This window comes from Nymphaea colorata, chromosome 5, assembly GCF_008831285.2.
Source record: "Nymphaea colorata isolate Beijing-Zhang1983 chromosome 5, ASM883128v2, whole genome shotgun sequence".
Lineage (NCBI taxonomy): Eukaryota > Viridiplantae > Streptophyta > Magnoliopsida > Nymphaeales > Nymphaeaceae > Nymphaea > Nymphaea colorata.
Window position 1 is genome coordinate 22,758,777 of NC_045142.1, and position 142,003 is coordinate 22,900,779.

Sequence of the window (142,003 nt, forward strand, 5' to 3'; positions counted from 1 at the left end):
TCTGCCTTCCTTCAACGAATTACAAGGTAAACTTCTCCAACACGAAATGAATATGAAAAGAGTCATTGAAAGGACTAATCAAGGGATCTCTCAAAATGTGTTGGTCATGAATGTAAAATTTGGTTAGAACCATGGGAACTCTAATCAAGGTGGTCGCGGCATTCTACTGACACCAAATAATCAAGGTATGCCTCAATTGAATACTTCAAGAAGGATCCCAGATGTAACAAGAAATGGCACATGAAGGCACAATGCTGGTTTAATCCTCAAAATAAAAACAAAGGGGTAACACCTGATTACAAACAAGGAGGACAAAATCCTAAATCCATCGGCGAAAATATGCAACAGTTATTGATGGCCGCATTCTCAAAGATGACTATAAAGCAAAATGAGCAGGGAGAATGGTTCTTGGATTCATGTGCAACTACTCATGTGACAGGGAATGCAGGTAAATTGACTAACTCATCCCCTCATTATGGTAGAAATTGCATTATAACAGGTGATGGAAAATCTCATCCCATTACACATATTGGAAATGCACATATTCCATTGTCATCTTCCTCTCTATCATTGTCTAATGTTGTTCTTGCTCCCAATATAAAAAAGAACATCATATCCATTTCTAAACTCATTGATGATACAAACTCTTCTGTTGAATTCACACCTTCTTCTGTCTATGTCATGGACTTCCAAACGAAGAAAATGTTCATTAAAAGGGAGCGTCAAAGGAATATATATGTCCTCAATGAATGTCTACCTAAGGATTCATCCACTTTTGCTATAGGATTGAAAACATTTTCTCTTTCTCATAATGCGTCACCAGCTCCAAGTTCTTGCCATTTCCAATCAAAAGTAAGAGGCTCTAACCAATTTTTGGATCATGATTTATGGCATAATCGGCTGGGACACTGTGGCCGACATTTTATTGAAAAACTTGTCACAGATAGTCTCATTCCAAGATCAAGTCTACCTTATTCCAAAGTGTCAAAAAATGTTCAAGTTGTGAACTTTGTAAGAGTCATGTTTTACCTTTCCATAATATAAATCAAAGGGCTTCCAAACCTTTTGAAATTATTTTTTCTGATGTTTGGTGGCTAGCCCCTATTGATTCCATGTCTGGTTTATGATATTATGTCTTATTCATTGACTCTTATTCATGTTTCACGTGGATTTACTTCATGAAACACAAATTAGAAGTACTCAACATATTTCAGAACTTCTATACCATGATTCAAACCAAATTTTCATACAATGTGGTGTATTTTCAATGTGATGGTGGGGGAGAATAATCCTCACTTGATTTTATTGAATTTCTACGTGAAAGGGGGATAACTAGACAAATCTCCTGCCCTTATACACCATAACAAAATGGTGTAGTTGAGCGAAAACATCGACATATAGTTGAAAGCGCCATGAGCATGATGCATGATACTAATGTGCTCATTTCCTTATGGACTGAAGCCTTCCATACAGCTGTATACATAATAAATTGTTTGCCTATGACACTCTTGATGTCTAAATCGCCATATTTCACACTCTTAGGCAAACAACCTTATTGTAAGAAATTGAAGGTTTTTGGTTGTGTATCCTATGTTCACATTGATGTTGCCTTGAGGAACAAGTTTCAAGACAAAGCTATTCAATGTATATTCGTTGGATATGATGATGAATATAAAGGTTTTCGATGCTATGACCCAACAACTAAACACATCAAGACTTCAAGAAATGTTATTTTTGATGAACATAGTTTTGATAACACTAATGAAATGCCTATGACTCTTGAATGTTATGATCCATGGACCAGTACACAGTTATTCAATGCAGATCTTGTTTGAGAAAATGATGTGTCTCAGGGTGAAGATCAAGAGAGATTAATACAGTCGTCGGATGTGGCCCAAAGTGAAAATCAAGATAGTCCAACACAATCATCAAGCCATCACGAAAGCAATAAAGAAGAACAAAGCAACAATTCACATCGGTTTTTGGGTCTCACCTACAGTCGATGACTAAGGGACAAAGATGCTCACAATGAAGAAGACAACATGCCCCACCTTAGAAGATCCCAACGCATTCGCCATCCTATTCACAGGTGGGTTAGCTATGATTCTTTATCACTTGACTTTCAGTTATTCATGGCAAAAGTTGGCAAGGAAGAAAAACCTACTTCATTTGATCAAGCATCTAAATCACATTATTGGAGAAAGGCTATGAGAGAAGAAATGGATGCCTTGCATGAATGTAGAACATGAGAGATCGTTTCAAGACCACACAGAAAGAACATAGTGGGCTCCAAATGGGTATACAAAATCAAATACAAACCTGACGGCAGCATAGAAAGACACAAAGCAAGGTTAGTAGCAAAAGGGTTTACTTAACAGTTTGGGCAAGATTATGATAAGACGTTCAGTCCCGTAATCAAAATGGGAACCATTCACATAATTATATCCCTTGTTGTTAAATATGGGTGGAAGCTAAATCAATTAGACGTTAAGAATGTCTTCCTTCATGGTGAGTTGAAAGAAGAAGTTTTCATGGAGCAACCTCTTGGCTTTGTTGAAAAGGACTCTAGCAAATGGGTTCACAATCTACAAAAATCTCTGTATGGACTTAAGCAAGCATCACGGTCATGGTTTGATAGTTTTTCAAACAAAATTAGGGAATACGGATTTCGAAACAGTCCTCTCGACCATTCTCTTTTCATTTTCAAGAAAGAAAATGTTATTACCCTCCTCCTTATATATATGTTGACGACATCATCGTTACAGGGAGCTCAGAAAAACATTTTGATGAGATAAAGAGTTTGTTAATGAGAAACTTTAAGACGAAAGACCTTGAAAGCCTGCGATATTTTCTTGGGGTTGAAATTAATAGGCAAAAAGATCATCTTACCTTGACACAACAAAAATATACTCTTGACCTATTGGACAGAACATGCATGAAAGATTGTAAGCCTACTGAAACACCGAGTGTTCTGAACCAAAGGATGAGTATAAATGATGGGGAAACATATGAAGACCCCACCAAATATCGCAGCATTGTTGGTGCCTTGCAATATTTAACATTTACCAGACCTGATAATACCTATGCGGTAAATCAAGTGTCTCAATTTATGCATGCACCAAGGGACATACATATGAATGCAGTTAAAAGGATACTAAGGTATCTCAAGGGAACTGTTGGAGATGGATTAGTGGATTGTAAAAGTGGAAATGAAGCTGCTAATCATGAATTAATCACATATACTGACGCTGATTGGGCTGGAGATCCAGACGAAAGAAGATCTATCTCTGATTTTTGCATCTTTATAGGCAAAAATTTGGTATCTTGGAGTAGTAGAAAACAAAGAGCAGTTGCAAGATCAAGCACAAAAGCTGAATACAGATGTATGGCTGCAGGGACGGCAGAAGTGACTTGGATTCGACACTTGCTAGAAGATATAGGAGAAAAAATTAAAAGTTCAGTACTAATGTGTGACAACCAAAGCGCCATCAACGTTGCTTTCAATCCTATACAACATGGCCGAACAAAACACATTGAGATTGACCAGCATTTTATCAAGCAGAAGGTGGAGAATAAGGAAAAGGTGGAGAATAAGGAAATAGAACCAGCCTTTGTTGGAACTAATGAACAAACTGCTGACATATTTACTAAATGATTAACAAAGTATCGTTTCTGGTTTTTGAAGAGCAAGCTGTTCATGGTTCAAAACCATGCACAGCTTGAGGGAAGGTGTTAAAATCCAGCACTCACGATGTTCAAAGTTCTTGTAATATGTGAAGTCTCTTAGGATTCTACGTTCTTGTAGAATGTGTTGAGGTAGTTAATGTCATTGTAATATGTGAAGAGTCTCTTAGGATTCTACGTTCTTGTAGAATGTGTTGAGGTATTTAATGTCATTGTACTATGTGAAGAGTCTCCTAGGATTCTACGATTGGAGACTCTTCGAATTCTGAAATTGAAATTATAAATAGGACCTGGGCAGACCATCCTGGTCACGGCTTCTTCTCCTCGGCTTCTTCTTGTTTTCATTCTCTCTCTCTCTATCTTCCTGCGTGAGTGCTGTTTTTTGGTTTCAGATATTGGTGCTAGATTTCTATCAGGTTGGTGCAATAACAGGGTGGGGGTCAATAAGCAGGGTTTGATATCCTAGGGAGATTAAGATAAAGGTATTCAGCTTTCAACAGTAGCATAAAATACTCCTCACTCACCCAAAAGACAACAAGAACAAAATTGCGTTCAATTAAAAGCTCCCTACAACCACATATATACAAACAATGGTTTAAAGTAGATCGTTGATTCAGCTGAATCGCCTCTGACTCTGTTCATATTCATAAGTTGTATACTAACTATTTTGTAGAAAATTCTATGATAGCAATTCGTCTACTAGCTGGCTGATGGACGGATGCAAAGATGGCATGTTGTTTCTAGTGGGCCAACAATGAAGTTTCTTTCCTCTCTTGTAAAGAATCTGTGATCGCATTCAGATTGAAGGGAATAGAACAACATGGAACAGCCACATCTGGAATCACACCATCATGAAATGGGTAGATAACAGCTATAGGAGGTTGTCCTGGCTATGGCAATAGGCAATATTTGGAAGTTGCGAAATCGTGTTACACATGGTGAAGCCCTCCCTCCTCCGCACAGGTTTGAGTCGGCTCTTTGGAAGGATGTCCACCTCATTTGGGACAATCTACTTGTGAACAAGATTTGTCATAGACAGCTCATGCTTTGGCTCATAACCAGAATTGATGCAAATGACAATAATAGGCTTTCGTCTAAGACCTTTTGTGCACAAATTGCAGTTCTACATCAACCAGGCTGTTTCAGACTAGCTTACAGGATTCTCAACTCAGATATCCAAGTCATTGCTGCAGACTTAGTCACGATGAGACGATAAAATTCTTCTAGCTGTATGGACATCGTTGAGGAGCTATCTCAGATTTTGCTAGGTGTAGAAGGTGTCCAACTGACCTTAGGCCCTAAGCACTGGAGACACCGTTTTAAGAAGATGCTGAAATTTCCATCTAAAGCTGAGGAGGCTAACTACACTTTCATATGCTATAGAAAGCTTGTTACAGTCAATAATTATAACCCCTTTTGTAAAGTGATTGAAATTTTGTTGAAGCCTTGCCCTACGGGGTCAACTAAAATGGGACACTTGGCCCTGATGTCTGAGCATTCCCCCCTACGTTTTGGTACATTGTAAATAGTCATTTTTTGTTAATTAAAAGATGGACTGATATCATGGGCCAAAATTACATGATAATGACTAGCAAACATATATATATATATATATATGCATAATGGTCCAAGAAACTCTTTCACTTTGTCCAGGCCTATGCCAATGGTTAACAAGAACACACCTTTGCCACCGGCATCATATCTCTTGCTGTCTTTACCATTGAGATACAGCTATATTGAGGATGACTGGACAATGACAGGGCTAATTGGTGTGACTAGAAGGATGCCATGACTCTTGCTGCAGGTGTGCCCAATGAACTTATGCATTGTGGGTGTCTCCATGTCAAGAGTTCTTAGTAAATAAAGTCCTATCACACAACAAAGAAATAAATAAATATATTTGCTTATTAAACCAAGGGAGGAACATATCTCTAAAACGAGAAGTACCTACTGCTTGCTTTAAAAATATCTTAATTAGGAATTTAGGAAAATAACCTAACATAAAATAATCCTATTAAATGAGCTGAGGATAGACAAATTGTTGATCCGTGCCAAAAGAGAAAAGTAAGGTGACACAATAAAAAAAATATAAAATCCTGTTGGGAGTTTCTTCAAATCTTTGGCTAGTAAAAGTGGCTTGTTTTTGTATTTTTCTATTTCCAGTTATGTAGTCCTTGATGAATTAAAGTACCCTTGTATTTGCAAAAACTGGCTGGATTGAACAACTTCTTTTCTCTTTCTTTTGAGATTGGAAAAAACAGATCTTGGGGTGGGAGACTTGCATTATTAGGTTAATCAGTTATATTTATAGTTGTCTCCCCAACCACAATTAATTCTAAATGTAAGACCCATTAATCCACAGGATCCTTCACCTAGACAAAGATGTCGAAGCTACAACCCTGCAAGACAAAAAAAATGGAGCTTGAAGCCATCACAGTCTCCCCAATTGTACTACCACCTTGAATTCAGCTCAGCAAGCCATATGTTTAGCTTGCAGTGAGATGTCCTGGAAGTTGGAACACAAAACTGCCCCTGGTATAGACACTCAAATCAATTTGAGTATTGTATTACCGAGCAGCTGAAGCACAGTCTCATTCTCCTAATGCAGATTGGAGCTTATCAGCTATAACATCGAAAGCCATAGGACACTAAATGAGTTCAAATCTAAATATTCAGATTATCTCATATAGTATTGCAATATAACGTGATCTAAAGAAATCTAGGCTGCCTTAGACAGACTGCATCTACTCGGGCATGATGAAAAAAGCAGCAAAAAAAGGATAACAACAAAGAAAATTTGAAGAAATCTGGTAAAAAGTCAATGATATCACAATCCATCATGGACACCAAATCCCCTCTTTGAATCACTTTGTAGAGGATAGAGTAGTATGGTTCTTCATTTATAAAAGATTGTCATGATGTTGCACACAGAGAGAGAGAGAGAGAGAGAGAGAGAGAGAGAGAGAGAGATCACTGTACATGTGAAGAAACAATTTCCCCAAACTTTAACGTGAAATTTCTAGGGACGAGGTGTTGATGGAAACGACAAATAGAAAATGAAAAAGAATTTTCCTTCTTACCTTCTTCATCTGACAAGACGTCTATCCCCTCCATTTTTTGAACAATAGAAGAAGCAAACTTGTAGCATCAATCTAAAGAAATAAATTCAAACAAATGTGAAGCACCAAAAACCCTAATTTAGACTAATTTCAGATAGGAAGAAGGCAAGAAGGACTGCAAAATCAAGACACAGAAAGAGAAAGAGAGAGAGAGAGAGAGAGAGAGAGAGAGAGAGAGAGAGAGGAGTGAAATTATGTAATCCAATGGCCTAACGACTTAAGGCAAGTCATTTGGTTTTGGGAACAGGTCCAGACCATTCCTAAGAACCGCTTCCTATCCATTGTAGTAACAGATGGATGGAGTCAGTTGATTAATATAACTTCATAAAATCAGAAAAAAGAAAGAACATACAAATACAGTCCTCCTCTCTTGTTCACAGAAATTAGTAAATTATAGAAGATTGACTGAATGACTATATTGTTCCTACTAGACACCATGACTTTCTTTATCTGCTCCCATCCGCATTATGGGAGATGTGGTCCATTCTTTGCTAAAATTAGTAATGTCTTAAAGATTGTTATTAACTGAATAAACCATCAGAATATTCCTACCTGACGTCCTAATTGATGTGTCATATGCCCTGCTTCATTGAATCAAGCAGCATGTGTTGTCTTTTTTCTTTTCAGAACACATTAAAGGTGCTGCTGAGCCATCCAATCTACAGATAAAATCAAGAGAGTGTAATCTTACACCACATCCCTCTCTTCTTATGAGAATGGAGGTATTAATGGGTGGAAGGACAGCAAGTTATGAAAATAAGTTATTTCCTCCTTCTGTCCTGCAAAGAAATTGCATTTGTATGCTGACGTTCCATGTGAAAATAAAATCCAGACACTAAATCCACATTCTGTCAGCAAGAAATTTTACCTCTGATTCTGATGAGCGCTAAATCACCATAATGGACCACTTGTTATATCACACATTCACAGGTATCAATACTTTGTGCTAATACCTTGTTAATGCTATTGGTACGATGAAGCACTCATGAATAACTTCACATCCTTCTTGATTTCCCAGTTTCTGCCTGTAAGTACATATGAGATAGCAACAGAGAATAAACAAAGGGTATGGATCAAAAGAACCGTGCAATATCCTAGAGAACTTACACTGTTTTCAACAGGTCTTCAGCTACTCATTTGTTCATTGGGTTTTCTTTAGCTGAAAGTGCCTGTAACGGAAGCATGTCTCCCCTGGTTTGGCATCTTGCCTACATGCCGAAAAGTGTAATACCCAAAAAATGCGTCAGAAATAAGTCCAGTCTTGATTACATAACCATGAACTTGTTTCCCCATATTCAATTCACATAGACCATAGCATGCAACTAAAATACTGGAAAATGTGAATGCTATTGCCTTCAATTCTGCTGCTTGCATCTGTCGAAAAACATCTATTGCTTCCATTGCTTGATCATTCTGCACATAACCGGCTATCAGTGCATTCCTTGACACTACATTCGACTCTGGCATCTGAGCAAGAATATTATGTGCTTCTTCCATTGAAGCACATTTAGCATACATATCAATAAGGGCGCTGCCTACATATAAATTCAGTTCAAATCCTGACTTGATAGCAAATGCATGAATTTGCTTGCCTGCTTCAAGCCTTCAAGCGCATCTAAATTGGCAAGCATACTGAGGGCACAGACAAAGGACACTTCATCAGGACTAATGCCCTGCCACATCATATGGCAGAATAAATAAATGGCCTCATCCACATCATTGCCTTGGACATACCCAGCCACCATCGAGTTCCACGTAATAGTATCTTTGAGCATCATAAGGTCAAATTGCTGTCTTGCATTCCCTATATTTCCTAATTTGACATACATGTCAATAAGTGCATTTCCTACACAAAGGCTCTGATCCCGATTGTCCTTTATTATATTACAGTGCAACTGCCTAGCCAGTCAGTGCAGGATAAATATGCATAAGCATTGAGAATACTAGTGTAGGTAACCTCATGTAGCTGGAAACTAGAACTCAACAAAGAAGCAAAGAGTTCCACAACTTTTGAAGGATCGCTATTTTGTGCATAGCATCCAAGAACTGCATTCCGGAGGACAATATTTCTATTATCCACTGCAATAAAAACTTCATGAGCATCCTCTACAACGGAGCACCTGGAATAAACAGTAATGAGTGCGCTACCAACATAAACATTCTTATCTAGACCAAGTTTAATCACTTCCGAATGAATTTGTTGGCCAAGCCCCAGATCTGTGAGAGGAGCACAAACATTTAAAACGCTTCCATAGGTTGATTGAGTAGGCTTAACTCCAGATAGCCTCATTTCTTGAAATAATCTAAGAGCTTCATTTTCATGCCCATTCTGAGCATTGCCAGAAATCATGGCATTCCATACAGCCACATTTGGGTTGGATGGTTGGTGGAACAATCGCTGCGCATCATCAAGCATACCTTGACTAGCACATGCACTAATAATAGTAGCAAAGGTAACTTTATCCGGTTCAGCTCCCAATTTCCGCATGTCTAGAAACAAAGTAAGAGCTTCTTGAAGCCAACAACCTGAACATACCCAGAAATCATGACCGTCCATGAGACTGTATCTGGTCTACTTATTTTATCAAAAAGCATACGTGCATCATTGATATAATTGCATTTGCAATACATATCAATCAAAGAACCTTCACAAAATGGATTGAATTTGCAATAACAACACGTGAAAACAACTTATGCGATAAGGATGAGCTACAGACACAACCCCCCACAAGCTCGCACCTTTTGAAAAAGGTTCAGACTTGGTTGCAACAAAATTTGGCACACATATAAAGATGCTACACAAAAGAATAGTAGGTACACAGAACTTCAATGAAGAAAATGCCGCTCCAAAAACAGGGGAAAGTGGAAACTCCCTTCGGTTCCCAAAGTGGGTGTTCTCTCAGTCGTTGCGAAGGCGGCCGAGCTTACAAAATCACCACCTTCTCCCTCGCCCCTGCTCTTCTGACCGTGCTGCCATCATGCCGCCGCAGCCGCCGCTGATGTTGAGGAGGAGGATTGGTAACCTGCTGGCAATGATGGATAGCAAGTGATCTTTGCCCTAATTTTGAAACGAACAAGTCCCTCCACTTCCTCCTCCTGCACGTCGATGACAGTAACGATCGGGATCCGGCGGTCGGCATCTCCAACACCCGCCGACCATTTTTGAACCATGTACCGGACAAGGCTGCACACCGTAGCACACATCTCGTCTATTAGTTCCGGAGTTATGTCGATGCCCTGAAGGAGCGCGTCGGAAACCAGAGAAACCAGGGAAGCGAGTGATTGGACTCTGTAGTCGTACGAAAAGGCGCTGCTCCAGTCACTCTTCGTGACGCTTCCCCTTCTTGTCAAACTGTGATTCACGTAGAATTGAAGGAATGCCATGGCAGGAGCGCGTCTCTCTCTCCCTCTCCCTCCTTCTAACTAGTAGAGATCGCAAAAAAGAACGCCGTATGGCAGAGAATCAGACATGCGTTTTATATAGAGAAGAAAACTCAAGTTTCCAAATTCTCTCTCTCACTATTATCAAAAATGGAAACCGAAGGAAACGGCAACTTTCTACTTCGATCGTCGTCACGAAAAAGAAAAACCAAATCTGACCGTTGGCTACCGCCAACAACGGGATTTTTTTTTTAAATTCAACGAAGCCGTATAAGATTTTTCTTTTGCATGGGTTCGATTTAGAAAATCCTTAGCAAACAAACGTCCTATAACTTTTCATAATTCTCGGAAACTTCATCAAAACTTTTGTTGGAAACGGCACTGACATATTAAATCTCCTGAACCATGCTGCATTACATAATTGAATAGTTATCTCATATTTACACGTCTAAGTGGGTCTCTCTCCTTGGGTAGCTGCTGGTATCATCAAAATTATGACCCTATAAGACCAAGTCAGTTCCCTTGATTCTTTTTTAGAAATCATGTTCCTCATGTGCTTATGGACATGTTTTTCATACTACAAGTGTCTCGATTCGTATAAGAAGGTAAGGGAGTTGTTTATAATTTTGATTATTTCAGACGTGGAAGGACGACGAAGCCAATTTTTTTTTTATTTTGGGGTGGGGTTGAATAGTATTTTCAAAATTTATACAAGAGCAGAATTATATTTTTCAAAACTTCTACATATGCCAAATTAAAAATTTTCAAAAATATAAGCATAATTCTTTGTTTCCAAAAAGTGGGAGGGGCCATGACCCCTTCGCCCCTGCATATGTGTAAAATGTGTTATTTTCCTTAATTTATCTTGTTTTTCTTTCTCATTATTTGGAGGTTTGAAAGGATTTTGGGTGTTTATCTTATAGGTATTGGATGTCCATTATTTGAAACTCAGTAGGTTATGTCTTATTAGTAACTCAATTTTTAGGCACTTTAATTACAGTAAAATGAATGAAAAAGCACTAAAATGAAACCAATGATGCCAATGAATTGAGTTCAATCAAATGTTACTATTACCATGTCCAAGTAACAAGACAATTCTGATGCCAAATCTGTGTTTTTTCTTATCGAATCTAAATGACACCTCGAGTTGTCGCTGAAATTGAATAGCGATCTATATCGAGACCATCGGCATCCTTATTCCTAATCCCAAGTACTAGCTAACTCTTCTTATTTGATCATAAGAATTTTGTGTTCCGAATCTTAAATAACTTTATTTTCTGGATTTTTATTTGTTTTTTCAAAGAGCTATTTTGCTGATTTAAAACCAATTAAGCTGAATTATTTTAATAACATTCGTGCAGATATAGAACCAGATTTATAAGAATGAGGAAAACAATTAGGATGTCTATTGGCAGAGATTATTAGACCTTACTCTTTGTAGGTATTTCTTCTCTAAGCTTGGTCGGTACATGTTCCGATCGAGGTAAAGTCATTGACTTGATGTGCATCAATTTCAAGGAACGATGCATGAATTGTAACAAGAACTTATAGTTCACGCATCTCTAATTCAGGGATCTGAATGTGTGTACTAGGTGGTAAGGTAGTTCACCTTTTCTAAAGGCTCGTGTTCGAATCTTAGATGGGTTACTGTCACGTCTCAGAGGCTATGGAATGAACCACTCACCCTTTAAGAAAAAAAAAAACTTGTGGATCTCATGGACAACAGGAATCTAGAATTCACTAGTCTAAAATAAGAAGTTTGATAAAACTGTAAATTGAAATGGACCCACATCATTTCAAAGCCTCAAATGGCCCTTTTAGTTAGTGAAAAATCATTATCCACATCCTTCTTGACACCACCTTTAAGATTTCAGAGAAATTTTCAATTTACACAACCTTTAATATTTTAGAGAAAATTTTCAATTTACACCTTCTTTAGGTAGTGTTTGATAGTTTGGGATCTAAGGTTTGAGGCTGTATTAAAAAATGTCCTTTGAAAGATCCTGAGGATCTCAGTAACGTGAATCTTAAATCCATGTTACATGTAAAAAAAAACTGTGAATTTAAGGTCAGATTGGAGGAGGAGAGGGGGTCAGACCTTAAATCCATGGATCTGAGATCATGTGGTGAAACAACACACCCTTTGGATTTTAGAGAAATTTTTAATTTTTGGGTCTGCCTTTAGCATGTAATTTCAAAAGGACACCTTCTACAATTTTCTTGATATTTTAAGGGCTTGAAATAAACTTCCATTAACCTTAAAAAAATATAAAAATTAATTACATCTCCTCCAATACAACTCTCTATGACTAAATTACATTCCCACTGTTTTATGTATCACACTAGACATTGATAAGGCTGCAAAGGGGTTCCTGTCCAAGCAGTGTTCTTAAATTGGTGTTTCAAAGTCCAAAGTTGTGTGAAGTGCTTTGTTCATGATGTAGTTTCCGTTGGAGGCTCATAACAAGTGTGGGGTGAAACTTCAGGTACCCTGTACCCCTTCCATGCATGTTGGTGTCGTTCTTCTTTGACAAGAATTGCATTTGACGTTTTTGATCTTCTGCCATGTCTTGCTACTTAAGTGATGCATAAACAATCATTGGCAGCGCACGTAGACATTTTAACTTTCTCCTGGTTCATTTTTTAGGGTGTCTTAGCATATGCTAATTGCATTAGAATGCAGTAGAATGTTTGCAATCTGCAGTGCTCTAATTCTCTATATATTAGGTGCTGCAGATCGGAGGTATGCACCTGTCAAGACATTGTTTTGACATCTTCCTCAATTTTAAGGTGGAAGTTTGCAAGGCAGGTAAGATTCAGTCTCACCTTTTTCCTAGAAAAACAATCAAAGCGCAAGACTCTTCAAATTTTAGTATCATCAGCTGGACCTGAAATTGTGGGTCCAGGCTGGGCTATTTACCCAACCGACAGCAGTACAACAAATGAATTAGTACTAGTATTGGATTGGATAATAAGGTGCATATCTACTTAGTAAGCATATTCAAACTTAGTCCACTGCTAAAGTTTTAATCCTACTGGATTGGTTTGGCCACGCATCCAACAGACATCCGTTAGTCATCTAGTGATGCCATATAGCTATAGAACTTTTGTTCCTCTGTTTTTTGTTCTTTCTTGTCCTTCAAATGCACATGACGCATCCACACAAACATGGAAACTTGCAAATGGATGTCTAAACGCATCTTATAGTTTTCCAATTCATGGCCCTGTTACTTGCATAACTATTAGCTGCGGCAATTTTGAATGTATTTTTAGTGTCATAGTTCCTTGAAGCTTTGACTGCCACATGGTTTCTCGGTGCAAGAAGGTACTAGTGCCTTGGGGCATTGGCAACCAAGATCATCTGTTGAATGCCGAGGGCATACTTTTTGTGAGGTCTCTTTGACAATGACCAGCATGTGTTTGTGATGTAATCTAACTTGGAAACGATCGGAACTTCTAAACTAATGTACTTACACTAGAAGACAACAAGAAAGATAGCATAAAACAAAAGTAGCTTTTTTATTCATTCGACATCAAGTGTATCCAAAACAGAATCGTCGCCCCTTTATATGGGCGAGAGTAGGAGCGGGTCGGGTCCTGTACAAGTGCCCAAACCCAAATAGACCCACATAGATATCACATGAACATACGTATAAAATGAATCACAAAATAACACATGTAAATTAAAATTACAATTCAACCCCTGGTCCGCCTCGAGTATCTACGCAGAGGCACCACCTCTCGTGTATGCTTTGGGTCCACAGGGGATTCCACGGTTGAAGGTTCATGAACTACACTGATGCTCGAAGGTCGAACTTAAGGTGAGGAACTAGACCCAGGAGAGTGATGGTTCTGGTCCTGCCATGCATCATTCTCTCTTGGTTGGAGAGAAGTCGTCTCTGACGAATCATTATCACCAGAGTAGGGAAACAAATCAGAAATATTGAAGATCGGCGAAATTTGTCAATCTTGAAGAAGCTCAAGCAGATAAGCATTTGTTCCTAGACGATGACTGATACGGAAAGGACCATATTTCTTTGGACTTAACTTACTATAGATACCAAGAGGACATCGTTCAGGTCGTAGATAGACTCAAACTTGTTGAATCACTTCAAAGTTGACATCTCGACGACTCCGATCAACACAAGACTTGTAGGTTTCATAGCTCTCTTGGAGCTTCTGTTTCACTTGACTATGGACATCACGCATATACTTAATAGCATCAAGTGCCGCCGGAGCATGTTCTCCAGCACCTGGTACCAGGAATAAGTCAACAACATAGTTTGCGGACCGACCATATACCACTTGAAAATGAGTCTTCCCAGTGTAACGGTTGACTGAGTTATTATATGCAAACTCAGCTTGTGGTAGTACTAAGTCCTTGGTTTTGGTATTTTCTCCTACAAGACACCTAAGTGAGTTTCTTAAAATTCTACTAGCTGCCTCGGTTTGGCCATCGGCCTGAGGGTGGTAAGCACTACTGAACTGAAATTTAGTATTAAGCAGAGACCATAGTGAACGCCAGAAATGACTCAAGAATCTCGTATCTCGATCTGATGTGATTGAGCGAGGAAGTCCATGAAACTGTGCCACATCTTTGAAATAGTAAAAGGCAACCAAGGACGCATCTGTCGTCCTCTTGCATGGAATGAAAATGGCCATCTTCGAAAATTTGTCCACAACTACCAAGATTGAATCTACTCTACAAACCGTCTTTGGAAGTTCAACTATGAAATCCATAGAAACATGCTCTCAGGGTCTATCCGAAATAGGAAGGGGAGTATACAAGCCACTATTTTGACAATCCCCCTTTGCGATTTGGCAAGTACGGTAACATTGAACAAACTTGATGATATCCTTCCTCATCTTAGGCCAATAGTAGTGTTCATCCATCAAAGAGTATGTCTTGTCATGTCCAAAATGCTTCGACATTCCATTATCATGGAGTTCTGCAATAAGTTGTAATTGTAACGAGTATTGAGTGATACACAACTTATTCCCATGGAAAAGGTAGGGTAGAGATGCACTAGAGCACTTAGACCAAATTTGGCTGAAATCTGAGTCAACATGATACATGTCCTTGCAACTTTCAAATCTGACCACCTCTACGGACATGGACATCAAGAGGTTGTTCTTTCTACTGAGAGCGTCTGCAACTCTATTGAGCTTCCCTGATTGATGGTGGATGGAGTAGGTGTACTCTTGCATGAAATTTGACCCACTTGACATGACGAACACTCATCTTCTTTTGGCTATGGAGATACTTAACTGTCTCATGATCTGTATACAGAAAAAATTCTTTATAGATTAAATAGTGTCTCCAATATTGAAGTGCTCATACAACAGAATAGAATTTCAAGTCATAAGTAGAATATTGACATTTTGCTCCGTTTAGTTTCTCGCTAAAGAAAGCGACTGATCTCTTGTTTTGACTAAGCACAACTACAATTCCAACCTTGGAAGCATCACATTCTACCTCAAATAACTTAGTAAAGTCTGGTAAAGCTAATACGGGGGCATGAGTCATACAATCCTTGATATTGCAAAAGGTGTCCTCAGCCGCTTGGGTCCATTTAAAAGTTTCACCCTTAAGACACTCTGTGATAGGAGCTATAATTGTGTTGAAGTTTTTGATGAATCTCCGATAAAAAGTGGCTAGACCATAAAAGCTCCTGACATCACCTACTGTTCTCGGCGTTGGCCAATCTACGATAGCTTGCACCTTAGAGGGATCAACCTGCACTCCTTCTGATGAAACAATGAACCCCAAGAAGACAAGGTTCGAAGTGAGGAAACTATATTTCTTGGCATTGACAAACAACTTTTCCTTACGCAAGGTCTCTAGGACTTGATGCAGATGACTGAGGTGATCAGAAATTGTGAGGCTAAAGACCAAATTGTCATTGAAGTTCACTACAACAAACTTTCCAATGTATGGTCGAAGGACTTGCGTCATGACGCTCATGAAGGTGCTGGGTGCATTTGACAGTCCAAATGGCATGACTAGCCGCTCATAGAGTCCATCTCGCATTTTAAATGCAGTTTTTCATTCATCTCCTTCTCGAATTCTTATCAGATGGTATCCACTTTTGAAATCAATCTTCGAGAACACTTGAGCTCCCGCTAGCATATCCAGCATATCATCCAATCTTGGAATGAAGAAATGGTACTTAACGGTGATCTTATTGATAGCTCGACTATCCACGCGCATCTGTTTCATGCCATCTTTCTTTGGGGTCAGTAAAGCTGGAACTGCACACGGACTAACACTCTTTCAAATGTGACCCTTTTGCAACAATTCATTCACTTGCCTCTGCAACTCAGCGTGCTCAGTGGGGTTCATCCGATAGGTAAGTTGGGTAAACTAGCATCCGAGACAAAGTCTATAGCATGTTGAACATCCCAGTTTAGTGGCAATCCTGGAGGTAGATCGTCTGGCATAATGACTTGAAACTCAGAAATGAGTGGCGCTACCTCTTTTGGAATGTCTCATGAGATCATAGACACAAGTTTAACAACCAAAGCATAGCAAAACCCATTTTCATCACAATGATCCAAGAATTCTTTATGAGATAGTCCCACAAAACTGGATGGTTGCACTGGACGACCAATTCATTGTGTTGTGGTTTCCTTAGTGGTAGCAAGACAACCTTCCAGCCCTTAAATATGAATGAATAAGTATTCTTGTGCCCATCATAAACAATCTTTCGATTATACTGCCAAGGTCGACCATGAAGAATGTGACATGTATTTACTGGAACAACATCGCACCACACTTTATCTAAGTATTCTGGTCACATAGAAAACTTTACTAGGCATCGTTGGGTGACGTGAACTTCTTCTCTTTTTTTAAACCAAGTCATCTTGTAAGGTTGAGTGCACTTCTCGAGCTTCAGACCCAAGGTAGTAACTACTTCTTGTAAAACTAGGTTCTCACATGCACCATAGTCAATAATCACATTACAAATATATCACTCACACTTGCATCGAGTTTTGAAAATGTTACTACGCAACCATGAAGAATCTGACTTTCCCTTAGGTGCAGTCAAGACGTGACGTATTGATAAAATGTTGCTTATATCATCACCATCAAAGTGTATAACATCATCCTGATCAGAATTGCATCAGACGAGCCACTCGAGACTTCCTTACCATCAGAATCTGGCGATTCCTCTATAGTCTCTGCTAAGTGAGTTTTTTTTTTGGAATTTGAACATTTTGAAGCCAAGTGACCTAACTCATGACACCTAAAATAATGGATGGTCTGGTCTGAACTACGAGTTTTAGACCAGGTGTTATAGGCTGGACATGATTGCTCGCCTTTATCAGGGGAAGGCGGTACGGGCCTGGACTCAACAAGTTTTGAGGAGCTACCACCTCTAATTGGAAAACTCGACTTGGGGCAATGCGAGGCATCACCCCTAGACATTCGAGTTTCATGCTTAAGTTTCAAGGTTTCTTTTATGTTCATTGCATAGCTGCTTGCCTGATCTAAAGTATCTATATGGTACAATTAAATTCATGAGAAATAGAGGGGTGAAGACAAAAAACGTATCTTGTAACCTGTTGACACTCAGTCTCCACAATCTGGATACACAGTGACAGTCGATGAAACTACGTCGTGTAATCCGCTACAGATCTCGAGCCCTGACGAAGATTGTTGTACTCCTTGTATGCCCTCTCAACGTGGTTTGAGGATACAAACTTGACATGCACCAACCTCTGCATCTCGCTCCAAGCCTACACCTGTCGCTGACCGCGCCACTCATACGATCTCTGAAGCTCGAACCACCATGTATGGGGAAGCCCACGTAGTCTAGTCACAACAAGTGGTACTCTGGGATGCTCCTCCACCTGGTGGGAGTTGAAAAAGAACTGGACTGCATATGCCCAGTTAAAGTACTCTTGTGCGTCGAATCGCCCAACAAACTCTGGAATGTTCAACCTCACCCCGTATCTGGTGGGGTGATCTGGACGATCTGCGGTACGCCTGTGTCGATGGTCGACTAGTCTTGCTGGATGTGGGCACCAAAACTCGTCATCATCTAAATAGGTTGAGTCACTGTCATTCTCGGCTGGCGCATGGGGTCGGTATGGCTCAACAAGAGGTGGCATCGGGTGGGTCCGATCTGCAGGGGGACCTATCCGCCGACACCTTTGCTGTAGAGCATGAGGAAGTGGCTGCTCCATGACTGTACCTGCACAAAATGGAACTAGATTTGGGGCTTGGGTCACATGGGCAGTCGGATAGGGATATGGGTATGGGGCATGAAAATGATTCACATGTAGATTTGGGTATAGGTTTAAGGATGGATTTGAATAGGGGTTTCGATAAAGGTTTGGGTTGGATTGGGTTTGGATCGGGTTTGCTCCTAAACTATTCATCGGACCGAGAGTGGTTTGGGTTGGATTCTGGATCGGGTTTTGATGATAGGAGGCTGGGTTTGAACTCGATCCAGAATCCGTAGGAGGATGGGTCTGGTTTTGACCCGGTCCAGGAAACAAAATGGGTGGGTTTCGGGTTTGAGTATGGTCTAGGTTGGTTCTTGGGGTAGGTTGGAAGCTAGAAGTATAGGTTTGGATCATATTAGGGAACACTAACTGATCCAAGCCGGGTTGAAAATGGGCATTTAAAGAGTTTGGACCCGGATTTGAACCCAAAGCACTGTGGATCGAGCGATATAGAATTGAATCGGGACCCCAGCCCGAGTCGGTTCGAACCGGTCTCAAAAGAGACCGGCCCGAACCGTCGGGTCTCTCGAGAGGCACGTGATTCCCCCTTTCCACATGAGGCAGAAAGGGGAAACCCATGGTAGAGGAAGGGGCGCCCACCGCCTCCCACCCATAATAATGGTGGGTGAACGGCGGTGGCAGGTGACTCCCCCTCGAACCACGATCAACGGCGGGCGGTGGCCGGTCGAACGGAGGCACCAACAGATTTTGCCCCTCCGACGATGCAGAGCAGCTAGCAACGTCCCTTGCTCCACCACCGGTCGGCAATGTCAGCCGCATACTCTCCCTGTGTGAGCCAATGTCGACGGCGCTCCCATCGCCGGACACGGTGCCTTCATTTTCTCACTAGTGGGCAGACCCATGAAGGCCAAGATTCCTGCCTGGCGATGGGAGGAGGGTGCGGCTGGTTCTTCCCCTCCTCCGAGCGAAAGCAGAGGAGGTCTCGTAGTGGTTCTTGGTGTTGGTTCTACTGCACCTGCAAGCAACAGGACTCCAGCAGGAACTCCTTCCCTTGGAACGTGACAGACTTCGTTTGCAGTAGGTAAAGCCGGATACCTTTGTGAGTTATTTTGTTTGTGCTGCAGAAACGAGTAGGGCATTCCTCTGATCTCATCTTTGAACTCATTCTTGAATTCAAGGAGCCTTTCGTCCATCATCCTGGTTAAGACAGCAAGATCCTGTCTAATGTGAGTGATTTCATAATCATGCTTTGCCATTGTCTGCTGTAGAAGTTCTTCATTTTCTTTTTCAGATTGCATGATGTCTGTTGGGTTTTCGTCATTTGCATTCGATGTGAACTCTGCAACTCTTTTTTTTTTGTAGCAGCAGGAGTCATTTGCCTTTTCTTTGTCTTTTGCTTCTCTTGCAGCCATGCGCATGGTAGGGACGAAGCCTCACTTTGATACCAATCTGATGTATTCTAACTTGCAAGCGATCGATACTTCTAAACTAAAGTACTTACAACATAAAACAAAAGTAGCTTTTTTACTTCATTCGAGATCAAGTGTATACAAAATAGAATCGTCGCCCCTTTATATGGGCGAGAGTACTAATGGGTCGGGTACTGTACAAGTGCCTGAACCCAAACAGACCCACATAGATATCACATGAACATACATACAAAATGAATCACAAAATAACATATGTAAATCAAAATTACAATTCAACCCCTGGTCCGCCTCGAGTATCTACACAGAGGCACCTCCTTTCGTGTATGCTTTGGGTCCACAGGGGATTCCACGGTTGAAGGTTCATGAACTGCACTGATGCTCGAAGGTGGAACTTGAGGCGAGTTACTAGACCCAGGAGAGTGATGGGTCTGGTCCTGCCCTGCATCATTTTGTTGAGCTGAGATTTCTTGTAATTTAAGAAAATTGGTAATATGATTATCCTGAGCATGAACCAAGTGCACACCATGGATGGTGCATCAGGTGGATATGGTGTAAGTCAGTTACAGGAAGGCTGATCAAGAAGCTGAAAATGAAGCCTCAGGAGTCTACCATATCCGTTAGCATGGCTGCATGAAGGTGTTGAATGAAGTGATCATCTTACATCTACCCTCCTTTGATTCTACAAACAGAGTGTCTCATTGGATTTTCAGCAATACTCACCAACCTTATCTAACGAGTATGTGTGCCCCATTTTCCAGGAGGCATGAGATTACGTTTTAGTTATTCCAAGGTACATGTTCATCAAAAATCATGTTTTGATTGTTCTAGAATATAGACTTACCAAGAATCAACTGAACCTGAATTTTGCTTGCACACTTTGTCTGTAAACTTAATATCCTTTACTTTGTAAGATATTCCTGGTATCTTTCATCTGTGTTCTGTTTTCGTGACTATTTCAACTTTGTCTATGCATCTCTGTAAAAATGCACTTACTGTTTGATAGTTTTTTCACATACAGACCTTCTTCATCTTCTCTTTTCAATTTCGGCATGGTTTTACAGGGTCCATCCTGTAGTCCTTAGTCTCTGTAGAAATGCAACTTTTGGGTCCTTGATATTATTTTTTTCTTGTGTATGATTTGTGTTTGGACATTCTTTTATTTCGTTAGTCTTTTTATTGTCTAGGCTTATTTGTTCCCCATTTTCAGCAATGGACCCATAAAAGCTCGTTCAGGTATGTGAAAAATAGTATGTTCCATTAAAATGGTTTTGTTGCCAAAGCTACGCATATTTGACTCTGACCACCATTCTGAATCTGAGCAGGTACTCGATAATTGGCGTGCAAATAAGCTTGCAATATGCCTTTAACATTAAATCAGCCTAACCAGATATTCTACATACCTTAGAGGGCCGTTTGACATACCAAGAATCATGGAATTTTAGAATGTAAATACTTATTTTTTTAAGAAATTGAAATTATTAAACAAATGAGGTATTTTGTTTTTAGAATTCAATTTATGGGCCTCTAATCCAACCAGCATAATCACGTAGGAATAGATTTCACGTAGGAGTAGAGTTGGAGATTTTTTTAAGGACACAAAATTATAGTTTCAAAATTTTAATAGAAGCCAAATATATATTTCTCCAAAACTTTTATATAAAATAAATGATGTTTTTAAAGTTTACATATAAATTTTTAATTTTTCTTTCTCATTTTACATATATATTTAAATGGTTTACCATCTCCTTTATTATGGTTCCCTGAAATTGAAACTCCAATCCCTAAAGTGCCTGACATCATTCTTACAGTTTAGGCCAGATTTTTTTTATAATCAGAATTTCGAATTTGGTATAATCAGAACTTCAAATTTGGCAGTCGATTCAAAGAGTTTTATGTGCCAAATCTTAAATAACTTTATATAAAATAAATGATGTTTTTAAAGTTTACATATAAATTTTTAATTTTTCTTTCTCATTTTACATATATATTTAAATGGTTTACCATCTCCTTTATTATGGTTCCCTGAAATTGAAACTCCAATCCCTAAAGTGCCTGACATCATTCTTACAGTTTAGGCCAGATTTTTTTTATAATCAGAATTTCGAATTTGGTATAATCAGAACTTCAAATTTGGCAGTCGATTTAAAGAGTTTTACATGGATTTTGACCACATTGGTACAACAGGCTGAAGTTGTGACAAATAAATTGGAAGACACGAACTTAAAAGCTGAAGTTGTGACATATTAAAAATATCAACAGCCAGATGATTCCTTTTGAATCTACCATACTTGGTACCTAACAAAGTTTCTTATATATATATACATATATAAAGAAACTTGTTAGGTGCCAAGTGATCTTGGATAACGGACAAAAATCAGAACCATTAAACTCAATTATTAAAGTAGTTTTTCTGCAAAGTAACCTTGTACATATTATTTTAAGTGTGATTTGATGAGAAGCATGTATTAAGTTAATAATTTATTGTTTAAATAACAATCTTTAATAATTAAAAAGTGAATGATTCTTATAATATCAAAAATTTGAAAGATCAATTTTTTTTCAAAAGTAACTTGAAATAAAATATGATGTATAATTAGAATTTATAAACATAATAAGAGATTTACATTTTATTTAAAACCTTTTTTTATTACAAACTTAAGAAGCTTGGTTTGGTAGAATAAGGCTGCGCATCGGGCCGGGCCCGGCCCGGCCCGATAAAAATGTAAAAATGAAGCCCAATAACCTAAACGGGCCGGCCCGAGGCCCGGCCCGTTTTTAAACGGGCTGGGCCGGGCCCAAGTCATATCGGGCTTCGGTCAAGGCCCGAGGCCCGGCCCGGCCCGGCCCGATTAATAATGGGCCGGGCGGGCTGAGATGGGCTTCAGCCCGGCCCGTTATTGAAAAAACTCAGACACAACGAATGCAGGAGGCAACACAATTTACAGCTTCAGATGATGAAACACAATGGAGTATCAAGTTCTTTTATAGGCACATTGATAGTTTACAGACTGAAGACCTTCACGGCAGCCGGCACACGGTCACCGGAGAAGGCAGTCGATGGCGACGGCGACGACCGGAGGAGCAGCCGATGGGCGAAGAGGAGGCAATGCCGCAAATGCAATCTCTCGAGTCTCGACGGGCGACGGTGACGACGGAAGGTCGAAAAGTAAACCCTAACTCTCTAAGCTCAAGTTCATTTTTATTTAACCCTAGGTCCCTAACGAGTAACGAAGTTCATTTAAAAAAAAAAAAACAACAGGCTTCGCGGGCCGCCGCCGATCAAAGCGGCTGGCCCGCGCCCGGCCCGTTAGTTACCGGGCCGGGCCGAGCCTTCTTAAGACATGTCAGAATTACGAAGCCATTTGCCACAAGCTAGACTCGAAATAAATTGTAGAAATAATTTCTCGTTTGTATTTGTGCATTTATTAAAATGCAGCAAGCGGTTTCACATGCGTTAATACTGCCAGCATCGATACCGTGCCGCAGTTTCATGTTCTTATTTTTTTTAAGTTAAGTTGGTTTAAAAGTATTTTAAATTTAATCTAGGAAACAAAAAGTAAAAAAAAAAAAAGATTTCTTTAATGACAGCAACGTGGACAAGAAAAACCCATAATACCAATCTATATCTTATTTCAAATATGACTTTCTTCGTTTTTCTAATCAATTTTTAAGTCAGAAAACAGAAAAAAGAAAAAATTGCGGATACAAGTTCCAACGAAGAAATGGATGTGACTGATCTGACTGCATGGCAGCTGTTCTGTCTTATTAAATGCCGTCTTCTCCCCTCTGAACGCATTCTTTTAATGAAAAGAACTACTGAACGGTTTTGACCAGCAGCAGAAAGTGGTTAAAATACATTGAAGAACATTCATTTTCCGGTCAGCATAAGATCCACGACAGCAAAAGAAAACCGTAAAAAGCGCCATCAAAGTTTCAACACGTCTCCATCTCAGTTAAGATTGGGTCAGAATAATCAGCTTGTTTCTTAATAGATAATCTAGAAACCTCATTTTCCTTGCTTTCTGGATGTTGTACTGTATTTCTATCAACATCAGCAATAGCAATGGTAGCAGAAAAGAAAGCATAGCCATCGGAATCAAAATAAAGACTTGTTTTCATCAATGGTAGAGTTAGATTTTTTTTTAAATAAAACACTTTTCTTAGATTTTTATGTCCAAATATATAACATAACAAATATTTTTTTAAAAAAAATCTTGAGGGGCTGGTGTGGACAACTGCCCTCACTAACCCACATGCGACTCTCCCTCTAATTTTTATGGGCCTCTAATCCAACCAGCATAATCACGTAGGAATAGATTTCACGTAGGAGTAGAGTTGGAGATTTTTTTAAGGACACAAAATTATAGTTTCAAAATTTTAATAGAAGCCAAATATATATTTCTCCAAAACTTTTATATAAAATAAATGATGTTTTTAAAGTTTACATATAAATTTTTAATTTTTCTTTCTCATTTTACATATATATTTAAATGGTTTACCATCTCCTTTATTATGGTTCCCTGAAATTGAAACTCCAATCCCTAAAGTGCCTGACATCATTCTTACAGTTTAGGCCAGATTTTTTTTATAATCAGAATTTCGAATTTGGTATAATCAGAACTTCAAATTTGGCAGTCGATTCAAAGAGTTTTATGTGCCAAATCTTAAATAACTTTATTTTCAGAATTTTTGTTTGTTTTTTCAAAAAAAAAAAATATTGTGCTGATTTAAAACCAATGAACCTGAATTATTTTAATGACATTCGTGCAGATATAGAACCAGAATTATAAGATTGAGCAAGACAACTAGGATGGCGATTGGCAGATGATTCGATCTTACTCTTTGCATGTATTTCTTCTCTAAGCTTGGTCGGTACATGTCCCGATCGAAGTGAATTGAGATCTTTAGAATCTTACACACTCACAGACTTGATGTCCATTAATTTCAACGAACGATGCATGAATTGCAACAGGAACTTATAGTTAATGCATCTTTAATTCATGGATCTGAAGGTGAACCTGGTCTGTCGATCTCGAATCCAGAATTCACTATTCTAAAATCAGAAGTTTGATAAAAATGTAAATTGAGATGGACCCAAATCGTTTTAGAGCCTCAAATGGCCCTTTGAGTTAGTGAAAAAGCTTTATCCACATCCTTCCTAACACCACCTTTTAAGATTTTAGAAAAGTTTTCAATTTACACCACCTTTATTAAAAGACGTTCTTAGGAAGATCCTGAGGATTTCAGTAACGTGTATCTTAAATTTATGTTACATGCAAAAAAACCGTGAATTGAAGGTCATATTGGAGAGGGAGAGGGGGGTCTGACCTTAAACCCATGAATCTGAGATCATATGGTGAAACGAACACACCCTTTAGATTTTAGAGAAATTTTTTATTTTTGGGTTTGCCTTTAGCTTGTAATTTCAAAAGGAATCACCCTCTGCAATTTTCTTGATATTTTAAGGGCCTGAAATAAACTTCGATTAACCTTTAAAAAATATAAAAATTAGTAGGGGTGAACACGAGCCGAGTCGAGTCCGAGTTCAGTTAGCTGGAGCTCGGCTCGACTAATGAAACCTCAAGCTCGACTCGGCTTGAGCTCAAGAATAGATTGACAGAAGTAGCTCAAGCTCGACTCGACAGTTACGTTTTGAGTTCGAGCTTAACTTGATTAAGGCTCGACAAACTCGTTTGAATAGAATTAATATTCATCGTTACGTGTTGAACTCTTGTTCGACTTGATTAAGGCTCGACAAACTCGTAAGCTCGTTCGAATATATCGACTCGATTAAGGCTTGAGCTTGACTCGGTAGTTACGTCTTGAGCTCGAACTCAACTCGATTATTTGAACGGGTCGACTCATAAACTCAAGTTCGACTCGTTAAGCAGATGACTCGACTCGAACTTGTCCATGAGCCGAGCTTTAGCGAGTCGAGCTCGGTAGCTTGACTCAATGTTCATCCCTAATTACATCTCCTCCAATACTACTCTCTATGACTAAATTGCATTCCTACGTCACACTAAACATTGGTAAGGACGCAAAGGGGGTAAGTACGTAATCGAGTGGCCAAGAATATTGAGAGAAAATTGCAGCTAATATTTTTTCATTTTACATCAACAAAAAACTACGGGTAAACCGATAAGCGCATGTTTCATAGCCTCGAAATCTGAGGTCCGAGATTGATCTAAAATACCTTTTATGTTAGGACCCACAAAGTAAACAAATTCACCACCATGTTAGAATGAGGTCACACATTTGAGGTCTCAAAATCAAGGCAAACAGCGCCTCTTTATTTGACAGACTTCATGAAAAGCATAGCCTTTTATTTAGAAAATCACAAAAAAAAAAGTTCTTTTTTGAAAAAACTACAAGCAAAAGTAGGTCCCCAGAAAAAAAATCCAAATATTTTTCATGTCTAGATCTGCATTGACCTAATCTGCTAAGATCAGTTTCGCATATTTTTTTAGTCATTGTTTCTAGAAGGTCTGCTGCTATTGTGCAGCCACAGTGGTAGGCCAGTTGCATTAAAAGAATTGTTCATGCTTGTGGGGTGTCAATATTATTCTAGAAGCCCTTGACCTTTCTAGTTGGTTGATCAGCATCTATGCCCAGTGGAGCTCCTATCTTTCTCTTGCCAAAACAACTGTCGTTCCACATCACCTTCTAGATTGACTTGATCCCTTTTGTTCTTTCCCTTTCATATTCTCTTTTTTGGGATGTTAGATAAAGTTTTGGGGAACTATGTCATAAGGGCCACCACTAAGAAAATATGAAAAAGTTGGCTAAAAAAATAGTGCATAAGGAGACATAACACATGCATATGTTGGGAATATATATATATATATATATATAGTGGATCCCTCTTCTAGATGGCCAACCTTTTCTCAAAGCTTTTCCAACTAATTTTTTTTTCTTCATGTACCGGCCATTCTCAAAGATTCCTTTACCTAAGTAGAAGATATCCAGATCTTCGCTTTTCTATACACACACAAAGAAAACCCTGAAATTTCATTGGGCAGGTGAGCACATGCCAAGGTGTGTGGGTCCAAATCCAGCCTAAATGGATCCACATACTCTTATATTTCTTTTATGAGGACGTTGGCCTTTGTGGAGACCACACACATTTATTGTTTGATTACTTCAATTCCTTATATAATAAGTTGATGTGGCTCGTATATTTAGTGCCGTGCACGTGATGTCTAGGTATAGATTTCCGTTTTTGAGTTAGCTTTTTTCTCTAATTTAAAAAGAACACTAGCTTTAGTGATTTTCTGTGACAAGAGCTGCATTTTTCAGAAATAATTCTGATAAAGAAAGCTTGATATAAAAAATGGTAATTTTTTTTCTTATTACTATTTTCTGCCAAAATTGTGTTTTTGATGTTTTTTTGTTTTTACTTTTATCAAGTTTGAATGTGCCAGTTAAAATGTATAGTGTATAGCTGGTCAGATTAGGAGTACATCAAACTTTTCACCATTTGGATTCTCTTGAGTGTTATGCTTCCAAACTAAATTAATGAAGTTTGTAGCATAAAACTACAGTGATGATGCACTTTCTCCAATTGTAGGCCTTGAATTCGAATCCTTGAAGCAAGAGGAAAAAGTGAGAGGAACGAACTTTTGAACTCACATGGGCTAAAAAGTGAATCACTAATAGGTTGTAATGAAAAAATTGCAATTTGTTTTTTAAATTATTGCTGGGCGGTGATGGTTTTTGTAAAAATTGATTAAGCCTCAGCATCTAACCCGGGTACCCAGCCTGGGTTGGCCCGATAATGTATTAGGTTGGTTCGATGGGATCCGATTTAACTTCATTATATTTTTATATTATTTTATTTAATAATAATATATATTATTATTAAAAATATATTTTTTATTTATTTTTTATTTTATATTTAAAATAATCTTCTTTATTTTAATCCAACCGAACCCAAGCTAGGCTATCGAGCCGGGCCCGATGCTTATGTCTAAAAAATCACACACACCCAGCATAACTTTTGAATTTGTAAGCAAAAGGTGGCCCAGAAATGAAATTTTCTTTCTATAAGTTGATTTAGTGCACCAATGTCGTGCTTTGAGTGACTGATGCGCCTTCATTATCACGCCGCACGAACAGTTGACTTGGCTTTGAACTTCTTGTTTTTTTTGCTCTGAGCTTTCATGGATGGGGTAAACTTTAGGTAAATAGCATGCCGTTTTCTCTCATTAAATTGACAACTAGAGTATATATATATATATATATATATATATATATATATATATATATATATATATATATATATATATATATATATATATATATATATATATATAAGTAAACTTTAGGTAAATAGCATGCCGTTTTCTCTCATTAAATTGACAACTAGATCATATATATATATATATATATTATGAGCATCAAAGAAGCTTATGTTTGCAAAGATTTTCAAACATGAGAACTAGAAATTGAAAACCGATGAGAATTTCTATCCACTTAGACTTGATGTCTTACATGTTGACATTGCGAAAGAGGATTTTGTGAAGTCAAATTGGCAGTTGATACTTGTTTTAGAAAATTATACACGTGCTTTTTCATATTTAATCTATTCTAAGTTCATAATTTTGTTTACATTACTCAAAATACTTGTTAGTAGTGTATATTCCAAGTCCTCTGCATGCTATTCCTGTAAACTACAATTGATACATGCATGATATTTAAGTTTAAAGGTGTATCATAGAACCACATAAGTGTCAAAGCAGCCCTCATCACTCAGCCCTCATCACTCAATTCTAGGGGTGAAAAAGAGGGTGACTTTTGCCTCTTGCATACTACCAGTCCTTTTAGCTGGTCAAGAGCAAAAACCTAACTACATAAAATATGTAAGCAAAGTACTCATTTTTACAATCTAACCTCATATGATCTTAATTATTTAAAATAATTTGATAGAAAATATTATCTCAACTATAATTTGAGTTTTACCCAACAAAAGGTTGACTGCTGTTGCCTAAATTAAAGAGATGAGTCTCTCCTTGCTTGTGTGTGTATGTTTATATATATATATATATATATATATATATATATATATATATATATATATAGCTAGAATTTTTTTATTGCAAGGGCCAAACTATACTTTCAAAACTTTTAATAGAGATTGAAACCGAGATTTTCACATTATATATATAATATTCATGGAAACAAGTTGGATTCTGCCACGTTATTTTAGATTTACATGTACATTTTAAAAGTTTTTAAAATGAGAGGGGGTGGGGGGAGCAAGATCCCTCTTCCCTCCGCGCGTGTGTGTGTGTGTGTGTGTGTATATATATATATATATATATATTGAGAAAGAAAGAGGCAAGAAAAGACACAAAGCGACGTATAGGATGTTAATGGGCCGCAAGGTTGTAGACTTCAAAAATATTTTCTCTACCATTTAAAAAGTTGTGATCTTGTATGTTGTATCGGTTTTCCTTTAGTCATATATCAACTTATCGTATCGACTGGTACGGACTGATTTTACGGGTATAAGTCTTTATGTGTATTTAGAGGGACCCTATCGGCCGATACAATATCAGTCAACTGATTAGATATTTGATTGGCTATTTCAAGAAAATTATCAAAAAAAAAGTTAGGAACTATTGACGGATAATAATTAGAAAAGACGCCTAACATCTTTCATGGTGAAGTGACAGTCCTTTGTGTAATTATCAGTCCCAGGGTCTACCCAGAATGGAGCTTATACAAAAGGTTGATGCCTATAGAAATCGAATTAGCGACCGTTCAGCTGTGCCAAACCCCTTACAGGTGATGATTGTATAAAAAAAATGCAGCTCACTAACTTAACCAGATTGTTAAGCAGATTGATGCAAAAAGTAATGAACACGAGAATGTTTTGCAGCTCACTAACTTAACTCATGTTAATGTTATATAACTCTTGTTTAAATCACAGAAGGGTTACCAAATTAAGCCTTGTAGCGCATAATTTCTTGTATCACCGAAAACTTTATAGTTTTAAACATCTTTATTTTAGTCTCCATCCAAATTAACTCAGTTTGGCAAACACAGTTGAATTTGAATGATGCCAATTGGGTTTAGATTCAAGTTAGCAGTTTGTGATCTTGTATTGGTAATCATTAATCGAGTTCAAAATAACTTTGTGTTGTTTTCTATATATTCTTCTCTAAATTGAAGAAAAATGAACCTTTGATTATAAAATTGTGGTAGTTGCTTAGATCCGTGAAAGATCATGCTGCTTTGATTATCAGATTCAAGAATCAATTTGGTCTGTGAGGATAATTAACTTAAGCGTACAACTTAAATCCATGTTACATGTACAAAACCGCACATTTAAGGTTGGATTTGGAAGAGGGTCCGATGTTAATCTATGAATTTGAAATCCTAATAATCTCAAATCACCGCGTATCGAATTAGCAACAAAACAAACACACTTTTAATTTTGAAAAAGCTTTCTCTTAGCAAATGATATTGATATTGCCCCTAAAGAGATTTCTACAGTTGAAATGCATTAATAATATTTACAGTCTGATTGGTGGTTTGGTTCACAGTCGACATGATTCCAAATCTACAAGCGTGTGAGTAAAGGCGGTCATCTAGAACAGGGACCCACTTAGGGAGAGAAAAGGAGTATGAACCCCGTTCTCTCACATCACGAGGGTGGTGATTCATTCATCAATTCCAGTATTCCACCGAGTTGTCTCTCTCTTCTCTCCTCTTGGTCATTCATTGATATATTGCTTGAACTTCTTCCCAACCATTGAGTACCAAGTGAATCTCTCTCTCTCTCTCTCTTCATTGAGTGCAATCCCCAATTGAAGATCTCTTTATCTCTCTGCTCCTGATTATTTGAACTGTTTCACAATCATTCAGCCAGTTGGCAGTCTCTTTCTTCTGATAGATTATTTGAACTATTTCACAATCATTCAGGGAAACCTAGTTGAAGATCTCTCTCTCTCTGTCTCTGTTTCTGATAGATTATTTGAACTATTTCACAATCATTCAGGGAAACCCAGTTGAAAATCTCTCTCTCTCTCTCTCTCTCTCTCTTTCTCTCTCTGATACTGAACGATTTCACAGTGCAGCCCCAATTGCAGATCTCTTCATATGTCCGTTCCTGGCATATTATTTGAACTGTTTCACAGTCATTCAACCAGGTGGAGTCTCCCTCCTTCTCTCTCTCCCTCTCTGCTTCTCATATACCATTTGAACTATTTCACAACCATTCAGTGAAACCCAGTTGACGATCTCTCTCTCTCTCTGTCTCTGTTTCTGACATATTATTTGAACTATTTAACGAGCTTTCAGTGAAACCCAGTTGAAGATCTCTCTCTCTATTGTGATATATCACTAGAACTATTTCTCAGACATTCTCTCTCTCTCTCTCTCTCTCTCTCTCTCTCTCTCTCTCTCTCTCTTTCTTTCTGTCTATAGATGGGCAGCAGTGGATACTCTTTCTACGGTTGTGAAGTGAGCGAGGACTCTCAGTCTCAGCCCCCTCTTGGGAAGTTGACGGCATCGGAAGGGCCACCGATCATCTTCGACGATGACGCCGAATCATGCAGCGGCGACCTCGAGCACCCCACCCCATGGCCTGAGGCCGACGAGAAGCGGGATGACTCAGCCGATGATCAGCAGATCCGCGGCTTCAGGTCGGGGGTCGGAAGAGAGAAGGCCGCCGGCGGGAAGGCTGCAATAGTCCAGCCGAAGGCACAGGAAAACGTATTGATGGTCGATCTCGGTGCTTTCCGGAGAGACTGTTACACGGGTTCGCCGGCGGAGGGGCAGATAGCCGATGACGAAGATGATGCTCCGGGAAGGTGCCATTTCACGGCCGAGGAGTTGATGAAGAGGGAAATGGAAAGGAATAGGTTGTTTTGGGAAGCTTGCCTAGCAAAATGGTGACGGTGATTGTGTTTCAGGATTAATGGTGATTTTATTTTTGCAGAAAATAGTACTTTTTTTTAATTTTCTGTAAATATAGCACGTTTGATTTCGTGGGTAAATTTAATCTCTGTTTTTCTTTTTCAGTCAGTTTAACTATTGTTAAAATTATTATTATTTTTTAATTTCTTTATAGATTCGCTTCTGTCGGTCGCTTTTGTGAATAGTTGCCTTATTATAAAGAATGTGAGTTTTGATTAAGTTGTTTGACAGGAAATTGAAAATGAGACGACTTTTACGTCCTTTAGGGCGATCTGGCGTTCTGGTGGATTTGAAAACTCGGGATCTCTCGTCCCTTCCGTTAAATCCACAGATTTTGACTATAACCTGGATTTGAAATCTACGGTTTATCGACAAGACAATTTGTATGTCTTTTAGGAGTCGTTTGATGGATTGAAAAATAGATTTGAAAAAAAAAAACTTTTGAAAATCAGTTTTTTAAATAAAAAATAGAAAAAAAACCTTTTCGATTCTGAAAAATAAATGTTTAAAAAAATTGTTTTTTAGTCAAGAAACATATTTTCAAAAATCTTTTATTTCCAAAAAAAATCTTTCCTTCTTGCTGAGCTTGGCCAGGAGAAAGCGGTAGTTGGCAGGAAGCTTCGAGTCCCAGACGAAGTCGGCTGAGGCGGTGTTGCTGAAGGATCGATTGAGAGGGGCGAGCTTGCAGATCTGCGGGGGCTGAGGTACATGAATACGGCGGCGACCCAGCTCTCCGGGATGTCCCTCAGTCCCGGCTTCAGTGGCTCTCCGTTGTCGTCCGTCACGCTCGTCTGGTTCGCACCCATTAACCAATCCCGCCCTCAACCCCAATTATCAATAAGACGACGACCACGAGGCACGACAAGGAGAAGAAGCACTACCTGTTCGTTTCTTCTTCTTCCCTCAGGAAGCCCCAAACCCTCTTTCGCCTTTCACCGCCATCACCAGCAATTCTTTCTTCTTGCTTCGCGATGATGGTCTTCTCTTCTCCAAATCTGGGGTACGAGGAAGCCTTACTTTTCTTACAAGGTAATGCAGGAAATTCCAGTAAGAATCAAGGGAACGGAACAGACAAGTTCATCATCTTTCATGATGAATGAGTAGAGGAAGACGAGGGGACGCGATGAGTGCGTGCCCTAACGGGCAAAAAAGAAAAACCCTGAAAAATCTTTTCACCGTGATGTTTTTCGAAATATTTTTTAGAAATCTTTTTAATGGTCAAAAAACTTTTTTCACGAAATGTTTAAAAATTTTGAAATTTTTTTACTCTTCAACAGTGTAAGAAGAAAACCTTGAATCCCTTGTCCCTTTGTTAAATTTCAAATCCAACTTTTTGATATAAAATGGGGATTGGAAAACTATAGACATTAAGTCCACCGTTTGTAAAAAATGTAGATCAAAGTCGGCAAAGCAGATGACCCAGTCATTGGGTCAACGAGTTGATTTGTTGATTCGATCGAGTTTTAAATAACCATAATGTAAAAAACAAGTTGGGCCAAGTTAATAGTGAGTCATGCCAACCCTAACTCATAGCTGAGTTTTTTGGCAATTCTAGAATCAATCCGACTATGCAATCGAGTTTTAAAATAACCATAATCTAAATCACTGCAGTTGAATCAAACAAGTTGGGCCAAGTTAATAGTGAGTCATGCCAACCCTAACTCATAGCTGAGTTTTTTGGCAATTCTCAAATCAACCCGACTATGCAATCGAGTTTTAAAATAACCATAATGTAAATCACTGCAGTTGAATCAAACAAGTCGGGCCAAGTTAATAGTGAGTCCTGCCAACCCTAACTCGTAGCTGAGTTTTTTGGCAATTCCCGAACCAGCCCGACTACGCAGTGGATCTCTTCATGCTTCATGCATCATGCATCAATCAGAGTCTAAATTAATTAAATGCCCTCATATTGTTTTGAAACTCAGATTTAATTGAAGCATGTAAGACCTTTTAACTGATTAGTTGAAACATTTGCCAGGGTTTGATTTCTCAGATGACTATATGAGTGTCATTTCTATACCTAAATGCATATGAATTTGAATTGAAATTCATGTTTAATTTCTTAAATGTGTACATTACATTTTGGCAGCCAAAAAAGTTTAGAATATGTTTGTATTTGAGTCCTTAAGCTTTTGGTCGCGGAAACCATCCATGTAGGTGCCTTTCATAAGGAATTACTTGACCATATGAGTTACATTGAGTGACTTTGAACACAAAATGTCATATATATATATATATATATATATATTGCTAGATGAGTTTTTTTTATTTGTGATGCTAAAAACTATCACAAATGGTGCAGAATTTTATATAAATGGTTCAGATAATCTAATTTATACATCGAAAATCCACGTGGCAGAATTTTATATAACCAAACAATCAAAATTTCAAAACCGTATCATGAAATTTTAAGTGGATTTTGGCATAACAGTACCTAGATTACATTAGTAATATGGACCTAGAAGTATTTGAAATCTTGACATCATTGAAGGTCTTCTAAGTCTAAACAATAGGTGGAGAAAGTTAAATTCTTGTTGACAAATAGGGGTGAACAACGAGCTTGGCTTGTGAATGAGTTCTAGCTGAGTCGTTTGTTTAACAAGTCAAGCTCGAGTTCACGAGTCCACTTGTTTAAATAATCGAGTCGAGTTCGAGTTCACTGAACTCGAATCGTTGAAGCTCGATTTGGCTGGAAAATAATGTGTAGTGACTTTTTAAATACCTGACTCGGTTTTTTTAATTAAAAAACCAATAATAGTTCATATATTCAAACAAGTTTGTCGAGCCTTAATCGATTGGAGCTCGAGCTCAACATAGCCCAGCTAGTTCAACTTGTAGTAACTTTTTACAATAGTGGAATGAAGCTCTACGCAACTCAGGAGTGGAGGTAGGTGTGGGCATTGTGTGGGCAATTACCTACACAGATCTACAAGAAATTCTTATTTTTACATTCATATTTTAGGGAATTTTTTTCATTTATATATTGGTGTCCCTTAAAAATTTAAAATTTCATAACTTGTGTCCCTTGGTGAAAAATTTCTACTCCACTCCTAACGCAACCTCCTTATGCCGGAAAAAAAACAATCACAAGAAAAAATCTCAATATTTCATTCTCATAGTTTTTGTCTGCTTTGGCTTACGAAGAGGGTTGATGCCTATAGGAATTGAACCAGCAAATGGCCTTTTGCCAACTGATAGCCCAACCAGCTAATGGATCAAGTTTGAATTGGATACTCTCTTTACCATATCCGCTTTTCTGGACATTCATACATCCTGGAGTTCATATTCAGATTCAAATGTGGATGACAAAAAACATTTGTATCGTATCCGAATTCACAAAACTGAAACAAATCCAAATTTTACTTCTAGATTAACATCTAAAATCCCGAATAGGACAGATTTAACATCTGAATCCAACTTTTAAACTGAATCCAAATCGAAATTTTCAAAATGTATGGACATTAGACATAGAATATCTGTTTAGAACTGTATCCTATCTGAATCTGAATGCAAATGTGATCAGGTAATGTCTTAAATCAAAATCTGGTCAGAAGTCATTTCTTGAGCCAAATCTAATCTGATTTCTTAATTAGATCATATCAAAAATTTTCCACATATATCTGTTTTTTTTCAAGCAGTTTAGTAGAGATCTAAATCAGATTTATTGACATCCCTAGCTGAATCCCTTGGGATAAATTTGTTCCTTCATCATTGGATTTGCTTTCTGAAATCCTCATCCAATACTGAAAAGAAAAACAAAAGATGACTAAGGCAAACTTTTTTTTTTCTTTTTTATATCTCCTAGATAAATAAGCTTTGGTGACAAAAAAAAACCCAGTTCTAATCTTCAAGGAATAAACAATTCCCTAAAGATGAAATTCCAGATTTTTTATCCCTAATATCCAACTATAAATCCAGAAGAACCGATAACAAATGCAGGAAATGTTATTTTGTATTTGAATGGGTATTGTAAAGCATGGACAGGACAGATGTTCATGAGAATTTATCTACACAATCAAACATGCCCTTAAGTCAGTGTAGTGGGACAAAAAAAATGAGAGAAGACATGTTTATACTTTCAACAAACTTTGGGAAGGGCCTAATCAAGTTTCTACAAATTTTAAGAGCCACGTGTATTTTTCCTGAAAAAAAATCATGTACTTCTGATAGGACCTTGCTCCAGAGTAGGTCTAGACGCTTTCTTACAGTCGATTCTATCTCCAAGATCTCTTGAGGTGCTTAAGGCAAACCTAAAGAAGGACAAACTCAACAAAAACCCCACTACAAGAAATGCTAATGGGCACGAAGACAAACAACGCAATTAAAACAAACTAGACTAAAGTGAATGGAATACGGAAAAACAATCACTAGAAATAGAGCAATGAACATGATAATGTCTTGCAGTCGGGTCTTAGGCCAAGGGCCTCCGAAAAACCGCAAAAACAACAAAGCCAAACAGATGCAAATAAGCAAAGACAAAATGTAATCTAAATAGCTCTAAAGAAATCAAGGAGAATACCGGACTGGGCTAACTCAGAAGAGACCTCGGGAAGAATTCCAGTCCCCGAGTATTGCAGCAAAAGAAGGAGAATTATGAAGAGAACTTCTGTCGGCGTTTCAGAGTTGCCGCAGAAGCTCGTCCGCCCGACACATTGGATGGTGCGGGTGCCTTTTGTTGCAGACAACGTCTTGCGGATGGCGCGACGCGGGCTTCGTCGTGAATGGGGTCGCGTCTGCAGGCGAGAGGGGGTGCCTGGCTGTGAAGAAGGCGCTCGAAGAAGGTTGCTGCTCATCGATGAGTGTTTGGCCGCCGGTGTAAGGAAACAAGCTCGGTCTATAGCTTAGGGGAAGTCCTACCTACAGTTGTGATGAACAGCTCGGTCTAAAGGCCGGACAGCACCTACGGTGTGGCTGGGTACGGTAGGTTTAATTGAAGTGGGCTTGGTAAGGTTAGACTATGTTAGATCACTTGGGTTTAGTTGTCTAGGTTTAGGTTTAGTAGATGCTGATCGGGTTTGGGTAGGGTAGGTAATATCAAGTTGAACTTATAGTATAATCGGAATTAGGATCAGGGTAGGCAATGGCTGAAGAGGCCATGGGGGCTACCTTTCCCAAATATAAGAAGGGAGGCAAGAAAACTTCCTAGAATGATGGTGGTGGTTGGGTTAGATAAGGTAACACATGAGGAAGGAAATGGCAAAAGCGATGTGAACAGGATTGGGTTTAGGCCAAACGGCTGGCTAGGGTCAAAGTTTTTCTAAAATGTAGGTCACCTACTCTAATGGATCCTCAATTGTAGGGCGAGGTGGCACTTGTGGCCCACCAAATGAGGAAGGGATTGGGTGAGAAGATCTCTAGCCCCAAATGAAGCAAATGGATGGCGCGCAAAGTGGTGCGCCAAATGTGGAAAGAAATCGAGCTAGATCAGCTCGAATTCTTATTCCTTGGGATGTTGCCATGTGTCGCTGATGGATGGCTGGTGTTTCACACAGTCAATGGAGAGAACCACTTACCAAGTGTGCAGAATTGGCAACCGTTTGATCAAAATGTGCACCGGTGGCTAGGTTGAAGAAACACTAAGCGAGCCTCCAACTAAAGCGCATGTTTCCCCATTTTGCCCCTCCAACTGTAGTTGTTCTTTTGCTGGTTCAAGGGTAGATTTGTCATCTACCAATGCTGACCAAATGTTCACAGGAATAGTAGAAGAAGCTGCTGGAAAAGTGGCTGTGTTCGTCGGAATTTCAGAATTTTGGCGGACACCGAACTTTACCGTTTTGGCTCCGAATTGCGCCAAACTTTGACGTTTTCTTTATTCTTTTAGGATGATGGTTCTTATGCTGATTTTGTTTTTTTTTTTATGTCTTTTGCACTGATTTGAAAATGTTCCTCTTGTTGTTTCCGGCGTGAATATCATGCCCAAACAATGGCTTGGATTTGAGATTTGAAAGAGTTTTTGCAAGTAAATTTTCACCAAATCGATAAGGTAGAGCACGATCACTCCAAGGAGTCCTTGTGATTTGTAAGAACTGGTTTAAGACAAACTTCCACCGTTGAATGATACCTCAAACTCACGGATTTATACCGTGGGAGTGAGCCAACTTCTAAGGCCGAATCCTATCTCAAAACAATCCAACAAAGTTCCACAATTCACCAAAGGAAGTTCTCGTACTAACCTTCTCTTGATTGGTTAAATGTCGAGCACCACACGCCTCCTTGTTGCCTAGTTGGAATGCAGTCCTTTATGAATGCACTTTCGTTAGTGCGGGTACCTTTTGTTGCAGACGACGTCTTGCGGATGGCATGAAGCGGGCTTCTTCGCGAATAGGGTCGCGTATGCAGGCGAGAGGGGGCGCCTGGTTGTGAGGAAGGCACTGGGGGAAGGTTGCTGCTCACCGATGAGTGCATGGCCGCCGGTGTAAAGAAACAAGCTCGGTCTAGAGATTGGGGGAAGTCTTAGCTACATTTGTGATGAAGAGCTCGGCCTAGAGCCTGGACTGCACCTACGGCGTGGCTGGCTAGGGTAGATTTAGTTCAAGTGCGCTTGGTAATGTTAGACTAGGTTTGACCACTTGGGTATAGTTGTCTAGGTTTAGGTTTAGTAGATGCTTATCGGGTTTGGGTAGGCTAGGTAACATCAAGTTGAACTTAGTATATAATCGGAATTAGGATTATGGTAGCCAATTGCTGAAGAGGTCGGACAATGGGGGCTACCTTCCTCAAATGCAGGAAGGGAGGCAAGGAAACTTCCTATAATGATGATGGTGGTTGTGTTTGATAAGGCAACTCGTGAGGAAGGAAATGACAAAAGCGATGTGAACGGGATTGGGTGTAGGCTAAACGGCTGGCTGGGGTCAAAGCATTCCTAAAATGTAGATCACCAACTCTAATAGATCCTCAATTGTAGGGCGAGGTGGCACTTGTGACCCACCAAATGAGGAAGGGATTGGGCGAGAAGATCTCTAGCCCCAAATGAAGCAAATTGATAGCGCGCAAAGTGGTGCGCCAAATGTAAAAAGAATCGAGCTAGATCAGCTCGGATTCCTATTCCTTGGGATGTTGCCATGTGTCCCTGATGGATGGCTGGTGTTTCACACGGTCAAGAGAGAGAACAATTTACCAAATGTGCAGAATTGGCAGTCGTTTGATCCAAATGTACACTGGCGGTTAGCTTGAAGAAACCCTAGGCGAGCCTCCAACTAAACCGCACGTTTTCCCACTTTACCCCTCCAACTGTAGTTGTTTTTTTGCTGGTTCAAGGGTAGATTTGCCCTCTGCTAATGCTGACCAAATGTTCACCGGAATAGTAGCAGATGTAGCCGGAAAAGTGGCAGTGTTCGCCGGAATTTCAAAATTCTGGCAGACACCAAACTTTACCGTTTTGGCTCTAAATTGCGTCAAATGTTTTCTTTCTTCTTCTTGGACAATGGTTCTTATGCTGATTTTACTTCTTTTTTATGTCTCTTTTGTACTGATTTGAAGATGTTTCTCTTGTTGTTTTCGGCGTGAATATTAGGCCCAAACCGTGGCCTGGAATTGAAATTTGAAAGAGTTTTTGCCGGTAGATTTTCACCAAATCGATAGGTAGAGCACGATCACTCCAAGGAGACCTTCTAACTTGTAAGCACTGGTTTAAGACAAGCTTCCACCGTTGAATGATAGCCCAAACTCATGGGTTTACACCGTGGGAGTGAACCAACTTCTAAGGCTGAATCCTATCTCAAAACAATCCAACAAAGTTCCACAATTCACCAAAGGAAGTTCTCGTACTAGCCTTCTCAAGATTGGTTCAATGTTGAACACCACACCCCTCCTAGTTGCCTAGTTGGAATGCAGTCCTCTCGTGGGCTGATCTGTCTTCTATTCCTCCTTTGTGTTCAAGGATGAATGCACCTTCGTTGGTGTGGGTGCCTTTTGTTGCAGACGACGTCTTGCGGATGGCGCAACGCGGGCTTCGTCGCGAATGGGGTCGCGTCTACAGGCGAGAGGGGGCGCCTGGCTGTGAGGAGTTGACAGGGGTAGGTTGTTGCTCGCCGATGAGTGCTTAGCCGCCAGTGTAAGGAAACAAGCTCGGTCTAGAGCTTGGGGAAAGTCCTAGCTACAGTTGTGATGAAGAGCTCGGTCTAGAGCCTGGAGTACACCTACGGTGTGGCTGGCTAGGGTAGGTTTAGTTCAAGTGGGCTTGGTATGGTTAGACTAGGTTAGATCACTTGGGTTTAGTTGTCTAGGTTTAGGTTTAGTAGATGCTTATCGGGTTTGGGTAGGCTATGTAATATCAAGTTGAATTTAGAGTATAATCAGAATTATGATTAAGGTAGGCAATGGCTGAAGAGGTCCGACAGTGGGGTCTACCTTCCCCAAATGTAGGAAGGGAGACAAGAAAACTTCTTATAATGATGGTGGTGGCTGGGTTAGATAAGGAAACACGTGTAGAAAGAAAGGGCAAAAGCGATGTGAACGGGATTGGGTTTAGGCCAAACAGCTGGCTGGGGTCAAAGCTTTCCTAAAATGTACGTTACCTACTCTAATGGATCCTCAATTTTTGGGCAAGGTGGCACTTGAGGAAGGGGTTGGGCAAGAAGATCTCTATCCCCAAATGAAGCAAATGGATGGCGCGAAAAGTGGTGCACCAAATGTGGAAAGGAATAGAGCTAGATCAGCTCGGATCCTTTTTCCTTGGGATGTTGTCACATGTCCCTAATGGATGGCTGGTGTTTCACACTGCCAATGGAGAAAACCACTTACCAAATGTGCAGAATTGGCAGCCGTTTGATCCAAATGTGCACCGGCGGCTAGGTTGAAGAAATCCTAGGCGAGCCTCTAACTAAACCGCATGTTTTTCCACTTTGCCCCTCCAACTGTAGCTACTCTTTTGTTGGTTCAAGGGTAGATTTTCCATCTGCCAATGCTGACCAAATGTTCACCGGAATAGTAGCAAAGGTTGCTGAAAAAGTGGCAGCATTCGCTGGAATTTCAGAATTCCGGCGAACACCGAACTTTACCTTGTTGGCACCAAATTGTGCCAAACTTTGACGTTTTCTTTCTTCTTCTTGGACGATTGTTCTTATGCTGATTTTACTTCTTCTTTTTTTGTCTTTTGCACTGATTTGAAGATGTTTTTCTTGTTGTTTCTGGTCTGAATATCAGGCACAAACTGTGGCTTGCACTTGAGATTTGAAAGAGTTTTTACCGGTAGATTTTCACCAAATCGATAGGTAGAGCACGATTACTCCAATGAGTCCTTGTGAATTGTAACTGATTTAAGGCAAGCTTCCCTCGTTGCATGATAGCCCAAACTCACAAGTTTACACCGTGGGAGTGAACCAACTTCTAAGGCCGAATCCTATTTCAAAACAATCCAACAAAGTTCCACAATTCACCAAAAGTAGTTCTCGTAGTAACCTTCTATTGATGGGTTCAATGTCGAACACCACACGGCTCCTAGTTGTCTAGTTGGAATGTAGTCCTCCCATGGGCTGATCTGGCTTCTATTCATCCTTCGTATTCAAGGATGAATGCACCTTCGCTGGTGCGGGTGCCTTTTGTTGCAGACGACGTCTTGCAGATGGCGCGACACGGGCTTCGTTGCGAATGGGGTCGCGTCTGCAGGCGAGAGGGGACACCTGTCTGTGAGGAAGGCGCCAGGGGAAGGTTGCCGCTCGCGGATGAGTGCTTGGCCGCCGGTGTAAGGAAACAAGCTCAGTTTAGAGCTTGGGGGAAGTCCTAGCTACAGTTGTGATGAAGAGCTCGGTCTAGACCCCAGACTGCACCTACGGTGTGGCTGGCTATGGTAGGTTTAGTTCAAGTGGGCTTGGTATGGTTAGACTAGGTTAGATCACTTGGGTTTAGTTGTCCAGGTTTAGGTTTAGTAGATGCTGATTGGGTTTAGGTAGACTAGGTAATATCAAGTTGAACTTAGTGTATAATCAAAATTATGATTAGGGTAGGCAATGGCTAAGAGGTCGGACCGTGGGGGCTACCTTCTCCAAATGTAGGAAGGGAGGCAAGAAAACTTTCTAAAATGATGGTGGTGGCTGGGTTAGATAAGGCAACACGTGAGGAAGGAAAAGGCAAAAGCGATGTGAACGGGATTAGGTTTAGGCCAATCGGCTGACTGGGGACAAAGCTTTACTAAAATGTAGGTCACCTACTCTAATGGCTCCTCAATTGTAGGGTGAGGTGGCACTTGTGGTCCACCAAATGAAGGAGGGATTGGGCGAGAAGATCTCTCGCCCCAAATGAAGCAAATGGATGGCGCGGAAAGTGGTGCGCCAAATGTGGAAAGGAATCGAGCTAGATCAACTCGGATTCTTATTCCTTGGGATGTTGCCACGTGTCCCTGATGGATGGATGGTGTTTCACACGGTCAATGGGGAGAACCACTTACCAAGTGTGCAGAATTGGGAGCCGTTTGATCCAAATTTGCGCCGGCTTCTTAGGTTGAAGAAACCCTAGGCGAGCCTCCAACTAAACCGCACTTTTTCTCATTTTGCTCCTCCAACTGTAGTTGTTCTTTTGCTGGTTCAAGGGTAGATTTGCTATCTACCAATGTTGACCAAATGTTCACCGGAATAGTAGCAAAGGTTGCCAAAAAAGTGGCAGTGTTCGACACCGAACTTTACCGTTTTGGCTCTGAATTGCGCCAAACTTTGACGTTTTCTTTCTTCTTCTTGGACGATGGTTCTTGTGCTGATTTTGCTTCTTTTTTGTCTCTTTTCCACTGATTTGAAGATGTTTCTCTTGTTGTTTCTGGCCTGAATATCAGGCCCAATCCGTGGCTTGGACTTGAGATTTGAAAGAGTTTTTGCCGGTAGATTTTCACCAAATCGATAGGGTAGAGCACGATCACTCCAAGGAGTCCTTGTGACTTGTAAGAACTGGTTTAAGGCAAACTTTTACTGTTGAATCATAGCTTAAATTCAGGGTTTACACCGTGGGAGTGAACCAACTTCTAAGGCCGAATCCTATTTCAAAACAATCCAACAAAGTTCCACAATTCACCAAAAGTAGTTCTCATAGTAACCTTCTATTGATGGGTTCAATGTCGAACACCACACGGCTCCTAGTTGTCTAGTTGGAATGCAGTCCTCCCGTGGGCTGATCTGGCTTCTATTCATCCTTCGTATTCAAGGATGAATGCACCTTCGCTGGTGCGGGTGCCTTTTGTTGCAGACGACGTCTTGCAGATGGCGCGACACGGGCTTCGTTGCGAATGGGGTCGCGTCTGCAGGCGAGAGGGGACACCTGGCTGTGAGGAAGGCGCCAGGGGAAGGTTGCCGCTCGCGGATGTGTGCTTCGCCGCCGGTGTAAGGAAACAAGCTCAGTCTAGAGCTTGGGGGAAGTCCTAGCTACAGTTGTGATGAAGAGCTCGGTCTAGACCCCGGACTACACCTACGGTGTGGCTGGCTATGGTAGGTTTAGTTCAAGTGTTCTTGGTAAAGGTTAGACTATGTTAGATCACTTGGGTTTAGTTGTCTAGGTTTAGGTTTAGTAGATGCTGATCGAGTTTTGGTAGGATAGGTAATATCAAGTTGAAGTTAGGGTGTAATCGAAATTAGGATTAGTGTATGCAATGGCTAAAGAGGTCGGACCGTGGGGGCTACCTTCCCCAAATGTAAGAAGGGAGGCTAGGAAACTTCCTAGAATGATGGTGGTGGCTGGGTTAGATAAGACAACACGTGAGGAAGGAAATGGCAAAAGCGATGTGAACGGGATTGGGTTTAGGACAAACGGCTGGCTGGGGTCAAAGCTTTCCTAAAATGTAGGTCACCTACTCTAATGGATCCTCAATTTTTGCTCGAGGTGGCACTTGTGGCCCACCAAATGAGGAAGGGATTGGGCGAGAAGATCTCTAGCTCCAAATAAAGCAAATAGATGGCGCGCAAAGTGGTGCGCCAAATGTGGAAAGGAATCGAGCTAGATCAGCTCGGATTCTTATTCCTTGGGATGTTGTCACGTATCCCTGATCGATGGCTGGTGTTTCACACGGTCAAGGGAGAGAACCACTTACCAAATGTGCAGAATTGGCAGCCGTTTGATCCTTGCACCGAAAACCCTAGGCGAGCCTCCAACTAAACCGCACGTTTTTCCACTTTGCCCCTCCAACTGTAGTTGTTTTTTTGCTGGTTCAAGGGTATGCTGACCAAATGTTCACCGGAATAGTTGCAGATGTTGCCGGAAAAGTGGCAGCGTTCGCCGGAATTTCAGAATTTCGACGGACACCGAACTTTACCGTTTTGGCTCCAAATTACGTCAAATTTTGACGTTTTCTTTCTTCTTCTTGGACGATGGTTCTTATGCTGATTTTGCTTCTTTTTTTTGTCTCTTTTGTACTGATTTGAAGATGTTTCTCTTGTTGTTTTCGGCGTTAATATCAGGCCCAAGCCGTGGCTTTGACTTGAGATTTGAAAGAGTTTTTGCCGGTAGATTTTTACCAAATCAATAGGGTAGAGCACAATCACTCCAAGAAGCCCTTCTAACTTGTAAGAACTGGTTTAAGGCAAACTTCCACCGTTGAATGATAGCCCAAACTCACGGATTTACACCGTGGGAGTGAACCAACTTCTAAGGCTGAATCCTATCTCAAAACAATCCAACAAAGTTCCACAATTCACCAAAGGAAGTTCTCGTACTAGCCTTCTCTTGATTGGTTCAATGTCGAACACCACACCCCTCCTAGTTGCCTAGTTGGAATGCAGTCCTCCCATGAGCTGATCTGGTTTTTATTCCTCCTTCGTGTTCAAGGATGAATGCACCTTTGATAGCCGTGAGTTGATGTGGGGAAAAACGTGGGCTGTTGAAGTCGCAATACGCTGGTGAACACCTTGATCTTCTAGCCACCAATTCCGTTGGTTGAATGGTTGAGGAAGAAAACAAGAAACTAAGGAGCGGAAGAAGATTAATTGCCGGTTATGGAGAGACTTGCGTGAGGGAAGAAACCAGCCAAGGTCGGCACTTGAAGAAGGTGAAGGAGAGGAAGGGGGCACATGAGAGAGAGAGAGAGAGAGAGAAACTTGGCAAATGAAATTTAATTCTCTTGATTGCATACGAAAAACAAAGTACAAAAGGTTTAAATACTTTCCTAAGTGACTCGGTTCACAAATGGATCGAACCGGTTCACTTCTACTCATAGCAAATGACTCGAGATACAAACCATCTCGGTCCAATCAACATGAAATAAAATGCATAGGCAAATGAACATATCAATTTGGGCGTAATGCCCCTAACCTATGAAATGAACCCTTGCGCTTGGTGAGCGCAAGGTGGGAGACTTGTCTGGGTTACTGCCCAGACTTCGGATTTCTCCTATCAAGGCTCGCCCTATGCTGCCTCTAAAGATTTGGATCTTGACCGACACTAGGGTGGACTAGGCCTAAATCGGAGGTAAGACTATCAATTTGGCCTTCTGAAGTTGGATCCATTCCGATGTGCTGGTCATCTGCCCATATAACCGGACCTAGGGCATTTGCATCTCCGCCCTCACCACTTGTGCACTAAGTCCTGGTTTAGCCTGTTTAACTGCCATAGCGCCTTGTTCGACTTGGCTCTCAAGCCCTTCAGCCTTGGCTGGACTGCTCTGGCGACGCCCAAACATTCTGCTCGATGGAGGACTAGGCGGACTCTATCAACTTCCATGATTTTTTGTAAATCTAGGGGCTGTGTGGAAAAAAAAACTAAAAGTATGTGTACTCCCTTTAAACTTTTTGTACTAAAAAACAGACTTTATTTTGCTTTCTTACTAAAAATATAAAACGAAAATTGATGATATGTATTAGTTACCATGGCGTAAATTGAATAGACTACCTCCAACGGGCCTGCTATTGGCCTTCAATCGTTTATGGCTCCCTATTGTTGCTCTTCTCCGCCTCATTCTTCAAGAAGTTCTTTTAGCCCCAGTTCAAGTTGGGCTATTGGACTGGTGATCGATCGGTCATTAGTTTAAGTTTCGTGGTGCTAATCTTCTAAACTACAAATCCTGGTGGTGGCAGAACGTTTTTCCCTTTCCCTGATTTTGTGGAAACGAATTCTTTCAACGTGGAGTAGTTTTTATAGGGGATGCAACATTTTCAGAACTCCCATCAAGGGAGGAGTCAATTTTCCCCGTGAACCACGTTTTCTGTGACAATAATCTCTCGCATTCCTTCGTCTTCAATTGATGACAGCTATTTCCGTTTTCTTTGTAGTGTGGGAGTTTTTTTCTGTAATTCAGAGTGCGAGGACTGTATATGAATGAAAGAACAATGGCCCAAGATGTTGAGTTGGTTAAAGTCTTTCAAGGTGTGGAGCATAGCCTGAACAGGCTTCCTACCCGGCCAAATTCTCAGCATCTTGCGTTCATCTTCACTACCCATCAATCTACTCAAACAAATTCATGCACGGTCTGTTGTGAATCCAATTCTGTGCGCAACCCATCTCATTTTCAACTCCATAATCCACGCCTATCTCTCACTGCTGCTCCCAAGCAAGCCTGTGGCTTCACACCCACCTGCTTCAACCCAACAATTTCACTCTTCAATTCCTTCTCAAGGAGTGCTATCAATAATCCTCGGCATGGGAGGGGCTTCAAGTCCATGCCATGCCGTCTGTCTGTAGATGGAGTGTCATTCTTATACTTTCCTCCAGAATGCTTTTGTGCATCTGTGTAGTGTTTGTGATCTAGCCCGAAAAAGTGTTTGATGAAATGCTGAAACGAAATTTGGTGTCTTTTGACTGTATGGTTCATGCGTATGCTGAGTCTGAGGATATGGGTGCTGCTTTTAGGCTGTTTGAGCACACCCCTGAGCCTAATATTAGCACGAGGACTGCAATGGTTGTGGGGTATGCTGCAACAGGTGATATGAATCAGCAAGGAAAATGTTTGATGAAATGCCTGAACGTGGTCTGGCATCCTGGAATGCTTTGATTATGCCAAGTATGGGATATCTACTGAAGCTATTACCTTGTTCAGGCAAATGCAGGACTGTGGCATCAGGCCAAATGTGGTGACAATCACAACGTTGCTGTGTGCATGTCCCAGAGTTGGAGGCCTGGACATAGGGAAGTGGATACATGTTTATTTGAACAAGCACGGGTTTCATTTGGACTTCCATTTGGGCTCTGCATTTGGTGGACATGTATGCTAAATGTGGTAGTGTTGTGTTGGCATTGCAAGTCTTCAAATCATTGAGGGAGAAAAGTCTCTATACATGGAATGCCATGATCAATGGTTTGGCAGTGCATGGCCATGTAGAGCAAGCGTTGGATGTGTTTAACCAGTTGCTGGACCATGGAACCATGAGACCAGATGAAGTTACACTTGCAGGAGCCGTCACAGCTTGTAGTTGTGGAGGATTTGTCTATGGAGCATTGCGCATGCATAGCTGATCTTCTGGCTCAAGGAAACTGAGGAACTTAATCAAGAATATGCAAACTGAGCCTGACATTGTTGTTTGGAACTTTGGAGGGCTTTGTTGGGTGGTTGCAGAGTGCATAAAAATGTGGAATTTGGAGAGAGATTCGTAGCAAAAATGAACACCAGTAGCAGTAGCGACAATGTCCTTTTTCTTACATCTACGACTCTTATGGTAGATGGCAGGATGTGGAAGACGTGAGAAGAAAAATGAAGACAAGGGGATTAATAAGGAAGCAGGTTTTAGTCTAATCGATATTAACAATACTCTACATGAGTTCATTTCAGGTAACAAGCCTCTCCCTAGATGCGCAGACATATGTGCGAAACTAGAGGAGCTGACACTGAAGATGTCTGCAGAAGGATACTTAGCAGAGACAGGATTCGTCTTGTATGACATACATGAAGACGAGAGAGAGCAGGCTCTTGGCCATCAAGGTGAGGAGTTGGCTCTAACTTTAGGGCTTATAAGTACAGCCCCTCGTGTCACTCTTAGGACTGTGAAGAATCTTAGGGTGTGGTGATTGCCATTTATCAACAAAACTCATATCGAAGATTTGCACTCAAGAAATCATTGTTGGAACAGAAATAGATTCCACCATTTCAAAGATGGTTTATGTTCGTGTAAAGGTTACTGGTAATAAAACAAAAGTAAATGTTCATCTGTCAAGATTTTATTCTTGCTCTTGAATTTTCCTGATTTCGTTTTTATAGCTACATAGAAACGGTGACTGAAGGTTGTCAAACTTGACATTTCTTTGTATTGACAGCACGAGTAGGAGAAAAAAGCCCAGAAAAAGTTCTAATGAGACAGAAAGTGGAGTAAAAGTTTGATTTCACACTCTCGGTGTATGCTCCATCCAAATGAACTTTTCACATGAGTTGAGTCAGTTGTCTACGTTTGAGTGCAGTACTGATGTTCGTTGTGTTTTTTCGAGTGAAAGAAATGCTAGTCACTCAATTAAGGTTAGACCCACGTGATGTGCTCACAGCCTCTTTGTATGACTGGTTGCCATAGCTGCAGTTGGGAGATTCTGGGTTAGTAAGAACCTTCCTATGGATCATCATTGATCCCATAAAAGTAGTTGTATATTGTAAAGCCATCGTTTAAAGGTGCCTCAAGGAGCGGTCATAACCTTCGGACAGTCATCTTGGTCTCTGCTGGTGGAGGCGTAATCTTCTTGTTCTGCATAAAGATGGGCTCTCTCAGTGTAAAGCGAAGATGACTACGTATCTGGGGATCGTTTTGTTGATCTCCTCTTCATCAACATCATCATAGCCACCAATACACCCAAATAATCAGTGAAGCGTGTACACAAAAAGCAGCTCCAGAAGTTGATAAGCAACGAAGCGTGTGCACCAAAAGCATCTCCAGAAGTTGATAAGCAATGAAGCCTGTGCACCAAAAGCAGCTGCAGAAGTTCAATGGAAGTCTCTTCTGTCCTAATTTAAAGAGCTTGCTCATGTGAAGGGCCTATCTAGCACATCTATAGTCCTCTTAAGCAGAACTTGAAAAATGGTGCCCATTCATAACAGACCTCAAATTTTCCTCACTGACGTGATTTGTCAGGAATCTTGGTTATGCTTGAGAAACCAAATGGAATAATCTATATTCTTTGGGAGCTTGTCGTACGAATACACCGACTACTAACATTAGCAAGGTAATTTTTGTGTATAGAATCATGTTTTGGAACTCCAAGACGAGCATAACGAAGAATTAATGGTTATCTGATGCTTGGCTGCAAGTGAAGAACTTTGTGAATAATCTGGATTTCTCAATTTCATTATGTCTAAATAGGAAAAAACGAGTATAGATAATTGGTTGAAATTATGAATTTCATTGAACCTTCGGGATTTCTTATTTTTTGCTGCATGGCCCTCTGGCTTGCGGTAGTGCATTTCTCTTGAATGTTAACCAGGATTGAAAATGTTTAGATTATAGGGCAGATTTCATTTAGATATAGACATTATATGCTGGTATATATTGTTAAGACGTGTTTATACTCAGTATTAGGCTTGAGAGGGCACTTGTGTAATAATGTTTCTTTTTAATGACTTTCTTGTAACTTATCCCTCTCCTCTAGTCTATATAAAGAGGAGTTAGGGATTCTTTCGAGGTTAATCAAAGTTTAGCTCTCTCAAATTCATCATGGTATCAGAGCCAGGTTTGTTGATACAAGTAGGCATGGACAAGTCAAAATCTTCCTTGAGAACTTACTTCCACTTCGCCCAAGGTTTGGTTACATGGCATACTATTGTTAGTTTACACTATGGCAAAGCAAAACAAACAACCCAGCTCCTTATCTCTCATGTCATGACTTCAAGAGCTTCCCTGGTTTTCCCTAGTACATTGTACACTGTGGCTGCAATGTGAGCTGGTGATAGTCCTGCTTCAGCCAACTGATAAGCTGGCGACCCGTGCTCAATATAACAATCTGGAAGAACCAATGGCCTCCACTGCACAGACAGAAGACTGTTGTTAGCTTTCCACTTTAAGCAGAACTCTCTCTCTCTCTCTCTCTCTCTCTCTCTCTCTCATATTTACGCATATGTGCATGTATATGTGATTTGTGAAAGTTCACCTTGGTGGTTCCATCAAGAAGGCCGTCAAGAGCCAAGAACTGGGCAACATGAGAACCAAAGCCACCTATTGATCCTTCCTCAACTGTGATTAGAAATTCATGTGCCTTTGCCAGATGACGTATGAGAGCATGGTCCAAAGGCTTGCAGAATCGTGCATCCACAACCGTCACAGTCAGACCCCGGTCCTCAAGCAGTGAAGCAGCAGCTAGACAACTTTGGACTGCTGATCCATAACCAACTAGTGCCACCCTCTCACCTCCAAGAAGGACACGCCCTTTCCCAATCTGCTTAATAGTAAAATAGGTATTAGCACCCGGCACGTGAACACAGAGGCACGCAAAAGAGATAATCCCATCTAATAAATCCTCCACCAAGACAGAAAATGGAGATCGAACGGGGTTATCAGCGTTCAAAATTGATTCAAACTTGTAAAACAAAAATGTGCTGCCATTTTCTACCAAATAAGTAAAAGTATATCATGGTGGAAATTAATATTCAAGCGCCGCGTCCAAATACAACAGCCCAAGTGTCCTCAATCTGCAATGGTTAAAGTTGGCGTTCAGACAAAATGAGTTCCTAGAGGTCATTGTTTGCTTAGAAAGTGGAAGTGTCATATTCTTAGAAGGGGAGCAGTGTCTTGTTCTCAACAGAACAACACAGGATCTTTAGATGTGTCAACTGTCAAGATGCTAGCCGGCTGTTAAGCCCATTTTCGCAAGACCTTGGAAAACTATTTAACTATTTCTCTTGAACCCATCAGACTCAGTGGTACTACTTTGAATTGTTTGGAAAAAGTTATTAGCTTGATGAAGAGAGGATGAGTACCTCAAGTGGTATCCCTTTGTTGCCATCAGGCAGTGGCACACCAATTCCGTTGCCTCTGGGATACCGGAAACAGCTTGGGCGGTCATCAATGGCTGCAGCAGTGGCTACCATATGAAAGAGCTCAGCTTCATCGCTAGGAGCCATCACGACCATGTTTGGCAGACATGCCAAGTATGTCACATCAAATGCTCCGCAATGTGTTGGCCCATCAGCGCCCACCAGCCCAGCTCTGTCCATGGCAAATCGGACGGGGAGCTTCTGCAAATCCACATCATGTACCACCTGCACAGTCAATCACTAGTCATGCTTCTGGTTTCCAAGATTTTGAGGCCTTTAGCTTTCTTTGTCGTAAAAGGGAAGAAGTATTTGCCTGATCGTATGCTCTTTGTAGGAAGGAAGAGTAAATGGCACAGAAAGGCTTGAGGCCTTCACAAGCCAAGCCAGCAGCAAAGGTGACAGCATGCTGCTCTGCTATTCCAACATCAAAACATCTCTCAGGGAAGCGCTTGTGAAACATATTTAGACCAGTGCCTCCACCCATTGCAGCATGGATGGCAACAATGTTTTTGTCAGCCTCTGCCTCTGCTATGAGAGCCTCTGCAAAATATGTTGTGTAGGATTGTGTTGGTGTCTTGTTCTTGAACTGCCTTCCAGTGGCTGGATCAAACTTGACAACACCTGTGAAGGGAACATGCCATTCAATTTCTCTAACTTATCTAATAAAGTTATGTTGAGATGAAAACTAAGTAAAAGGCTTGTTCAACTAACCATGGTACTTATCAGCAGCACGCTCTGCATAGGGATAACCTCGGCCTTTCTCAGTAACAACATGGATGAGCACTGGCCCTGTTGTTTGTGTACTCTTCACTTCTTGCAAAATGGTTACTAAATCATCCATGTTGTGGCCGTCAACAGGACCAATGTAATAGAGCCCAAGCTCTTCAAACAGTGTTGAGCGTGAACCACTGATCATACCACGAGCATACTCATCCACCTTAGCAGCCAATTGGTGCATTGATCCACCTATCTGCTTTGTGACTCCCTGTATTTCTCAATTTATACACCAGTGAATCAAAAGCCTTCAATTTCAAGCAAGATCTGTAGAATCTAAACTAAGTGAATGCAACTACAAGTACGGAAATTTTTGAAATTAAACATGGCCAAGACCTTGTGTTCAAAGAGAAAAACCCAAAAGAGCAATTATTGAATACATGCATGTCAACATACATACGTGTGACATAATTTTTCAGAGAGAAGTGGAATGGACATGAGCTGACATACCTTGGCCACCTCCCTGAGCTCTCTAAGAGGCCTACTGGATTGCAACCTGCTAAGAGCACTGCTTAAGGCTCCAACAGGAGGAATTGGTCCATCTAAACTTGCTGTAGGCAAAGAGACCTGCTTGTTGTCATTGAGGATGACAATCATGTCAGAATCCAGATAACCAGCATTGTTCATGGCCTCAAAAGCCTGCCCTGCAGTCATGGCTCCATCGCCTATAACTGCAATCACATGGTTCTTCCTTCCTTTTAAATCTCTCCCAACTGCCATTCCCAATCCAGCTGAGATGCTTGTGGAGCTGTGCCCAGCACCAAAACAGTCATATTCACTTTCTGCTCGCTTTGGAAATCCTGACAGTCCATTTGTTTGTCTCAATGTTGGCATCTTATCCCTTCTTCCGGTTAGAATTTTATGAGGATAGGCCTGTAGACATATTTCATGCTTTAGTTAGCAATATATATGACACTGAAATGCCAAGTACGGCTACAATGGTCTGCACAATTGATTCCAGAAATCCTGGCATTTTTCTGATGTTTCATCAAACATCAGAAAATGGTTTCTCAAATAAAAATTGCAGGTTATCAAACAATATTAAATACTGTAACCTGGAAATGTTATTTAGTTTCTATTAACATCCTCACAATGTTGGGCACGTACATGAAATATATTGTCTATGTGAGAGCATCACAGCAAAATGTGGTTGGGTCTAGACTAGTTTATAGGAAGACTTTGTGCTTGATACACAAATATACGAACAGCACAACATCCACCCATCAAGTGGTCAAAGGTTGCCAACATACACTAGTTATTCTAAATCAAAACCGTGTCTTTCAGGCACAGAGGATGAATATATTTAAGTTCTGACTGTATGCAATCAAGACAGTTTAAGATTTAAACATGCATTGGTAACTCCATAATTTAAAAGTTCACAATAAACTAGCACCAGCAACCACAACCATTGCAACCATTAACTTATTTAGACCAATGAATCCTCCTCTTAAATCATAAATCACAAGATCTACAGGCAGATCTCATCAGTTACAGAAATAATAAAAGTACCTAATGCAACCAATGCTATGAGATGCCTCTTATATTTCCTGTTTGTGCACAGAACATTCCTGATAAGAAAGAAGAAATCTATATATGCCTTCAACTTATTGAAAATCAACAAACCTATAGAAACTAAGGAACTGAGTCTGAAACTAACCACCCAAAGGGTTTGCAGCCAGCTTATTCCCAATTGCAAGTTAATACTGTGCCCTTGCCAAAACAAAATTGGCTGCACAGCCCATAACTACTGGCTGCATAGCTCATAACTGCTGGCAGAAAATTGGTTTGGCAGTCTTTAAAGTAAAAATCTTGACATGCACCATACAGTACTTTGTGCTGGTTGCCTTCTAACTAAAGTAGACTTCATATATCACTGCAATTGTGATTCAGCTTTTGCAGTCAAACACATTGGCATTGCCGATGCAAGCTACAGCTAATCCCATCAATCAGCTTAAAAGTCGAGGTCATCTAAGGCAGCCTAGTGTTTGCAGTTTGCACGTTTGAGTTAGCCAGTTAGGAAGTGGAAACATGTTAGCCCTTTCCACGTGGGAGAATGAATGCACTAATTTGATCTGCAGCTTTGAAGGTTTTTCTTGTTATGTTTTCAAAAAATGCATTGTTGGTGATTGCTTTCTAAATTACTCAGATTTGGCAGGATTGCACATAATCTGTACGGATGTAACTTTTTGGGCCGTCAGTAATGATTTTTAGCAAGTCCACTAGAATCTTGATACTGTAATCAGCATCACTAGTTATAGATACATTTGTGGTTGATCTAGTCAAGCTCTTGAAAATAATTTTCACAATCTAGTGAACATCACATCACATTATGCCATGAGTCCATTTAACAAATAACTCTACAAGCAAGTAAAAGATATGGTTTTGAGACACAGGTGAGATATATTATTTCTGATTCACATGAATATTAGTAAACGCAACAATCATGTCATCTGTAAATCGACCATCCTCTGTGTTTGGGATGCATAATTCGTAATAACAAAAAATGGACAGTTAAAAAAATGTTGTTACCTGATGGCCTACATCCCAAAGAATCCTGTCTTGTGGAGCATTGAAGACATAGTGGAGTGCCACTGTTAACTCCACAACCCCAAGGCTTGATCCAAGATGTCCCCCTGTCTTGGAAACACTAAAGATCACATCTGACCGCAGCTCTTCTGAAAGTTGCTTCAGTTCCTTCATTTACCAATCGTTGTGTCAAAACGCCATTCATAAATCAGATCGATGCTTCATTAATCGAAAACCAGATTGACTCACTAATGGAAGATTTTGATCCAAACTGGCACAAATTGAGCTAATTTAGGACATGCACCTGTACGATGCTTGAGTGGGGTAACATGTGGAGGCTTCGACAGGATTTCAGCCAAATTAGTAGAAGCATTACTCTGGATCCGTGATTATAATGACCAACGCTTGCACCACTGAACTCATGCAGGAATTTGGTCATTATCTGAGTCTAATTGGTAGGTATATGTCTCGTTCTCACGTTTGACTGGCTGTCGGTTCTGAGTATAGTTATAGATAGTGTGTGGAAAAACCTCGTCAAGCAAGTTCATTATACTTCTTTAAAAATTATGGGTTTTCTCAAGAGAAAGTCCAGAAGGGCAGAACACGTACGAAAATATGAACAAGAATATGAATAACAAAAGATCTCCAGAAACCATTCGTATTAATATCACGACAAAAATGCAATATTTCAAGATAAGTGATTCTCTGAAATTACATTTTTCTGCAGGTCAAGATACCTTAAAAGTTCATATCTATGACTAAGAAAAGCTTCAGGTTGTTTCAGCCATGGCGCAAACCACGAGGAATTGGCATCAATCTCTGATATTATGGTCCCATCAGTACTGGAAAATTTTGTGACTTATGCACACACAGAGAGCGAGCGAGCGGGAGAGAGAGAGAGAGAGCGAGAGCGAGAGAAAGAGAGAGAATCATACTTGGAGAGACAGATTCTTCATATGGATGGGATAGTTGATGGTATCCAAAAGAGGGGTGGGAGGCCTGTGTGCATGATATTCGCCACTCTCAGACAATGATGCCGACACATACGAACACTTCTTCACCTACATTCAACAGTGGCCATTAAATCAGAACATGCAAACAAGTGTTGACGTTTCAGGAAAACAAACCCAACGAAGACGATAGATAGATATATCAATATCAGCCAATGCTTGCATGTAACATCTTTAAACTGATAAATTTCATCACGAGCCAGCACTTGGAAAAACAATAAGAAGGTCTTAAAGCTCACAATCTGAACTTTTGAAAGAGATTTCAACCATTAAATCCATTCACCAATCGGAATTTGTCATTCCGCCAGATGCCCACTTTGAAAAAACAGGTAAAAAATTTCATGACCACCATCAAATTTCAGGAAGACAGGGAGAACCCAACTACAGTTCTGCAAAACATTGACCTTGAAAGTTGAGGAGCCATGCTTTCTGAACGAGTGCTGCGCTCCTCCATGAAGGAAGCATGAACTATGAAGAATGGTTGTGGAGCTCTTTGATAGAGAAAGAGAAGGATCACTCTGGACGCTCAAAGCATGGGAGCAAGATGGTGCTAATGCCATGACAGTATCCCAGCAGATAGGATGGCAATGGGAGTCACAGGAAGGATAGGGGAAGATGTTGTGCGGAGAAATGCTATAAACACTTTCTCCTTACATGTATTAGTCAAATGGAAGGATTAAGTAAAACCAGATTTATACCCAACAATTGCTACCAAATCAAGGCCTGCATTTGCAACCTGCCTTCTGTCGTGGATTAAACTCATTAACACTGGGCACCAAGCCACTACTGGCATCAATCTGGGCCACTGCTTTCAAGGATGGACGACTGGCATCTGCTCATAGAAGGTTGATGGCACCATTATTGTCCTTATATGGAACCCACTATTCTGTGGTTGAGATTCTTTTAAGTGTTCCACTGTCTGTCCACTCTCTGTTGGTTTTGTTGTCATTTTCCTTTTTTCCATCTATTTTTATTTTTCTGGTTTCTTCCTGTGGACACGTCGCCGGAAATCTGGTCGGATAAAATCGTGGACCAATCACAGGTCTCCATGGTGTTGCTTTATAAATCTTATAGATATATGAAGACAAAAGTGGTGTTGCTTTCCTGTTCCTCCCTGTGCATTTTGAGCAAGCTTGGTGCTAGAATATGGATCTGACAATAGCACTTGGCTGGTATTTTATCAAAATTAAGATGACAGATCATATTACAGTGACTCTGATTTTGGCCGTTGATCTGTAAACACAGAGCATCAGATACTGCATTAAATTCTGACATTTTATGGCAAAAAACATCAAGATTTTCCTTTTTTATGTTGAAGTGACCATTTCGTTTATCGTTGCCTGTTCTAGTTATTCCTCTGTGTTAATCTTTTCAAACAAGACTAATTTACTGTCGATTCATGGTTTTCCTGATGAACAAAAAGAGTTCTATGAGGTGCCAGGAGAAATTTGTTAATGTAAACGTCTTGGCTTTCAACGTCTCATGAGATTTTTCAAATTCTTTTCATTCTTTCCGTTTTACTTGATTTCTTTGTTGAACATTCTTTGATTTTTTTTTTTAAAGGAGGGAAGACCATCTCACAACAGCATTCAATCGGAAAACAAACTAACTCAAAATCAAATTTTGGTATAAAGTTGACATTTTTCATAATATTGACAGACCTTTTTCGACTTTTTAAAATCTTTTACTAAAAAAGGAAGAAGAAGATGGTGCAGTGAATTGAACTTTAGAACAGGAAGGCTTCATCGTCAGCTTTTTCTTCAACCATTTGTTTTTATACAATTTGGAAGACAAGTTCCAAAGATCTGTCAGAGTACCACAAAGATCAATGCATAACTTCCAGACAACTTTCCCCTCGAAATTTTTGGACATTTGTACCTAAGCAAATAATAGGATGTAAGAAAGATAATATGAGATCTAATATCTGAATATGATCATGGGACCCAAACTCAGCCTTCTAAACCAACTTAAGGGGCTGCATTTAAGACTTTCAGGTTCAAGAGGGGGATACCCCGGAGAGGCCGAAAGCCCTATGTCTTCCTTCTGTCTTGAGATACAGTGCTGTTTTGGGACTTATGTAAACGTGTGGTTATGCATTTTAACTGGAGAGTAGTGTATGCCACCATTTGCAGATCAGATGAGTAGTGGTCATGAGAATTGAACTGATGATTTCACTGAACTGATCTGACTAGCTATGCTGCACCCTTTGAGAGAGTCTTTCAAGTTAAAGAAGTTCAGAATTTAATACCCAAATACAATTGAGATAGTCTGATGCCCATTCAAAAAATGGTGATGCCATACTGGCTATAAATTGGTTTGGTACTTATTTAACTGGCCCACCCAAAATATCATATTACTACTTAATTTATTGCAAGTGCCATAATACGACAAGACCATTAAAAGTAGTCATTTTTAACTTGTTACTAAGTTACTATTAACCCTTTAATCTTTGACTATTTTTATAACCCAAATCTTTGTCATGACCAACCAACTTGTAATTGTGGAAACTTGGTTTAAGCAAAATCATTAAGGCCACAACTGCAAATTAGAAGGAAAGGTCCCCAATTCTAGTTTGGCAGCTACTGATGTGAATGCAGTCAAGACTTTTAATGCCCTCAACTACATGGTTCATGGTTATCAACATATGTAGGTTCTTTATCTTGCTTTGCATCTTTCTATTTGTTAGGCAAATAGACTTCAGTACATATCATAGTTTCATATGTCTTCATGGTATGAAAACTCTAAATCCTATGAAGGACTCATTCATGTTATTGGCCCAGAGACTCTACTTATTAGGCTATTAAACTTATGTAGAGAACATATTTTTGTATGTCACCATGGTATGAAAGTCTAAATTTGACAGGATCCATGCGTGTAATTGGACTCAGAGAAACTTGAAAAAAAATCTCCTCTTACAGTCTTTTAATTATTGATAAAATGAAATGATCTAGCTCACTCCCCCATCAGGCTATGGCCATTGGTCTGATAGATTCCAACACACCCCCTAATTGTTTCATTTTTTACTCAAAAAGGTTAAGGACAATCAACCACTTAACAACTCCATTTATAAGTCATTGAAAATCTCTCATAATCTTTATGAGATTAAACTTGTCAAAGTTGGACGTTACAATCCTCCCTCCTTAAGGCACATGCATCCACATGTGTGGGACTCCTGGTCCAAGTGTTGAATTGTGCTCTGATACCATTGAAACGACCCAATCCACTCTCTAGCAGGTCAAGGTTTTGGTCCGATGAAACCTAACGCGTTCTGTAGTAGCTTCGGTTTCAAATAAAAAAGACTAAAAATTCATACAACCAACCACTTAACAACCCCATTTATAAGTCATTGAAGAACTCCCACAATGTTCAATACTGACCAAACTTCTCAAAGCAAAATGTCATATAAAAAGGACTAGAAGGGAGGTGGCTGGTCCTTAGTTCAAGTGGCATAGGCATCAACACCCCTTGTATTAATAGGGTGAGACCAGTAGAGTAGTTGACGTGCACTGAGAGACCCATACAAGCCACGAATATGACCCTAGACATGGAAGTAGGGGATTTCATCTCTCATTGGGACAGCATGATAACTTTCAAGCTCACCCAAAAAGATTCACAAAAAAAAAATCCAACAACAAAAGTAGAAGTTTAAGCTAAACATTTATGCAGACCAACTTTCCTTTTCCAAGTAAGTCAAAATGAGCTCCTTTAACAAATTCTTTACATCAATGTATGATTTGTTATCTTTAGATTTTAGATGCCAAAACTTATTGATTAACAAATGGTCACCAAGGAAGAAGTCGTATCTTTTATCGAAAATGAACCCTCTAAAGTATTTATTTAATTCTACCTAAAGTAATTGTCTTCATTAACCCCATGATGTACGTGAAATCCAAATCCTTTGTGCCATGAAAGAGATTTTATAGATCAATTTATACAAGGAGATCCTGTTTCCTTTGTAAGAGGTTTAAGAGCAGGGACCAGAGAAAATTGTGCAAATTTTTTCATATATTAGGTTCATTTTTCATAATCTAGAGGCAGGCAAGGCACCCTGGTTCAGTCGCAAGCCATCACAATAGGGTAGCTAGGACCTGCTCATAATGTAAATGGTCAAGGTTCAAATCCGCACTCCTCTATATAAGCCAAAACATGTATGTCTCAAGGTAAGGCTATTTCGAGTGAGCAAGAGGAGCATTTCATTTTACTGCTTGGCTGAAAGCCAAAACCCGCATCTTTCCCCTCATTCCCCAAGGATATAAGTAGGGCAGTACTATTTAGTTTCAATACTCTATGCCATCAAGACTGCAACTAAGTCTACATAATCATAGGTGACATCTCCCTATAATTAAAGTTAAAAAGAAAATTAAAATTAAAATCTATTCAAGTAATCTTTGAGGTTGAGCGCTACAGGTTATTCTTTAATTAATATCTTCAAATTAACCCATAATTATCACATTGTTCTTAAGATTCGAGGCCTCAATAGTATTTACCAAGTCAAAAAAGCAGATGATTTTTAAGTTCTATTAGAACTCGACTTCTAATTGCAAAATTTTTTGCTTCCCATGTTTGAAATTTCTTCCTCCTGTACAAAAAAATGCAGTTTAATTTCTTTTAACTTTATAGAATCTACCTTCCAAGAAGCAACGTAATTGGAGATAATGGTATAAGCAAAAGATGCACCATGCTAAAATTTTGCTTCGATTTCTGTGTTTTAATTTAAAAATAATTTAAAACATTTTAGATTGATTTAGAAATACAAAATAAACAAATATAAACTCGCACCGGGGCCGATTCAATAAGTATCAGTCTAAATGCTCTCGTGTTAAAAGGTATTAGCAACACTACCCAATAAGAGTAGTTATGTCCAATAATGCACAAGGTCAACTTTAAAAAATGAATGGTTAGCTATCTGAAGAGCATCTGTTTAGTCATCCCTTGTGTCATTGCACCCAACAGGTGTTGAATAGAACAAGCCATGACAAGACAACTTGATCTCGCCATGCCATGACATGACATGTCGTCTCCTTCTGTTGGCCACATCAACATGTGAAGTCAAATCATGTGACATCATATCAAAAAGTACAATAATATAATAATTTAATATTGGCTTTAACCTAATCTTCCTTTTTTTTTAATTTTTAATTAGCAAGGTAGACTTAGGCACCCAGCGCCTAATTAATTATTTTGAAGAAATGCACTGCATGTATAATTAAACTCTTGACTTCCTTCAACTTGGAAAAGTTTTAAGCATATCCATTTTGGATGTTTTATCCTTTGAAGTACTTTCCTAGTGATAAATTTATTTCTTCATGCCTCACTCATTGACTTCAGGCCCTTATTATTTAATTCAAGAAATGACAAGAAAGGTTGAAAGAAGGTGATTGAGTCATTATGAGAAGAAAAATCTCACGAAAAATGGTTTGTGGAAAGAAATTATATATATATATACATACATACTGCCAAGTTGAGCTCAGGTCGAGCACGGCTAGGTTCGTACAGGCCCGGCTGGTCCGAACCCAGCCAGAGTACAGTTCTAGTCATTATATGAGAGCTCATGATTGAGTCCAAGTACGTCAGCGGAGGAGAACTTTGTGTTGCTCAAGGAAAGCGACAACTAATGCTACTGATCTGGACTTATGCTCATGCCCTCCTACTTTAAACAGTCAGAGAAAGTGAGAATTAACAAATCAATGTTTGAGTTAGGTATGTGTACCTATTGCAACTCAATTAACTATACAAGGTCAAGTGAGGGGCAGAGCCAGAAATTTCTGGCTAAAGGGCACTATTTAAAATTTTAAGGGACATCAATACATAAATATGAAAAAAAATTGTCAAAGGGTATCAATATAAAAATGAGTATTTTTGTGTCTCCGTTGTTGCCTACATGTTGCCCACACCTGCCTCCGGCCATATATCAAAATTCTTACGCGAAGGTAAACAAAGCATCTATGAAGAACTTCTTATCTCTTGCTTGGGCCCAAACACTCACTTAGAGTCTACTATGTAGGAAGGGGAGCTATTAAAGTGCCATCAACTTTTAATTTTCTTTTTTTAGCCCACGGTTTCTTCATAATTTTGAACAAGTGCATCTTGTTTATAATTGCTTGATGTTGGATAATTGCTTGATGTTGGCTGCATATATATAGATCCAAAGAGTTTCCTTTGAGAGAACAGAAGGTTAACAACCCACAAAAAACACTAAGCACTCCTTCCCTCCCCAATTCCCCCGGTGTCAAAATCCCACCTTTGATAGTATAGAAGATAGCATCCACAGGAATCAAACAAGTGGCATGCCTTCTACATGTCTACAAGACTCACCAGATACGCTGTGTCTCTTAAGGAGTTGCCTTATCATAATGAATTCACATTATCAATGTTACCATTTTTACCTTTCAAACAATGGAATTCTCATCAAAAGGAGTTGCCCTAATATCACTTCATTTATTTCAATTTGAGTTTGAGCTTGATTGAATACCCTGCGAGTATTTTATGAATCTACTTCAAATATTTGAACAGATTTATACAACATTTGAACTACGCATCCATGAATCTGCCTCAATTCTTAGGATATATTTATAAAATACTCACAAAAGTGTTTTATTTGTTAAACAACCCCTTAAAGTTGCAAATGAAACATACTTGAATTAAAAATTGTAATTTTCTTTTTGCAGTGAACTCAATTGAACAAACTAATTTCTTAAGTGTGAAATCTCATGGAGCGTTTGGATGATAGCTTAAAAACGGAGTTTTTGAGGAAAAACCTGGTTTTACCTTCCAAATCAGGTTTTGGGTATGTTGGATAACATGAAAAATGGATTTGACCAAAACTCATTTTCCAAAAAACTGGTTTTACAACAAGAGTGAATAACCTGCCCCTCTCTGGGTTATTCACAAAAAGTTGCTTTTTAGTGTTACCAAAACATAAAAACCAATTTTTAAAGCCACTTAAAAACTTGGTTTTCATTAAACCAACTTTAAAAAAAAAAAAGGTTTTGAAAGGTGTCATCCAAACACCCGCTCAGTTTCCAAAACAAAGTTAAGACTTATCTTGACGTACTCTTTATTTGGTAGTTGCCAAGAAAAATTGAGGCCTATATCAGAAAAATGAAAATTGTGGGGCCCTCTTAAAACTATTCCAAAAAACTAGGAGCTCGAATGAAAATTTTCTAAATAAAAGGTCCAAAAGGTTGTAAACAAGAAAAAAGTGAAATGAAGGATAGAAAAAAAGAAGATGCAAAAGAATAACTACGTCTTCCATTTTGAAGTGCTTCTTCAACTACATAGGTGCCTATGCTATTAAAGATGGTCTACATGTCTGTTGGCTTGTTTCAATTGGCATCCCTAAATATTCCTATCGTTCCAAGTGCAACAATTCAATATTCAAACCATGTAAAGATCATGTCACATTGTGTAGAAAGCGGGATCATCACAACCACATAAAATAAATGCACAAGCTTTAAATTTGGTACAAGAAGAATATCTTAAATCACTCTCCAAAGAAAGTTGGTCTCAAGATCAAGGAGGAGGATTTTGTTGATCTGGCTATAGGAACGGAATCAATGTTTCAGAGTTGAAGCAGATACATAAGGAACAATAAGGAACAAATTGTTACTATTGCCAAACGACTGTTAAGGGTTCAGTCTCATATATGGTTTAAGGATTTTATCATTTTTTTGTAGTACTAAATTCAATTTTGACCACCAATTTGGATGGCTTTGGATGTTAAGTTTATGTCATTAAATGTATATTTGACATTTCAATGACGTTAGGTCCTCTGAGAACTGAGAGTCACCCCTCCCCACCCAGGTCATTAGTTCAATTTTCATGAGTGCTATTTCTCTGAACTTTAAACAGTGGATTTATTACACTTTAATTGACAGGTGTACTGCTTCCCACCCAGGTCCCAACGCAGTCCTAAACCCTCAACCAAGTCATTTGAAGATGGAAGGTCTAGACAAACCCATTATTGGTCGTGGTTGTTGAGTGCTAATGAATATCCGGGCATGTTTGGCCGGAAGTTAGCTGGAAGCCGCTAAGTGCACGTCGATGCAATGGATGTTGAGAAAGAGTTAGGATTTGATTTCTACATTCTCTATTATTTTGCCGCCAAACAACGAAAATGGTCCTTGTTTTGGCCAACTAACGGTTCATGTACCAAAATCTAGCCAGTTTGTTTCCCATGCAACACAACCAACACTAGAATCTATAACCTATACCAGGTTCCTTACTAAGTGAATCTGGGTAGTGGTTCAATTGGATATGATTTGATCCATAACTCCATATCGGTTCTGATAATAAGGACCTAGATTCGAGTTGAATACATGATCCAATCGAGTATAAATGGAAGCAAGCACGGGCGGGGAAACAGTATGGGTACCAACTCCAATCCAATGCACAACACTTTACTGCACCTAGGATAAGCACTCGGATTGAGATCCAGATTTCAGTTCCAAAAAATATAGATTCTAGGGTCCAAAAATCCAAACTCAATCCATTAATCTATTTGTTTGTCTCAAATTTCAGCCTTAAAAGTGAACTTGAGACATTCTACACCCATTTTATTCCTACGGGTTTAAACAGAACAATCTTTTAATTTTCATGAGGTCATTTGGCTCGCCAAGTGACTAAGGAGCAGCAAGAAAGTTTGCTCTTACAAGTAGGGTTTCCAACGAACCCAGCTGAACTCGAACTTGGGTTGCTTAAAAATGAATACAGAACCAATTCAAAGCATTAAAAAGATGAAAATGGAGAGAGAGAGAGAGAGAAAACGGCAACCCACCACCCAAATCAATACTTTTCTATATTATGAAGATAACACCAATCATAATTGAACCGAGTATGTGGTTCATACACGCCACGCTACATATATATATATATATATATATATATATATATATATATATATATATATATATATATATATATATATATATATATATATATATATATATATATATATATATATATATAAAGAGAGAGAGAGAAACTTTAAAAATAGACAATTGAATATCAACTGTTTAAGCGTAGCAAATTTCCAAAGTTTTTTTTCTCCAATTTTGGTCATACGAAATAGGAAGAAATAATATACGTGTGGATGGATGCTACTATATTGCATCCATCAAATGTCTCGCCATCAAATGCACTCAAATATGCATCCTTTTCCAAAGAAAACAATTGGGTTCTCCCTGGATTTTCTTCAGCATATAACATATCCACAACACAAGCTATCTACAACATATCATGTAAACAACTAACCAATGAAAATAACCCCCTGAGGAGTTGCACAATGGATGGGGTGGTGGCTGGTTGACGGTGGTTGACGGTCAATCTCTATTTCAAAGTCTCGTGATGCAAAAAATGTACTGTAAAAGAGAGGTACTAAAGAGAGGTACTGATATGCAAGTTGAAGCATATTGGGTATATCATCCTAAGACACTGAAAGCAGCCCTAAACCCTGAGAAGATGGGGGAAAGATATCAAACAACATTACATTCAACTAAACCTCCTTAGTTTGCGGGTCATCAGCCCAATGTTGTCAAAATCAGCCTGAATTGGCCGATTCTGATCCAATCGATGTGTGATTCCATGGCCATATGTGAACGCCCTTTGCAATTATTTAACTATTTTTCATATATTTTGAATTTTTAATTATTTTTATACATTATTATGTTCTTTATAAACAAATTTTTTTTAGCTGATTCACTACCAATAATTCACCTGAATCCTTCAATCAAACGATGTGGAGTCCAATCCCCCATATATAAGGAGATTAACAAATGATCTGGAATCAAAACCAGCATAACAGTTATGAAATCCACGGCTTGTAAAAATACTTTGACTCTGTAAATTTCAGATCAACATTAAATTTAAGAACGACTTTAATATATATCCTTATTGCAGCTGCCACAAACAAGCTCAGTTTAAGAACTCAGGTTTTAAGTGTCGAGTCAGACCAAGGCCAAGGTTTCGGGTGTCGGGCTGGGCCGGCCGGATACCCAGGCTTATTAACAAGTGGAATTTAACATCCAACATATCTTTAGAATGTTTAAGTAATAGTGTAAATAATTAGCAGTCAATTCACAAACCAACCAAGGGTATCTAAGTAACACAATCACGTGTCATTGCTAAATTCATAATTAGGTTGTATGCCCTAAGGCTGATAATGAGTTCAAAAACTTGGCAATTAGTAGGACAGATTGATGAATTTATTTATTGGTCAAGGACACAAGTTAAAATGGTAAGTAGGGCTGCCCAGCTCGACTTTAACTCGCTTGTGAAAACATTATTCAAACTAGACTCTTTTTATAAACGAGTTGAGCTCGAGTTCAAATGTATGCTCAAAGTGTTAAACTGAGTCTAGTTCATGTTATGAGAACTTGATTCAATTAATTAAACTCAATAACGAATGCTGAAAATAGTTAAACTAGTAACAACTAAATGAGCTAACAAGTTAAAAGAAATACATATGCTTAACATAAATGAGTTAAACGGGGTGGGCTTGAGCTAACAAGTCAAGCTCGAGTCAACCCTGACTCGGGTTCTCGTGTGTGCAGCCCTATATAAAGCACCAGGAGCAAACTGATGGAAGCTAGTAGAAATATTGAAAACTAACCGACTGGCAAAGTTGTTGCAAGATAACTAAATATTTAAAATTTATGTCTGGAAACACTATAAAACATAAGTAAAAATACCACACATCATCACTATATCAAAAATAATTGTTAATGCATCTATTGCGTGGTGTATTGGATGATGGTTTTTAAATATTTGATCATCAGATAATATCTAACAGACATCTGATTTCATCATATACATGCATAGATGTCCATTTCACGGCCTTAATTGGCCAATTCCACGGACTTTAAGACTTTCTTTATTTTTTTTTATTTTCCTAAATTTTTTTATAGCATTTTTAAAAACCGGTTTTCATCTGCTTTTGAGGCAAAGCTTGGTTGCCCCAAATCTGTAAGGATAGCCAATTGTAAACAAAAATTAATATTAACTAGCTGTCCTTATTTCTTCAAAACTTGAAGTGCTGTTTCTGAAATATTAAATGTTACTTCACAATATTCAAACCGTTCTGTTCTCGGATGGACGACGAGCGGGTCCATCCGATTGAAAAACTCGGAAATTTACGGAGAAACCGAAACGGATCGGTTCCTCCGGGGGCGTTGAGCGGGAAAAGGGCTGGGCGGGACATATATAATGGAGCAACCGAAGAATTCCGCGCTCTCTGAACATGGCGTCTGTTTTTTGAATCTCTCTCTCTCTCTCTCTCTCCCTTTTATCTCTTCCTTTCGAGCTGTCTCTTTCTCTCAGTGAATAAATTAGGGCTTTATCTGGTTTGTATTTTGAGCGTAGAACTAGAAACCCTCGACTTAGGGTTTCTAATTTGTTCTAACGTCTGTTGGAGCCGTTGATTGTGGGGGATCCTTTGGTGGGAGGCAATGGAAACCGGTCTCCGTCGTTCGCAGAGGCGTCTTAATGCTGAGGAATCAGTTAATTCTCGGGCTTCTCATCTCGATGCTTTTGATGTCATTGTTAAGGGGTTTAATTCCCTTCGTTCTGGTTCATTTTTGAGATCTGAATCAGTAAGTGTGTGGATTGCCCTGAGCATGAAATGTTTCCGTGTGCAGAAACGGGGTGCCTCCGCCATGTCGAGTTCTGAAAAGGCTGCGTCCAATTCCGCGAAGGATGATGACCAGAGCCCGACTAGGACCGAGCAGGTGTCCGTCCGCAAGGGTCGAAAGCGTCGGGAGAATGGCAGCGCGGCCACGAATGATGCCGAGCCTGTGTCGCCAACGGAGGTTGTTGATGAAGACTTTGAGGGGAGTCCACCTGATAGGAGGAAGAAGAAGAAGCGCGAGGTTGCAGCGGATCATCAGAGTCTGATTGGTGCGTCTCCTTCTGTCTTTGTTTTTACTTTTTTCCTCTCCGTCTTATTTCTTTTGGTCTCTTTTTGTGATTGTTTTGACTGTCCGTTTTTTGGCTTTTACACACTATGCCTTCCTCTATGAGTTATGCAACTGTTAGTCGTTGAACGTATAGGGTTTGCATACTTGCTTAATCACGATGGTGTGGTCAGGTTATAACTTTATCAGAAAACACCATCTGTTTCTGAAAGAACTTTGATGGTAGTTGTTGAGCAGTTTCAGCTCGTGATGAGTTTCGAATTGCAAATAAGCACATTAATCACTAGGAGTAGAATATCGCTACTGAATTGGTTTTTGCGAAACGTTGTTACATATGGACATCTTGATCAGCTCAAAGTTATGTCTATAATTATGAAAAGCTTCGTCTCAAAAGGGGAAATGCCAACTCATAAAGGTGATTACTAGTTGCTTTATCCATTTATGATTGGATTGACAAATTCCTTTTTTGTTGACATTCTTCATAGTCATAGATTTAGCACAACCCAAGGGTTGCAATTATTGCGCAACTACTGCTCGTATTTTAAGAACTCATACCCTATGTAGGGTTTTAGAATATGAGCACTACTAAATATGAACATTTATATGCAGTAATGTCAACCATATGATTGAATGGCTTGTAAATAATGTGTGTAAAGAAGTTTTTAAAAGGTCAACTGATAATCACTTTTATTGTTGGCAATTTCTTTTTGTCAACCAACTCTAAGCCATCAAATAAAGAAATATTTGTGGCTAGGATGCCTCTAGTAAGTAAAAAAGCCTACAGGTTAAACACTTCTATGAATGGACAAAGGTCCCTGAAAGAAAGGAGAATTCATTTTCTATTGGTCGATAGAGTGGCATAAGGAGCTAGTATAATTTTGGGATTTAGACTTGATTAGTGTCTATTTCAATTGAAAAGGAAAAACTCAATGCTCGACTTGTTCACAAAGCCATTCTCTTAGTGGGTCTTCCAACTTCTAAGAAGGCAAAAAGAGTTGATAGGTAGGGAATGTGAGATATCCACCATAGCCACAAATATCATTAATGGGTTTTAAACGTTGAGGTTTTTTTCACGTTTGGTTTGGCAAAGCTGAAAATCTTGGAAAAGATTCAGCAATTTTTTAGAAAAGAAAAAATTCTAAAATTAGGAAAAAGTACAATAAATGAAAAACTAACGAGAAAACACAAAAAAATATTGATAAAATGATAAAAATGAAGATAAATAATTTAATTTAAGCTTTAATCTTTAAAGCAAAACTAATGTAAAAATTATGAGAAAAAGGGGATAAAAATGTAAAAAAACACAAAAAAGTTCATTTAAAGAAAAAAGAAAAAAATATGAGTTTGTTTCATTTTCATTGTTTTAACGTTTTTTATCGGTTTTTTTTTTCGGAAAATACTGGTTTTTTTACTATGATATCTACTATTGCAGCATTGTAGGTGGATGATGACCATTTTTCTTTTTCACAAGGCACCATGTTGTGATAACTTATACGATTTTAAATATCAACTAGTAATTTGAGCAGCAAGAAGTTTGATGTTGCTGACTGCTCCTTTGTGCTAGGTAGTTTCAACATTTTTCTAAAAAAACTTGGGTATGGGCGAAGCTAGGGGCCCAGGGCATATACATGCACGTACACACACACAGACACACACATGTGCTTCCTATTAAACACAGTAACACACATTACTTCTCTGGCAAGCCCACTTTATGGCAAATTGGCATTCCAGCTACTCCCATGCGATTTCGTTTTCCTGCTGGATCTCCCATGCTGCCATGCATCTCCCCTGCACTCATCTTCTCATCCAGAGAAGTTTTTTCCCCCCAACACGACGAAACATACAAGACCTTAAGTCTCTAAACTATGAAGAAAACGTTTGTCCGAAGGTCCAAGTTTTTAACCATATCACTTTTTATTTTCAGCATGGCATCAAATATATTTTCGAGTTATACCAGTAGGGTTTTTCTCAGAAACTTTAAGAGATTTTGTTTTTCTCAGGACATCTTGGAAGTTCAAACAATTTTTAAAATATGCAAGAAATAATGGAAATGAGTTTTTACTAATTTTCTTACAACAAATATTGTTAAAGATTCAAAATAGTTTTCAGAATTCTGACATGGAAAAATGGAAAACATACACTTAAAGTACACAAAAGAAAAGTTTTTTTTTTTTTTTTTAAAAAAGGGAAAGTGTTGAGATATTATTGTAGTACTGTTTTTTTGGCAATATTTTGAAATATCAGAATATTTTTCTGATAACAATGTTCTTTAATTCTTCAGTAATAATATGATATTTGAAAAACGCACCGGTAACTTTGAGAATGATGTTAAGTTCTGATTTAGTTTGAAAATTAATTTCTACTCAATAAGGCTGTTGAGTCATCATGATTGTTGATTTAATAATTTATCCAGAATTGTGGTCATTTTAGCTTATTTATTTTCTTTTGGGGGGCCCATATGAATTCAGAAACTATCAAAAGCAACGGGAAGTTTATTCATCAGGCTGTCAAAAATTGGGTTGAACAATATGAAAGTGATCCAAAGTTTGCAGTTGCTGAGATCCTTCTGATGCTATTTGAGGTACCTTCTTGGTCTCCTTTATTATACATAATTAAATGCAACATTGTTGCTAATATTGTAATTTTTCAGGCTTGTGGAGTCAAATATCAGTTTGCTGAAGTATCAATGGATGAGGTTAATGTGGATGATGTTGTGGTTGCTCTTGTGACTCTTACCAAAAATGTAAGTTTATATGAGCTCAGAATTGGTTAAAATTTCTATAAGTTGGTTCCCTGCACTATTTCTCGTTCCATTTATGGAATACATGTCTTATTCTGTATGACACACATAACGGAGCAAATGTCTCTCTTTTGGAAAAAGGGACAAGTTGAAGACTATGGTGGTGCTAAACAGAAGGTATTTAAGCAGTTTAAGGAGAACCTGTTGTGTTTCTGGGACAGTTTGGTCCTGGAGTGCCAGAATGGGCCACTATTTGATTCAGTTCTGTTTGAGAAATGCATGGACTATGTCATTGCCTTGTCATGGTAGGTGATCATCATGACCTTGTGGTTGGCTCTTGTGGAACTCGTAATTTTCTGTGTCACATAAATTTACTTAATATACAATTTGTTGCAGCACCCCACCAAGAATTTTTCGTCATGTAGCTACTTCAGTGGGCCTACAGCTTGTGACATCTTTCATAACTGTTGCCAAAACACTTGGTACGCAGCGTGAAACAACCCAAAGGCAAGTCAATGCTGAAAAGAAAAAAAGAAAAGAAGGTCCAAGACTGGAATCTCTTAAGAAAAGACTGTCTGAAACCCATGAAAAGATAACAGTTATGGAAGAGATGATGCGCAAAATATTTACTGGGTATATCTATTGCTTCTGTCTACCTAAATTATATGTATTTCTTGTTGCACTTTTTCAACTTTATATTTGATCAAACCATCTGTTTATTGCTAGTTACATAAGCTTGTTATTATACTGTGCAGGCTATTTATGCATCGCTACAGGGACATTGATCCTGATATACGAATGGCATGCATTGGATCATTGGGTAACTGGATTGTATCATACCCGTCTCTATTCTTGCAGGACCTATACTTGAAGTATCTTGGCTGGACATTAAATGACAAAGTAACTATTTTTCAATTATTCATATAATTTGGATCAAAGTTTTGTCAGTTAATGCACATAACTGTTTGTTATTCGCTAACTGGTTTTTGCTTTTGATTTGCATCTGTTAAAGAGTGCTGGTGTTAGGAAAACTTCTATCAGTGCCTTACAAAATCTTTATGAGATAGATGACAATGTCCCATCACTCAGCCTTTTCACTGAAAGATTTTCCAACAGAATGATCGAACTAGCTGATGATATTGATGTGGCTGTAGCAGTGTCTGCAGTAGGATTGCTGAAGCAGCTGCTAAGGTAACTATGTTGGGTTACACTGCAAACTGCTGAGAGTTTTAGGGAAATTATCTCACCTATAACCTGCCTTTGTTGATAACTGTCCTAAGTTCTTCTGCAGACACCAGCTTCTTGCTGATGATGAGTTGGGACCACTGTATGACCTACTTATTGACGAACATCCAGCTATCAGACACGCTGTTGGGGAGCTAGTGTATGATCATTTGATTGCTCAAAAATTCAGCAGCTCACAGTCATCATCCAAAGGTACCTGCTGTTTATTTTCTATGTGAGTTTCTCAATGCATGTTTCATTCCTTAAGGTATTATTTGCAGGGAAAGAATCTGAGTCCTCTGAAGTTCATATTGGAAGGCTGCTGCAAATACTTAGGGAATTTTCCATGGATCCGATCTTGAGCACCTATGTTATTGATGACATCTGGGAGCACATGGATGCCTTGAAAGTATGCTGATAGAGCGTTGCAGTCATTTTATGTTAAAAATTTGATTGATTTTTTAGAAAATGTCTAGGATAAATGATAGATAAAAGTTATATTTCTCTTGATGATACACTGTATTTGATATGGTTATCTTATAGGATTGGAAGTGTATTATCTCCATGCTTCTTGATGAGAACCCGTTGACGGAGCTTACAGACATTGATGCAACTAGCCTGGTTAGACTCCTGTGTGCATCTATTAAGAAGGCTGTTGGAGAAAAGATTGTCCCATCCAATGACAATAGAAAAGTATACCATACAAAAGCTCAGAAGGTACAGAGGCTTACGAGGCACCAGTTTGTAGACTGATCTAGTAATAGTGTCCTGTGTTACCTGGGCACACATGTGATGGAGCTTCACATATGTAAAATGTTGGACATGTTAAAAGTTCAAATCAAGTACCTGACTAGCTGTACCACACACATTCAAACTTATGGAATATGGAAAGAGTTGATAAAACTTGCATATAATTCGAGCCAAAATAGGAATTATTTCTAATGGTATTTAACTATGAAATTGAAAATTCAACAAAACATTATTATTTGATTTATATTCATTTGTTTCAAATAGGTTACAGTAGAAAACGTTCATCTTCCAGCAAAGTTAAACTGTGATAATATAGTTCTGTTTAAATCTTGGACAAAGTCTTGACACTAGAAGCATGAAAAATTCAAAAGTGAGTAGGGAACGAATGCATTTTTACATAATAAAATTCATCTGTGATTCTGTAGATATGGATATAAGAAATAAGTGGAAAAAAGCAATGGAAAAAGAAGAAAACATGTTAAAAGTTTTTGGTTGCTTTAGATAAAGATTGCAAATTATAAAGGTTACATCTTAAATCAGTGTTGATTTTTCAAATTTTGATTATCTTGGTCTCTTTGTGCTTTCTGCATTGGATTTTTAATCTTTATTCTCATTAATGATCAGGAAACATTGGAAAACAATAAGCATGAAATAACAATTAACATGATGAAGAGATATGCACAAATTTTACAAAAATTTGTTGCTGACAAAGCAAAGGTGGCGCCATTGGTTGAGGCTGTGGTACACTTGAAACTTGAGCTTTATTCACTAAAGCGGCAAGAGCAGGTGAGAGTTGAGGCTTCCTTGATTGCCACTTCCTTCTTTTTGAACATTTCAGAGTCCTGAAAACCTTCCTTCTGGATTTGCATTTCATTTCAGAATTTCCAAGCTGTCTTGCAGCTTATAAAAGATGCTTTTTTCAAACATGGTGAGAATGAAACCTTGAGATCCTGTATCAAGTCCATTGCATTTTGTGCCTCTGAGAGCCCAGCAGATCTTCAAGATTTTGCCCGGAACAAATTGAAGGAGCTTGAGGATGAACTCCTTAGTAAGCTTAAATCTGCCATAACACAAATAGGGGTATACCTTCCCCATTCTCTCTCTGTCTCTCGCTCATGTTCTGAATATTGTGTGCTCAAATAGGTTATCACTTGTATTTTGTTCCCCAGGCTGGTGATGATGATTATTCCTTACTTGTTAACTTGAGAAGGTGCTACAATTTTCAATTGGCTAAGGCTGTCTCTAATGAAAGTCTGTATGAAGATCTTGTTGGTATCTTGAGAGACTTCAAGAACCTAGATGATGAGGTATATAGTTACGAACTCTTAATAAAAGTAAGGGTAGTTTTTTTATTATGTCACATTACATTTTTTTGGTGCTTGTTTTCCAGGTTGTGAGCCTTCTGCTGCTCAACATGTATATGCATGTACTATGGTGCCGGCAGTCCTTGGATGAGGAAAATCCTTCTGAAGCATCTCTATCTTCTTTGCTGTCAATGCGATCAACTTTGTTTCAGCAACTTGACTATTTTTTAAACTATCTGCTGAATGCAGAAGAGGAAGAAAAAGCAATTGCCTTGCTAACAAGCAGGGTAGGTTGTTTCATATCCAATTTTGATTTGCTGCTTAGTGCTTACCTCTCTATGTTGCTAACTGTTGGCACTGTTTTTCCCTTTTTTTATTCGTGAAACGAAATCATGCCATTCATCATATAACTTGTTGGTTTGTCTACAAAAAGGTCTGTGTCATACTCGTGGAAATATGGTGTATATTTAATGAGAGGAAACTGAGGTCAAGCAAGCTTCATCTGTTGGGATTTCTTCCTGACGAATCCACCATTCAAAAGTTCTGGAAGCTCTGTGAGCGGCGCCTAAGTATTAAAGGTAAGATCCTGACCATGTTTTCTTATTTGTACAGCATATGATGCTTCACTTGGCAAAAATCTGTGAGGTTCCAGTAGAAATTGAACTTTTGTGTTGTACATTTTTGTAATTTTTTTTTGTTTAAGCAAAAGGGACCTACTTATTAGGAAAGACATGCATACATACTTTGAAGTTTGAACCTGGAAAACCTGCAAAAATTTATTTCCTGGATCTCTTGAGGCTGCACATTCTTCAACCCAAGTTTGAGAATGAGCTGTTGAGCTTGATGTGTAAAACGTCTAGATGGAACCATAGACAGCTGGCTTTTTTGTTTTATGAATATTCCTGTAAGCAACCCACTTGCTGGTTTTTGACAAGTATATCAATGTTATGTGTTTTATATCTTCAAATATATATAAAAAAAAGAGTGGTCATGCTTGTTGAGCCCTTTGCATAGTTTGTCATAGCCCAGGTTTGACTAGATTAATTAACTTCAAGTTCTCTACATGTCTTGAAATGAACAATGAAGCTTTTGAGGAACAAACATTTTTTTTGGCTTTTAGGTGCAGAAACCTGTTGGTCTCCACTCTATTCACAAATTGGAACTTAGAGGGAATTCGACATGTGCAATAGGTTGGGTACATGCTGAATTGTGCATTGAAAAAAAAAATCATTAGTCGTCCTGAATCTGTCTCTCAAATGTAGAACATGTCAGATTAGGTACACTTAATTACAGATCCAAAATATGTAGTAATAATGGTTCTAGTAGAATAAGGTTAAGAAAACTCTTTGGATGCAATGAATGCAAATAAGTTATACTAATCACCTGTTGACAGTTGTTAAAACCTGAAGAACCTAAATATGAGTCCACAGCTTAATCTTAATCTTGCTTGCTCATGCTTAACCTAATATGAAACCATGTATTGCACCTTGCAAGTAGCTAAATTAGGGCACATCTGCATGCATCTGTCATTGATCTAAATGAATTAGATGAGAGTGTGTTGTTGCCCCATATAGACCAGTCACATGATGTGTAACTGATGAAATGTGATTTATTACAGTTGCCAAATTCTTGTATATCTACCTAGCACTTCAAAGTACTGGGAGCCATGTCTTTGGGAATGTTCCTTTAGTATCCTTAGCTTATGTAGAGCATCATATATTGCTGACCTTGATATCCATTAGGTTTCATGGGACAAGTAGGCCCCTGCACTGATATGCGCATGTACAAGGCAAATAGTTGTTACTTGTTAGTAATTCCTTTTCAAAATATAGAAACTAGAAATAAAATTAACTTCAGAATCAGTTAATATTATCATAGCTACTTCACAATAGTGTCACAAAAAAATTAATTTTTAATATGATAACAGTATACTATACTTTTTAAATAATTTTGATTCTTTTGATATCACGGATACCTGTAATCCTTGTATACACATATGCTGAACAAATGTACTGACATGGTCTTAACTCATATATAGTATGACACCTTTGATGTCTGCAACTGTTGTGTCACATGCCCACATGGTGGATAAACTGAAATTACACGTGCCCTGTTCTGGTTATCTTTAGTGACTTAGTCCTAGAAGGCTTCTACCTTTGACTGTGTCTGAATTGCACAGTTGTATTGATGTGGCATTCTACTGTCAGTGATGGAAATATCAGTTGCTTGTTTCTTGACTTTATTTTTCTGAGAAGCTGGTATCTTGTCTATTTTGTCTTTTCAGATGGTTTGGATGATGAGGATGCAAATGAAGAATCTATTGATGAAATTAATCGGCAAGATGCAATAATGATTGCAGCAGCCAAATTGATAGTTAATGATGTAGTTCCAAAAGTATGACTTCTTTCATTTAGAATGCTGATGATGAGTCTTATAACAAGTGACAGTTATTCATGTTGTGGCTTCTGTCATTATCACTTCTGCAGTCCATGTAAACTTGCTTTGCAATGTCCAGGGTAACCATGTAAACAAAGTAATGCATACTCTTCAAAAAGGTTGCTGAAAAACAAGTTGCTTTATTTTTTTGTTAAATCATTGATTAAAAAACCATAAGTTATTAATCGTTACTTGCTAGTTCTTCCGTTTGTGGACAATTTTATATATATATATATATATAGTTTGTTTATTTATCTTCGCTGCACCTGCACCCATGTTTTTTCTGAAAAATGCTGACCAACACCTGCATTTGCATCATGCACCTCTGTGATATAGCATATAAACCTTTGTCTAATCCTTCTCTAGGAATTTATGATCGTTTTAACTTATTGTTAGGTTTATGTAATGATTTCACTTGCATTAAAGCTGCTCATAGTCTGATACATATCTTGCAGAAATGTTTGATGTTCAGACTGTCATTTTGTTGGTATATGCCAGTCCATCTGGGTAGCTTTTGGACTGGTCTTTGTGAGACCCAGTTTAGTCCAGAATTTTAAGTGAAAGGCTTGATGTTTCCCCTTTATTTTGCCACTTTTTAACATTCGTACTGAGATTGTATATAATTGATATACCCAAACCTGCACTTCTACCTACAAATATGTAACTAAGGACAAATAAATTTCCAACCAGGATATTGCAAACCAGATATGCTTATCAGACAGAATTTCTTTTTAGGTCTGAGTGGACTATGTATTGAGATTGAAAACCTAACTTTAACGCTATAATAGATGATGCTTCAGATCCAAGAGTTGCTGAATAGAAAGGTTTGGAGAGGGATTTGAAGCTGTCTAAAGATGGACAACCAAGAGAAATACAGATTATGAGAAAAAGAGAAGGAAAGGTAGCAGATGAGATAGATCAAAGGACAAGGAGAAAAGAAAGAGAAATTTTCTGACTAAGGGACAGACTTCAGATTTTTTGGGCATACCTCCTGGAAGCAAAAATCCAAACCTTGCTTTGATACCATACGATAATTTGTGAGATCAGATGTTGTGATGACCAGCACGGCCTTCAATCACTAGAAAGAGAACAAGGAGTTGCGAGGAGTGCGCATAAAAGAAAGGGCAGCCTTAACGTCAAGCATGCCCTAATTTCACTTAATTATGGTTATTCAAAAAAAGGATGGACTTAACAGTCCATAAACAAAAGGTAAATAACAAATCCACCATATGTACATGCGAGTTATAACTTAAAGCAGCAGAAATGATGAATTTAGACCTAACCTAGGTCCAAATACTTATTGAAACCTTCTTAGGCCCAATGATTCTCATTTTTTAATGAGAAAAAAAACTTTCAAAATTGGTGGCATTTGTGATTATGTGTTCTTTCTGGCATTCTTAATTTTGATAAATGATGTTGTTTTCTTATATTTGGTTTTCGTATTATGACAATGTGATGGAAAATGATTGTTCATGTCATACTTCTGTATTTAAATTCAACTTTTGCTCCACTGTACCCTATAGAGATTAAGTAATGCTTAAATTGGAGCACTTTGTGCAGGAATTGCTTGCTCCAAAGATCATTTCACATTTCATCATGCATGGGCCAAGTGTCGCAGAGGTTGTCAAGAACTTTATCGCTGTGCTGAAAAAAACTGCAAGTGATGATATCCACAAGTTGTTTTTAGAAGCATTAAAGATAGTATGTACATTTAATATCTGCTTGTAGTTTATAAATTATTTAGAAGAATTCTTCTTTTGGCAGTTGATCTTTCCATCTAAAAGTCAAACCCTTCATTTTTTAGGCCTACCAACGGCATGAGGAGGAGCTTTCTAGAACTGATGGTGATTATTCATCAGTCCAGTCTTTCTCAGACTGCAAGGACCTTTCTTCTCGGTTGTCTGCTACATTTGCGGGTGCTGCTCGCAGCAAGCATAGGTTGCATATTTTAGAGATTGTTAAAAATGGCATAGCATTTGCTTTTGAGGATGCACCAAAGAAGTTGTCATTTTTGGAGGGATCTGTGCTTCAGTTTGTACCAAAACTCCCTGTTTCAGACATCATGGACATGTACATATTTTTACACTAAGCATTCTGTTGTTTTTTTATGACGAAGATCTGTTTCATAACTAGTGGTTTTTTCTTTGGACTAGTTTGAAAGATATCCAAACAAGGGTTGAGGACATAAACACGGATGAGGATCCCAGTGGCTGGAGACCTTACCATGCATTTATTGATATTCTTCGTGAGAAGTACACAAAGAATGAAGGTCTTCAAGGTAATTTTGGATAGTTAAGAATTATGTTACTATAGAATTTTGCTTCTATTTTCTCAAGATTTTCTTTTCAAGGCTTGCTGCTTTTACCATGAGTGTTTCTGTTCACTCCATCTAGCTTCTGATACCAGTCAATAGGAGGTTACCGGATTGTTATTAAACCTCTTTCTTTCAGATCCAGTGTTATTCTCATCTAATTGTTCTTTTTTTTTTGCAACAATGCCAATAAAACATGACTCTGTAATATTCCTTCCATACCTTGCTCTTTACTGGACCCATTCTTGGTTAATCAAAGATAATGAACGAGATGGCTGAGTACTCATTTATTGTTAAGAATGACCTGGCGGTTGAGTTTCCGTGCAAAAAGGTTTAATTTTTTTGTCACATTTGCTTGAAAAGGAAATATAGCATGATGTACACCTAGAGCTTGGAACATCAAACATAAAGATGGTTTGAGGTAATATCAGAAACAAAGAGAAATAAAGAAGCTCAGAAACCATAATACAGTTTTCCCTTTACAATCCTTGTAATTTGTGAATGACCATACTTTGATTCAATCAGCTTTCAATCAATAAAAGGAGATAGATATTTTGAATGTGAGATGTGCAACTACATTCTTGAGCTCCCTTCTTATTATGACCCGATGATTACATTTTTTTTTTCCATTTTCATGTTCCAAATATTATGATTTCAAAATGGTTTCATATCCATTTCTCATGTTTGTCCTTGTTGCCTATGTTACCTTCTTGTTGCTCTATTAATTTGTCCTTTCTTCCTGATGTATTTCTAATGCTGCCAACAAATCTTGCGATGCCATGTTACTTGTGTGTGGATGTTGATTTTGTGAAACTGTCTGCTGATTTTTTCCCTCCAACTTCATCTGTAATTGCAACAAAGTGATGCTTGATTTGGCTGATTGCAGGTGAGGAAGGACAAGTACAAAAGCGCCGAGGGCGTCCACCAAAATCAAAGGACTTGCAAGGAAGGAAGCTTTTTGAAGATCAAAATTCAAGCGAGGAAGATGGTGATGGTGATTCCATTAGTGCTTCAGACCAGGATGAAGATGAAGAAGATGATGAAACACCATTGAGAAACTCCCTCAGGTCTTTGAGATTAAGATCCTTGAAGCTTGGAAAGGCCTCGCAGCAGGAAAGGTCAAATGATAGCAGGAGTAATGCTCAGTCAAAGCATGTTGGTTCTGGAAAAGCGACACTAGATAAAGTGTTTGCCTCGTGAAAACAAGTTGGTAATTGATTTCCACTTCTTTATGCTTGTTTTTATGCTGCGTTGTGGAGATTTATCCTAATTGAACCAAACTAGCTCAACACGGACCTAACAAATAAGGCTATATTTTAGAGTAGCTTGTCTTAACATTGGTCTCAGAAAGTATGCTATGCTCTGCTACAAGTTTTCCACGTTTCTTGCAGGTTAGCTTGTGAAGGTCTTACTGGAGCTTAGGAGTTTGAAACACAGTAACTTGCAGTAAGGTTCCAGTAAAGAATGAGAAGCTAAGGCTCATTCCTTTTTCCCTTGCCCCCGGGGTCTAGGGCTAGGGCCAGGATTGCACAGGAGGCTGACACCCACAGATTCGAATCAGGAACTGACCTTCTACTAGTTCCTGGTTTCGACCAGCCATGCCAAATGCTTTTACCTCCTTGTAGGCAGTGAGACCTTAAGGATTGTGCCAACCCTAACATTGCCAAAATTTGACGACACATCTTTGGATTGGACCTATTGCTTGAAGCAAGTTTCTGATTGTCCATCTTATTCCTTTTGTTTAATTATTTATTCCTTCTGACAAGTTTTCACAAGAACCTTGTCAGCTGTCGCTGTCCTATCAATTTACTGCGCTCTTGTGTTCCATTTGTGGACCCAATGACTGGCCATCACACATCATCCCAAACTTAACGCTTATACAAATTTTTCTTACTATTGCATCATTGGTTTGGATTGTTTCCTAGTATCATGCATATGGGGGTTCATGATCTTTGTTTCATTTTGTTTTTTGGAGTGGCAGGGAACAACTCAGAATTATGTGTAAGCAAACCAGATAAGGAAACAAGAGACGATGTCTATGCACATTGTGCAAGTGCGATTTTCTGTGGATATGAGCTGCAATCACTGCTTGGTAGGATGACAAGTTTTCTACTTTCTGCTCCATATTATGTGGGAGAAAAAGATTTCCCCGTTGTGTAATTTTAATCTCTTGTAAGTAACAACTTTTGCTTCATCTTTTCTTTTTTGTGCAATCCTCCTTCTTGTGCCTTTTCTTTTTTGTGCAATCCTCCTTCTTGTGCCTTTTCTTTTCCTATCATCTCCTCTCTTTTCCCATGAGTTTACCATTTTAATACAAGTGAAGGTGCAAAAATGATGTTATTCATTTTTGTCTGCTTGTAATTGTTTTCTGTGTTGGGACCATTTTCTGGTCCTCATTGAGAGTTTCATAGGTGGCGAGTTGTTGATTGTTGTTGTATCAGCTGTATTTAATTCAATGTTGTAAAAAGCATATCTTAAGCCGTATCGATTTGGCTTTAAGATATCACGTATCGTAAAATATCGTGACGTATCGTAAAATATCGTAACTTATCGTATCTTTATTGTTTTTTTTTAATAAATCAGAAAAAAAATGAATAAAATTTGAATAAAAAATCAGTAAAAATAAAGAATAATATGTTCTTCATAAAAAAAACATGTTTTGCAGAATGATGAGCTTATTATTGCTATAAAGTTACAGTTCATCATTAATGAAATTGTGAAAATGTTCAATGTCAATATATAAAATGAAAGCACGCTCTACTTTATCCTTATCTCCATCTTCATCTTCATGATTTAAAAAAAACCCTTCTTTTCAACGGTAATCAATTATTCACGTACAAATTCTTGGATGATTTCACTTTGAAAATCAATGATTTAGGCGACGTTTGATGGTCAGGAAAAACACTGTTCATCGGGGTGTTTTTTCTTTTTTTGTACGGTTTCAACCACCACCATCAAACATGGGAAACTTTACCATGCAAAAAGTCTAGTTTCAGGGTAACTTTACCCTGGAAAAAAGTCAGACCCTTACGGTTTCGAGGATTTTTTTTTTTTTGCATAGTGTGTGTTGCTCATCCATTGCACTCCCTCTACTGCGCCACCGCCTCTTCATTCGCATCTTCCATTGTGCGCATTCTCCTTCTCCCTTGCCACTGCATCTTCCTTCTTCGATCGACCGAACGCCTCTTTCACTCAGCAAGCCATTCTCCTCTTCCTCCTTTGATCGACCTACTGACTGACCCAACGCCTCTTTCTTCATGCCGTTGATGCAGGGATCTTTTGCTCAGCAAGCCATTCGCCTCTTCCTCCTTCGATCGACCTACTGATCGACCCAACGCCTCTTTCTTCATGTCGTTGATGCAGGGATCTTTTGCTCAGCAAGTCATCCGCCTCTTCCTCCTTCGATCGACCTACTGACCGACCCAACGCCTCTTTCTTCATGCCGTTGATGCAGGGATCCTGATGTTGTAGTATCAATTCTAATGTGAAAAACCCAGCGCCTCTTTCTTCATGCCGTTGATGCCATGCAGGGATCTTGATGTTGTAGTATCAATTCTAATGTGAAAAATCTGGATTAACATGTGGATATTGCATATGCTCCATTTATTCATCAAAGGCTTTTTCAAGATCCTTCGCCCAATTTTCAGAAATTTTGATGTTTTGGAAGGCAGGCTTTTATTGGCTTTAGTATATCAGTTGAGGTTCAGGCCCTTTAGGGTGTTTCACTGTCCTGCAATTAGCTTGTTTACTCCATTAAGTTTCACTGTCCTGCAATTAGTTTATGTCTTCCACAGATAAGCAATTTAAAATGTTGTCAACAAGAATAGAACAAGAGAAAATGGCAGAGGAAGTTGAAGGTCGCATGAGAAGGATTGGTCAGCAACAGCCTTGGAGGTTCATGGGATTTGAGAACTTGTGCTCAGACAGAGGTTTGCTGCAAGAGTGCCAAAGGAGAAACTGAAACACCTCCTTCACACGAACCCTCACCATCGTTCATTTCTGCTCTCCTTCTGGCAGTTCATTGAGAAGAAATTGCAAGGAACAGCATGATCCGCACCTTCTAGCAGGAAGGTAGCAAAAGGCAGGAAGAGATATGAATCGGTCAAAAAATTTTAACGGCCAAAAAAATTTTCAGTGAACTATGCATTTTTTGCCCTTCAAAAAAATTCCAGTGCCATCAAACATGGCCTGAAACAAGAAAAAGTAAAATTTACCCCTCATTTTACCGTGGAGAATTTTTCTTGAAAAAATTCCCCCTCAAAAAAATCCAGGCCATCAAACGTGGCCTTAATGATGGAAATCGATGATTTCCCTTCACGGTGACACAATCTTTAAATTAGAAGTGAAGAAGGGACAAATTTTTATAAAGAAAACTCGAAAAGGAGGGGATTCAAGGCCTCTTTTTTGAAATCAATCTGCATCTTACGATATGAAGGCTTGTATCGTACGTATACATTCTTATTTACTACAAATGGGTGTATCGTATCGTATTTTTTAAGTTGTAAAATATGTATCATATCGTATCGTATTTTCTAAGTTGTAAAATACGTATCATACGATACGTACAACATGTGCAACGTGTTTAACACCATGGAAAGCTTTTGGTTCACAAAGTCCATTAGCATGCCATGGAAACATGATCTTTATATCGATTTATAAGTTTTCAAACTGGATGATATATGAATATGGGTATTTAAAAAGAAAAAACACTTGAGAAATGTGATTGGATCGGTATCAGATAGAGAGATGGTCTGGCTTGCTTGATGCTTCTCTGAGATGTGAGTTTGTTGGATGAAAAGGTTCAGCCCCCATTCGTTTCATCAGGTGGAGGGAAAACCCAGATGGGGTCCGGCGACATACCATTTGTCGTGAGAAGAAAGTTGAATAGCGCCACATAGATGTGATTCAACGTTGCCTGCAAGAGGGGGCAAGAGAACTGCTCAAGCTTTTCTTACCTACCTGTGTTGATGTTTCATTTCGATAGTGAGGAAGTATTGGGCATTTTCACCGCATAATTTCTCATCAGTTTTGGCTGAATGGGTTTGGCATCACTACTTGTGGTGGGTGTTGGTGGGCTGTCAGTCTCTATTTCAAGTCATGCAGTAAAAGTAAAGTCAAGTCATTCATGCATAAGTTAAAAAGCAGTGGTGGTGACATTTTGGAACATAAAAAAAGTAAAACTTGTATCTTAAGAAGAGGCAGGAGATTTGGAGAGTGGGTCTCCCCCACACACTAAAAATAGGCTCTCCGTAACACAAACAGTACTACTGAAGCAAGACCTACTTTTTGGAAAAACCATACAAAAAGAATAATGCTTGTTAATGGAAGAAAGTGAACTGGTCACTACGGGTTTTTACTCAGAAAAACAGCCTTTACATGTATATATATAAAGAGAAAAACAGAGAGAACCAGAGAAAAGAGAGATGTACATCTCAAATCACTTAAATCGAACAAAAATCAAGACTACTACTCTAAGTTCTTGTCAAAAAGTTAATTAACACAAAAGTTAAAGTGCGAACATGTTTGTGAGTAAGCTACATGACATGTTTTAAATAATTTGCTTAAGGATTATTGATTTTTCTGCTACCAATATTTCAGTGTTCTAGGAGCCGTTAATTTTTTTCATAATTAAAATAACATATATAAAGCCCAAAAAATAAAAAGAAAATTATCTCTATAAACTGTGCAACAGTACATCAACGATCTAGTTTAGATGGTCTAGTTTTTGTTCCTGACCCAAGTGGTTTAGCAAATATATATGCATATCCATATGAAAAGCATACTTTCAACAGAAGATTGAACATGCTAAAATGTTTATGATTACTAATTTAATATAAAATACGTTTTAATTTAAGCATTATTTTCATACAAGCAGTTCACCTTTTCTACTTCTAATATTTAATATTCTAGCAGCCGTTAATTCGATTATTAAAGCAACACATAAAAAACTCAGAAGTGCCCTTTCCTTCATATAACACAAAGTGCTTTAAAATTTATACAACACAAACTGTCCTTTGCTTTCTATCTTCACTTTTCATCCACCAAACAACATAATTTGACACGACCGCGCACTTCTTTAAATATCCTACTGCTAATTGCCCTTGTGACTCTGAGTCGACTCGGCACAACCAGAATATAAACTTTTGCAACAAGCACACACTTTGTCATTCTTTTTGTTGTTCTTCTGGCTGGGACAAAGGAGCAAGAACACATCCAGTACCGTAATAAAAGGCAAAATTCAACACAAGTATTGGCTTCAATATAAGGAACCCGACAACGGCATGCCTCCTAGTGAATACGAAAAGCAAGCCAATTTGATGAATATGGCACAATTTGGTTCCATGATTTATCCCAAAGATTAAGGCAGATGCATAAAACACTACGTCGCCACAATATCTAGGGCAAATTCATAGAATACTTAGGCAGTGTTCCAGCAAATGCCCTTTAAATCACCAAACCTTAGAAGCTCTGATCCCAACTCTCACTAATAAATTAGATCTTGATAGTAGAGTGGAACATAGACGATTCAAAACCCATGACAAAAGGAATTCACAGCAGAATGCTCCGACAGACAGGAATACACCATTCCTGGTTGTCGATGCTATAAAATTTTAAGCATCAGCCGCATTTCATGATATAGTCATCTTCATGGTGCTAGTCATATCATAAGCATTGGCATGGTCTCAATTCTGGTTCTTAGGAACACATAATGAACTCATGATATTTTGACCAATGCCGTTTATCCCTATCAGTGTATAACAAAAAATACGTATGGATAATACATGGATGAGATGAGTATTCATATCATGATATCATCATAATAAGAATGCAAGGTGACCATAAATGCAAGATAACGAGAATATGACATGCACAAAACTATCAGCAACATCTATGAGCTTCTAGAATCCACCCGCCAACAAAAAAGGGAGGAAGTGAAACTGTCATTTGGTTCTGACTTTTAAATAACTGCAAAGCAGCAAAAATCCTAGCAGAACCAATCAAGGACAAAAGTTGGTGTTAAGAAAGTTGAAAAAAAAATCCATAGAAGGAAAAAGGGCTTGCAGATACATTATCAGTTTATCACTTCATCTTTGCCTCCGTAAACAGAACATGCTTGTTCACCCGGGGATCATATTTTCTAAATTCAAGCTTTTCAGTGATCCTTCGTGGATTCTTTCGCTTGACATAGAAGAACCCAGTGCCTGCTGCAGAGACGAGCCTGATGAATATGGATCCACCCTTCGCCTTGCCCATCCCTTACCAGGAAACCTCAACAGCTAAAACTGAATCACTAGAATCTGGGAAAAAAAAGCAAAAAAAAGCAACAATGACATTCTAAATCCAAGGGATGAGATGCTTGAAATCACATTCATGGACACCTTCGATTCCGTCATGAGACTAATCTAAAGGGAAGTCATATACACCGTCAAGAAAACGAATATTTGGTAAGACCATTTCATCCAAAGAGCAAGCAAAAGCAATAAGAACAACAATGTACCAGCTACCAACTAGTCATACATATAGGATAAGTCTGTGCGACCAAATATACTACCACCGTTATCATGCTTCAAAAGGAAGCATTCCATGATTATATTGTTTCAGAACTCTAAAATTCCAGCAGGTAAAATATTTGTCACCCAAGCAGACTAGCACATCCCCTTCAGACTGCGTTTTACCCACCAAAAACGGTCAATTGGCCTAGGCATGTGACGAAATCAAGCAAATCAGATGTGGAAATAACAGCAGAAAAATAGAGAGACCAACTAAAATAGTCGTTAAGTCATTTTGTCAAACAACTACTGTGCGTAAAACCAAGTTACATAACACCACATAAGCAAACGGAAACAGATCGTCGACCGGAACTCAAAAACGAGCAAAAAGAAGGGTGCGAAACATAGATTCAACAAAATCGTATGACAGAGATTAACGAACAGAAGAGGAAAGTTCATGTGTGTAGTGAAAGAACACCACACATGATTTTCTCACTCAGAAAAGCAGGAGGGAACACGAGGTTTACCGAATCATTAAGAAATAGCCATGTAGGTTAAAACGATTACGCCTAAAGAAATAAAAGACTTTTACCGTCTCCGGAAGAAGAAGCCGCCGAGAGAGAGAGAGAGAAAGACTCAGGAGAGGCGCAAAAGGGAAAGAAAAGAAGGACGACGGAAGGCAGAGGAGCTGTCAACGGGTCCCACGTTCGATTAGACCCGGGTTTAATTTCCGGAGGCTGGGAGGGGATTTCACTCACCAGCCCAACGGAAGTCGGCACTTGCCAACTCAACGAGTCAGATTTTTCATGGTCACCGATCCGGATCGGTATCTATTTTTACAAGCCTAATTAAATCTACATTAAGTAAAATTCGATTAAAAAACTGTCATATATAAACTTGGATATGGATTTAGGAATGTGTTAAATGGACAGAAATCTTTTTATCACTGACATCGATGCAGTTCAAAGAAAATAGTGCATTTTTTTTTATCTCGCTAACATCAATGCAGCTCAAAAAAATTTTAAAAATCTAGAGGCCTTCAGTTTATAACTTAATCCTCTCTTAACCATCTTTGGGAAGTTAGACTTTGTAAGTTAGGGTCTGTTTGATGGCTACAAACAACAATCTTTAGATAAAAACTTTAATTTTTGGTATAAAATGATATTTATATTAACAACACAAGCATTAAAAGGACAGTGCATCTCTATGAATGTATTTTATTATTTTATATAAAAAATCAACTTTTTTTAAATAGACAGTTTTTTTAGATTCCCTTTTTAGAAGTTGAGTGCCCATATGATTTGTTGGTGGCCCAAATGTTAAGCGCCGCTTTGTTAAAATATATAAAGAATTTCCTCAGTGTCTTCCTACTTTGTTGGCCTAGAAGGAAATATATAAAGACTATCCAGTTAACATCCATACTTCTGCAAATGGTACATTTCAAAACGAATTTTAATTACGGAATGCATCATTTGCGATAGTTTTTAGCATAACAAATTTTTTTTTTAAAATAAAAACATGATGCCATGGATGTTGGCCTATTGAATTCAGTTTCAATATATATATATATATATATATATATATATATATTAAGAACATATTTTTAAAAGCACCATAAATTGTTGTTAAAAGATCATGAACGGTATTTGTGTGTGAGTGGGTAAGATTCAGTACTAAAGCCCCAAGCACCGTGTCCTTCACTCTTGGAAAGTGCATTGCTTTTGTGATTTTTTTAGTTGTTTCATTAGATCTTCTTCTTTGTCATCTTAATCGAGTCCGAGTATAGCTGATCAGGCAGGCAAAGGCACATGGAAGAGACGTTGCTCGTTCAATTTTTGTAGGTTTTATTTTCTTAGATGATTAAAGTTAGGACTTGTGCATTCTGAGGTAAAAAGTAGAGTTTAGGGTTTAGGATTTATGTCGTGTTCACTACTAAATCTCAAATCTTGAAGATTTAAACGTATTAGACCGATGTCATTAGAATCCATTTCAGGGGTTGGAATGGTGAGATTCACAAATTCGGTTTGGGAATTGGTAAAATATAATAAAAATTATTTAAAAACAAATTAAGAAATATTTAAAAGAACGGGAAATAAAAAAATATTTATTCGACCTCGACATCAAGAAGATCAAATTTTAGCATTGGCAAGCCCCGAAGTGTGTCTGGTGAGAAACAACATTGTCTTCCGCGTATCAGTTCTCCACCATATGAATCGAATCGGTTTTACCGTTGCGTCTCAAAGCAATTCTCTCTTTTTTCGTCGGAGACATCTCCATCGTTCTTTTTACCCCCTTCTCTCTCTCTCTCTCTCTCCCCTTGCCGGAAATCCGCCCTGCTCCCACAATCCGGTGCATCCGTGTCGGTGATCTCAAGCCGTCCTTTTTCAAAATTGGCTCTACCTGGTATGTGCTTCCGATTCTTTCACGCCCTAGTTTCGTAGACGGGACAAACCTTATTCTTAACGTTCTCAGGGTCACAAAATCCTTCGAATGTATTCTCTGATGCTTGATTTTTGTTGGATTTCATGAGATTGGTGGCGTTTCTTTTTTAAGATATCGTTCCTTCTTCCTTCTCCGCTGGCATATTGTTCGCGTCCTTTTCTCGTTGTTATTCGAGATCATCGGTGGATGGATTTGAGCCTTGTAGCGATTTTTTTTTTCTTGCTTGCTGTTTGACAGTTGGCATGATGGGGCGCTGCTTGGCATTGATATGGTTCATGAGACTTGTTATTGATTGGTTGATTTGTTGGTGCAATGGCTCTAAAGTCGGGAGCTTATTTTTGTGAATTCGCTCCCCAATAACCATGATTCTTCAGTTTTCGTTGTTACCGCTCTTGCAGAATTTGGCAATTCACAAGCGCCATTTTTTCCCTTTTCTTTACCTTAAGTCTCGTAGTTAAATCTGGTTATGACCCAATTAATTTTCAAAATTTGTAAAAGAATGTATGCCTTTTGATGAAAGTAGTTAGTCAAAAATTGCTGATTCCGTAATCTAGACATACTTGCGAACATAATAAGGAAGTTGCCTAAAGTGATGAGAAACGCGTTGCTGATACATGAATATCCTGTTAATGAAATGGTTTGCTACATGCACGAAGGGATTCCAGTAACCATCTTGAGATGTAGTTTCTGTATGTTATGTTATAAATGCAACTCTTGATTTATTATCTCTCCCTTACACACACACACACATACATATATATAGATATATATGTATACATATATATATATATATATATATATATATATATGTATACATATATATATATATATATATTCACAAGTTTTTATTCTCTTATCTAAATGATTTTAATGGCTATATGGAATAGTATATCTCAGGATTTTGCCTTGTTCAGATTGTTCTGTTCCCGTTTCATTCTTATGCTGAAAGTCCAATACTTAAACATCTTGGTATATGGAGTCTAGACATTTAGGAAACGTGGTAACTAACATTAGGACGTTAGATGGAAGAGGAGCTATATTTCTGTTCTTTTTCTCTTTTTTCTTCTTTTTTTTTTTGTGTGCTGTTTTGATCCTGATCTGCTAGCACTGTTATGGATCTCAAACAAATTCTCCTTTCCTGAAACAGATATGCCTTTCGTGCATGAGAATATTGACATTTAGGTTGATTGATTTTCTTTTTCTTTTTTCTCATTAGACATCCAGGGCATTGAGTATCAATCAGAAGAGCTATAAGACACAATGAGTCAGGTATTTGAGGGATACGAACGTCAATATTGTGAGGTTTCTGCAAATCTCTCCAAGAAGTGCACTTCTGCTGGTCTCCTTGATGGAGGTGAGGCTACCTATGGTGCTATTTTTCTCTGATTTGGTTGGACTCTTAAGCTGTTCTTGGATCTTTACCAGTGTCAAATTTCAGTCACGTTGTTTGCAGATGCTAGTTATGAACTTGGTCGTAGCTTTATCCATGTTGTAGGTAGATGTGTACCCTTTTCAGTTTTTCTAATCACCCAGCATATTTATGAGGATGATATTTCCAGTTGCTAGGTGCCTGATTTCCTTGTTTTGCTTAGTATCATTTGTGACGTGAAATATATGTGTTTCGTGGCAAGTGTATGTTACCGATGCATGTTTGGATCCAGAACCTCTCAACCAACCTATGTTCTCATTAAATTCTCTTTGCCTTTTTTTTTATTTCCTACTAATTATAGTTTCAAAAAGTTGGTCTGACATGGCAACTGTCTGAATAAAGTTAGATTTCTTATGGGTGCTTCATAAACTTTTGCAAGTTTTGGTGTGAAACAGAAGCTATATGAAAGATCAGTTAGCAATTATATGAGCTAGACATCTGTCAGAAATGGAAATTCTCCTTTGGCTAACAGTTATTGGTTGTTATATTTACTCGGGCACTGCTCCAATGTATGATATATGTGAGGTTCAGGGCTTGTGGCCAAGGAATCACTTTGTCTGGTGGCCACGTAACCAATTAGATGCTAAGTTGTTTTCTACTGGAATATGTTTGCTTATCTCCATAATCTGTTATTTGCTTTTACAGAGCGAAAAAAGCAGAAAGTTGCTGAAATAAAAACTGGATTGGATGAAGCAGAAGGCTTGGTACACACAAATTAATGCTGTAAAATGTCTATTAATCTAAAGTCTATCTTTCGATTGCAGTTTCTTATGGTTATAAATGTATGTAGATACGCAAAATGGACCTTGAAGCAAGAAGTCTACAGCCAAGCGTGAAGGCTATGCTTCTTCAGAAGTTAAGGGAATATAAATCAGATTTAAACAATCTGAAAAGTGAAGTTAAAAAGATCACATCAGCTAATGCCCTGGCATCAAGAGATGAACTTTTGGAGTCAGGAATGGCAGATGCACTCATGGTAATGTCCTCCACTAAGAACATCCCTTAAGTTTTATCTGTGTTGCTAATAGTTGGTTTGGAATAATGCAGCATTTCATCCTCTTTTGTATCCATGAATAGGCAATTCTGCTGATTTCTTTTCCCCATTCCCCAGTACCTTGAGTTGAGATGTTAACCATTTTTTAACATCTCAGAAGTGTTGAAGATATTGTATCTCCTTTCCATTGCCGGTGCAGGTTTCTGCTGATCAAAGAAGTAGGTTGCTTCAATCTACAGACAGATTGAATCAGTCTACTGAACGGATCAAGGAAGGTAGACGGACGATGCTAGAGACCGAGGAACTTGGTGTTTCAATTCTTCAAGACCTTCATCAGCAACGCCAGTCACTTTTGCATGCCCACGGCACTGTAAGTAGACATTTTTGTTCAAATTGTTTTACTGCTACATCTAACTAGATCCAGACAACGGATTTTGTGTACATAAAAGCTCTTAGTTTAGTACTATTAAATATTCTGATGCAATCTACCCATTCCGTTTTTTCCTTCGGTTGATATTCATATGTTTCATGTTTGAGCACACTTTTAAATTAGTTGGATGATCGAGTGAACTGCCCTCCTGTCGTATTCTTACTTTTGCCTTTAGGTGCTAGTACAGGTATCGTAGAATTGAAATCTCAATTCACACAGTATATACCACTAAGCACCCAAGTACATCTACGAATGTTGTAAGTGATGTTAGCACGGTGATCTGTCCAGATTTCTTGTGCAAAAAGCAGAACGTGCAACCTACATCCAGGAACCTGGGAAGCTGGAAAAAAAAGAATGAGCTTCTGTGAGCATTAATCTTGCAGAACCAAGGAAGTCGGAAATCATATCCAAAATAAATAGCTTCCAAAAAGTATAGAAGGCCCATTGGCCCTTAAAGAAAAAGTAAAACGGAAGTTGTCTATGATTGCTTAATGGCTGGTATAGCATATATGATTATGACCTGTCTTGTTTTGAAGATAACTAGCTGTGTCTGATGCTTTGTTATCTTTTTTCATTTTTCTCCTCTTGAAGGTACTTCATGAATCTTATTCTTTTGTTTGTGTTGCCAGCTCCATGGTGTGGATGATTACATTGGCAAGAGCAGAAAAATCTTGACTGGCATGTCAAGGAGAATGGACAGGAACAAGTGGATCATTGGCACCATAATTGCTGTCCTGGTTGTTGCAATTATTTTGGTTTTGTATTTTAAGCTGACCCATTAAGCATCTCGCTACCATAATGTCAGCATTTAGCATTTCTCAACTGCTCTCAAGCTTTCTATTATATGTGTGATGACTGTGAGCCGCTGAATTTGTATCCTTACATAATTGTAATCTTGGTGTCGGTCTGCTTGGCCTTCTTGTGTCTGGTTTCACTGTCTCATGTTAAATAGTAACTAAATCGATTCTTGGTTTTCTGAAACTTTGTGTTGTAGCTGGTTGTTATCTATTGATGGATTTACTATATCTTCTCATTTTTTACGCCAAGTGTCGTTTTCTTCACGTAGGAACTAGCCATTCGTTTAGGTATGCTAACTGTGGGTTATTGGATCTAATGATTCCCTGAACTTCTCAGGTTAGAAGTAAATGGTAAAAATGTTGCGCCTGAAAACCAGCACAAATCAAGTGCAATAAACAAGATCTTTGTATTGTAGGCTGTCTAGATTCTTTCATATCAAAGGCTCTCAATTTGTCGTCACGTCCATTGAGCAATTTTACACCTCCCTCCCCCCCCACACCCACCTCCCCCACTACTCTCTCTGTGAACTTTTCAAGAGAACTGCACTTTTTTTTCCAAATTATTTGAAGGGTGACCTGGACAGAATTCTCGAGTGCAGTAATGAGACCCCTTGAGTGTTCTTTCCCAATTTCAGTAAGTGTATCAAGCTTCTTTGCACAAGGTGACAGCCAAAGAAGTTGAACCATGGATTGCCCATTTCTCAGTCAGTGTCCACTGTCGCTACACCAATCTCTTTGGGAGGAAAACTTTAAACTTCTTCCACCAGACAATTAGAGCAAAAGAAAGATGCCAACTTTCAGCACTTTCAAGTCCTCAATATATGACCTTTTAGACGCCATCGAATTTGAGTACTACTGTTTACCAATTTCAGTAGCTAGACAATGTAAATCTAAGATTAGAAAATATTCATTCAAAAGGAAAATGTAGAATGAAAGCTTGTATGAAAGTGAATAAGAAGTTGATAAGGTCGACAAGGAAATAAGTCTACACACTCACACACGTGCGCATGCTTGCACAACATCAAGGTTGGGCATCGGGCTGGCCAGGGCCAAGCCTCGACAAGGCCAGGTTCAGGCTGGCCCGAGCCTAGCCCGCTTAGTTATTGGGGAGGATTCGATGGTCAACTTTATGCCCATCAGGGGCTCGGCGGCTCGGCTCTATGTCCACCTATATTTGAAATCTTTTAACATTTTCTATTTTAATGTCTTAGAAACCATTGATGACCTTCTAAGAGTTTCTAAGGACTAAGGGAGCTATCAACGATATACAAAGAGTTTTTAAGTGAGCTGACTGCCAACGTCATGTCAAGGGCGATACATATATAAGGCCGAGTTGACCCCTAATATCCAACTCAGGCCAACCCGGCCCAGCTAGTTTTTTTTATTGAGTTGATCTAAGTGTCAAAACCGCCCAAGTGTGGTCATCACAGACCAAGGACCCAACCACCAATCACGTATTCAGCCTGTTGCCCACCCTTACATATCATTGGAAATAAGAGGGAAAAAGAGAGATTCAGTAAAAAAAAAAAAAATTGAACCAATTGTTTTCTTCATAAATGGGAAACTAGTGTTAATCTTTGGAGGAAATGCAGATTGGCTTTCAAAATGCAGTGGAGAAGAAGCTACCCTAAAGCTGCCAGTAGGTATGGATCATATCTTGCTCCCCATTGCCGAATTCAATCTACCTTTATTGTCAAACTCAACTTGGAACCTCTCTTCCCTTTCCTGTAGGAAGTGAATACCCAACTCATACATGAAGATCGACATCAAGATATCTATTTGAGTGGATAACCAACCTGAATCCGAATGTGATAAGTAAGAAGTGTTAGATCGAATTTGATGATTGAAATTTTAGTTTACAACGAATGTTCACGTCTGACTCCAAACTTGACCGAATCTGAATCGGATTACATGTAAATTTTGTGTTAGTTTTCTTGGGCTAGAACTCACAAAAAATCACATTCAAATGCGAGAACTAAATTAAATTTGATTACGTCAAACCAACTAAGCAGATTTTTGCAAAGGCCTACTACATCCAACCAAAATCCGATTGTTATACTATCTAAAGGGCTACAAGCGACAAACAAAGGTACCTTTATTTTACATATGTGCAAAAGAACTTCGGCCCATTTCAAAATGTTTAAAATCATCAGTAGTGTTTCTGAAACATAGGTCAAGAGTTAGGATCTTTAGTGAAATTTTCCGAATCTCCATCACTCCCTCTTCCGCGTCCTCTTCCTCTTTGCTGTGTGACACCCGCAGAGAGAGAGAGAGAGAGAGAGAGAGAGAGAGAGAGAGAGAGAGACACCATGGGGAAGCAGAGCTCGGTGATGGACGCCAGAGGGGAACCGATCCCGACGTCGGCGGTGCTGATGGCGGCGTCGAAGCACATTGCAACGCGTTGCAGGGAGGAGAATCGCGCTTTCATCCTCTGCAAGAAGAAGGACCCCAACCCCGAGAAGTGCCTCGACAAGGGGCAGCAGGTCACGCGCTGCGTCCTGTCCTTGTGAGTCCCCTCCCCCCATGCTTCCTCCCCTCCTCCTTCTCTGATAAAGTAACCGATCAGAGTTTCAATTGTCTCCTTTATCCGTACCCTTTTCTTCTTTCTACGTTATTAGCGTATTGGTCAATGCATTTCTTCTCTCTCATCTGAGTTTTCTAGCGATTTCGAGAGGTTGGTGTTTCCTGAAATGGTGTGTTTGATATGGAGAGGGTGTATGTCGTCACACGGTGAACATGTGATCTCCTTGAGGGACAACATAACAAAAACTTGCTTCCTGATTCTTTCCATTCTTATCTTCTCTTCTTGTTTTCGTTTGCCTGGAGGATGTGAAAAATGGGAGCACAGGTATAGACATCTAGGGTTTCAAACATTAAGCCTTTGTGTCCAATGCTGCAGTATGGTCAGAATGTGCTGACATGCTCCTGTTATGTTTCTCATTCTATTACTGTCTCATTCACCTGTATAATGGAACGGAATTTATCCCTGTCTTTGAACTATTAGTCTTAATCGAATGCATTGTTGTTCATTCTGACCATCCAAGATACAAAGCACTTTGAGGGCTTCCATGCTTGAGTTGTATTGTGCTTGGTATTAAGAGCACCAGAGGTGGTAAGAGGGGAATTGTGAAGTATGTTAAGGTGAGGACCCTGGATCAATTTCCAACCTTGCCACTTTGTATGGAATGTGACCGACATTCTGGAAAGTAAGCTTGAGAAATCTGAAAATGCCACTCTCTCATGCCCCTTGTTCAAATGGTAGAAGATGCAGCAATCAGGGGCTGCTATCAGAGAGGATTTCTACTATTTCTGCTCAATTGTCAACCTGCTCTGTTGTGAGATTTATTAGGATGAAAAGCCTGAGGTATGACTTCAAAGAGTAACATTAAGAACAATGCCTCTGATAATGTGTGCAACTGATAGGATATTGTCTAACTTTTTGGGGTCAACCATCAAGAGTAAATATGGATTGAACTTCACTAGCTATAAATTTTTGTAATGGGCAACAGAAGTGTAATCACCCCATCCCCAACCCATTTTTGTGAAAGAAAATTGCATCATGTGATCATAACAGCATGACCATGACCTAAAGGGTTGGCAGAACTTGGAAGGGGTCTGTCTGACCATTTGATGGTTGACTGCCAGGAGAATGAAGAAGTCGATAGACACTTCCAAACCCAGAATATCCTTGTCAGGTAGACATAATGCTTGCCTGGATGAAAGTTCTCAAGGATCAAAGAGCTTTCACTCGAGAGTCTTACATCATCAAGGAGGTGCAATTTAAGCCAATGTGGTCAGATCTAACATCTAACTATGAGAAAACTCTCAATCAAGGTTCTATTCATTTCTTTTAACAGGTCTCTAGAGGTTTTCTTCCGCAGGTAAAGGCATTTGTCTCATACTAGCTTGTTAGTGGAAGGCATTATAGGCAGCTATTAGACACCACAAGTGCTTGATGGAGGGGAAGTGTCCCTCTAGCGATACAGGTGATGCTGGCCGATTGGCTCCATTATTAGTTCCTACTTTGACAGATTTATCTTCACATCATGTAGAAGCCAAGACATATAGCAGTATTTCAGTAGAAAGCTTAGATTTGGTAAGATAATCATTAATCGTGTCTTTATCAAATGGCAGCTTTAATGATTTTTATCAAATCTGGTTGAGCTATTTAATGTATCTTTTAGGTCCCAGAAGTGTATGCGGAGAATTGCTAGATGGAGAAACCTAGTGTTTGGGTGAGAGAGAGATAGAGAAAGAAAGAGAGAGAGAGAGAGAGAGAATTTTCAGGCAACTTATAAACTAAATTGATCTTTGACTCCTAAAAGATATATTTTATATTTAATCTGAAACATAGACATGCTCATCGTTTAACCTTTTACAACACATATTTAGCATTATATGAGTCATAACATTTTGATAGCTTGAAAAATGAAATTAAGCATGATGTTTGATCTGCACGTGGGGTTTACTAAATCAATTATAAGATTGCATCTACGTTAGACTAAGCAATGAGCATGGTATAGACTTAAAAGTGTCTGGTTCTGTCTGGAAGAATAGTTTTCTGGGATATACAAAGTACAAACATACATATACAAAAAAATATCCAATATATATATATATAATTGTATATTTTGACGGTTGCATGTACAATCTAGTTCAGACCACACAAAAAAACATATTTATTTGATCCTATAAATTTGATGCATTTTTTGCACTTATATTTTTGGGTCAAAGTGACCTTGATACATGGATTGCAGCAATCCGAAAGACGGTTTCTGCTAAATCAACAGTATAGACTATAGACCACATCCGTAAGGTTGGTTTTATGAATAAAACTGAAAAGAAAAGGTTGACTGTATATGCAATTAGCTGCACTAAACATTAACACACATATAGCATCTATAATCTAATGGACGGTGCATTTTGGCTATAGAGGAGGAAAGTGCATCATCTATTACTAATGACGATTAATGCCTTTTAACAGTTTGGCATGTTATTGTCAAAACTCCAGACATTGAATTTTTATCCTCAATTTAATTAAAATCTGTAGTCCCCAATCTTTCATGACATTTTAGATGCACACTGAACCTTAGTTTTTCGTGATCTAATTAATTGTACTTTATAGAGCTTAAAATGTGTCCATGATATATATTTATTGCTCAACGAATTTTAAGAGCTGCATATCTGGTCTGACCAATTGTTTTATTGAGAAACCAGAGTAGTTGGATCATTATTTGACTGTGTCAATGTTGCGTCTTTGGTTGCATCATCCCCTCCCTAAGGGGCTTAGTATAGCTGGTCGGGTTGATGGCAGGTAAAGGGTCTGTCATCAGTTTGATTCACTTGAGTGTTGGGCCTCTGGGGGCAAGTTGGCTCTGTCTGTCTTTCTCTCTCTGTGTGTGTCTATATATATACTGTGGAAAACTCTATACTTCATAATAATTTCAAACAATGGAAACTTGTTCAATATGATTTATTTGTTAATTTCTTGTACTGAAGACGAGTCTAACGTAAATCTTTTAGCCATTTCTGAAGCACCTCAAGACTGATGCCATTGTTTGGTCACAGTATCAAAATTGAAATCTTAAAGTCGTATTGAAGGTGATTTAATCATACTGAACACTTTCATAGCTCAAAATTTGGACAAGTTATTTGATACCTAAATCAACACATATGAGAATATTAAAATGTCAGGGTACTGGGATATTCTGCAATATTTGCCTCTACCATAGTTACATTGCTTATAATGACGGACAAAATTGTGCCCAAGAGAAAGGAAATCTCTTTCATATGCTCATGCCTGAAGTGGTTCCTATTTGTATAGCTTATCTGCTTAGGATTCCACTGGGTTTTCAAGTTTTATAACTTGACAAGGCTCTACTGTGCAGGCTGAAAAAGCTTCATGAGAAATGCCCACAGGAGATGGACGCATATGCCAGTTGCATGTATTACCACACTAACGAGTTTGAGTTTTGTCGCAAAGAGCAACAAAAATTTGAGAGTGCCTGCCCTTTGTCCGAATAATGATGTCTCTGTGGGGAAACTGCAATGAAGAACATTCGGTCCAGCTTTTTACAACTTTCTGATGTAATAAAATCTGTCATAGATTTAAGATTGAGAATTTGCTTGATGTTTCCAATGATAATACTCTTTTGGTGCATATTCATTTGAATGCGATCAATTGTTCTAGAATCTGCGATATTGATCGAAGATGCAACGGTCGTGGAATAACGACATTTGAAATGTTGACAATTTATGATGGCGTCTTCTTTTAGCTTCACGAAAAATTAAAAACTGCCATGAGCCTTGAGAGACCAACGTTGTATCTTCTCAAGATGTTAGACTGCTCACCGAATTAAGTTAGCCTGTGCTGGATTTGGTAGTCCTAATCAAGTAGAAATGTTGTTAAGATTCGTTTCTGCTGAGGCCTGGTATTTTAATAGAGCAACATAATTGATCCCAGTCAATCGGGTTTGAATTCGGTGACAAATTGATTTGATTCATCAATCAATTTTGGAATCACTCACTCTTCATTTTTATTATAAATATTTTTTAAAGTTTTTTATTTGAACTACTTTTATATGTTTTTTCATTTATCTTAGAAAAAATAATAATATTTTTTGCAGATTCACAACTGGTTGAGCTTAATGTACTCATGGTCTCACAGTGTTTCAAGAAAAGATGATTCAATTTTAGCACAGCATTCATATCCCTGACATGATAGCGTAACGAGCCTTGGCTTAGCTTAAAGTATTTTCCCAAGCAATTTGTGGTGAAGATGCACTGGTCCTTCAAGATGCCCTTAACTGCAAAAGAGAGTATTGCCTGGGCTAACAAGGAATTGATTGCTAAGCTACAATGAAGCTGCAGCAGGAAGGCCAAAAGCTTTCACTCCCTACAATTTAAGAACGGTTGTAAATAATATGATACAGCACAAGCGGCAGTAGCTTACACACAAAATCAAATAGAACAATGAACCATGTAAACAACAAACTTTCTTACACCCCACTAACAGAAAAACATTCTGCTTGCTTGCCATACAGAAAAACAAATGGAGAAAGGGCAAAGAAACAAAGAACACAACCAAATTTCAACAAGAATCCAGGATTTGATCCTCTAAATGATCAGTGTGTCTTTGGTTTGTTGATTTTGACATAGGGGAGAAATCCCAAAAAGTAGCAGACTTGGGGGCTCCAACCGAGTTGCTGAGCGCGGCAGAACATCAAGAATGTATTTGCAAAATAAGAATTGAAGCTCATGAAGAGATGCCACAGCGCATGGCCTTGTGGATTGATGTACCACGTGGCAATTTCCTTGCAGAGAGTTCGATCTAACAGCCAACACAAGCTCCCGAAGCCAATCGTAGCCACGTAGAGATGGGCGAGCTGCTTCGCTGGTAATTCTTTTGTATGCATGTAGTACTTGTACACCCGAGGGATGCATAGCAGGCAGAGGAGAACATAGTGCACTTTGAAACCTAGACTGCACCGAACCAGCGAGTGGAATATAGCAAAAGCTACGCCATAAATAAAAAGGAACGTCGGCATTGTGCTTCTATAGTGCCAATCTGGAGAATAAAGGACATATAAGTAAAGCAACATCTCCCACACCATGGGCGTCTCATCACTCTGCTGTTGTCTGAAGATATGGTTTGGGAACATCAGGTGAAAATAAAGGAAGGTTACATACTTGCACTAAATAAACCACACTTTTCATGTTGATCAACTGAGAAACAGGAGCAGCGCAACTGCAATCAAGGGCTGCAACAAGGACACACAAAAAATTCACAGAGATATACATGTATTCCTTTTTGAACTATAGATCTACCTAGAAGTCATAAGAATAATCTGCATTTTCTCAATCTGATCCTTTGGATGTGTCCAGCATATCTAATTTACTTCAGGGACGTTTTTTGACATAAGCCTTTGACATAAAAGCATGAATTTTTCAAGCCATGAATAATGCACACATGAACATTGATTTTTGAACTCTTTAATATCTTTCACATAGAGATAAGAACACATGATCCAAGATACTTTTCCACCCAACGATATAATAGGTTATATATCGTAGAATTTAATTGCCAAGAAACCTTCATAAACGTGAAAACTGAAGGTTTTCATTAGATGGTGTTGGTACACCTGGTGCAACATTTTTCATTACTGATTGACCATCACATTTTGCAAATCAAACCAGAATTCAGAAGCAAGCTTCATCCTTTCCTGGAGTAGTGGCCCAGCCTACCTGGTCCATAATACAAAGTTACATGCCAAATACATCATTAACACAATTTGTCTTTCCCACACCACTCATTAGGGTGCCAGTAAGACATGGAAGTCTAACCACACCAGAGAATTAATCAACAAAATATTAGTAGCGGAACGGTTCAAAAGCAAATTGTATGGTATCCATCAGTGCAAAGGATGGTACACGTGGCACATGTCAGCAAGGTTTCCTAAGACCACAAAGGCAAACTTCTCTAGAAGCATACCTTTTTACCGATAATAATAAAGCAAACAGAGATTCAATGTCAAGATAGCATGTAAATGGAAGAGATAGAGACAGAGAGTGAGAACGTTCCCAGAAGCTACAAAAGGTAAATACTGGAGCACTTAACTAAATAAATCAAGTATGAGTGTCAACTATATCCAAATGTCAAAAATCGAAACACATCATGAAAATAAGAGGTAGTTCTGCATGTCAAAGGATTATCTAACCATATTATTATAGAAGAGTTCAAATAATGATCTAAAAAACATGACGCATTGTAAAATGTTATAAAACTAAATGAAAAATTAACAAAAAAAAACATGTAACTAGGAAGCATATCAAACTTCAACAAGGTCTTCTAAAGCAGGTTAAGATTAACATGTTTGTAACCATTGTGGCAACATCATGGCATTACCACACGATGGATCAGGCTTGGTATTTTCAAACACCACATGCACCTTGTACAAGGTCCACATTTTAATTATATTGTCAAAGAAAAGAACTCCATTACTTAGTCTGGAAAATGCTACTAAAGGCATCTGCTATTCTAGGTTGAACTAGGTTGAACCTGGTGAACAGGAAAAGTTGCAGAGAAACTTTTACAAATTCCAATAAAGAACAGTAATTCCATATAGAACAAAACAGTGTACTGATAATGTTGACAATTGACAACAACCATCTATTCAGACAAGACAGATTTCTCAGTGATCACAGCCCTGAGATAAAGTTGCATGATACACAACATCCTAAGAAAATGCCATGAGCAAGAAGATGATGAAAGAACTCCACAAAACCATGAGGTTAAGGCACTAGACACACTACAAGAAAACAATTTATATAACATTCAAGCTCTAGATGCAACAAAAAAATTTCACGATGACCCATCATACTCCAACAATATGGAAATTTTTCCACGACAAATTTCAACTGAAAGTGAAAACAGTATTAATCTCATTAAGCTAAAAGAAAAAAAAATAGATAACAAATTGGCATTTCCTAATGCCTCTGGAGGAACAACCATTCTAAGATAACTAACAATTATGCAAATAATCATTCTAAAATATAAATACAATAGGCATAATAATCGAGCCATGGAGACATCCTGATTTGCCAAAGCATTTCATTCAAGAAAAGACGTCAATATGTTTACTAGTGCTAAAATTTTAGATCTTTCTGAGGTAGACATGATCGTTCGTGCCACAACTCCAGATAAAGGCAAGCGTTATCAAAAGCACGATGCAATTTTACGCTATTATTTATTTTCTTGCAAGTGTCGGCTTCACGTAAAGAATCATGACAGTGAATGCAAGAAAACTTTTACTGTATTAGCAAAACTTTATGCTGTCTTTCTTGGATGACTAGAAATTTATCTTACACCAGAAAAGATAAGCCAATGCAAATCAAACAGCAGACTGACCAAGTAAGCTCAGATGAGGGTCCGATCAATTCAACTTCAGTTTTAAGTTATATGAAGCACAGAAGAAAAGAAATGATCTGCAAAAAATGGAGTACTAACAATAGTTCCCAATCACAGAATGGGCCAGAAAAGAAGGATGAGCGAAAAAAAAAAGTGGGAAGAAGAGGAAGGTGATTCATGGCCAGAAGACTCCAGATTTGAAGCATCATAGAAGCACCCATAATTTCTGTAACAAGAGACGTGAACAACAAGAACAGCCAATACATATCACATCATTAAAAAGCAAAAAAAGGTTATCCGGTAACGTCAAGCAAACAATCTGCCAATAAAAAGTTAAGATAGAGAAATTTGATAACCAAATAGAACTATCTGGAAATACCGAATTGAAGAATTACCTATGCAATTGACAACCTAACCTACAGAAGGAAAACTAAACAAAGAAAAAAGTAAATGGCGCAATAATACAACCCAAATTTCACAAGAACTTTGATACCAAAGTTTGCCTCTGACCCCCACTACGAAAAGAAAAAACTGAAGTGAAGAGACCCTTACACTTGCTGTAACGTGGCGTGGAAGAGCATACTCCCAATAGCAAGTACCATATTTGACAGATGAAGGACGCTAAATCTCTTCTCGAATCTCTGCCTCAACGCATTCACGAGCCCAACGAACGCGAGAACGATGCATGGTATGTTAGAAATCGTGTTGTAGAACTCCGCAATGTAGGGAGAGTGGGCATAATTCTTCTCGCACCACTCCGTGGTGGACGTAACGGGTCCCCAGAAGGTAGAAGCCACCATGTCTTCCATTTTTTCCGGGGTTTTCTCGAGATATTCAGATCATTTGGACCATAAAAATAAACGGGCAGCTCTAAAAAATCGATCCCAAGGACACCCAAAAATCTGGAGTGATGGATCGACTTCTTGGACGTTCTTGCTTGGAGAAAGAGAGAGAGAGAGAGGACACACCCAAGTAACTGATTCAGTCTCCTTATTCCGGCGTCTAGATACCGGTCTCCCGGCGGCCGATCGCTCGAATCTTTCGTCGGGATATGTCGGTAAGCGAGTCCCGCTCTCTCTCTCTCTCTCTCTCTCTCACTCGCTAGGGCAAGAGACAGCCCAAGGCGGGAGATGATCAAAAAAGGGAGAGGGAAAGAGAGACCATGGACGGGTTGGTGGCAAATTGACATTGCCGCCCCTTTTATTATTTTAAGAGAGATTTGTTTCCCATTTTTCTTCGAGAATCAATGGGGTTTACAGCATTGAGTTTCATTTCTGATCCAATTTTCTGAGGTAAAAACCAGAGGCTTCGTTTTTGTCGAGCAAAATAGGACAAAGCACCTCTTGTCTCTCCGTGTGCCAGACGCATCAATAAGCAGAACCGGTCGAAAACAGCATCGCTTCAAGAGAATTTTTCTGGGTCATCCATTTTCATGGCAGAATTTGGTCTCTCCTCTTTCCCCACGATTGCTTCTTGAGTTCAAAATTAAATCTCATGGTGTATATCTCAAATTTTGAGATCCAAGGGCCTGATTTTGACATGGACATATGCTTTGTGGTTCTAGCAAGTTGAAGATTTGAAATTGACAGATTTAATCATTCGGTTATCCTACAAATTCATTAGCTTCATGCTGTAATTCAAGTATATTCAAATAACAAATCTACGATCCTCACTAAAAGTTTTTAATATCCGTCACCCGAGGCAATCAGCGTCTAGAAGAATTGTCCCATGTGAAAAACAAAAAAACAAAAATCATCAATATATATATAGAAAGAGAGAAAAACTGCTATCTACCAGACCTTTGTGCTTCATATTGGATGGAAATCATCTGAGTATGATTTTAATGAAACATAAACTGGAATTACCTCTTAAAAGGGCAAGAGATTTTGACTGGGGGAACTCGTTTATTTCCTCCTTGGAAGAGCATTTTGGTCCTTTAAAAATACAAATTGGTTTTTATTTCTGTTTACGTAATCTCTTTCTTCTTATTTTCATAAAATCGATTATTCAAATGATTGGAATATAATGACACAAAAAGTTTTGATAGCTACCTGTTTTCATATATACATACATACATAATTATAGATAAAATGGGAACAAATATGACAAGTTTTTCTATATTTCTCTTTATTTTCATTATTGAGTTTTTCATTGATTGCTTACTACTGAATAATTGATGGAAAGAGGACTAAAGCAAGTTGTCTCTATCATCATCTAATATTATTGTTGAAAGTGAGATATTTGGACTACAACATACTCAAAAGTAAAACACAATTAAAGTAAAAAAAAAAATAACCAACTTAATATATGTTTTGCATCAACATATTCTTAATATCATATCGAAAAAAAGAACTTCAAATTTCATATTTAAACGATTTGGTTTTCCAATACATCGTGTAATTGGAAGGGAAAAAAAAATGTTTTAAATCATCAACAAAAAAAATACGAGTACATATAAGGTGAAGATGAGAATGATGATATTGGCATCATTGATGCCAATAAATCAGCCAGAAAAAGTGGGGCATCATTCGAAGTACAAATCTTCTCCCACTAATTGTGTGAACAGAACCACAAGTAAGATAGCCATTGATAAGAACAAACAGCTTCAATTTCAAACCGTTTGGCATAGTTAAGATTTTGTTTTTATTGGATGAGTAGAAGGAATATTTCATCATACTGTTTGACAAGAAAGCCGAAAGCCCCCACTTTTCCACCAAGATACCAAGCCTCAACCCACAAAAAAAAAATGAAAAGAAATTATAAGTGCCAAAACTCAATCATGTGTGTGCAAATAAAAATATTTAAAAAGTTTGGCAAGTAAAATTTAATTTGTCAAAACTTGTGTGGGCCATTGCCCCCCCCCCCCCTCCCCGACCCCCAGTTCGGGTGGATGTTGTGGAATTGATGCAGAGACAATCTACTTTCATTAAAAGATTTATTAGATAATCAAAAGCAGAGGATTTTGAGTACTATGCGCAATTCAGAAAGAACTATGGGAAGAATTTGTAGGATGATGTCGCTATTGGGATATAACACTTTGTTCTTGATTTTTTGTATTTTTCAAAATCCAACCGGATCTGTTTTCCAATGTATTTAGTTGATTCCAAAGTTTGGCGATCATTTCTCTAGTCAAATTCTCCATGATGCTTAAATTTATTTAGTTAACTTTGATGGTTGAAGAATTTCAAATAAATATGAAGTATAAAATATTTATTAAGCATTTGAAACATATTAATCCAAACTTGCCAAATCCGATTAGTCTTAACCTTTTAATCATGTTCAGGCTTTTCCAAAGAAAGTATAACTTTTGTAACTCATATATTGTGTTACTGATGTGCCCCTTGTTAGACCTACAGTGACGTTGATATAATTAGTGACGGTTCTCAGATAGTAGATTGTCCATTGTCTCAGGCTTTACGTAATTCACTCACATCTCGTCTGATCAATTTAGGCTAGAAAATTCTAGTTAATGAACATTAGGCGTAAAATTTTAATTTTTTAAAGAGCACTAATATGTAAATGAGAAAAATTGTTCAAAAATATCAATATAAAATAAAAAGTTCGCTCTTGTCATTACCAGTTGGATCTTAGATCCCTTTAGATAAAAAAATGTCGACGTGTTTTTGAGCCGGATACTGAGTTATTTGATAGTCTTTCAAATGCATGAATCTGGATCTAATCAGATCCAATATTGCATCTGCATTTTTTTGTCTTTATACAATATCCAAACAAACCCATTGGTTAAACTCAAAACTTAAACTTAAAGCTTATGGAAAGTCCACTGATCACATTTCACTGACCTAGTGAAACTTGAAATGGCATCACATAAGCCGAGGACAAGTCCTCATAGGCAGGAGAGAGTTATAAATTTTTTGTCGCAGGGGCCAAGGGCAGAACCAAAAATTTTTCATGAGGCAAGTCGAGTTAAAGTTTCTAAATTTTAACTAGAAAAGAAAAATTATTTTTTAAATTTTTTATACAGAACAAGTGAAATCCTTTAATATTTACATGTATTTCTTTTTAATTTACGTGTAAATTTTTTAAATTTCTTTTCGAGGTGGGGCCAGGGTCCATGCGGACCCCTGGCAGGCGCAACAGGAGCTGAAATGCAATTTGTCAATTTTTTTTTATATAGGTTAACCAAAAATTTTAAAATTTATATATACAATTTTTTATTTTTAAAAAAATCTAAGGTGGGTTTGCCCTTGTCTCCACCGCTGCTTTGGAGTTCATGTTCCAAATTTTTGTGTTTGAAAAGACAAATTTTACAGTCATTTGTGTACCAAATGAAAGTGGGGAGGCGTGAAAGGTGCTACTCCTCTCCTTATGACACGCAACAAATGACCGTGACAATTGGCCATTGGACTCCAAGCAGTTACGTCAAGTTATAAACAAAGCCTCGCCTTTTCATGTTAAACCATAATATATAAGTTGTTTTAAGTTCATGCCTCAGCAGGTATAGTAGTGGAGCCAGAAATTTTTTATTGATATCTACTAATTCAATAGATCATAGACCATTCATAATGAAATATCTTAGGAGCACCAACAAGCAAATTGTTTGAAGCAAACAATATGCAAATAAATAAATAAATAAATTATGTACGACTGTGAGGGCAATTGCCTGCACGAGTCCACATGTAAACCTGAAGAGATTCCGATTGTGAAAGAGCGTTCCAAGAAATAGTGCCATAATAAATCTCTTTAAGTATATCTATATATATACATTTATCTAGCAATATTTTCTTTTTGAACTCTTAACACAAAATAAAGGAGTTAGTTGAGATTATGTACCAATGAAATCCAAGGTGAAAGATAACATATTAAAGAACTGAAATGTATAAGCTCAAGAACCCCAAAAAAAGGAAGGGGGGTTTACTTTTTCTTATATATATCAGGGGCAAGAGTATCTCATCTACTTGATAGTTGTACGTGTCCAATTTAGTTAAGGATTCAATATACAAATACAAGTGATTTACAACTAAATATATAAAACATCTGATCATATATTTGTTAAATAAGTGAGAATTTTCAATGCAAGATATCAAATCATATGTTTTTGTAGCGCATGTGCTAATTGCTTTAGGCTATTTAGCAGGTCTATTGGTAGAGGTCAATCGTAATCCAATATCTATTTACATTCTTTTTTTTTTTCTTTTTTTTTTTTCACGGTGTTCGATGTGACAGAAGATGTTGGCTAAAGACATATGTCACTATTTGACAACCAAAATTATTTTTTAAAGCAAGTGTGTAGAAATAGTGTGTTTTATGGTATTTCCACATTGTTGTTTCCTTTAAATATATCTGTATATATTCCTCTTTTGTTTCATAACACAAAATAGAAGAGTTAGAGTTAGATTATGTACATATGAGATCCAAGATGAAATATAACAGATTAAAAAAGGCAATTTATATGCTCAAGTACCCCCAAAAAATAGGAAGGGGCATTTGCTTTTTCTCATATTAGGGGCAAGAGTATCTCATCTACTAGATGTTGTACATGTCCATTTTAGTCAATGATTCAATATACAAATACAAGTGATTTACAACTATATATATATGTTGCATCTAATCATATATTTGTTAGACAAATGAGGATTGTTAATGCAGGATATCAAAACATATGTTTTTGTAGCGCTTGTGCTTACTATTATATGGTTTGGTTTTTTAGAAGGTCTATTGATAGAGATCAATGTAATACAAGATCTGTTGACATTTACTTTTTTTTTTTTAATGTGTTCGACGTGATAGAAGATGTTGGATAAAGATATATCTCACAACCAAAACACTTTTTAAAGAGAAAGTGAGTATCTACACTCAATTGATAAGTTTCAACAAGATAAGGGGTTGAGTGAAGGCTCTGACCTTCTTCTAGATAGTGAGAAACCCGACTCACCGAACAAAAGACAAAAAGAGGAAAACAACGCTGAGATGAGTCCTCTTCAAGCAACTCTCTATGATGAATTGATCTGATTGAACCCACATTGCGCCATCTCCATATGAAGATATAAGCCTTATTTAATTTACATAAATATGATATATTACCCTTTTAATGACAATGAAAAACATGATATATATAAAAACCACAAGGTTTGATACTTTCCACAAGAAAAGAATATAAAAGAGAAGGTTATACCAAACAGATGGATTTAGACTGGATATACAATTGCCGGATGTTTAAAAAATGAAAGTTTTCCTCATAAATTTTGAACTTTTAGTTTAACCTATATAAAAAACTTGAAGCATTATATTTTGGTGTTGTTTAAGTTTGCAACTAAAAAATTCTAGCTCCACCACTGACAATTACCATATCAAAACGTTGTTTCGTGTTACTCAACTTGATTCAAGAACAAAGTTGAATTTGCATATAAAACGTAAAAAACCATATATCCATAATAGCATTCAAATGTCCAAATAATTCAGATGTTTATCAAATTCAGCAAAAAAAAAGCCACATATGCATCCAATTACTAATCTAATGTGAATATTTTTGCTACCAATATGAGATTGAAATCAAATACGAAATTACATTTGTCTTTTCTACTTAAGCATACAAAAGTTCACAAACAAAAATAGGTGAACGCCATTCAATGTATCTCGCTCAAGCTTCTTTCATCCCCCAATTTTTTATTTGACGCAATAAAATCAACCATGAAGCAAAGAAAAGTATTTTCTTAAAGAAACAAAACAGCTTTTGAGGTTGAACCAGTTTTTTTTTACATTAACCGAAAGGTTAACCAGTGGTTTTGGCACAAAGACTGCTTTTTCTTTTTTTTTTCCTACGTCCAAAAAAGGAAAGGGGCTGTGCAGAAATCTATCAAATAGAAGTCTGTATTGTGATTTGAACTAAAAGTTAGGTCCTTTTGCTGAAAAAAAGATTTACAAACCGTAAGTCAAAAGCTCGAGGGTATTTATGTAACTTCATTCACACGGTGTATAAATAAATGCGGGTACAAATACCGCCTTCGTTCTTTTCCTGCTCTCGTTTTTTTTTTTTGGCGGTAGCGCGGCAAAGAAGGTACAATTTGCCTGATTTTCCCTTTCTTTGAAAAAGTTGTTTGTTCTTATTTCTCGTGACTGTGAAAGTTAAGAATTCAATTTCTTGAACGCTAAAATGATACCGGACTCACTGTCCGTGCAACATCGTCGTCTTATTCCCTTTAGCTTCTTGGCGCTGTGAATTTCATCCGAGCTTTTCTTCTATGGGACGAGTTGTTTATCGGTTTTAGCAGTTCTGAACTGCAAGACTCCTTGTTTGCGGTGGAAGCTTCTTGGGAAGCATCGATGATATCTTTTAGTTTCTTTCTTTAGTACTCATTTTTCCCTGTTAATGATGTTTAGAGGCGTGAAGTGCATTCGCATGGTGTGCATTGGTAGCCTTGTGATTACCTAACGCGTTGGAATTCCGGTTTTCCTGTTCATGGGTTTGTTTCTTCTGTCTGTGTTCGTCGACATGGACCCTTATGTACATCCGTTGGTACATTGACAGAGACATGTGACATGAAGTTGAATTTGACATTTTACGACTCTATTTGGAAGAAGAAAAAATAGAAGCTTTAGTGGGCTTAGGACATTGAAAAGGGATCCTTCTTGGTGCCTTGGGTTTCATTTCATGGCATGGACTTGTCTGGTTCCGGTAAGATGCCAGTAGAACTGGCTAAGTCAGAACTTTAAAAGGGTAAAATGTAGGGAAGAAAGTTACAAAAAGCCGCAAATGAAGGGGTTAGAATAAGTGGTAGAGTCTTGTCCAGTAGGTCGCTGGCTGTTCATTGGATTCGCACCTGAAGCGTTCGCCTGGGAGAAGGCTCCTGGGGTCGCAGAGCTTTCACCTGAGGGTTTTACATTGCTCAGTAGGCGACCGTAGGTTTGGCAGCTTGTCCTGAAAAGCCAGGTCTCCCATCCTAAGAGCAGCTTCTTTGTTGTTTAAAAACATCATACGAAAGGGTAGTTAAGGGAACTTCTACATTTTTCTAGGGAGGTCTTATGATTCTGCGGAACGATTATTTCCGGCATAGAATTATGTTGAGAATGCAAAGGTAGAGAAAAATTGGTCAGAAATTCGATGGTTTTCAATTGATGTGTTACATGCTCAAGTATGCCTTTATTAAGGTAGTACCTAAGTTTATGGAAATACTTCTCCGTTATCAATACCACTGCCACAGTTTTGATGTGTTCCCCAAAGTTCTACCTCATACTCCGGAAGGTTGATAAGGATTTAGGTGCTGCACAGCTCATGCAGTGACTTGAAATCGGGCCATTAATAGATTTGTAATTTACTTATGGTTTTTTTATTTCATTAATGGGCCATGCATCAAATTCTTGCTGTATTAAATTACAAAAAAACACGTATATTGCATCTTTTTCTACTATTGAATGGCTTCACTCTTCTGGTTGGTGTTCTTCTGCCATACTGTTAGGAGCTTTTCATGAGGTGTTTTTCTTAGAAAAATCTTAAAAGTTCTAGAAAGCAAAAAAAAAAAAAAGAACTAATTGTTTGTGGTGTTTTTTTCCAAAAGTATAAAGAAAGAATAATATTTTTTTTATAAATTAAAAGATAATGGATACAGAAAGCATGCACTTAGAATCATAGTCACAAGTATTGTTCATGGCAATTTATAGGCAAGGTTTTTCTCAGATGTGGTTTTTCTTGGGAAATCATTGGAAAAATGTTGGAAGATTTGAAGCTTAAAAATCATAAGGAGAACACAGAAACAGTCACGAGATGATAGGTTTTCTAGCATATTGCTTGCAAAAATATCAAGAAACAAGCAAATAACTTTTTGATAACATAAAAGGAACAAATGAGAATAATTACATGCTTTACAATTGTGAAGCAGGGAGCTTCTTTTTTTTTTAAGTCTCAGGAAAATATTGGGAATATTCTCATTAAATATCTAAATGGACAGGTTTTCATTTTTTGGGATTTCGAAAAATCAGGATACTTTGCATATTATTGGTTAACTTAGAAATGGCGGTAGAGATGTTCGTAATGTTGGTGTGTTGAATATATCAAAATGTTTTTTCTTTGAAATGATACTAATATCATGATGTTGTCAAAATTTATTGCATCAATGTGATACTTTTCTGGAAACATAAAAAAAAGAAAGGAGAAAATTACATGCTTTAACATGTTGGCAAATGGACTCTTTCAATGTCTCAGGAAATATTGAGAGTACCTCATCATGATGCTGCAATACACAAAGTTCCTATTGTTTTTGATATTTTGAAAAAAATGTGATATTTAGCATATCATTGGCTTGCTTTGAAATAGGATAATATTGAGATAGTGTTAAAATATTGGTGATGTCTGTGGCTGTGCATTTCATATATACAAAATGTTCTTCTAAAAAATGATGAAAGTATCATTACCTCATCATTGACGTGATATTAGCTATTTACACATATCTATGGATATGGGGCACGAAAATGCCTTTATATTTGTCATATTGACTGTCTCTAAAATATTGGTAACATTGGGTACTTTTCCAATATGTCCAATATATTTATAATCATAACATTGGTATTTTTCCAATATGTCCAGCATATTGATGGTCATAATGGTATGTGCTTTGTATATGGATTGCATCAAATAATAATGTTTCCAATTTATGTAGTATAATTACATGTCTGTTAACTTGTTCATAGGTTTAGCTATCTTTCCTTTTTGCCTTAAATAATTGATTAGTCAGATTCACCAATTACTTATGGCTGCCATGTCAAAATCAATGGAAGAACTGCCTTAGATTGATTACAGTTGTTTCACTTTTTTGCCAAGGCTTTTAACTTTGCTTGTCCAATGTTTTTTCATATTTCAAGGAACAACTCTGACAATTGGTCAAGCCAGATGCTTACATTTTATATGAGTTACATGTCAGTTTTTTTCTCTCCTTCTCCAGCTCTTCCTCTTCCTTTTTCACCTGCTTGAGGTATATTTCTGTGCTTAAAAGTGATCTACGCATATATGCCTTTTGTGTCTCTGTCTGTTAATGTCCTTTTGTCTTGAGCAGCAATTGGTAATTTGGTATTGCACAATTACATCATTATTTCTTCCTAATGATGGTCTCCTCTTTTGAAGCTCCAATGGGCATGCGGAAAGCAGATGGTTCTGGACAAAATCAAAAGAAAGAGCTTGAGAATGGAACAATCATTGGTCATGTCTTTTCAGATTTATCCTACACTTCTCCAGTTGTTTTTGTGTACCTTTTGAAGGAATGCTATGCACGAGGTAATGGATAATTACTTTGACTAGTTTGTTGCAATCAATTGTTTTTTGGGGCTACATATCTTATTTATGAAGGGGAGATTGTATTTATTAGGTTACATCCTGAGTAAACTGACCCTGCTGCTTTATGCTTCTTTCCATTTGTATGTAAATCATTTGGCCTTTCTCTTTTTGGTCAAATGGAAATCACACATTAAAATTGATGGTAATCTGCTGAATATGTTTTCCTCCTTTTTCATTAAATTGTTATGGTTCATTTTGCATTTTGCTATGATCATAAATTTTATTTTTTAATCCTTTTTTTTTCTCATTATATGTACATTTAGCGAATGTGAGTATTAGCCAATGGCTTAAAAAATGAAATAAGTTGTCTGTTGCTTGAACCATCAGAAATGGGCTGCCTTGTTGCCTGAACTGGTAAAAACGACTATATTACGTAAGAGGTTGATTGCATTTGGGGTCCTAAATTTCCATTGCTTGAGTAAAGCAAAAGCTTCCTTCTTTTAACTGATCTCCTTCTTTTAGAAGGGTTCAAGGTTTTCTTGTTAGCATGCAGGTGGGTAATTCAGTTTCTTTTTCTCTTACCTGCCTCTTACTTCTTGGACTAATCATAAGTTCATGACCATGACCTGGTGTTTGGTCAGTTCAATGAAGTCGTTGAGTCAACCAGTCCTGGTTCCCAGGACACTTGTTAGGACATAGCTTAGGTATGATAATCTGCTCTTAGGGAAAGCTTGCCTATGTGCATGCTGGAAGTTGCTTAGACAATTCTCCAGGAGAAGCAATTGATTGGAGATGATCTTTATCAATTCTTATGTAATAATAGATGGTAAAAGCAACCAAATAAGACCAATTTCTTTTTTACTTACTAAGTTAAACGACATAGCTTTGTTATTATTTTCTAGCCCTTTAGAATCTGTTTCACGGTAGACTTGTTTGCAGTTTACTGCAATGTTTATGGACCCTAGACAGTTATTTGGTTCTTAAATAATGCTCTATGTTCGAGTCAATGATCATTTCACCAATTTGGTTCAGGCGAAGAATCTTATACTCTTTCCTGGGACAACATTTTAAGAAGTATGTCAAAATCTCTTTCTCTCTTCTCAACTGAAAGAAACAATATTGAATGCCTCTTATTCGAAGAAACTGGAAGAGCATACTGAAATGGTGATAGCATTTTCTCGTTTGTTTCTCCCGAGGGTTTTTTAGCTTCCTGCACATCCCTGCATTTATTTAGTCATAGCATCTTTGCTTCCTTATGTGTGTTCTAATTCTCTGTGCCTTCTATAAATTGTTTATATTGGTCCTATCTATGTTATGAACTTATGAAGCATCATATAAGGGGAAAACCAGAACACGTGGGCTCTATGTGGCTGAGATGTTTCTTCTATGAATTTAGATCTATGGATGAGTTCCATCATGATTCATTTGCTATGAAAGAGCAGCAGGATTGTGCCTTGTATGTTCAAATATGATTTTTTTTTTTGGCCTTGAATATTTATGAGGGTTCTTAGCAACTGAATACTTAGTTAACCTACTTGTATATCGGATATGCATGGTCAGATTAATTGGATGTTCCTGATGCTTGATGCTTCTCCCTTATAGGTACACTCAAAGCAACAACAAAGTTTAGATTTCTTCAACAGCAAGTTCTGAAAGCATTGCGTAACGTTCCCCAACCAGGGCCGGTTACCTTTGTTGTGAAGTGCCTCTATATCTTGCCTTTACATGGGCATCTTTATGCAGAGGGTTTTAGTCACTTGTTAATATCCTCCATGAATCGTTTAGAAGCTGCATACAAATCACGTTCAGATTGTTCTGTTGCGAAAAACATTGCTGCACGGTTATTTCTTGATATACTTGCTTGCTATGTTATCCATGAAGAGCGCATTCTTGTGAAGATACTAGAGTCATTTGATGTAAAGATGGAAGACATTGGAAAAGCTTTTTATGATTACGAACTTTATGATAGTAGCCTGTGTACTGTCAATTCCTTTATTGAACAGTATATCATTCAGTTAGTGGAATCAAAATCCTACACCACTGCTGTGTCTCTGTTAGAAAAGTTTTCCATCAGGCAGTGCAGTCAGTCATTTCTTTTTGCAATGGTGGAGAATAAACAATTTAGAGCAGCAGAAAAGTGGGCAAAGTTCATGGGCAAGCCGATGTTGTGTCTGCTCATTCAAAAGTACATTGATATGGATTTGTTGAAGCATGCTTATATCATGATAAAAACAAATGATCTAAAACAGGAGTTTCCAGATGCATGGCGTCTTTACAAGGAGAGGTGCACATTTTATACTTTATTTCTCTACTTTGTCTTAATTTGTGATGTAGCCCATACCAACTTGAATTCATTGTTTTCTCTTTTCACTTTCTTGAATTTGGCACTTGTAATTGAGTACGCTGTGTCCTGCAGGTCAATAAAGAAACTTGTAGAGAAAGGATTCTGGGAAACTGCAGAGATGAAGACCAATGATGATCTTCAGCTTGTGGAGTACTTGGTATCTTTTTTCCATATTTACAATCTCACAGCAGCTAAAATTTTTGTTGAAATCAAATGCTCGGGTGATAAACCTTTTCATTGAAATAGCATTATGGTCGGGGGTCAATTCTTAGTTTCTCTACCCTACCCATTCATGGTCGACTATGATTTCTGTTCTTCTAGGAATTCTATCAAACTTCTTTTCTGAAGATTCTTGCTGAATAAGTTCTTGCTGGCGTGATTACTAGGACATGAGTGCTTCAACCTTGTTGCAATTCAAGTGCATGTATTGCTGGTGGACTTGTGACATGCGCTTGTTATATTGTTCCAATCATGACATTCTTCCTCTAAATTGCTAGTGGTTACACTGGATCTGTGTTTTTTAGACATTGTATGTGCTTGAAGTTTTTAGTATAAGATGGCAGTACCTGTTCTGGATTTACGTTTAGTTTGGAGCCAGTGTGATCTAGTTGACTGAGGAGTTGGTGTTTGGGCATCTGAATATTAATTTTTATAGTTAATGATGCCTATGTGGCAAATTTCTGGAGGTTCTTTTTATGAGAAATCACACAAACAAGGAACACCAACATTGTTATCCAGTGGAAGTACTTAACTATGGGGGATTGCCTTGGTCACTTCTTGCGAGTGATGTCTATGGATTTCTTGGTAAAAGCATAAACCCTCATGCAGATTTTCTCTTTTCCTTCCATCTTTTGCTGTTTATGTCTGTCAGTGATGAAGGTTGTGATGCACAGTGTGGGGCATCAGCATCATTATCCCCTCTCTCTCTCTCTCTCTCTCTCTTGGCAAGGCAGTTGACAGTTTAAGCTTTCTTATTTGCTTCTTTCTTTTTCTCTTTTCTTATGTGGGTGTACATGCAACTTGTGTGTGTACTTTAGTCTGTAAATGGGGTTTGTTGTGAACACGTACTACGAAAATAAAGTGAAGTTTTGCTTACCAGAGAATCAATCCTTGCAAGTTGCAACTTGTCTCTGTAATTATACGTTGCATTTGTTGCTTTGTATGGATCTTTTTGAACCTTAATTTTAATGGTGCTATTTTCAGGTGCTTGCTTCCCTTTTTAGTTTTTTTCGTTTAGTCTGCTTACTTAAATTTTTGTTTATTTCCTAATATGAAGGTCTACTTGGCGTTAGAATCTGGATATAGTGAGAAGGTGGCTGAACTATGTGAGAAGTATTCACTTGATGGATTTCAACAAGCAGCAGGTAAGGCCCTGTGTTTTTTATTCGGCTTGACCTGTTGAAGGGGAAATTCTGTTGCTGATCGGAAACACTGATCCTTGATCATATTTTGGTTTTTCTTCTTTGCCTACTTATGTCTAATATGGTGGAACAAAACTAGTTTGATGAGTCTTGTGCTTCAGATTTAACAGGTTGAATTCATGGTCATTTTGATAATGGCTTATTTTAGATGAAACAAATTGAATATAGTGGCCTACATGACAAAAGTTAGACAGATCACAAAAGAACCTACTAGGAATGAAAGAAGTCAAGTGGCCATAGCATGTCCAATATGAAGTAGATCACGATATTCATGAAAATAGGGTTTGCTGTGCTTGATGCTGGTAAACATAGATAATGCAGTCTTTGTCTAGTTAGTGAAAGTTGTTTGTCTATATCTCTGTGGGTCTATTCTGTGCATGTTCACTTCAGATTATCAGAGTACTATCTTTTTATCAGAGTACTCCCGTTGACACCTGTACCAAAAGTAACATACTCTGTGAATTCACATTTGAGTGCATTGTTTGCTCCATTTGTGATCCAGTACAAGGAAATATTCCCTGGCGTTATCTTGGACAACATGTTTATTGTATCATTGAAATCATATCTCCAGGAGTATAACATTACTTCTCTGGGAAGTTCTTGTGGGGCTGTTTACTGAAAATAAGCTAAGATATTGTGAGCACCTATGATATTTCTGTGGCACTTGTGTTGTTTGTGTACTTTGAAATGCTTTCAAGAAACCGCTTTCCAATAGAATAATGAGAATCTTTTTTTTCTTTGTTATGGGTCTGATTCTTAGTTGAACTATTCTGGTTCTAGCACATGCTTTCCTTCATAGCTCGTTTGATCAATTTGAGTAGAACTATTTTATAGGCTATGTCATGTTCTGTGATTTTTTTTTCCCTGCTTCTTGTAAACCTTAATAGCTCGTGTGTATTAGTGTGTTCCTTTTCTCTTCCTTTTTTTTTGGGTTTTTGGGTGGTTGGGGGTGGGGGGGTAGGAGGGGACATCAAAGGGTGAATGCTTGTGCTCTGATTTGTGAATCATATGCTTTTGGTTTGGCTTATGACGTTCACTTCATGCAGCAGTCACTGAAGCTTGTCCTTCTAAAGCTCGATATTTGTGTCTTTCGGACTTGATCTCAATGGAGGATGTTATATGGGTTGACACAGTGGATGCATTGCTTGATGCCACTACTTGTCTTGAGGGGAAAAAGGTTATTGGTATGGATTGTGAGTGGAGAGCTAATTATGTCAAGGGTAGTAAGCCCAATAAGGTGGGTTCTATAATCACAGTGTACAGTTCTTCGTATGAAATATCACCTTGTTTTTATTTTATATCCTATGCTGCATACTGTTGCTTGTTTCTTGCCTCTTCCGTTTCCCCTGCTTTGGCTAGTATTTGAGCTTCATGTTAACAATAGTTTGTCGCAGTAACAGAAAATAGTGTGCATCAAATTCATTTAGCCTATTGTCTGTATCTTATGTAGTTCCTTTCCTGTCCTTGTTCCACATGTTGCAAACTTAATCTACACAATCATTGCGTGTCAGATTATTATCTTGATAATCTTGTGCTTCTCCTGTTTTAAGATGTTTTTGCTAAAACGATAATCTAGGCAACTACAAAACAATCTGCAGTCAACTGAGGCTGCGTAACAGGAACACATTTTTCTTATTCCAACCTGAAAATGGCGAACTTATTTGAAGGAAAAAATTGAAATGCATCAACAAAACAACTCAAATTTCATATAATTCTGAATCTCATTTTCTGAAAGGAAATCCCGTGCCAGCTAAGCACTAAAAAAAAACGTGTTGCAGATAGCATGTACAGTATCAGATGATGCATCTATATCAATATGAATCAGTGCCTTCTTTAGCAGCTTTTGAGTGGTTAGGAGGGAAACATATATGGGGACTGAGGCATGGTTGGGTACTTTCTCCTACCTAGGAAAGACAGCCTGGCACCATGGTTAAAAGGGTAGTGGCAAGTTTACAAGTGCTGGAACTTCTTTTGCCGTGGTGGCAGTCATCTCATGCAAGAAATAGTAGGAATTACAAATAAAGCAATATAAGATTTATTGTCTATCTAGAAGTCACAAATGCAGCTGCTTGTCCATGCATGGGAGAAATCAGAAGGATGAAGCCTTTAGTAGATGTGGCTTGAATGGAATAAGGACGCCCAGTTACTGCAATTTACTTTCATCTCTTCTGTACTGGGTGCATACTCATCAGATGATTGCTGCACAGGTATCTATTCTGCAAATCGCTTTTGACAAGAAAGTATTGATCTTTGACTTGTTAAAGCTATCTGAAGATGGCGGTGCTGTTATGGATGACTGCTTTAAGCGTATTCTGCACTCTCACAGGATTTTAAAACTTGGTACATAGGAAGAAATTGGAGGTCTTTTAGTAAGAACTTTTCATTGTCGATTCTCAAAGCTGAGGACTAATGTACCACATTTTGGCATATAGGATACAACGTGCAGTGTGATCTCCATCAGTTAACACAGTCCTATGAAGAGCTTGAGTGTTTTCAGTCGTATGATATGTTACTAGATATCCAAAAGATGTTCAAGCAGGGAAGTGGTGGTCTCTCTGGACTCTGTAAGGTATAGTTTTGTCAGGGGCCTGTCAATTACCCTGATTAATACTGCAATATGTGTCTGATGTTGGTGTTTTATGACTTTATGTGTTGCCCAAGTTTCTATCATAAATCCAAAATTTGGACATTGCTGTGCATTTATCAAGGATTGTCCTCTGTAAAGTTAAGAAAAAGAAAAATGTAAAGGAAGTTAGGATTTTTTAAAAATATAAGAGGAATGGCTTCTCAAATTTGCTACTACATTCTGAATGGTCCGTGCAAATTTTGGAAAAAAAAAACTATGAAGTTTGTGAAACTCGGGATGAAGGTTAACCTAACCTTTTTCTTCTTATGGCAGAAAATTCTAGGTTCTGGCTTGAACAAGGGAAGGCGCGACAGCAATTGGAACCAACGGCCTTTAAGTCCAAGCCAGGTGCATTTATTTTGTTAAAATTATTTTTTTGATTTCATCTGTCAAGATTGTTTCGCATAGCTAAGTTTCTGTGACATTATTAATCTATGTTACTTCAATGAGGTTATACCAATTGATAGAAAAGTCACTAATTCTTTTGAACTGCAAAACCATATAACTGATGCGAATAATCAATGATTAACAGATCGAGTATGCAGCACTTGATGCTGCCGTGCTACTGCCCCTATTTCACCATGTTTGCAGCCAATCGGAGTCTGAAGATATGGAAGGGAAGCGCTCAAAATATGAATGGAGATCCTGTATTGTGAGTAATTACCACAACTGCTCAAAGTACTAGAAATTCTGTGTTCGCCTGTGCCTCAGGGTTCTGGGTCTGTATTGTTCATGGGCTTTAATGGCTTGCGTGAGATTCTTTACCAACTGCTGACTGACTTGACCAGTACAGTGCCCCGAGCCCGAGACTTGCAACACGGTAGCATGAGCAGAGTCTGGGTTAGGTTGCTCTTCAAACAGTGACTATAACGTGCCAACTTTGTTTATTTTTTCTGAACAGGTTTCAATGGTTAGCAACAAGAAAAATCCCAAAAAGTTGCCGTGAGTACTGCTAGTAACACGAAAACTGTCCTTGTACTTCTACCTGAAAAAGGACGGTATGCCCCACTTTTCCTATTATGAGCTGACATTTTACATGGTGCTGGAAAGGAAGAATCTTCCAACATTTCTGCAGAAAAAAAAATCTGGGTTTGCAGCTGAGCGACTTTTTGTTAAGGCTGAAGCTGCTAACATGTACATATTTTTGTTTGCAGTTAAAGTTCTGGTTCTGGGTCTGGTTCTACTAACCCTACTTTTTGTATAGACACAGTGGTGGCAACTTGTCGCTATCTTTGTTAATGGAGGATGAACATCTTAACTTGCATTTATGTGTGTGTGTGAGAGAGAGAGAGAAGGAGAGAGTTCATCATTTGCTTTGTCCTAAGTGAGGGATGACTGGTGGAAGCCTGCCAAACCATGGGAATGATGTTTTTCTTTTTATTGGTGGTCTTGTGAAACTTTATCATATACAAATGGTAAGATGGGTTTTGGAAAAAGATCTGGAATTTTTGCATCGCGGCGGACCTTTCTTGTCAGGTGCATTTGCGTTACCTCTCTATTCATTGCTGAACTAAAGTTTCCTTGGATCCTCGAAATTGTGTTTAGATTGCCAGCAGATGAAATGGACAAAAGCATCTTGTTTACTTGTTCAAGGTGGTTGCAGCCATTCCTCTTATTGATCCTCAAAGAGCATGTTTTCATCTGATGCTCTCCAAAGTGGTGGAACAGGGCGTCCTGTTCTGCTTGCATGGAACAGGTGGAACAGGACAGTCTCTTTCCAAGTAGCAAGCGGAATTCCAGGAATGTTTGCGTTCATTGAGTTAATAATAAAGACAACCGAGTTAGAAAGCAATCTGAAACGCATTTTGCGTGAGTTCTATAGATTTCAAAATCCTTTGAGAGCCAAGTTAGTAAGCACTTGTTCTCAACTTCTGCCTTCGCATTCTCAGCCAATATATTTCCGATATAATGTCTTTATCATAGTGTGGCCGAAGTCTGCCTTACTTTAGCTTTACAAAAAATATAAACAAACAATAAGTATATTAAATAATCATAAAGACATCTCTATACCCTGTTTACTGGAATTAAATGCATGAGTTGGCTCGTGCCGAGCGAAGATTGACATATGATCATTTGAACAGGCTGCACTTTCCAGTTGAAGAATGCAGAGTCAAACCCATCATTTTTCATAATTGATTCTCTCTGTTTCATTATTTTAAATTCATTTTGGTGGGCGTTGACACACTGCTACTCATGAGTTCCGAAAGGGCTTGCAGCTGGCTTTCCTTAAGCTTAGAAGCTAGCATTTGCCATTCTTCTCGCTTAGTAACACAACAGTACATCAATTTTGCCCTGTCATGCTCGTGTCAAAAACCTTGGGTAAGGTGGGCCATTTCTTCGTTGCTTCATACTATATAAGAAGATTCAAATATGTTGGATTTCATACGGTAAAAATTTAAAACTTGTCGCTAAAAATATGTTGGATGGTAAACATTTAAAATTTGTCGCTAAAAGTTTTGTAAACCATTGATTGTTAAAAGTATTGCCAATTATCGTTGCATTATAAATTTTTTTTTGCTAACGTTCTTATGTGGATTACAGTTTTTTAATTTTTAGCTGTTTCACAACATACCACAAGTTTAAATATATACATGTATATTATAACAATAAAATAATAATAGCAACAACAACAATAATGATAATAATAAAAGAGAGAAGTCAGTGTGCGCCTGCATGTCCATGCGTGGATTACAACTATCTCACTCAACTTAACATTGTACGGTCCGTTAATTAAAAAAACACAATGATTAATTTCAGTCAGATTTTTCTTTTATTAATAAAGTTAATGATTTCTCAGCCATAAATTTTTGTGCTATGGTTGATGAATGTTAGACCTCAACAACTATTAATGCAGTCATTTGTTCAGACTATATATGTAGATAGAATTGGCTGATAAATTGATTCACTGGCAAGCTGATTCAGTTTGATCGCCAGTTAAGAGTCCCACGTTATTATTTTTTATATACTTTATATATATATATGTCTAGAAAATCAATTTTGTAAATATTTTTGCTGCGCGATAACATATTCAACTACTGGTCAGATTTACGGTATTTGCACAACTTTTCAAAAAGGTAAGACAATAATTATTAGTTTAAGTCAGACAACTTTCTCCAATTACTAAATATTTAACACGATTAGACTGTTGAAGTAAATGCATGAGAGTTCCCCACATTTGGTGATGCTACATATACACTTTGAAGCTTTATATATATATATATATATATATATATATATATATATATATATATATATATATATATATATATATATATATATGTGTGTGTGTGCAAAAATATAAATAAAAATTTCAAATATAAAAAGACACAACTGCCTTGACATAATGTCATGTGAGGGATCCAACACGTAGGTGGATGTTTTGGACCAATTTATACGGCTCCACACAAGCCAAGTCAAGCTCGAGCTTGGCCAGCACAAGCTCGAGCTTGGCCAGCTCAAGCTCGACTTGGCTCAAAAAACTCGAGTTCATGCTCGGCTCAAACTCGAGTCGAGCTCCTTATAGCAAGTCCAAGCTCGACTCGACTACACAAAATCAAACTCGAACTCGACCCGTTTAACCCATTTAACTCATTTAGGCGTTAACTCGTGTAAGCATCAATTTGTGTAACTCTTTTAACTTGTTTAACTCGAGTAACTTATGAAACTGGTTTTGATAATATTACATAGAATACCGGTTTGTGAGTCGAGTCGAGTCGAGTATAAACAAGTCAAGTTCCTGAAACTCGACTCGTTTATCGTTTCGAGTATCTTTGTAAGCTCGAACTCGGCTCGTTTATAAACTAGCCGAGCACGAACCAAGTTTTTTCGAGGGAGTTTGAGTCAAACCCAAGTTGGCTCAGCTCATTATGCAGCCCTAGGTCCAAACACTGAAAAGGCCCTCCAACTATATATAGACCACATTGCATGCACCACCTTAGTATAGGCAACAAGTATGTATCAAAGGGATTTTAGAGCATTGTAACCACTTTAAAATTTTTTAAAAGGAAGTTTTTCTTTTGATAGGCTAGGGGCAGTCTGGACAATATAAAAGTCAATGCACCAATAATTATGTACTTGGGTGGTGCATATAACCAGCTTCATACCAGTTTTCATGTGTAAAATGTTTCTCTTAGGAGTCAGTGGGCTGGCAGGGGCCTTGGCCCCCTTCAATTTTTAAAACCTTAAATATCACCATATAAAACTTACAAAATTTTCTGTTCAATCTTGTGAAAATTTTGAACCCTCTTAGAAAAAAAAAATCTTAGCTCCACCCCTCCTGTTACACATAGTTCAACATAGATTCTATACATTATATTTTGCTCTGACTAGGTAAAACAATAGAGTTAGTGGGTTGTTTGACATTGCTCTGACTAGGTAAAACAATAGAGCTAGTGGGTTGTTTGACATAAAAGACTAAATCAGATTCATGAAACATTAGAATTATTGTTCTTTAAATCTGCTCCAATCTTTGAAATAGATCCATAGGCGATCACACGGATACTTGCTACACTAGGCCTTCTCTTTGTGGCTGATTAGTTTATGCTTGATGAACTAAATTTGCCGGGGTCATACAATCACTACCAATATCGAAGATGACATGGTTAATGGGACATGCTTGCTAAATTCATGAATTGAAAGTTCAACCCAGATAATTTGTGTGACCTGATTTTGAGCAACCAATATAATAATTATCAACTGTAAGCCATCAACCTTATGACATACAAAACCTGACAATCTATGCTGAAGATGATTAAACATATTAAGATGCTGTAAATGACTGAGAGCTTGATGCTGATAACAATTGTGCAAACAAGTCCGTACATGCCATGAAGTATATATATATATATATATATATATATATATATATATATATATATATATATATAGAGAGAGAGAGAGAGAGAGAGAGAGAGATGGCAATCATGGTGCAGATTACAGCATATTTATAGTACCAAGGCTACTCTATCACAAAATCTCTCAAAACCTTTTATACAGTACATGTGGGTGAAGACATTAATTTATTTCCCAACATATAGGAATTGAGAATATGTACTCTATCAATCTCAATGGACAACTGACTGTAACAGGGAAAAAAAAAACAGGATGCATCCATCGACCTGCACCACCGCCATGGCCATCCATCTCCATGGGATACCACCTAAGATCCTCTCTCAATCATCTCGTTGTAACGGTTCAGGGAATCCACTCGCTGCAACCTGATCTGCTCGTAGAAGCTCGCAATGAACTCTTCGGCCCTCAAATCGATCGCATTTAGCCGGCTGGCGGGACTCGAGCTGGAGCTGGAGCTCGTGCTCGAGTCAATTTCCACGAAGTTCACGGCCGGCGAATATTGGCTCTCAGAATCTGCAGATGTGATCAAATATTCACCATCATCGCAACCACCACCAGCAATGCCATTGTCAACATTATCTTCTTCTTCTTCTTCTAATTCTTCTTCAGTCTCGAGTGGCAATGGCGCAGGCGGAAGCCAAAACACACCATGCAGACTTTCCCGTCTCTGCAACTTCACTGCTCCATGGTTCTCTGCATGCGCTGATGCAGGTGCTCCATGAAAGTTGTGGTGCAACAGCCTCATGGCGGCATTCAATTTATTGAGGATGCCTTTCTCGACGTTAACTGGAGCCAGTTTCTTGGCGGAGCTGCGGCGGATCATGAAGGCGGCGGCACGGAGGAGGCGCCAAAGGCGGGGAGCTCTCTTCTTCGTGGAGAGGCTGGGAGGCTGAGAAGTGCTCGTGGGGGTGTCCATGGCCGGGCTGCTGACCAAACCAGAGGAGGAGAAAGAGGAAGGGAGATGATTGCTCAGTGCTGTAGGGAAATGAATGGAGGGGGTGGATATTTATACGGTAGGTAAGCAGTTACGTGGGTGGCATGGAGTATAGGAAGAGAAGATGAGAGAGAAGGACAAGGAAAACAGTACTGCTCCAGTTGGTTTCAGCTTTGAACTGACAGAAAAATGATTCAGCATATGTAAGAGAGATGGGGTAGAGATATTGATCATACATTAGAGAGAGAGAGACAGAGAGAGATGATTGAGCATATGTTAGAGAGAGAAAGAGAGGGAGAGAAGGAAGTTGGTGGAGAAGAGCCTGCAGGAATCACGTGGATGGCATATAGAATATTTTGAATGAGTCTCTCTCTATCTCTCCTTCTTTCTCTTTCTCTCTTGAAAGTCGTCGTTTCTTGTGAAGGAATCCCACGGGTTTTGCTCCATGAAAAGCGCATGATCCTCGAAGGGGTAGAGACTGCCGTTGGTGCTGCTCTCTCTTCCTCTCCGCTCTCCAAGCTGTGCCCCTCTCTTCTTCCCTCTAGTAAGAGACAAAAACCAGATTTATTAAAATTAATTATTAAATTATTCTTTTTGAAATATAACTTGATAGATGTGATCTTAAGAGTAATTTGATGAAAATTAGACATATATTGAGTTAGTTGTTTGTTTACTTAAATAACGTTGTTTTAATAGTAAAAAATTGAATGACTCCTATAACATCAAAATTTTATCTTTTTTTTTTACAAAAAATGAATTAAACTAAAACATCATTTATATTAAATTAGTGTTCATAAACATATTAGAAGTTTATATTTTGTTTAGAACATTTTTTAACATGAATTTAAGAGGTTTTGTTCTTGTCCCTCACCCAAATAGTCTGTTGCCTACCAATCACTAGTGTGTGTGTATGTGTATGAATGACTAATTTAGCTATCTAGTTTCACCCAATTCATTCAAAAGAGTTGTCGGATTCATCATGATTGATGGTTGAAAAAAATATGAAAAAAACATGTGAATCAATAGTATACGAAAAAAATACTTATCATTTTTTTCTCTTTGTTTTTCTTTCAACCATCCATCACAATGAATCAGATAGTTTTCATGAGTGAGTTGGATAATTGTAAATATTCGAAATCACCATTCAACTTTCCTACATATGTGAATGGGTGTGTTTTGTGTGTTTTTTGTTTTAAAATTTTAAAATTTATCTTTAAAAAAGTTACTGAATTGGTATGGGACATGGTTTATGATGCATCAACAGTTTATTATGGCTGTAATGATGATTTGTCATTTTTTAGCAATAAAATTTAAATTTTATCCATCCAACAATTATTTGGAAGATCACAACATTGACTTTTCTTGTATGTGTATGTATGATAAAAAAAGGTGATTGAATTTTCAAATCCCCCTTTTTTCCATGTGGAATTCAACAATTCTGATGCAGTGACAATGACTTTTTGTGTGTGTGTGTGTATATATATATATATAGATAGGGAATTAAAATCAGTTAGTTGCTGAATGTTGTCAGATAATTAAATATTTAAACATGCCATACACATTGTGTTTTTATTTTATCATCAAGAAATGTTCGGCAGCCACCTGATTGCAATTCTTATATATATATATATATATATATATATATATATATATATATATATATATATATATATAGAAAGAAAGAAAGAAAGAAAGAGGACGACTGGGAAGGATGCTTCAGAGTGATTTCTTCATCGAAAGTTGTAGGTTAGACTTAAAAGTCATTTGTGGTGTATAAAGAGCAAAGACACTAATTTCACAAACAATTGCTACCATTAGTTGTAATGCTTAAACTATTTCTAGTCATTTCAATATATATGTCGATTGAAATAAATTGTTCTTACTCTTTAAATCTTTATATCAATTTTTTAACAAACAATAAGCACCGCCTTCATGGTTTGTTTTAAATTATGCTCTTCCAAAAATGAATATGCATATCTTCTTTACATTTTTTTTATTCGTTTAATAGTTTCCATATTTAATTAAATTTTTGAAATCTTTATGGATATTGGGCTGTTTTCGTGTGAGAGAGAGAGAGAATCACAAATCGTTTTCTGCAATCATTTTCAATAAGAGTTGTCTTCAATGGAAAGTATGTCAACCAAATGGGTGCATTGCCGATTACACTATTGAATATTATTTGTATGCATCTTCAATCTCAGCCGCTTTTCTCTTTCAAAGATAACCCTACGTGTTTAAATATGTTAGTTGGATGGTTAAAAGTAAAAAAACTGCTGTTAATAAAAAGTCATCACATGAACATTAACAGAAATTTAAATATATGGTGCAATGAAATTTATGGTTCTTAATGACAATTTTTAAGTTTTAGCTATTGTGCGATATAATTTCTCTACCAATTACATTTACACCTCTATATCTCTTTCTTGCCTTTCAAATACAAAAAAAGAAAAAACCATAAACAGTCCAGCAAAATAGAGAGAGAAAAAAAAATCTTTCTTAAAGGCATCGTCTTTTTCATTAAAAATATAATGGTCATCTTAGATCTCTTTAAATGTGTTCTTTCTTAACATGAAGCATGCGTTAAAATTAGGCAGTTACTATGTTTCTCAAACATTGAAGAATTAGAATATATATGCCAAAAGTTGAGTGGCATAGCCCTCGCTAACAAATGCCTCTTATACAGCTCCTGTGAAGAAAACTAACCCACAATATTTTCTTGCAGTACTGTTCTTGTTGGAGCAGACAGAAATGACTTGGTGGTTGGAGAAACTGCATGAATCGACTTTTATTTTTTAAACTAGGAACTCCCTGCCTTTCTGCTGCAGAAATGTGTTTTATCTAACTCATTGGAGAGAAAGTTACTTGCCCCGGCGGGTCATGTGTAGTAAAGAAGGGAAGGACATTTTGGTAATTTATTAAAAACTATCCTCCATAATTTTTTTTGTTTTGTTTTTTTTTTTCCAATTGCAATTGTCTTTACAAAAAGTTTTCTTTTTCAATGTGAATTAAAAGTAATTTAGTCATTTAACCATACTGACACATGAAAAATTGTGCACCAGTGTGACACACACAGGCATATAGCCAGGTTCAAACTCATTGTCGCTACGATGTTACAGTCTCTCCATTTGCCGTGCAGCTAGAGTGGTCCTCCTCCTTTTTTTGTGTTGTACATGAATCCATTCTTTTGTTAATAAATGATGGAGTTTCCCTCTGCAGGCTTTGCAGGGGGGGGGGGGAATTATAGTTTTTTGGACATGATATGACATTGGTGCACTTAGTCAAGAAAAAGAATATTTTATTTTATATAGTGGTTCACAAGAAGTGAACTCATCCATATACATAAATTTTACGTTGTTTTGAGACCTTTGTCATCTTATTATGGTACATCATCATTCAACTTGAGTGTTGCATATGCCACAATTGACAATACAGAAGTAACACTCATGGGGATCGAATTGAGGATGCGTTGTCAGCGTGATATTGAGGGCTACTCCCCTCAAGACTCAATAGTTTATAAGACTCAATAGTTTATGTGATTAATGCGATTTCATTATATAGAGGCATAAGTGCGTACACACATAGGCACACGGTTTCTCATAGAGTCAAACCCACGCCATTGACTGATATGGAGCTGACTGCAACTCTCCATGAAAATGAGAGATGCAAAGATGTGTTGATGCTTACTGTTATCCCTTCAATGGAGAAGAAATAGTCGTCGCAAATAATCAACAAATCCAGTTTATTAAATGATTTTAGTTTGTGAGTGCTCTAGGGCAGGACTGGTTCATTTGATAGACGACAGATAGGGACATCCTTAAGAACTTGAACAAAAGATGCCCACTTTGGTTTGGTTGTCCTTATATCAAGGATTGACCGTAGACTTGTGCGCGCCTTTTTTTTGAGTTTTGGAAACAAATCACAAGGCAACCATTTGGAATTTTATTGAATTTTTTAAATTTTTTGATAATAAAAATTGATTATTTATCATGATGCTTAAACTTTCATCGGAAACAAAATTGGAGTGAAATGGTTGTATGTTTTCGATATTTAATTTTTTTTTTTTCGTATGTTGGAGCTTTTTCTACTTTTTACTTGTACTCTTTGGATTGAAAGAAAAGGATCAAGCAACAGGAAATATAAGATAGTGTAGTAGTTTATTGTTCTTCACTTCTGTTTTTTACAGTCTATATCCGGGTTGGTAATATCGGACACTTCTTTTTATGATAAACCAATCAAAATATGAACGCAGGGCCTTTGCCTGCTTTCCAGATTTGAACATTTCACATACATAATTCTCCATCAACTTGATGGATTTAATGCTATCAGCTTCTGAATTTGTGTTATGTTCTTAAACAATTTATTTTTCAACTGTTCTTTTGACTATTTGCAGTTCTCTATTCAACATATGGGTTTCATGAATGATATTTTTTACACAAAACACCAAAATCAACACAACCAAACCATGGAGTAGTAGTTATAATCAGGAATAAGAAACTATAATGCATAAGGACATTTTTGTTCTACAATTTTACCACTACTCCATGAATGTTTAGTTCCTATGTCTCCTGCCTCCAAAACGGCATTTAAAGTGTGTCTCACTGACCGTTGAAATGGGGTTTGTGAAGAACCCGGTTTTGACAAAACGCCATTCTCAAAAGAGAGTGCATAACCCCTCCTCCTTCCCTTCAAATTATTCATGAAAAAATAGTTTTTGTTTGTTACCCATATACACAAATTAGGTTTTAAAAACTGGTCACTAAGACCAGGTTGTCACAAAATCTAGCTTTTACAAAAAGTGTCATCCAGACCCAACCTTTTTTTTTTTCATTTTAAAAAGCTAATTCCAATCTTACTGCTTTACATTCCCAACACCCCCTTATTTATGTCTCTGTAGTTGTTTCAAAAAAGGTGCCAACAAGAGATTACCCACCTTGCTAAAGGATTAGACTTGGCATATTAAGGCCTTCAAACTTAAGGAGATCAAAATCTCAACACTTGGAGCCTATCTTGGTATAATCTAATAGGGGTCTCCCTAACCCCAGGTTGTGCAACCCCACACACCCATAACAAATAAAAAAAGGATGCAACAAAATCTATTCTCTAGAAACTTTCCACTGTAAAACAAACCACATTTTAGAATATTGGGTTCTTTGAATCCTGAGAAGTGTGAAGATAAGCAGCAAACATCCTATTACCAGTGATTGTAAAACATTCTTCCTTAAACTTGACTTCAGTTCAACATAATTCAAGAAAAGATTCATTCGTAGTTTATACAGTGGATGCTGAAAAGGCATCCATCAAAAGAAAAATACATGAGATCCATGAGGTTGAACACACTGCCCTGGACCTAACCAAGTGACAAATGCCAAAACATTAATCCTTACGCTCATAGCACTTCCCTGAACATCTGCAGAGATTGCTTCTTATGATTTCAGAAACAATAAAGAAGCTAATTCATCTGTTAACAAAGAATCGCATTTGGGGCACAACAATCCCCCCATCGATGATGAATATTAGCATTGCCATATAGATGTCTGATGACATCTGCAATATGCAAGGATGCCAGTAAAAATGAGTAGGATAGTTTACAATCAGTAGGTGTCTCCAATTTTCTCTTCCATGGCCGAAAAAATAAAGCACTTATGACAGGTAAGCTTTTAATCGCCCACTTGCTGCCAATACAAAACCTGTCATTGCCTTTACAGTTAAGGTTGGGAAAATACAACGATAAAAAGGATAGATGCAATGAAAATGTTGTTAACAAATATCTAATAATTAGCACAAAAATCACATGCTTAATAAAATAATTCACATATAAAAGCACGATCCACTGCTTAGAAAATAACCGAAGTACCCCCTCTTCCCTCCTATCCTCAGGGTCCAGGGATGCATTGGTGCTTGGTGAGGAGACAGCTCACCTTTTTCTTGGTGCCACATTTTGCCTATATGGCACAAGAGCCTAGCAACCCTGGGAATTGAATGGGCGATGTGTGACTGCCCAACAAGCTAACGTTATGCCCCTTGGGGCTACTAATGTACATCAATTTGAAAATAACCAAATAAAAAGCAAAAGTAAAAAGAACGCTCATAGAAAGATAGAGGGAGAGGAGAAGGGATGGCCAGCAGCCATCACCATAGAGAGAAAGGGAGGCTACCAACCACAGTGAGAAGAGGAAAGTTGTTGGATGATGAGCCTCACCCACAGAAAGAAAGATAATTAAGAGAGAGAGAGAGAGAGAGATTAAAGGCTGCTGGTTGGCAGCCTCACAAAAGAGAAAAGAGAGACCTGTGGGAGACGATCATGAGGCATGAAAAATTCAAATGACTTCTGGCAGCCTTGGGCATCATTGCAGAGCTTCACCAAAGGGTGTGATTGATAGAAAAGAGAGTGAGAGAATAGGGGAAGGGTGCAAATGATAAAGAGAATAAGAGAGAGAGAGAGAGAGAAAGGAGAAAAGAGTAACCAAAAAGGAATACATTTTTCAAAACTCAGCAAAGAGGGCTAGAGGTGTGCTTCCTCATGGTGAAGTGCATGCTTCATGCTAAGAGATGCTTCACCTTGACGCCTTAATGCAACAAAGGTACACTTTGTCTTGAGGAAGAGACTTCAAGGCATAAAACATACACTTCTAACAACACTGTTTTGGCAAGTCTTTCTTAGTCAGAGCTAAAATTTTATCCTCCCATTAGATTGACCCAGTAAAGGCAACACTGTTATGTATGTAGGTAGCACTTGTCATCACAACACAATCTACTAGGTCCTCTAGACTAGATGTTCATGTCAATGTAACTTTAGAACTTCATATGTCTAACTTCAACACCAAAGCCTTAACCTGTTCGAGGTTTCATCTTCCTCAACAAGTGTAGCAGGAAAAGTGCTTTGAAAAATATTACGACTGCAAAGGCAATCGGATTTAGAAAAATCACTATGAAGCAGAGAACTAGCTGAAAGTAGCAAAGCAAAAATAAGCATGGTAACATGCACCAAGGCTGTAAGGGAAAAAAGATGAAATGCCTTTATGACTGTTGAGTTGTTCAAGAAGTAAAGCTTTACTTCATACTTGTTCCAGTATTGGAAGTATAAGCTGTTATATTTTGAATTTTTAAAATATTTCTAGTGGAAATACATGTGATTTATAATTTTTTTTAATGTGCAGTTGACATGTTGTCATGGTCATTTCAGTTGTGACACAGAAGTTTATTTTGTAGTTAATTGTTTTTATGTACAATTTTTTTTTTCTATTTTTCCTCATTTAAATAGAATTCCTTGACATAATTTATGAATATTTATGGCGTGATATGTTAGATTGCAACTAATAAAGTTAAACTATGCATTTTATATTACCTAGGGAGTTGTAGATGCAAAAACTGAATTTATTAAGATGACAAACAGGGAGGCACATTTAATAAGTTTGGGTCTCAATTGCACTTTTTTCCCTCTCTTTACCTGTACCAGCGACATAGCAAATCTATTTTGATGCCTCAAACCATGATCACATTGCTATTTTAGCCAGAAAATTGCATGTTTGTTTAATTACTCACTAGAGAGAAGAGAATTATTAATGGCATGATATACCTGTAAATAAGGGGGAAGGCCTTCCAGGTCTTGACTTGAATTCTGGATGGAACTGTACGCCCACATAGAATGGATGATTTGGAAGTTCTAAAATCTGCAAGAATTTTTAGAAGTAATAAAAAAATGACCAAAAAGGAAAATCATAGATATGCTCAGATTGCATATGCATACTTCCATTCTTCTGCCAGTTTCATCCTTCCCCATAAATTTCAATCCAGCAGCTTCTAGGGCTTCAACTGAATCAGGATTTACCTACAAAAAGAGAGACCTTTCAGTGTTATCAACAAAAAGAAAAAAAAATCACCATGCATAGTAGAAGATCGAACAGGCCTGTATTTGTTCACAACGAAGGAAAATCCCTTTTGTGACTAACCTCATATCTATGACGGTGGCGCTCATCCACATGGTCAGGGTTATTGTACCTAGAACAACAGGAGATTGGATGAAATTGAATGCACATTTATAAGCGGTAATTTCTAATTTATCTCGGATATTTCCGTGTGACTGTTTGTATGGCTATTCCTGAATAAACTCATCTGTACCAAAAAAAAATCATTGCTAGACCACGCACATCCACGGGATTTTAAAATAAAAGAGGCCACATAGAGCATTATTTATTGACAAACAATGTACAAAGCATAAAATTATGGCAGTACAAGTCTTGACATACAGCTTAGAGGTAATACAATTATGATCGCAGAAGAAGGTCTTCCGAGACCCAAGTCTCATTGTGTTACCCATATGGGTTCTGGACCCCTATATAAAACAACAAATACATCAGAAAATCCAAGTAAAACATAGTACATTTCATTTAACGCCCTTTCTCAATAAGAACAAACAACCCACCTCTGGCATAAAAATTACGACAGGATCAGGTGTATCAGGATCAAACTCCGCACTATTTGCTTTCTCCAGTCCAAGCACCTAAGTCAATCCATAAGACTGAAGATTTAGCAATATGAATGTCACTGGCAGCATATTGCAACAAAAATAGTTAATGCATAAAATAAAAATGAAAGATTGTTAACATACCGAACGAGCAAATTCAATAACTGATATTTGCATTCCCAAGCAAATCCCAAGATAGGGAACTTGGTTTTCTCTTGCAAACTTTGCAGCTAGTATCATTCCTTCTGTTCCACGATTCCCGAATCCACCAGGAACCAGAATACAGGCAGAATCCTGGGATCATATATATATAAAGAGAGAGAGAGAGAGAGAGAACAAAGTTAATGCTCTGTCATCATGAAGTTCAATGTGTCCATCTGGGAGAATCAACCATATACAAACAAAAATTTACAGGAAATGTATAACAAGTGGGTAACGCATTATCTGTATCACCTTCAGAGTTTCCCAAGCAGCTGCATGAACTTGTGGTGCCTGTATGCATAGATGCCTAAATCAAATCCATTCAAAGCAAAAATTATAAGCCAAAGAGAAAGGTAAGCGTTCTGTACTTCTTTAGCTTTCTCATCTTCGAGATCAGAAGCTGCAACCCACTGAATTACAGGCTTCAAGGAGCATGAGATACAAGCATGTAGAAGAGCCTGATTAGAAAAAGAAAATCAGTTACTTGGCTTGAAGCATAATTTTGATATCTGGATCATAAAATTTTGAATTACAAGTTTCATCAGATTAGAAGGTCACAGTTGCCTTAATTTGAGATTGGATGAATTTGAAACATGAATTCCATCATACTGCATGTAGGTCACAACAGAGCATGTAATTCTACAAGCCCCTAAAAATAAGGAGTCAAGCATGCTACAGTCTGTGAAGCGATTCTTTTGCTGGATATGGGGTGGTATGCCACATTTTCTATAGTTACTTGTCTAAAAGACATTTATCTTTCTCGACAACGGCTCAATGTGACCCATTTTATTGACAGTTAAGGACATGGTAAACATATCCCAGGATTGAGCAAATTTGTTTCCATGGAATATAAAATAGACAAACTGAAGATCCCAATACTCGCATGGGAAGCCCTTCCATGCAGTCATTACAGTAGCTTAGAAATAAAAGAAAAGAGCATATTGTCATAAGAAGTTAGTATACAACAGTTAATTGCATCTTCAAAGCCCTACTGATTTTTCAATGTCTGAGTATGTATGAAGTGAGTACTTTATCATCCATGTGTAGTTTTATTTATATTGTAGCCAAAAGAAATCCACATAACCAACAAACCAGCTCTACCAATTAACATCATCTTAAATAAGTTATTCTGCTGAAACCATATGAACTTTGATTGACAAGGTTGTATCAAGTATCCAAGGCACCCAAGCAACATCATACACACATACAGACACATGGAAACATTTGATTCACAGAAAACTCCAATTCCAAGTGCTGCTAAATCTTAATATACAAATCCAAAGGTGATGCAGCAACCGCACATTATGGCAGCAATAAATGCTTTTTCAGAAAATCAGTTTCCTCAAAACGGCAGAATGACATTATGCACTTGAACTAAAGATACACATAATAAAGTCATAACTGAAATACCCCTCCAGAGGTACCTTCAACACAGACAGATATGAATCTGACAATCCCGTGTATTTCCCAACCATAGCAACCTTTACCTGTGTCAACATACAACCCAGTGATTATGTAACATCATGAATCATTTTTTAATTTTAGAAGCCATTAATTGAATAGTATAACCTTAGGCAAATAAGCTAATGGATCATAATGCTTACTGTTTCTGTAAGATTATCAAAAGTTTCTGCTCTCTTTGTCCATTCTTGGAGATCAGGTGGTCCAGCAATACTACAAGGGAACTTCAAGAATAAGTTGATCAGAAAAATTTCAAATATAATGCTTCCCAAATTTGGCAGATTTCTTCAAATTGTAGAGATTAGTGGTTGATAGGGGAAACACGAGAACAATAAAAACAAGAACCTAGTAATACGTACTGACCTTAAAAGGTTCAGTTGTTTCAAGATGGCATTATGAGCATCTTGATACTGCAAACAATAAAATCATACAATTGAGCAAGAAAACACCAATCTAATTTTTTAAAAAAGAAAAATCTAAAAAAAAGGTATTCATGGTTAACATTTAACATTCTTAAATCTTAAACTTTAGGAATGCATGTATTACAAAATAAAATATACAGAATAAATGAGAGCATATATGCAATTTTCTCAGGAACACTAAATCAAAACAGGTTAATAGAAAATGCAGGTTAGGTATAGAATAGAGATTACTTACACGAAGTAAAAGGGGAACATGCCATATGTTAGGAACATCATGGATACTGAGAATATTCCCAGCCTAAGAAAGAAAAACACATGAGAATAAGAACTTAAAAGATGTTGAACGGAACAAACACCAAGTAAAATCATAGGCCTGTACAGGAACATGGCAGAATTGCGACAACTTCTCCTTTGTTTGGTCCAACAACGGCTGAAAAAAGAGCAAAAGTTTTTACCTTTATTAGCACAACACCACGTAACTGCAAAACATCTAAGAACAACTGTTAGAAAATAGTTACTATATAATAAATGCCAAGAACTGCAAAACAGCATCATAAAATAGCATTCCATAATTTCACTCGCTAACAACAGGAAAATAAGAATATATAAGCTACATAATGATACCTATAATTAAACTCTAGAAAATTACGAAAATAGAATTAAAATTTCCTGCAGATCCAATTTTAACATGCTTTAATGCATTGAAATAATGGTGTCATACGATTCTATAAAAAATGTTCATGACAAATATTTCATTAGTGTCACAACTCACATCTACAACATTAGGAAGTCAACTGTCAATCAAAATAATACATATTGAAATAGAAGAAACTCTGGTGAGAATCTGAAGATAAACAGGTGTCAAGATGCACTTAAAAGACAATTAGATGTTTACATAGCTCAAATTTGAGTAACAGTATGGGCATTCATCCACACACAATCACCGGCATGATCTTCTCAATGCAGTGATTTTTGTTTAATCAATATAGGCCATTCCCTAACAATTCTTGGCCTGTATAGCAGTCAAGATCATGCTTCAGACTGACAATATTTTTATAAGATAAGAGTATTAATAGAACTGGAAACCCCAAAAAAACATACATTCTTATAAGATAAGAGTACCATAGAATGAAAATATTGAGCAAAGTCAAAATCCCTAAAAAACTTCTAAAAGGCAGCATATTCACAAAAAAGCATCATGCTGATGCCTTATCTACACCTACAAAAAGAAATGGAGATAAAGGAGACATAATTGTCAGCATCCATAAAAATCACAATCACAAAAGCTGATAAGGTGTTACGTAACTGAACAGTTGAAAAAGGAAACAAACAAGCACAGTATATCATGTGAAGAGAAAGAAGTGGGCAAAACTGGAAAAGAAGAGGAAAAGTAAAAAGTTCTTGAGCTTCATCAGATTGGCGAAAGCAGGTAGCAACCAGAAGAAATAAAAGGAATTAAATTGCAACATCCCCGTGATATCCCTAAGATGACTATCACTCTCATTCCATTTACTGCAGTGCAATGAGCACAGAAGAACCTGCAGATATGCAAATGCTGACTGCAACATAACATTTTATCCTACTGGTTCCCTAGGGAAGATTTCTTATCAATTCAATATAGTGACTAGGTTGTCTTGTTCTAGCCAGAAGCATGGCTGATACAAAACAAAAAAGTAACATAAATCCACAAGGCGTAGAAAAATTAGCATAATTCCCTAGAACAAAAAACAGAAAATTACCTGAGCAGATCGACAAGCCAGTAAATGAGGCGTCAGTCCTAGTGCCCTTAATTCCCTAACGCTATGTTGAGTTGGCTTTGTTTTCTGGATAACCAATAACGCAAAAAGTTCAAGTGATATCCAAGAAAAGCTCCAATAATGACATCCATTGTGCAATCTCTTATAAACATGAAAGTGAAACAAGAGGCAGATAAAGTCCATCAAAACATCGATACATGGAGCAGCAAAGAGTGAAAATTACTTGCTCACCAACAACCCCCAGCACTGGTACAAGGCTGACATGAATAAGACAGAAGTTTTCTTGTCCTGAGAAAAACTAAACTCCATCAGACTGCTCATAAACCATCTGATCTACCTTCACAAACAAAAGAATGAAAGCATATGACTGTGCAAAATGAAAACTAGAAAAAGCTCTTGTAAATATCTTCTTGAACATTTTTTTTTCCTGTTGTCAAGTTATACTACGCAGAATATACATGTTCAGATTTCTTTATTAGCAATAGTAAAACTTCTCAGAGAGATGTTGGATGCATAATCTACTACCTATAAGCAAACTAAACAAAATCAATTAACTAAGCCAAAACTCAAGCACAAAGGAGATTAGGCACAACATATGAATAAACTGGAGATGCCCGGAAGAAAACCCGTTAGACAAAAGTACAAATTTAATCACTCACCAACTGAATAAGATAACTGTCGCAAGGCCTCGATGAATGGCATTGATTCAATGTCACCTACATATTAGCAAAGATGCCAATCAACAAAAGACTGCCAGTGAAGGTGAACATTTGGCAGTGACTAAAGCATTTCATAAAATTTCAGTTGGAAAAAATAATCTATCACCTACCTACAGTGCCCCCCAACTCAATTACACAAACATCTGCAGGACCAACTCTGCCATCAACAGGAATGACAGCTACAGATGTAATCCAGTCCTTGATTGCATCTGTAATGTGTGGAATAACCTAAAAAATAATGAAATAACATGTTTCAGCTGCATCTTACCTGATCGAAAATGTTGTAGTGTTATCCAATCATAGGGCATGATGTATATGTTGTATTTGCACTGAAAATAAGAGATATCTAAAGAGCAATACCTGAACTGTTTTCCCAAGATAATCACCTCTTCTTTCTCTGTCTATAACGGACTGAAGATAGGATACTTCAATATCAATTAAAAGAATGATTAAACTTTTCACGGGAACATAAATTCATTTCCTTATGAAACAGAATATAGTACCTGATAGATCTTTCCGGTAGTGATATTATTATCCCGAGTAAGTGTTACATCTAAGAAACGCTCATAGTTTCCAAGGTCCAAATCCACCTAGTAAAAGTGAAGAGCCAAAGCACACTTGAGGAAAAAAAACAAGTTTACATGGACAAAGATCCACTATTAAGATATCTGAAACACAAGGAACAGAAGTGATTTTTGTGTATGCGAGTATCAGATGGTATCAATCACAAGGTGAACTGCTTGCATGAATCTGAATCACATGCATATGCTTGCATAATTTATAACTGCAGCATACTGTATGTTTGAGACTATGGTGGCAAGCTCCATATTCAAATAGAGTGACTGCAGCAACATGTTATACCTAGTGCGGATGAGAAAGCAAACAAGTAAAGAGATGTTCCATGCACTTATGCATATAGCGTCATGATAATTGATTAGTATCATTTTTACTAAGAGTTCTACTTGTGCAGTCACAACTAAAGTGTTTCATTGCGGACTTGTGGTGATGCACTTGACATATTGTGGGAGTGAAAAAACATATTTGCACAGATCCTGTTGCTGTAAATAACCTTAACTATATAACATGTGTTTGTTTTCAATAGCTAAAAGATCGTGAATCAAGCACCAACATATGGTCAAAAGAACTTTAAAAGTAGCTTTTCCATGAAGAAATACAGTAGTTAAAACATAATATGGATAGATTCAAGTGCTAGCCATTGCAAGTATAAGCAAATGCAACAAACTTACCACAATGAGGACCACATGATCCTTTAGGTTAACCATAGTGGTACAAAATTTGGCAATAAAATTACTTCCAAGTTCCAACTATTAGGCATCTTTAAGTAGGTCTAAGTCACTCCACGCTTGAACACTGTCTTGGGCCATCTCTTTTCCTGTTTTCCATCAATAGTTGGCTTCCAGTTCACTTGTTTCATGAGTGCTTTGCAGTTACTTTGTTTTTAAACATATGTGTGTGGTTTGTGGAAAAAGTTTGCTACCAAGTAGGTCATAAAATCTCCAGTTGAATATCATAAATCTGATAAATTCATTTATGAAACTAAACAAATGGATGTGACCTTTTGCCTAAAAGCTTAGGGGATGAACTCTTAAATCATGCTTTTTTATACCGAGGTCATAATATATAAGAATCTAAAGATTGAAACTCTGAATTTTCCAACCCACTAAACATGATTCATACATAAATGACAATGATTTAACAGTCAATTCTTCAGTTCTTGGACATGGAAATCACATGTATATGGTTAGCTTCAGAACATATGTAAATAAACATGTGTGTACATACACATAAGATATATATATATCTATATATATATATATATATACACACACACACACACCCCACTTCTGTTTCACTCGTTTATGATATTTGTTCCCATTTTTAACCTGATACTATCTACCAAACAGACTCGGTTAATTTTTTACTCTTTGCAGCACCAGATCTAAAGATGAGCTAAATAGCATCTTTAGAAATCTAGAAAGAACTACAATTTGGATGGTGTCACTGTTACACATGAGTGGGCTAGGCTAGAGTAAAAAAGTTGCGAGTCTTGTGACCGATATATGTAAACAGATCTTCCGATCTCCAAAAAGTAACAGCCAATAGCATGCCCAGAATGAAATTGTGTTCATCCACTAAAGAATCCAGGTTGAACTTGCCGAAGCCAAAACTAATAAATTGATGACTGACGTCAGGTTGACAAAGTGGTAACATTTGTCCATACAAATGCAGAGCTCATGAAATAATAATTTACAAGCATCAGTCTAAAGGAAATCCTCACAACTCATGAATAAGGCCAGGCAGCACGGATCGAATCAGACAACAAGGACATCTGGATTATCCATGAATCTGATCCATTAAAAGCGTAATTGTTTATCAGATTCTACAAATATCAGGTTCCTCCGTACAATTATTTTTGCCCCCATCCAATATCAAAACTCCATCGCCAACAAAATCGCCACCAACGACTACAACCTCCAACAGAAGATCCTCAATCGCGAAAATCCACAAATTAAACAACTACCTACATACTCCTACATCGAAAATCAGTACTATGCAGGAAAAGAATTAAATGTATTCGGCAAAAGGAGGACTGCAACCAAAAGGGAAGCCACAAACCTCGCCGCCATCATCGAGAACAAAGACCTCCCCATGCTCGAAAGGAGAAATAGTTCCAGCATCGGTGTTCAAATAAGGATCTGAAAAACCGCCATTCAACAAAACAACACCCAACAATTTAAAAAGAAAAGCGCCACCCGGTTCAGCACCAAATCAAAAGAGTGCATTAAATCGACACCATTAACATAATTCAATTAATATGGGCAGCAAAGAAAGGAGATGGGTACTCACCGATCTTGATGGAGGTGACTCGGAGACCACAGGCTTTGAGGACAACCCCAATGCTGCTCGCCGTCACGCCTTTCCCAAGCCCACTCACTACACCGCCCGTGACGACTACGTACTTCATCTGTCTCTTCCACTCTCTGTCAGTAGGACGAAGAAATAAGAAGAAGAATAAGAAGAAGACACCAAATTGAACGGTGTCTCTGAGTGAGGAAAACAGAGAGAGCGGGAAATGATGGTTCTGAGGCTAGCGTTCAACTGAAGCGATCCTCAATCCCGTTACTGAATAGAAAAACGAAACTAATTAAAGAATTTCAAAATAAACCTACACTATGATAAATATTGCAAATAGGGACCCATTTATATGGTTTACAAAGTAGTACATATATTTTTGCGTCACAGGCTTACCTTATGAACATATAAAGTGACTCCAAATATATTATCGTGGTCAGCTAGGTAGGGTAAGTAGCTATTTTTAACGTTTGTTTTAAATAAAAAAATTGCTACTTTTTAGTTGAAACTTGTATTAATTGGAATTGTATTTGGCAAAGTAAATTTTTTGGATGCAATTGCAACTTCAATATGTTTTTGAATTCTTAAATCATGCTATATTAAGATGTTATCTTTGAAATAAAGTATGGCTACTTCTTTTTGGGAACTCTTTAATTGAAACTTGTATATTGGAATTGCATTTCACAAATCAAATGTCTTGGATGCAATCTTCATGTTCAATATATTTTTGAATGGTTGATCACGCTATATAAATGAGTATGCGACTACCTTTTATTCAAATTGGTCTTATCAACCTCTCTCCATTAAAATTGTAAAATGAGGATCTCAATATGAGTCATTCAATCTTAATCTTTTGGTTTAATAAACTATAAAATTTCGTGCACAATTTTTTGGCACATTAGCAAAACCATGCTAGCACAAGAGGGGTTGATGGCCATGTTACTCGAACTAGTGATTGGCTGCCTACCAACCATTTTCTATCACCATATATGATGGGGAACATACTTTTTAAATTATGTTATTGCAATATTAACATTCAGATCACATTTTTTACCTCCAATTTTGGCAAAAAATAGTCTAAACGATGGTTACAATTATTAGAATTTAATGTCGAACTCACTTTCTTATTTTTGAGGCAGTTGGATCTTGGATGGTCATTAACCTTGGGGATTTTTGCAAATATCGGAAAAGGTGCTCTCCGCGTGACAAATAGACATAAGGCAAGGACTGTTTTGAAATATGGGCCATAAGTTAAGGACCAGCTTGAAAAACTTAATTCCTGAACCCTAGCCGACGGAAAGATATTCCTCGTTGGCTTCTTTTTGTGTTTTAGTTAGGAAGTTTATTGTTAATTTAAGTGAAGAATATTCTAACTTTATTAATTAAAAGACCAAATTCCTTCTATTATTTTATTTTTTTTTAAACGATTCCACTGAATCAAAATGAGAAGAAAATCATTGATATATATATATATGAAATGACTCTCAAGCAACATATAAAGTTATGTGTAAGAAAAATCCTTTACACGATAAATATCATTATTTTCATTTCTTTTTTCAGCAAATCTGTATTAATATATCTAATAAAGATCAATGTAGATAAACTGGTGTTGTCACATAGAGATATGAATCGGCCGTAATTTTTTAATATATTTGAATTTTAAGTTTCAATGTTTTAATAATATAAACAATGAGTCGATTCTTATGAATGTTACATGTTGGTCGGAGGCTGATCAAGGATAAACAAGGGCTACAATTTCCAATGATGCATTTTAACTGTTGAAGATGGAAAAGAAAAAAAAAAAAGTCTACATGATTTTCCACTCATTTGCCAACACCAGATCCTGCAATATCCAAAATAATAATTTTTTTGCTGTCGTGAATATGTGTACCTTTTATAGGTGCCAAAAAATTTATAGGGCCAAGATGCATATTTTCCATATGTTGTGTTTTTAGCTATATTCTTGCGTATCCAATAAAATGTATTTATTAAATGATAGTATTTGGATTCAATTCTCGTGTGCAGACCATCATCTGAATCTGGATACAGGTACCAAATCCAAAACCCGACTGCAATTCATGAGTGATTACATTTAAATATTGGATTAATTTTTCAGCTGGCCTTAGACCCAAATTTGCTTTTGCAAAAGGTCTTCCAGGTTTGAATCCGTGCCTGGATCCAATTAGGTCAGATCTGAATAGATCAAACCTTTGTGGATTACAGATCCAAATTTGGTTGGGTCAGGTTTTGTTGGATAACCAAACCGACCCCAACCAGCTTGACCAGCTTGACGGGAGTCAGGCATAAGGCTGGGCATCTGGCCGAGCCGCTGCTGGGCCGGCCCAGCCCGGCCTGTAAGTTAAAAAATATATATATAATTTTTATTTTTTTGTTTTAATAATATTTTTTTATTCTTAATAAATATATTTTATATTAAAAAATAATTTTATAATTAAAAAATAAATTTTTAATTTAAATGAGCCGAACCGGGCTGGGCCCGAAACGAGACTCGGGCCCGGCTGGCAGGCCCCGCCCGATACCCACCCCTAATCAGGCGCAGCACTTGTACCATATAGTGAGTCTCTACGGATAAGATACAAGACTGATTTACGTATAGACGGCTTGCTCGTGACAAATTTACATTTACGTGCT

The 142,003-nt window shown here is 37.9% G+C and overlaps 11 protein-coding genes and 1 long non-coding RNA gene across 28 annotated transcripts; 6 read left to right on the forward strand and 6 right to left on the reverse strand.

Annotated features, from left to right (window-relative positions):
• Window positions 1-7,219: 7,219 nt before the first annotated feature.
• LOC116254642 (uncharacterized) lies at window positions 7,220-10,307 on the reverse strand. The gene is made up of 3 exons (XR_004172732.2): window positions 7,911-10,307; window positions 7,672-7,828; window positions 7,220-7,582 (listed from the first exon to the last, which is right to left on the reverse strand). It is a non-coding gene; the product is annotated as an uncharacterized LOC116254642 (long non-coding RNA).
• Window positions 10,308-30,484: 20,177 nt separating this feature from the next.
• Window positions 30,485-31,836, forward strand: LOC116253977 (uncharacterized). The gene is made up of 2 exons (XM_031628988.2): window positions 30,485-30,963; window positions 31,241-31,836. The coding sequence occupies exon 2, from the start codon at window positions 31,241-31,243 to the stop codon at window positions 31,709-31,711; it is 471 nt and encodes a 156-aa protein (XP_031484848.1). The 5' UTR covers window positions 30,485-30,963; the 3' UTR covers window positions 31,712-31,836.
• A 14,606-nt stretch (window positions 31,837-46,442) lies between these two features.
• Window positions 46,443-47,641, forward strand: LOC116255257 (pentatricopeptide repeat-containing protein ELI1, chloroplastic-like). The gene is made up of 4 exons (XM_031631032.1): window positions 46,443-46,560; window positions 46,687-46,779; window positions 46,881-47,045; window positions 47,406-47,641. Exons 1-4 carry the CDS (start codon window positions 46,443-46,445, stop codon window positions 47,639-47,641), a joined length of 612 nt encoding a protein of 203 aa, XP_031486892.1.
• A 1,662-nt stretch (window positions 47,642-49,303) lies between these two features.
• Window positions 49,304-55,575, reverse strand: LOC116254673 (probable 1-deoxy-D-xylulose-5-phosphate synthase, chloroplastic). Its single transcript, XM_031630210.2, has 9 exons — window positions 55,297-55,575; window positions 54,818-54,943; window positions 53,886-54,050; window positions 51,807-52,229; window positions 51,294-51,567; window positions 50,896-51,203; window positions 50,526-50,807; window positions 49,700-49,984; window positions 49,304-49,574 (listed from the first exon to the last, which is right to left on the reverse strand). Exons 1-9 carry the CDS (start codon window positions 55,450-55,452, stop codon window positions 49,425-49,427), a joined length of 2,169 nt encoding a protein of 722 aa, XP_031486070.1. The 5' UTR covers window positions 55,453-55,575; the 3' UTR covers window positions 49,304-49,424.
• Window positions 55,576-66,115: 10,540 nt separating this feature from the next.
• On the forward strand, window positions 66,116-80,991 carry LOC116254630 (sister-chromatid cohesion protein 3). Of its 6 annotated transcripts, none has more exons than XR_004172731.2 (23): window positions 66,116-66,387; window positions 66,526-66,784; window positions 69,270-69,382; window positions 69,452-69,544; window positions 69,683-69,846; window positions 69,938-70,174; window positions 70,297-70,441; window positions 70,554-70,732; window positions 70,833-70,978; window positions 71,047-71,174; window positions 71,309-71,482; window positions 72,140-72,301; window positions 72,395-72,595; window positions 72,685-72,822; window positions 72,906-73,106; window positions 73,253-73,397; window positions 75,104-75,213; window positions 76,816-76,956; window positions 77,060-77,325; window positions 77,409-77,533; window positions 78,453-78,776; window positions 79,548-79,738; window positions 80,839-80,991. XR_004172731.2 is itself a non-coding variant. In XM_050077977.1 (22 exons), the coding sequence occupies exons 1-21, from the start codon at window positions 66,337-66,339 to the stop codon at window positions 78,764-78,766; spliced, it is 3,492 nt and encodes a 1,163-aa protein (XP_049933934.1). In that variant the 5' UTR covers window positions 66,116-66,336; the 3' UTR covers window positions 78,767-78,776; window positions 79,542-79,910. The 6 variants fall into 6 exon arrangements, 3 of the variants coding, with proteins under 3 accessions (XP_049933934.1, XP_031486000.1, XP_031486002.1); XR_007573461.1 differs by lacking the exon at window positions 80,839-80,991 and adding an exon at window positions 78,958-79,012 and having other exon boundaries at window positions 79,542-79,910; XR_007573462.1 differs by lacking the exon at window positions 80,839-80,991 and adding an exon at window positions 78,958-79,012 and having other exon boundaries at window positions 78,453-78,772; window positions 79,542-79,910.
• Window positions 80,992-84,443: 3,452 nt separating this feature from the next.
• Window positions 84,444-85,807, reverse strand: LOC116254074 (uncharacterized). 2 transcript variants are annotated; one of them, XM_031629141.2, is made up of 2 exons: window positions 85,649-85,807; window positions 84,444-84,864 (listed from the first exon to the last, which is right to left on the reverse strand). In XM_031629141.2, the coding sequence occupies exon 2, from the start codon at window positions 84,818-84,820 to the stop codon at window positions 84,647-84,649; it is 174 nt and encodes a 57-aa protein (XP_031485001.1). In that variant the 5' UTR covers window positions 84,821-84,864; window positions 85,649-85,807; the 3' UTR covers window positions 84,444-84,646. The 2 variants fall into 2 exon arrangements, with proteins under 2 accessions (XP_031485001.1, XP_049933913.1); XM_050077956.1 differs by having other exon boundaries at window positions 85,584-85,698.
• A 1,496-nt stretch (window positions 85,808-87,303) lies between these two features.
• Window positions 87,304-91,391, forward strand: LOC116254005 (vesicle transport v-SNARE 13-like). The gene is made up of 6 exons (XM_031629022.2): window positions 87,304-87,459; window positions 88,715-88,852; window positions 89,573-89,631; window positions 89,718-89,903; window positions 90,121-90,291; window positions 90,981-91,391. Exons 2-6 carry the CDS (start codon window positions 88,759-88,761, stop codon window positions 91,131-91,133), a joined length of 663 nt encoding a protein of 220 aa, XP_031484882.1. The 5' UTR covers window positions 87,304-87,459; window positions 88,715-88,758; the 3' UTR covers window positions 91,134-91,391.
• Window positions 91,392-93,378: 1,987 nt separating this feature from the next.
• Window positions 93,379-97,308, forward strand: LOC116254101 (NADH dehydrogenase [ubiquinone] 1 alpha subcomplex subunit 8-B-like). Its single transcript, XM_031629192.2, has 2 exons — window positions 93,379-93,654; window positions 97,037-97,308. The coding sequence occupies exons 1-2, from the start codon at window positions 93,458-93,460 to the stop codon at window positions 97,170-97,172; spliced, it is 333 nt and encodes a 110-aa protein (XP_031485052.1). The 5' UTR covers window positions 93,379-93,457; the 3' UTR covers window positions 97,173-97,308.
• An 800-nt stretch (window positions 97,309-98,108) lies between these two features.
• Window positions 98,109-102,428, reverse strand: LOC116254329 (alkaline ceramidase-like). Its single transcript, XM_031629667.2, has 2 exons — window positions 101,608-102,428; window positions 98,109-98,786 (listed from the first exon to the last, which is right to left on the reverse strand). The coding sequence occupies exons 1-2, from the start codon at window positions 101,862-101,864 to the stop codon at window positions 98,273-98,275; spliced, it is 771 nt and encodes a 256-aa protein (XP_031485527.1). The 5' UTR covers window positions 101,865-102,428; the 3' UTR covers window positions 98,109-98,272.
• Window positions 102,429-108,005: 5,577 nt separating this feature from the next.
• LOC116254505 (uncharacterized) lies at window positions 108,006-118,936 on the forward strand. Of its 11 annotated transcripts, XM_050078002.1 has the most exons (12): window positions 108,006-108,070; window positions 110,869-110,978; window positions 111,128-111,277; window positions 112,880-113,561; window positions 113,694-113,778; window positions 114,898-114,985; window positions 116,089-116,279; window positions 117,250-117,382; window positions 117,475-117,611; window positions 117,942-118,016; window positions 118,201-118,320; window positions 118,570-118,936. In XM_050078002.1, the coding sequence occupies exons 3-12, from the start codon at window positions 111,133-111,135 to the stop codon at window positions 118,612-118,614; spliced, it is 1,701 nt and encodes a 566-aa protein (XP_049933959.1). In that variant the 5' UTR covers window positions 108,006-108,070; window positions 110,869-110,978; window positions 111,128-111,132; the 3' UTR covers window positions 118,615-118,936. The 11 variants fall into 11 exon arrangements, with proteins under 11 accessions (XP_049933959.1, XP_031485791.1, XP_031485796.1 ...); XM_031629931.2 differs by having other exon boundaries at window positions 110,869-111,277; XM_031629936.2 differs by lacking the exon at window positions 110,869-110,978 and having other exon boundaries at window positions 108,034-108,070.
• A 3,737-nt stretch (window positions 118,937-122,673) lies between these two features.
• On the reverse strand, window positions 122,674-123,481 carry LOC116255005 (uncharacterized). Its single transcript, XM_031630696.1, has one exon. It carries the CDS (start codon window positions 123,433-123,435, stop codon window positions 122,827-122,829), a length of 609 nt encoding a protein of 202 aa, XP_031486556.1. The 5' UTR covers window positions 123,436-123,481; the 3' UTR covers window positions 122,674-122,826.
• Window positions 123,482-128,644: 5,163 nt separating this feature from the next.
• LOC116254620 (uncharacterized) lies at window positions 128,645-139,592 on the reverse strand. The gene is made up of 22 exons (XM_031630122.2): window positions 139,346-139,592; window positions 139,115-139,194; window positions 136,981-137,067; window positions 136,838-136,888; window positions 136,588-136,705; window positions 136,418-136,474; window positions 135,982-136,046; window positions 135,741-135,824; window positions 134,381-134,431; window positions 134,237-134,299; window positions 133,943-133,989; window positions 133,723-133,792; window positions 133,543-133,605; window positions 132,487-132,576; window positions 132,371-132,409; window positions 132,062-132,211; window positions 131,876-131,953; window positions 131,700-131,785; window positions 131,403-131,451; window positions 131,201-131,281; window positions 131,030-131,123; window positions 128,645-129,140 (listed from the first exon to the last, which is right to left on the reverse strand). Exons 1-22 carry the CDS (start codon window positions 139,461-139,463, stop codon window positions 129,094-129,096), a joined length of 1,668 nt encoding a protein of 555 aa, XP_031485982.1. The 5' UTR covers window positions 139,464-139,592; the 3' UTR covers window positions 128,645-129,093.
• Between the last annotated feature and the right edge of the window lie 2,411 nt (window positions 139,593-142,003).

What these genes read in the sequence shown, in the direction of transcription:
- LOC116254074 (XM_031629141.2), bottom strand. Translation starts at nt 84,820, where the DNA reads ATGGGCAAGGCGAAGGGTGGATCCATATTCATCAGGCTCGTCTCTGCA.
- LOC116254101 (XM_031629192.2), top strand. Translation starts at nt 93,458, where the DNA reads ATGGGGAAGCAGAGCTCGGTGATGGACGCCAGAGGGGAACCGATCCCG. An exon ending in ACGCGCTGCGTCCTGTCCTT is followed by an intron (nt 93,655 to 97,036) that starts GTGAGTCCCCTC and finishes TCTACTGTGCAG; the next exon opens with GCTGAAAAAGCTTCATGAGA.
- LOC116255257 (XM_031631032.1), top strand. Translation starts at nt 46,443, where the DNA reads ATGGTTCATGCGTATGCTGAGTCTGAGGATATGGGTGCTGCTTTTAGG. An exon ending in ACATAGGGAAGTGGATACAT is followed by an intron (nt 46,780 to 46,880) that starts GTTTATTTGAAC and finishes TGGCATTGCAAG; the next exon opens with TCTTCAAATCATTGAGGGAG. An exon ending in TGCAGGAGCCGTCACAGCTT is followed by an intron (nt 47,046 to 47,405) that starts GTAGTTGTGGAG and finishes AGTTCATTTCAG; the next exon opens with GTAACAAGCCTCTCCCTAGA.
- LOC116254620 (XM_031630122.2), bottom strand. Translation starts at nt 139,463, where the DNA reads ATGAAGTACGTAGTCGTCACGGGCGGTGTAGTGAGTGGGCTTGGGAAA. An exon ending in CTACCGGAAAGATCTATCAG is followed by an intron (nt 136,889 to 136,980) that starts GTACTATATTCT and finishes TCCTATCTTCAG; the next exon opens with TCCGTTATAGACAGAGAAAG. An exon ending in GCCTTCCCCCTTATTTACAG is followed by an intron (nt 129,141 to 131,029) that starts GTATATCATGCC and finishes AGGCAATGACAG; the next exon opens with GTTTTGTATTGGCAGCAAGT.
- LOC116254005 (XM_031629022.2), top strand. Translation starts at nt 88,759, where the DNA reads ATGAGTCAGGTATTTGAGGGATACGAACGTCAATATTGTGAGGTTTCT. An exon ending in TGCTGGTCTCCTTGATGGAG is followed by an intron (nt 88,853 to 89,572) that starts GTGAGGCTACCT and finishes TTGCTTTTACAG; the next exon opens with AGCGAAAAAAGCAGAAAGTT. An exon ending in TGGATGAAGCAGAAGGCTTG is followed by an intron (nt 89,632 to 89,717) that starts GTACACACAAAT and finishes AAATGTATGTAG; the next exon opens with ATACGCAAAATGGACCTTGA.
- LOC116254505 (XM_031629931.2), top strand. Translation starts at nt 111,106, where the DNA reads ATGATGGTCTCCTCTTTTGAAGCTCCAATGGGCATGCGGAAAGCAGAT. An exon ending in TGGATTTCAACAAGCAGCAG is followed by an intron (nt 114,986 to 116,088) that starts GTAAGGCCCTGT and finishes CACTTCATGCAG; the next exon opens with CAGTCACTGAAGCTTGTCCT. An exon ending in ATGAATGGAGATCCTGTATT is followed by an intron (nt 118,321 to 118,569) that starts GTGAGTAATTAC and finishes TTTTCTGAACAG; the next exon opens with GTTTCAATGGTTAGCAACAA.
- LOC116254673 (XM_031630210.2), bottom strand. Translation starts at nt 55,452, where the DNA reads ATGGCATTAGCACCATCTTGCTCCCATGCTTTGAGCGTCCAGAGTGAT. An exon ending in TTTGGGATGTAGGCCATCAG is followed by an intron (nt 52,230 to 53,885) that starts GTAACAACATTT and finishes ATATGTCTACAG; the next exon opens with GCCTATCCTCATAAAATTCT. An exon ending in TACAAAGAGCATACGATCAG is followed by an intron (nt 50,808 to 50,895) that starts GCAAATACTTCT and finishes TTGACTGTGCAG; the next exon opens with GTGGTACATGATGTGGATTT.
- LOC116255005 (XM_031630696.1), bottom strand. Translation starts at nt 123,435, where the DNA reads ATGGACACCCCCACGAGCACTTCTCAGCCTCCCAGCCTCTCCACGAAG.
- LOC116254630 (XM_050077977.1), top strand. Translation starts at nt 66,337, where the DNA reads ATGGAAACCGGTCTCCGTCGTTCGCAGAGGCGTCTTAATGCTGAGGAA. An exon ending in ACCATACAAAAGCTCAGAAG is followed by an intron (nt 71,483 to 72,139) that starts GTACAGAGGCTT and finishes ATTAATGATCAG; the next exon opens with GAAACATTGGAAAACAATAA. An exon ending in TTAATGATGTAGTTCCAAAA is followed by an intron (nt 75,214 to 76,815) that starts GTATGACTTCTT and finishes CACTTTGTGCAG; the next exon opens with GAATTGCTTGCTCCAAAGAT.
- LOC116253977 (XM_031628988.2), top strand. Translation starts at nt 31,241, where the DNA reads ATGGGCAGCAGTGGATACTCTTTCTACGGTTGTGAAGTGAGCGAGGAC.
- LOC116254329 (XM_031629667.2), bottom strand. Translation starts at nt 101,864, where the DNA reads ATGGAAGACATGGTGGCTTCTACCTTCTGGGGACCCGTTACGTCCACC. An exon ending in CACGCCACGTTACAGCAAGT is followed by an intron (nt 98,787 to 101,607) that starts GTAAGGGTCTCT and finishes CCATATCTTCAG; the next exon opens with ACAACAGCAGAGTGATGAGA.